The 144179-nt window shown below is 39.6% G+C and overlaps 1 protein-coding gene and 1 pseudogene across 1 annotated transcript; one reads left to right on the top strand and one right to left on the bottom strand.

The window, feature by feature from the left end:
- The first annotated feature begins 739 nt into the window (after nt 1–739).
- On the top strand, nt 740–1574 carry LOC143640790 (E3 ubiquitin-protein ligase SH3RF1 pseudogene; annotated as a pseudogene).
- A 43077-nt stretch (nt 1575–44651) lies between these two features.
- LOC143640789 (uncharacterized) lies at nt 44652–144016 on the bottom strand. The gene is made up of 7 exons (XM_077108354.1): nt 141052–144016; nt 140756–140801; nt 59202–59332; nt 58663–58722; nt 53832–54054; nt 53495–53709; nt 44652–44758 (listed from the first exon to the last, which is right to left on the bottom strand). Exons 1-7 carry the CDS (start codon nt 144014–144016, stop codon nt 44652–44654), a joined length of 3747 nt encoding a protein of 1248 aa, XP_076964469.1.
- Between the last annotated feature and the right edge of the window lie 163 nt (nt 144017–144179).

Raw genomic sequence — 144179 nt, 5'->3', positions numbered from 1 at the left:
CACGTATTGGTTTCTATCCCACCAAGAATTCTGTTGATTTAAAAAATAACATTTAAGGCTGCTTAAGTGGGAAGCAATGACACCTGTGTAATGTGTCTATGCAGAGAGGGGGAGGAGCAGAGAGGAGTTGCCAGGGGCCACCGGGCCTGCTTTAGAGAAATAGGGAGCAGCAGGGATGTCTGGGTGGAATCTGCTTTGGCCATGGCCACAATTGCAGGGACCAAGAACAAGGTGGAGAAGGCAACGTGCAAGAGCAAAGTCTGAAATGGATGTCACATGAATCATTTTAAGAGCTGCACACAACTATGAACATTTCTGAGGCCTTTTCTCATTAAAGTATATAAAAATGAATGAATTTGCCTGCTTGGGTATTTTGGAGTGTCCTGGATGCTTCTGCAAAAGTCTTGCCTTGTCACCACAGGTTTTGCAAAGCATGTTTGCTGTGATAAGTTCCCTCAGTTGTCCCGAGTGGAGCATAACGGTTGACTCCCAAGATGAGCTTCCAAGAAACATTCTGCTGGTCAGGCTTCTGAATGGCATTAAGCAGACACTTTGGAAACCTAGCCAGTGGGTGCAGTAGGACTAATTGCACAAATGTATTAATGGTTAGGGCAGCACTTTCACTAACTGTAATGCAAAAATCTGTAGAGCTCCCAGTGTAGATGGCAGCCTTGGGTGCAATCCTGGAGGCCCCAGTGAAGGGTATACCTGTTACCATTTCTTAAAGCATTTCATAACTATGAAAACAAGAGCCTGGAGACTTAAATTCAGCAAATGTGGCATCATCATTTTTTGGCGACACATTGTTAAAAACTGGCTCCACAGGATATGTCAATGGGATCCATGGCTTTTTTTCTGAAGCAATTTGGTTCAAATTATTAAACCATCGTCTCAGCCCCTACCTCAGTGAAAATCACTTTATGACTTTGAAGTGCAAGACAAAAAAATCAGCAAATAATAACCACCGTTATTATTTGTTCTGACCGTGATACAAAGAGTGAATGAAAGGTGTGCTGGAGGAATGTTGGCAGAAAAAACTGAAATATTTCTGATTTCCTACATTGAGTTTAACTTTGCTGCTAAGCAGCTGACAAAATGGGGTAATCCTTCCATGCCAGGAGTTGATACTAAAGAATATACCTCAGCAGCATTCCAGAGCAGCACTGCCCCAAACCACTTCAACACCAAGAAGAACACCAAAAAGCAGCACTTCTTCACTTCCTTCACCATGGCAAACACGTCCTCTCATACATCCCAGAACTGCCACTCCATGGAGATCAGCCCGCCTGACCTCATCAGCTCCAGCAACCCTCAGCTTCCAAAAGAATCAGAGAAATGTCTGGGCTTACTTCATTGCCTCTTATCAGATTTATGTGATTACTGTTGCCTTCATTGTGACCCCACAAACAAGCAGCCCAGTGACAACTGGCCCTTCATTAACTTTCCTGTTGGATGTCCCCTCTCTATATTCCTTTGGAACTTTGAATCTTCTATTTCCAGAATGCCCTTCTCCTGGCTACCACTTTCCTCTCATTTCCATCATGCCAGATATGGTGCTGCATCTGCTGGAATGAGACCCAGTCTCATGAAAGAATATTGAATATTATAAAATGTTAGTTCTACCCAAAATTATCTACAGATTTGTTGCCATCTCATTACAAATTCTAGCAGTCAATATTATGTAAATCTGTATATTAATTCTGAATGTTTATATTAATTCAAAATTTAAACAGTATAGATGATCTCAGAACCTGGGATTATAGTATGGTAAAATTAATTAGGAAGGGATTACTTTTGAGTATTAATTATTACTGAGTTTTGTATGATCTACTTAATTTTAATAATAGTAAGGTTTAATAATTATTTTCAAAATTTATAAAAACTACTCTCATAAATAAAAATATGTGGAATGACTTTAGCAAACAAATTTTTTCAGGTATCCAGGGAAGTTTAGGTATCTATGATTTTCTTACTAGACATTCTCAAGTACTGGAAGAATATTAGCCTAATTAAAAAACAGAAAGAAAAAAATGAAAGAAACTTCAGCCCCTGCCCAAGAATATATAATTTGGTTTTCAAGAGTAAGCAGGTTTTTGAAATTATAAATAGGTCAATTTTTTTCTACTACAAGCATGGCTTTCCTTATAGATTATAGGTGAAGTCTGTGGATTTGGATCTGGAGAAAACTTTATATAATGTTCTACAAGCCATTTAAGAAAAAAAAGGCCATGAAGTTTCATGGTTCCTTTAAAACAATATACATTTTGCTCAAAATGTACTCTTCTGGACCCAAATTGTAAGTCAACCATTGAAGTTGCAAATTGTAGACATAAATGATTTATAATTAAGGTAATCCCAGAAGACTAGAAATTTTTTTTACCAATTATATCATAACAAGTCCAAACCCTTATATCTATCAGATAAATATTGGTTGATGAATGAAACTAACAAGCTATTACTTTTCAATATACCTTCAGGAGAGCCCTAGAAATGCAACTGTGCTGCATTCTTTTAGGAAGTTTCTTCCAACTATTATTCTCTAATTTAAAGATGACACTAGCACAAATTCCTTAAATTTTAATTGGTGGACAGCAGCCTGTGTCTTGTGCATTGTGTAAGTGCCAGTGTCTGAGGTGTCAGATTGTATATATGGAAAGAAGAGCCCCCTGGCTAATAGAGGAGCTAAAACAAAAGGCAGTAAGAGCTATTTTGTTCCGTGAATATGTTTGGACACAGAATACAATGAAGAATGATGATTTGACTGAAGAAGGATTTACAAAGAGTAGTATACAAATAAGAAAAAGTCTAATGAAAATAATGAAGATCTCATTGCTCTGAATAATTGGAGAAATAAATCCTATTTTAAATCAAAGATAATACTGTGAACAGGCCATACTTTATGTTAATATTAACCTACAATTTCCTTCTTACATGCGTTGGTCTTCATCACATTTACAGAACACATCTGTTGTGCTCTGTGACAATCTGGCTGAGTCCTGATTCCTCAAGTTTTCAGATATGACATACTTGTAACACCCCGAGTTATTGAGGTCAACATGAGGATCCTAAGTCCACGAAAATAAAACTCTTCTTCACATTCTGCAATTAAAAACAAGTTAAAAGGAAGGGATTCATAACATAGAGTAATTACTTTTTGAAAAGTCAAGAGACTGTTCTATATGATTTGATTTTTTAATTGTTTTTATGATTTGAATTTTAAACCATCATCATCTTGATGTTTAGAACTTTAATTTATGGAACAATCAGGCAATTTTTATATTTAACTTTAAATACCTGAATATTATAAATCAACTTAGGTGAACATTTTATTTCAGTGAAACTTCTAAACAACTTGTCACTTATATTGTACCAGCAATGATTTGTAAAAAATGATGTGCTAAGTAATCCTAGGGTATAATTTAGGAACGCAAAGAAAACTGTCAAGAAATTCACAGAGATAACATTTAATCAATCTTTGCAGATTAAAGTAATAAATATTAAATTAATCAACACAGCTTAATTGAAGATCTAGTGTAACATATTTTTTATTAGACTTGTTATTAATGGACTTTTAAATGCTACCACAACTTGAACTCTGGGTTAAATATAGATAAAGATCCACTGTTGCAACACAAAAAAAGAAAAAAAAAAACAGTACTTTAATAGCCCTTTGTTTCCATGGACCTCGTCCTGTTATATAGAGTAAGGATACACAAGACTCCCTCTTTCCTCCCTAGGGTTAGCTACATGTTTGGCAAGATATCAGTTTGAAGGATGTTGAAGTAACTAAAGCAAAATTCTGATAAAAGTACAAGTGCAGTAGCTAAGACTGAAAATAATAAAAGAATTTTTATTGTCTCCAAAGATACTGTTTTCAAATCGGTGATTCTTGTGTTTTTTATTTAAATCTCACAGTAATATAGAGTCATGTGCCACCTAACATTTTGGTAAACCACAGATCACTTATATAATGCATGTACTAAATAGCCAAGCACATAGTAGGCTATACCATGTAGGTTCCAAGATGTGTGCACAATGATGAAACCACCTAAGATGCATTTCTCAGAGGTATCCCTGTTGTCAAGTGCATGACTGTATAATTAAGGATGCTCTGGTATATAGTGGTAAAGACCTGAACGTGCCTCCCAAACCCTTCAGCATTCTCTTCTTGGGTTTCATTTTATCTTTTTTCCTTTCTCTTTTTCAGTTATTGTCCCCTTTCTCTTGGTTCCCATTCATTTGTCTCTCCAGAGAGTGCAAAGGCTGATCACTGGCTGTGGATATAGATTTTCTTCCTGATTGTGAACTTTATTCTGTGTCTTCTTCCACTGGATATTAAAATTAAATAAAGATAAAAAATATGGTGAATCACAGTCACTAAAAATAAGTAAGAGAAAATGTTTGAGAACTTTACTTTTTCACATTTTCTACATCACAATGGTCTTGCCCTCAACTTGAATGACAATACTCTTTAATGTTGAGTAGAATTAGAAAGAAATATGTGATGCACATGTGAGTCCCATGCACACATGTCTGCTACATGAAGCAAATGCACCAATAGCAAGACAGAAGCAGCTTCCTGGCTAGATAGCTAGATTCTTCTGAATGCACAATATCATTCTGATCGATACACAACATGTATGAGGGAAGGACTTCAACCATCCTTACACAGCACAGACCTCTCAGGGGATTTGCAATCTAGTGGCAATATGAAAATAAAGAAAACAAGCAAGATTCTTTCTCCAAGTGCTTCCTTTCTTCTTGGTTAAGGCAGTGTAGGCACGTCCTGCTCCCTCGTTCATTTGGTAACTGTACCACTCAATATAAGCACATATCTGTTAGCACAGGACTTCTTTCCTCGGGATTCCAAATAGGTCCACTTATGATTTCTGAACACCAAGGAGTGGGTTTTTTGGTTTATAACAATAACAGATCCTCAAGGGATCAATAATGTTTCTTTATATTGTTAATGCCAACATCATTTGTACATGCTATTATCTGTACTACAGGTTCTAATTCTCAATAATTTTGCATTATTATCTGCATAAGGGAAGCTTAACAGAATGAAAATCAATAATCCTCACTTTTTCATATTTTGCAGATAAAAGTTATCGTGGTAACAATGTTCTTCCCTTTAGTTCATACTTTAAACCTATGAAACAAGGCAGTTCAAAATTTTTACATTTGAAAGAATGGAAAATAACTGAGTAGGCTTCTAATTTATGTTTTAAATAAGAAGCATACTGGGGAATGATATTGCCCAAATTATATTGTTATAATGGGTGTATATGTAGAAATATGTAGTAATGAATACCATCATTATATATGTATAATTATAATGCACCAATAAAGATATGAAAAATGTGAAAAGCATAGATTGAACTTATCAACAGACACTCTTAGCAATCTTTTCTGATATTGTCTGCCTAAGCCTATTTTCTAAATATATTAAGGACTATAGAATCATCATTACTTCATGAATTCCAAGGTCATTTCTTGGCAGTACCAACAAATAAGGCAAAAATCACATTGAGTTTTTAATAACACAGAATCAAATAGGACAGTGAGGACTTCATCTCAAATTTTGCAAAGAACTGACCTTAGTATCTTATCACGTGAAATTTGGTCTTGCCTCTCAACCAGCCAGGGGCACTTGAATTACCAAAACAGAGTATTAAGGGAATCAAACTAGCTATTATAGATCCAAAATCTTTGTTTTCTGCTACTAAACCCTCACAAATCTCAGGAAAGTTTATCAGATGATGACACAGTCATGGCCAAGTAGTAAAATTTTGTTTTTAAAAAGATGTCAGCTATTTTAGAATAACATAAAAAACAAAGGTTCACTCTTCTTTTGCTTGTCGCATTTGGTTAAGAACATGAGCCAGGGTCCGGGGATATAGCTCAGTTGGTAGAGTGCTTGCCTTGCATCACAAAGCCCTGATTTCAATCTCCAGTACACATATACAAAAACATGTGCCAACATATTTTCTATCCTAGCAGGTCATGCCGTGTGTACAGCCAAAGGAGCACTCCCCCAAGAAAATACAAATGTAGCTTATGCAGTGTTGCATGTTGTGTACTATATGCCCTCAGACCACTACTTCAACCCTAGTTTGATGTGACCCCAATTCAAAATAATTAACCAGTCACTATAAAGAAATTCTTAAAAGCTGAAAAACTAAGGCCAATTGCTTTATTCAAGAGAGCTAAATGTATGCCAGTCAATGTTCTACAATTCCTGCACAGAAAACACCTTTTATTTTACTCCCACACTTCCTTATGCAATTTTTATTGTTGCACTTCTCATCCACGTCTGTTTCCCATTCTTGAGGCACCAAAAATGATATCTACCAGACAGACAGCAGCTGCAAATATATGCGCAGGGAAATAAAAACAACTACTAAAACCTGGACAATGCCTTTTGGTCATATTTCTGAGGAACATCATTTCACTATCTTCAGAAAAATGCCTACTCTCCCTTAATAAAGTGTATAAAGTATAACCCCAACCCAACTCCAGCAACACCAGCAACATCCATTTTATGTGGTAAAATTCCAATTGGTTTATAATATATTTTAATGCTATTATTCTTAATATTACATATATCATCTAAAGGATTTTACAGTCTTCTAAAATGTTTGAAACCACAAACAACAACAACAAGAAGAAATGAGCTTAATAAATTTAAAATATTTAGTCTTCCATAGCAACCATTATCTTAAGTCATGAATAGAACTATCAGTAGCAATTCTGTTAGTTTTCTGCCTAAGAGTTTGGCAGAAGCTCAAGAAGCTTATGTCTGCTCTTGGCTCCATAAGAGAATAAATGTAGTGCCTTCACAACTCACTATATGCTGAAGTCATTTCTGTTGTCAATTTTTTTTCATTTTCACAATAACTTCTGGTTTATGTAATGCAACTTCTTTTCTAAATTGGGTAAAAAAGAAAAAGTATTAAATCATTTATTAACTTTGTGTTTTGTAACCTCCTCTTAATTGAAAACTCCTACCTTACTCTCCTGCCTGAAGCAAATGGTGGACTGTTTAAAATTATACTTGCACTTTTCAGGATTCATTATGATAATCCAATTTTTGATAATACATTATCACAGAAACTCCACTGGGGGTGTATTTATCTAACTACTTCCTTTGAATCGCAACTAATAAAAATACTTAGCAATATGGAGCTGTATATGTACAAATGTAAGATTTTTTTACACTATCATATTATATGTGCTTCTAACACAGAAATTATTTGATAGAGAAAAATAAGAATCTCTCACTTATGTAAAACTGCTTTGCTTTTTAAAAGCTCAATTAAATTTGTTACGTGTGTTTATTATATATATATATATATATATATATATATATATATATATATATATATATATATATATATATTAAGGTCACTAATAAGCTAGTCAGATTCTAAGTTTCAAAACCAAAATTTATATTTAATACTAGTGCTATAATGAGGGCTATAAAATATTCTTATTCCTTTAGATGGAAAAATATTCATGTAAACAATATTTGAACTAAGAAAAGTACCAGCAATATATCAGCAGTAAGTGACTTGATATATTGTGTTCACACTAAATTATATTGCAAGAACTAATCAAATTAACACCTGGAAAATTTACTATTGTAAATGCTATGTAAATTTTTATGTTTTCTACTTTAATTTTGTTCATGTTTACACATTATTTGTTTTCCTTTGCAGACATTCTCAACAAAGAAAGATGATTATTTCCTTCTAAACAAGTAGAAATATCTATTTTTGACAATATTTCTACCTGTTTCAACCTTCTCTGTGCACTGAACTCTCAGCTATTTTCACATGAGATTACGTAAAAAGACAGATATTTTCAAGTTTCTTTTTTAAAAAAAAAACATGTAAAGGATGAAGCTGATTATTTCTCTTTCATTTTGTGCAGTCATTTCAGTCTGCAATTAAGGCATATATAATTATCATAAACAAAAGAAATACAAAATTACAATGATAACCTAACATTACCTTTCACTTACTACTCAACAGGTACTCTTCTCTGAGGGCAAGACCTAAGGAAGTATCAGTAAATATTTGTTGAGTAGATGCCCATATACTCAAAAGCTGAAAATATGAAAATCTATCTTTTCTTTCTCCCTATTTATAAAGAACTACCTTTCAAATTTTAAAATCATAATGGTAGAAACAAATGATTTAGTAATATAGTATTTTCATTGGAAAAGCAAAAACCAAATGTGAAAACTCTACACAGGATGACTCATAGTCCTCACAAGGACCATTTTAAAATTATTCTTAAAGTGGCTTAAATAATAAAAGTTTAATAATGGAATAATTCACTAACCTCAACAAATCTCCTGACCACCACCAACTTCAATCAATTAACGATAGATAAATAACAATGAAATAAAAATTGATGAGCATGGCCTTCTTGGTATACAAAGTTCTACATAGGAATTGAGCATGTTTGGTACATAAATATTGTTTTTTTTTAATTTCTTATTTTAGTTTATTGTTTTGACTTTGAAAAAGAAAAAAATGTAGAAAATGAACAGCCAGTGATGAAGATGGTGTCAAATAGCATGATCTGCTGTTCTGGCCTGTGACTTTTAATACAAAATGTTTAACTCTTGGCAATGGAAACAGGTTTTTTTTTTCTGAACAATAAATATAATAATAATAATAATAATAAGAAGAAGAAGAAGAAGAAGAAGAAGAAGAAGAAGATGATGATGATGATGAAGACAAAGACAAGAATCAATTAGCATGAAACATGTAAACTTTAGAACATTTTATACTAATATCATAGAATGGGAATAATAATTAATATAATGAAGAAGCAAGTGTATGACCATGAATGAAGACTGAGAAGGAAAAGTCAGTTGATATCTAGTAGAGTACTACAGAAGGGGTTTCAAAATAGGATAAAAGTTTAAATTCATGACCCCTAAGACACTCTACCCTAAAAAAGATTTATTTAATTTTAAAATTATCTCTCAATACATATGCATATATAGAGAGAAATCCTAGGATTATTGTTCCATTGTTCACTTTCACTCTGCATTATAAACTTCTCTCTAATACAGGATTTCATTTTAATTGGATAAAAGGGATCCAAAAGGTAACTGTAGTATGTCACCTACATTATTCCCCTCTTCCAACACAATGTTGCAGAACAGGAACAAAAACGCCACACACTCATATTTGCTTTTGGTTTTCAAATAATTTTGACATTTTTTTAGAGAGAGAGAGATTTTTTATTTTTTGGCGGACACAACATCTTTGTTTGTATGCCTGGCGAGCATACTACTGCTTGAGCCGCATCCCCTGCCCCTGATTTTGACACTTAAATGATGGTACATGATGGATGTTTTCTGCCCAGTGGAATAATGTATAATGGCATTGAAAGCTTTCCTTTCAATAGTTATGACCAAATGGAATGTTCATAATAATCAAAATGGTAGAACCCATAATCCATAACTCTATTGATGGTGTACAAAAAGTAAAATGCAGGGCTCTGTTGTAGGGCACTCACCTAGCATATGCGAGGACCTGGGTTCGATCCTCAACACCAAATAAAAATAAATACATAAAATAAAGGTATTATAACCATCCACAACTAAAAAATTAAATATTAAAAACAAAAAGAAGAAGCAACACTGCTGGAAGAATGGTGAGAATGAGTGTTAAGTTATAGAGCTTCATGAGAAAATCTAGAGGCAGGAGGACAAGTCAGGAAATCCTAACAATAATTTCAGATATTAAATAATAATGGTTCAGTCTGAATTGGAAATAAGGAATAAAATTAGATTTCATCAGAAAAAAATAAGAATGCTGGTAATGAAGTGGTTATTCAATGAAATAATAATTCTGCCTTTTTGAGACTGGAAGTGCTAATGAGACAAATCATGATCAACTATCTTTAGGTGTGCAACACTAAGCTTGTAAACACAGTTTCTTCTTTTTTACTTGCATTGCCAACTGTCATTACTCACATAGATTATTTCATTAATACTATATAAGTAAGGGGCTGGGGTTATGGTTCAGTGGTAGAGCACTCACCTAGCACATACAGGGTGGTGGGTTCAATCCTAAGCACCACATAAAAATTAAATAAAGGTATTGTGTCCTACTACAACTAAAACAAAACAAACAAACAAACAATAAAAAATATATAAAATATTAGTAACTTTCTTGCCACCAACATTGCTACTTGCCTTCCCTTCCCCCAATGACCCATCTCAAACCATGATCACAAAAACCATATTTTTTTACTTGAAGTTCTTCAAAAACTTTTAAAGGTTTTCAGAATAAAATGAAAACAATTTACATTAGACTATGATCCTCTCTCTACATACATCTGAAACTCATTCCTCACTATGATCTTACAGATACTGTATATAACATCCTAAGAGAGCTTGGAACTATTGAAATCTACAGATTATCCCCATTACACAGGCTACATATAGTCCCTCTTCACCCAGTTGAAGACTCTCAAAGAGTACTGGTGGACTGAAGCACTATCTCTCTGGAAAACATTCTCCACATCTGCATCTACTTTCTTCTCCACCTGAATTCCATACAGGCTGGGTCAGTGGTCTACACTTTGATGCCATAACAACCTGTACACTACCATTACACTCAACCACACAACTTATGAAGAGTTGGTTACAACTGGGTTAGATTGCTCCTGGATCCTCAGGAACTTAAAGCCCAAAATCAGACTATAGGTGCCCTGTCTCACTGATACATGCTTAAATACTTAAGAAGTATTTGTATAATGGGATAACTCATTTGGAGGATTGTTCAGATATTCCAGAAAATCACAGGATTGCAAACCAAAAGAAGATGTATTCTAAGTGTGATTTTGGTCAAATATTTAAATATTTTCCTTTTTTAAAAAAGTATATGAATAAGAATTCTATAATGTACACATTTTAGATAAGATTTTCACTGCACTTTTGCTGACTGTTACTTTTAATCTGGAAAAGAGAAATTTAAGGAAGTGTTTTTCCTACTTCACAAGCACACATTCATGCTGCATTCAGAAACTTCCTAAAAACAAATCAGAACTCCTTTCTTTCAACTGAAGTCTTAATGTTTAAAAACACAAGTTAGTGAAAAATAATTTTTCTTTTCTACTGGGGATTTAACTCAGGGGTACTCAAATGCCAAGACATATCCTAGCCCTATTTTGTATTTTATTTGAAGACAAAGTCTCACTGAGTTGCTTAGTGCCTCACTGCTACTGAGGCTGGCTTGAACTCAGGATCCTCCTGCCTCAGCCTCCCTAGCTTGGAGGATTACAGGCATGGTCCACCTTTCTAACTCTTATATTGTACTATTTTTTAGCATTGCAGAAGATTCAACTAACTGTTAAATGGATTAATTAAAGAGAGCAATTCATAAGGTACTTGACCTTGGAATGTATACCTTGAATTCTTTCATAGTAATTTTATTTTAATATAAATGGTTTCTGGTTTTGATAAAATTAAACTTAGTATGTATTATTTTTCCTCAAATGTGTGTTGAAAAAAGGGGTCAGCACACTGAGAATTAAAAAGAAATCTTAAGTTTTCAATTGTAATGTGCTATTATTTAGCTACTGAAACAACAAATTTCCTCAGAAGTTCTCATATTACCAATGTAAATTTAGTTTTTTCTAAACTTGTATTCCAAAGCTCAATTATGTGTATTTTAGAGCAATGCATTTTTACCTCCTAAGAGAATGCATAAAAAAGACAAGCTACTCAAAAGAAGTGTGTCCATCTTTGCAAGTCAAAGTTTTTCATATTTAAACTTCTAAATATGGTGTATCTTAAAATCAAAAGTTACAGTTAATTGAAGATATTTGGTTCTGTTATGTTTCATCAACTTCAATCCATAAAGAAATTTATTAATTTAATAATACGGTATATAGATTCTGGCAATTTTTAATTGTGAAAAAAAGATAACGAGAGAGAGAGAGAGAGAGAGAGAGAGAGAGAGAGAGAGAGAGAGAGAGAGAGAAATCTGCTGCTGCCCGGCTGCAGCAGAATATCCTTGGGGGTGACGAATTACTTGTATATGTTGGTGCAGCAGCAGGAATGGAAGCCGTTTATTGTAGGATAACAGAGGTATTTATAAATTTTGCACAGCTTAACTTAATTAGCATAAACTAGATACAGCAGTCAGCCAATCAGGAATCTCCACACTTAATGGCTCGCTTTTGTTACTTCACAAACCACTCCCTCTGACATTTGGCCAGGCGCCATCCAGACTTGTTTACAGACTCTAGCAGAAATCAACATTACTGCATGCATTTTCTTGGTTGTAAAAGAACTGATTTATTGTTATGGAAACAGAAGCCGCTTGCTAGAGCCAGGCTAGGTGTTTAATTTGCATAGAAGGAGAAGTAGATTGTATATGTCCTGATCTGTGAAACACAGGTAGGGCCTCAGAGATAAGGGGCCCTTTCAAATCCAGACATTTCAAAGTGCCATTTCAATCAGACCAACCTACACAACATGAAGAGGCCAGATAGATTAAATGAGACTCAAATTTTGCCTTCTGCCATCTCTGCAGGAAAAACATAAGTGCTACAAAAGATGACAGATACCAGATAACACATGGATTCTACCCCAGTCTCTTGACCTCCAGTGTGGTGTCTCTGCCATAATTTCAAGACTGTGGAGAATGGGCAAGCCTGCTCAGCATGATGAAATGCAGTCATTGTGCATGTGATTGATCCAATTGATGAGAATAATCAACCATGCCTATGTGTGCATCTCTCTAGTAAAGAGTAACATACCAGTAGAAAATGAGAGATTTAATATATCTGGGTCTTTCTGCTCCTCACCAACTGTCCTCCACTAGCTGTTAGAAGCTTTTTATCAATAGCCCACTCTATATGACAGTATTTGCAGAATACTTTGCATCCTTGAAGATGACTGTCTAACCAAAAGTTTCCAGAGATGATGGTCATCTTTTCAGAACAGTGGTGAGATAGCATTTTAAGTTCAACAGGTGAAAAGAACTGAGTCACAGCACAGAACAAGAACCTTCTTGCCTTGTATTTCACAGAGTGCAAACAGTGGAGGATGAATTTCTGAGGCATAGTCCTGAAAAAGTAAGATTGCAAGAGCAGGGTTCAGTGATGAAAAGCCTAAACAGACATGAAGAGGATGGAACTTTGGAAAACAGAGGAGGAGCTAATGGAGCCAGTTGGCCTTGCTCACAACCCTGAGGCATAAAAGACATTTTTGTCTCTCATTGACATGACCACCAGCAATGAGGGTACCCTTGATTACTTGTTTACTTTTTGATATTAAGAAAAAGAAAGTTTGCTAAGTTGCAATGCCCAGTGTAGGATACAACATGTTTAGTGAAATGTCACTGATGACCTATTACAACATACTAAAAATCTTTCTCTGTCCCCTACACTTCTTGCACACTGGCAGCAGTTAGCCCAGAGTTCACTCACTGATTTGAGGGACTTTCATGAAACCCTCTGATTTGCCCAGCCATGGGCCTGGGATTGTGGGATTACAACATACTTCAGAGATGGTATGAGGGGTTATTTAAGCAGAATGTATGTTATCATGAAGGTAAGAAAATTAGTACATGTAATGAGGGAATGTTAAAAGTAGAAGCAACCTCAAAAAGAATCAAATTACCTAAGCCAAAACTTTCTAAAATTTCTCCAAAAAATTTAAAAACACGGATTTTTAAACCTAAAATTTACAAGGAACCCCAATGTATAAAAGCAAATCTAAATCAACTGAAGAGGCAGAGTAGAGTAACAGCAGGTAGTGGGATAAAACTCAGATCCTCTTCCAGATCCCCAAATTACAAAGTACCTCTCCTGACCAGAGTTCACAGTACACAGTTTGAAAATCAGTGACTTTTTATTCAAACTAGATGGGGGTGATGGCTAAGATATCTGCAGCTGTGCACAGGATGCATACACTGAGGTGAGAGAGAGAATTGCTTTAAAAAGGTGCATTAAATGGTGTGTGGGCTAAATTGAAAGCAAGCAAGTGTCTAATAATGTATCATTACCTGAGTTTACACACAAGTGTTTTTTTCTTATACTGACCATCCCTAGTTCACTTGCCCAAGGTTAGGTAGGAAGACCTTGCTCTCCAGGCTCATTACAGGTTTTCAAAGGCTGATGTGACTCCATTGGATTTCACCTTAGAGTAGTTGAAGAGACTCATGCCCCATGGATGACACCCAGCCACAGCTCTCAGATGCTGGCCAGAAAGAAGACAATCCTAGCCAATGAAGAAAAACACTGATGAAACATTCAGTGCACACAAGGGCTCTCATGCCTCTGGGCAGGGCCAGTTTTCTCCTTCCCCCCCAAAAGATACACACATGTTAGTGGCTCAGGATTACCAGTACTAACCTGAAACTTCCTCCTGATGTGACCAGAAGATTTAAAATGAATTTGAACCAAACAACTGCTGGATGGGCTGTGGCCTTGCCCATTGCTGGGTCCTGAAACCCTCAACTCATCTTGAGTACCAGCACATCCTCAGCCACCTGAAACCCTGAAGCCATTTCATCTGTGCATTCTGCCAAAGGGAAGGACCAGCCCTTGCCACCATTGCCATCAGCTAGTCAGAAGGCCAAGTAAGAGTGGACCAGAAGCCCATGAGGACATTTCCCAGCCAGTGACTGTCCACTGTGATACTGCCCTCTGAACATCTCATAGAGAGGAAGCACTCTTGCTCTTGAAAGAGAAATTATTTTCCTACAACATTACCCATCCTATTGTGGTTTGGATGTTAGATGTCTTCCTAAAAGCTCATGTTAGGCAAGGTAGCAGTATTCAGAGCTGAAATGATTACAATACAAGAACCATGACCATGATTAATGGATTAATTCATTTGATGGATTTGAAGACTACTGTACTGGATGTGAGGCTTGGCTGAAGAAATTAGGTGAAAGGGAACATGCCCTTGGGGATTATAATTTTGCCTTCAAAGCTCCTCCCTCTCTCTCTGCTTCCCAGTTACCATAAACTGAACAGCTCTCCTCTGCTATACCTTGCTACATGATGTTCTGCCTCACTCTTAGGCCCAGAGCAATAGAGCTGGGGAAACCAAGTACTAAGACCTGAGAATGCATTAGCTTAAATAAACTTTTCCTCCTGTAAATTGTTATTTTGGGGCATTTTTGTCACTTTGTTGAATATCAGATGAACACAGGTCCTTGAAAACAGCCAACTCCTTCTTCTGGACTCAGCTCGGAAAGGATGATGCCTATTCCTCTCTGAGAGATGATACACTTAGACACACCAAGCTCTACCAGTGATATGTAACAATCCCCATGACTGCAATGACTGACCTCCCATTTTCCAGAACTCTACTCTTAATGCATCAGCCTGTGATTCCACAGAGCTTCTGTAGAACATAGTCATCACTCTGCCCTAGGAAGGCTCCAGTTCTGGCTCACAGATATGGATCCCCTACAGCATCCTTGCCTCCTTCCAAATGCTATGCAGCCTTTACTTGTTAATCATCAAGATGACCCAGGGAGGCACAAATTCTCACCCCTGCTCCACACCCAAGGACATAGAGGCACAGGGAAGTTAATTAAATCTCCAATGACTAGAAAGTTAGTAAGAGGATCAGCCAAGATTTGAGTTCCAGGGATGCTTTTCTAAGTCATTCTGAGGACTAGCCTGCTGTGTAGACAAGACACACTGTTTCCACTGCTGCCTGAAGACACTCATCCTAGTCCTGGACTCCATGGATACATGGAAGCTGGTGGCAAATTGCAGCAACCTGAGTGAGCACAGAAGCTCCTGAAAAGCATTGGTGAGGACATGAAGTGATGCGAAACCACCAAGTCTATGGAACTTGTGGGTGGTGTCAGGCCTGTGAAAAGCATTTTGTCTAATGGAATTTAAGTTATGGATATTCCAGATCCCAGCAATGCACTCTTGGTATATCTGCAGTAGAAATGTCATGGGGCACATGTTCAAGGTCTCCACCAAAGTACCATGGCATGGGGAAGAGTCCTGGGCCTGGATATAACCCAAGCAGCCTCTTGCACCACACAGATAAGCACCTGGGCATGCTCATCTGAAGGCACACTATCCACCATGACTGACAGGTTGAAGCAACATCCAGTAAAATAAAACATGGAAGAATGTACATGAAGTCTGAGTCAGGTAAAACTCAGTTGTGACACTAGTGAGCAGCACTGGGCAGTGTAGAAACAGAGGAACGCAGGACGTCACTACCTGAGTCAAAAAGTGATGACATTAGAGGCTGTGGTTGAGCAAGAGGACAGAAGACTTCTGGGAGTGCCTGCAACCTAATGTGGCACCTGAGTATTCACTTTAACTGCCTGGTAATGATCATAAAGGCATGTGCTCTTTCTGAATGTGTGCTCTGTTGCACAATTTTAATGAAATTCAGAATATTAAGGGTTCCACCAACAAGAGTATCAGTGCCCTAGCTTTCCTAGTGGGATCTCTAATTTCCCTCCAATTATACATAAGAACCCCCTCTATGCCTAACGGACTCTGGGCCACTTTGTACAAAACTTCAAGTTTGTCTCTTTAGATCTACTTCTCTATCAGACACCAGCACTCCAACTGACTTCAGCATTATCTTCAAAATCTGCATATGTGAAGCTGACTTTGAACTTCTGCCTCAGCCTCCATGTGACAGGACAACAGGCTCAAGCACACTATTCTGAAAATACAAGATACCTTTCATCTTTTTATTCATTATTGAATCAACACCAAGTCTGATGGAGAGAGCTCTTCCTAAATGTCCTACCTTTCCTTAAACTCCTAGCATTCCTTTACTGTCATCCTATTCATATGGCTGTTTTACTGACAGACTGAGCCCCAGCATACCTGTGCACTTCTGCACACAATTATAAGCTCTGACACTTGCAGCCGATTCTCTGGGACTTTCTGTGTACAGTAATGATCTGCTGATTCTCGGTCCACATCCCTATCCTTTCAGTCCCACCAAGCATCCAACAATATTTTTGTGTACTTCCCTTTGACACGTCCCAATTACAACCGTGAATGTCACTTTGTACCTATTTCTGTGTATCAGTGATATGTTTGTGTCTTACCTTCACATATCCATCTAAAGGTTCTGAGTTGCCCACACTATAGTGAATCACTCTGATGTCATCTGATGAGGGAGTTCATGGAAGGGGAAGAACCAGCAGGTGAGGTATTCCTCTGGGGTACCGAGACACTTGTGAATCCAGTTGTGCTCCTGGCTATCTTTCCAAGTAGGGAGAATCTGGAATTGGCTACAGAATCTATTGGTCCTGGGGAAGAACAAGTCTTAAGTACACTCACAGTGCTCCGAGTGTTGTTACGAGGCATAATGTTCCTTGGGTCTTCAGCATGATCTGATGTAATGGCACAGTTTAGCATCTATTTTTTCATACCAAGCTTCTAAACACAGTGAAGTCACTCAACCAATATGAATTAAATAGAAAATGACAGAATCAGGATTCCAGCTGAGGGAGTGTGCAGGTCCCCATCACAGAATTACAAGCTGCTTATTATGTTGGTACAAAGGAGGAGGAAGCCTGGCATCTATGTCTTCCTTTTTTATTTGTCTTCAGAATCCTATTCAGCTCTGCATAAAGGTTTGTTCTCCTTTAAAGAGTCCTCTTCTAAAACCTGATAGCACAAGTTTTATTAGCCCTGTCTTGAAGAGGGACAAGAAGTTGAGGTGAGAATACCTAAGGGCTTTCTAATGTTTTCAGGGACATTCAGTGTCAGTCTTCATATCATCATGTTCCACAGCCCTGGAGTGCCCTTAAATTCTCCAGTCATTGCCATGCCCCTCCCAAGAACAGCAGAACTTTGCAGCTGATATCACCTGGTGACAATACTGGCCCAACCAAGCAGGTGCATGTGTCCAGTCGGAACCAAATTGCCCATTTCTGGACCTACATCCCAATAGAAAAGAAGCCCTCCTAGGAGCACCAAGGAGATGACAATGACCTAATCAGTTTTCCCATGGCTGCATCCTGTTCAGACCTCTGGCTCTGACTCAATGCTTTCTCTATTTAACTGGAAGCTCATGAAAGCATTTCATGGACAGGACCGAGACCCTGCTACTCATTTTGCTTTCCTGATATGGCCATGGTGAGGAAAGCTCCTTCCTTGTTTTCTCCATTACTTTACAATATGATTTTGAAATGAGTGGCTGGGCCTCATTTTCTGGGACCCCAAGGTCAGATCTCTGGCCTCAAATTGCAGCAATATTTCCAGAGTTCTGGCTCGTAGCCACCCCACCTGTTGCTTTATGGAGGGCTGCAAGTTTAGGTGCTCCTGTAGGTCTCAGCACATCCTGTTTGCTGATCTTAAACTTGTGGCTGCTGGCAGTTTGCAGTCCATCCCACAAACCTCTTCACTATATTTTAGTGGCCATGTTATTCTCTGTTTCTCAGAACAACCCAACCTACCTGCAATGACTGACCTCCCATTTTCCAGGACCCTACTATTAATGCATCAGCCTGTGATTCCACAGAGCATGGTCATCTTGTAATGTCCGCATCCTTCAATGATTGCAATAGGAATGTCAGTGCCCTGTGGTGGAACAGGATGTTAGACAGGAAGGCTCATGTTTTTTCTGTAGTGCTCGGTTTAATGGCTGGTTGGAGAACAGATTGCAAAAACGTTTGGAGGATATGGCTTCAGAGGTGAAACTGGTCCCGTTCAACTGGTTTTTTGAGTGTTACTGACTTCCTGGAGGTAACAACTCCTGCTGAGAAGCTTGAAAACCTGGGAGACATACCAGATCTCCCTCCAGGAGCAGCCAGAGTGTAAGTCCCATGATAACTCAGGTAACCCAGATCTTCACCTAGAGAAGATCAGCACTGATGGATGGACAGCCCTCATTTGGTCAGTCTTGACCAATCAGTTTTGAAGACATTCCACTGCAGAATTTCAGAGCAGGACAAGAATTTGGAGAAAAACTGCTTTAATTCACATCTTTACAGTCAAGAAAAAGGCTCAAGCAGTGGCATGGCTTTCCCAGGATGGCACAAGGGCCCCCACATTTAAGAAGGTTAGCGTCCTCTCTCAGGAGATCCACTGAAGGTATAGGATTTAAACACCTCCCAGGTGCCCCCACATTTATATCTCTGGCCTGAAAATCATATGAACTCTGACTCATCCCTCAACTGGCCAGATAAATCAAAATGCAACCTTTACAAGTAAAAATCTTCATGCCTTCACTGTAGCCTTAATGCTGGTTGTTCCACACCAAAAGCTGGATCCTGACCCCAAAAGTACCAGGAGGTGCCTCTCAAAGGGGATTAGGTCACGTGGATATGTCTTTATGAGTGAAATTAGCTTAGCATCCTTATCAAAGAGGCCTAGGAGCTCATTCACCTGAAGGGATGCATACAGAATGCCTCTCCAAGAGCCAGAAAGGGCAAGACATGAAATCTGATGGCACCTTTAACTCGGATTTTCCAAGCCTCCAGGATGGTGAGGAATGACTTTATGTCATGTATTAGCTACTTGGTCTATGGTAATTGGTTCTAGCAGCCTGCACAGATGGAGACAACCTCCCTCTAAAACTGTTGCTCCTGGATCATCTCAGTCAATAAAAAGATCATGGTTCCAGTTTTCAGGAAATAAGCTGGGAGTCACCTTTGTCATGTCACTTTCAGCAGTCCATCTGGAAAATCAACCCTATATCTGGAACATACCAAGCCTGCACCAAGCTTTCCTCAACTATGCCAACTTGTTCTCAGCCCATCTCTCTCATCCTCTTACCTCTTGCCCTTCAGACCTGTAACAACTCCCGGCCTCTTCTGCTCAAAAGAGCACTCTGAATGATGTCCCACAGCTTGGAGCAGGCCATATGAGTCCTTGGCTGTAAGCTCTCTGTTGATTATTAATCTTATTTTCAGTGACAAGAAGTGAAAACAGCAAGACAGAGAAGAAGATCTGGCCCCAATGCCAAACTGATCCCTGGTTCTACAAAAATACGCAACTCTGTGTCTCACTTTCCCTACATCTGTTCCTCCTTCAAAGTCACTAGAGGTGGATATTTTAAAAGAAAGAGGAGTAAGCAAACCAGGGGTCCTCCCAGGCCTCCTCCCCACCTTTTAACTCTGACTCACCATGAGGCCTGTGCTTTCTGATCCACAATAGTGTCCCTGCACTCCACAACTCCATGCTCTCCTCCTCCTGCTTGAACAGGCTCTATCTCTCCTGCATGCCACTCTGCTGAAGCACAAGTTCTTAGAGAGTTTGGCAAAAGCTGCATTTGGAACATTGAAAAATCCAAAGAAAAAAAAGGAGAAAACAATGTCAAAGAAGAGGAGAGAGAAAATCTCCTGTGTAGAAGGATGGTAGCTGTATAGTTACAAGGGATGTGGTTAATTTTCCTTGCAGGGATTGGAAGTGCAGAAACCCAGCCAGGTGATAAACTCATCAAATCCTAACAGAAATATCTGAAAATGTGGAGAACAATTAGTCCACATTTACCAAGAATCCCTGATCACTTGCAGGATTCCTCATCTGTGACATAACCCACAGCCTTGGGCCTGGGATCTGCCTGCTTTCTTACAGGCTGCAGCCTCTGTCCCAAGATGCAGATCTTGACACACAGTGTCAACATACCCCCTGGAGGATTCTAACAAAGTTTTCATTTTCTTTACCAACCCCAGTATAACTTCTCCCCCAGCTTCCCATCCTCTTCAGGCTTCATGGCCAGGTGTGTTGCTGCCTCAGAAAGTCCAGGTGTCTCTGTCACTGTGATGGGGATGCTTTGGGCTACAAGGAACTAGATTTCCAACTAAGTAAGTTCTGAAAATCTGAAAAATTTAGAACAAAACCTGCAAAAAATGACACCAGGCATTACCTACCCCAGGTTTGCCGAGAACAAAAGGAAAATGGCCATTGAGGGGGCAGTCTCTTTATACTCTTAGTTTGATAACATTTAAGACCATTCCCAGGACTCCATTGGCCAGAGTGAGGTCATGGGCAGCCCTCACAAAAGGAAGTCTTGAGACATGTCACCAAGTTACTGAGAGAGTCAGGACTGGTTTAAACAGCTCACCATTCCTTTTCATTTTTCCTAGAGAAACCATGCAGCAGGCAGAGAAGTGGGCATGGTCCAGAGGCAGGCCTCAGCTTTCCCATTTGCTCCCTTCTCTGCCAGCTTCCTGCCTGGCCTGCAGCTTCGTCCTTGCCTCCCCTCAAGTACACCTCTGGAACTGCCTCTTCCTAGATCTGCCTCAGATAATCTTTATCCCCAAAGAATTACAGATGCTGATCCCTCAAGCATGATGATGAGTTGAGCATTCCACCACCCAAGTGTCCTGGTAGCTCTTTTATCCACTCTGTTAGTTGGCTTTCCATAACTGCCATCAAAATACCCAACAAACTCCCTAGAGGAGGAAAAGCTAATTTCAACTCATGGTTTCAGTGCTGCAATCCATGCCTGGTTGACTCCATCAGTCTGGGCCTGAGGTGAGGCAGAATATCATAGTGGAAGGTGTAGGAATGCTTCTCAGCTCATGGCTACCAAGAGAGAGAGGGATTGAGGGAGCGTCACTGGCCAGGGACAAAATATAAACAAAAAGATACACCCCCAATGATCTGCTTACATCCTACTCACCTATAATTATCACCAATTAAACCCTTAAATTTATTAACCCACCAAATTAATTAATCCACTGATTATGTTACAACTCTCATGATATAATCATTTCACCTCTGAACAATTACATATTTTCTCACACATGATTTTTGGGAGACACTTCCTATCTAAATATCATATAACTTACTAAGTATAAACCTCCTCTTACTAAAACTCGAGGCCATTGGAAATATGGCCATTGACAAAATAAAATAAGTGCTGTTTTCATCTACACCCTGAGAGGAACTGAGAAAGTAAAATGACTTTCCTGGCAATAGGTGGCTCATCCATGATCTCCTCCTGTCAAAACATTCACTGCTAATAGAATGAAAACCTCAGGCAGGACCACATGGTGGTCTTATTGAAAACTAGGTGGAGACTGATTCTAAGGCCAGAAAAAATCTCTGAGTCTCTCATTTCTTTTAACATGAGTGACAGCTGCCTTTTTACCAAAATGGACTGTCACTCTCCAGTAATCTTCCCACACCTGAGACAAAGTAATTAAGATGCCCAATCACCAAGCTGTCTCACTTCTTTACCCTTTCCTGACTCACATCTTGTAGTCATTGAGTAGAAGCCAGAATCCTCTAGGGGGCACTGCTCAATGCTTCTTTCTGAGATGCTTCTGCATGGCTGTGAAGCCACCAGAAAATTTAGTAAACTGACTCTGACCACAGTTGACACCCTGGTGAGCTTAAATTGGTGGACATCAGCATTGTGATCTTGTTTCTAATGTTATTTCCCTCAGGTCCCAATACATAATTTAAAATTCAGAACTTTTTTCAGAATCAGAGATCATTCTGAACAGCTCTCTACATCCAGCTCCCATTCTGCATGATATATGGAGGAAAAAGAAATGAAGGTGTGGACTATATTCTAAACATGAATTAACAGAATCCAGATGTAAGAACCTTCATGGGTCACAAGGCCTTCCACTGAAACTGAAAGAGTACAAAAAAAAAAGACACACATGGAGGGGAACCTGCAAACCAAGACCTGCACCCAGATATGCCATGTGGTGTTTGGGGTGTCTTAGTCTTTGAGCATGTGGGCAGGGGCGCAGGATACATCTGGAGGGAGCAGGGACTAGGGCAAGAATGCAGTAATATGGGATGCTGGCAAGGTGCTGTTCCTGACTTGGTTCTAGGGTGTTTCACCCAATTTTTCACTAAGTTACAACTTTTATAATGTAATCCCCTCCACTGCTTTGTTCTTGTGTTGCTTTCAATTACTGTGACAAAAATCTGAGGTAAACAACTTAGAAAGACAAAAGTATATTCTGGCTTATGGTTTGCAAGCTTCAGTCCATGGTTGTTTGCCCTGTTGCTTTTGAGCCTGGTGTGAAAACACATAACATTCTGGGAGTGGATGGTCGAAAGGTACTCCCTTAATGATGGCTGGGAAAAAGAGTGAAAAATAAAGAGACCCGAGTTCCTCAGTCCCCTGAAATCAGGCGCCTAAAAGGAAACTCCCCACTCACCGCCCCCTTTAAAACTCCCACCTGCTCCCAATAGCACCTGTGGCTGAGATGAAAGCTTTTGCATCTCGGCCTGTAGGGGTCATTCCAGATTCAAACTCTAGTAGAGGTAGTGATTAATTTAAAAAGAAAAGGATGGAAAATATATGCTACACTGGTCTTTTCATACAGTTAGGAGTCTACAGGTGGGAGAAGCCAGGAGTTCACCTGGGGTCATCAGCTTAGAGAGACCACAGCTTGAACAGGGAGGCCAGAGCAATGGAGGCATGGAGTGTAGACCATACTTTGGATTCACTGGAATTAAGAACCAGCACAGCTGCTGACAACTCAATGGAGCACAAAGAAAAAGAGCATGGCACTGGGGTGGGGCTCAGGGGAACAGCACTTGCAATGCATGTGGGAGGCCCTGGATTCCATCCCCAATATCATAAGAGAATTTTTAAAAAATAAAAAAATAGGAGACACAAAATCAAACCTATGCCTCTTCTTCTTTTGTTGCACAACCAGACAATAACAAACTCTTTCACCTTAGGTTGGTATTGGTCACCCCTGGGGTGAAACAGCAATATGCAGGTGGATGCCAGAGTTGCAGTGCCCATGGCTTGCATTCTTGTTCCTGGCAGGTGCCTATAACTTTGTTTCTGTTCTCCCACTGGCTGCGGGTGCCTGGCCAGGGCCCATCAGGTAATGCAGGCACTGGCAGGATTCACCAGGCCCAGGGGCACTCTCAGTCTAGATCCCAGGAGAGTCCTTGGGTCCCCTGTGTTAACAGATCATCCCCTGGGAAGGTGCTATTGGAAGCAAGGCTGCCTACAGCTTCAGTTGCTACAAGGTGTGGCCTGGGGAGTCTGTAGCCACCAGCCCTGAGAGAGAGAGGAAATTGATCCTAGTGACAAAGGCAGCTGCCTCCTCCTCCAACTCACACTGTTAATTGATTGGTGAGCCCAGAAATCTGCTGCTTTGGGAAAAGAGGGAATGCAAAATAGTTTCTACTTTAAGAAACCCCTGAGTCCTAGTTATCTCATTTGTTTAAAAAAAGGGATTTCATTTTCCATGTATTTCCTCATTTAAATCTACACTCAGAGCCAAGAAAAAGAGTAGCCAGATGGGAATCCACACCTTGCCTTTGGGGTAGAAAATCTCCTGTCCTTGTTTTCCCAGATCCATATAACGTATTGTATGCACTCAATAAAAGTTAAGTTTGCATGAGTGAATGAAGGAGTAACCCAAAAATATTTCTGGAGCCTCCTTAGTGTATATATATGCCTCATGATGCTTTTTTTTACACAATCACTCTTACTTGCAGGTAACCTAGCAAAATTCCTTATCTTTATTCATTAGATACACATTTTAGAGTTGTAGATAGTTTTGCATTCACTCACACAAGCATTTATACTGTGCCCAGTATTTTCCAACCACTGCTTCACAGTATCTTATGATACATCAATAAATAAGAAAAATAATCACCTGCCTTGTGGGTAGAAGCAGACAACAAATAATAAATATAATAAATAATCTGAGTAGTGCCCTCTATATTTCCTCGTGATGGCCGGTCATTTTTTGAATGCCCACTTGACCCCCCATTCGATCTAAGCTTCCAGGAAGCCATTACAGCCCAGGTTATCCCTTTGTCTCTCTCTCTTTCTCTCTTCCATCTCTCCCTGTGACTATGGGTGCCTCTTCGTCTGTACCTGAAGCCTCATCTCTCAAATGTCTATTAAGAAATCTGGCCACATTCTCCCTCACACCAGACATCAAGCCCAAAATTCTGATCAAATTCTGTACCCAAGATTGGCCTACATATCCACTGGATAATGGCAATCATTGGCCTCCAGAAGGCTCGTTAGATACAAATCTCCTCTGAGACCTTTTTGACTATTGCCAGTGCCTGAAAAAATGGAGGGAGATTCCCTGCATTGAAGGTTTTAGCCTTCTGCTCTCTGCTTTTACTGTTCTCCCTCTCAAGTCCTCCTTGCTTGCAAACCCATCCCTTCCCCTGCTTCTACTCCTGACTTCACAGATTCTTCCTCATTTGACCCGGCAGATGAACCCCCACATTATGCCCAACCCCATCTGCCCCTTCTCTCCCGCTATACTCTCCTCTTCTTCCACCTGATTCCACGGATCCTCAGGCTTCCATTTCATCTCCCTCCCCTCCGCCCTCTTCGGCCCGCTCCACCTCCTCCTCGGCAGAGACATCCCCTTTCCCTCCCTCTTATTACTGTCCACCGCTGACTGCCTCTTTCAGTTCTCCTGTTACCAGGTCTAAGGGACTCCTTTCCATCCCCATGACAATCTCACCCCTTCATGAGGTATCTGGTCCCGAGGGTGTTATCAGAGTACATGTGCCCTTCTCCATGTCAGACATTACTCAGCTAGAGAGGAAGTTAGGCTCATTGACCACTGACCCCACCACTTACATTCGGGAGTTTCAATGGGTCCTGCAAGCATATAGCCTCACTCATCACGACACTTACATGCTCCTAGTCAGTACACTTCTCCCTGAGGAAAGGCAACGTGTCTGGGAACTAGCCCAGGCCCATGCTGATGAAAATCATAGGACCAATCCCAACCACCCCATGGTCCCTCATGCTGTCTGAGAGCAGTATACTCTATGGGATTACAACAACCCTGGAGGCATAGAGTCATGTGATCTTTTTGCATCCTGCCTCTTGGCGGTCCTGAAGAAGGCCACCCAAAAGGCCATTAATTTCCAAAAGGTGCAGAAGGTCATTCAAAAGAAGGAAGAAACACCTTCAGAATCCCTGGATACACTAACCAAGGCCCTCCAACAGTACACAAACTTCGACCCAGAAATCTTTGATGGCCGTCATGTCTTAATGACATATTTCCTGGCCCAAAGCTACCTTGACATTAAAGCTAAGCTTAAGAAGCTTGATCAGGGCCCTGCTATTCCTCAGACTGAAATCCTTGCAGTCGATTTCAAGGTTTTCCATGTTAGAGAGGACAAAAGCGAATGCCATAGGCAGAGGGATGAAAACGCCAAATTCCAAATGTTGGCCCAGGTCATTCAGAGAAGATCATCATCACACGGTCCTAATAAGATACCCCCTGGAACTTGCTTCAAATGTGATAAGGAGGGACATTGGGCCAAGGCTTGTCCTTTGCCAAGGGCACCCTCCACCCCCTGCCCAAAATGCCACCAAAGGGGGCACTGGGGGGCAGACGGCCCAAAAACCCGGAGGGGAGGTTGGTCAGCCACCTTACAACCCCAGCCTCTCCTGGGCTTGGCAGAGGAGGATTGATGGAGCCCTGGGCCTTCCCTCCTGACTACTACCATCAAGAAGCAAGAGCCTAGGGTCACTTCCTGGTGGATGGACACTATATTACTTTCCTCTTGGATAGTGGTGCTGCTTTTGTGGTCTTGAGGGAGTTTTGGGGTCCTACCACACCCTCAAAAACTCCTATTGTCGGGGTAGGAGGTAAACAGATTTTCCCTCGAATGCCCTCCTGCCCCCCCCCGCTTATCATGCTATATGCAGGGATCCCTTTTGTCCTTCACACACTCCTTTCTCATTATGAGCCATTGCCCCATTCCCCTTCTGGGAAGGGACATACTCTCACTATTGAAGGTCACTGTTCACATATCACCCCACACCTCCCTTGCCTCTCACTTCCTCATGATGATCCTAGGGACAGATGCACCTCCATCATGCACCTTCCCACGACTATCTAAACCAGTTTATCCTGAGATTTGGGAAACAGCTATACCCTCTATGGCTAAATGCAGTCCTATTCATATTGTCTTATGGGACCCTTCAAGATATATTAGTCAACCACAATATCCACTAACAACCACAGTCCTCCTCGGATTTGAACCCGTCATCCAGGATTTAGTATAAAAGGGGTATCTTAGGCATACACACTCTCCTTTCAACACCACCATTCTGGCATTTAAGAAACTTAACGGGTCCTACAGGCTGGTTCAAGACCTTCACCTCATCAACTCCTATGTGGTCCCCATCCACCTGCTAGTGCCCAACCCTTACACGGTCCTCCCTCAGATCCCTGCTACTACTACCCACATCTCAGTCCTATATTTAAAAGATGCCTTCTTTTCTATTCTCTTGTCCTCAGAATCTCAGAAAATCTTTGCTTTTACGTGGACTGATCCTCGCACCCGCCATTCTCGTCACCTTACCTGGAGTGTCCTCCCACAGTGATTCAGGGATAGTCCCCATTTCTTTGGCCAAGTTCTTGCCCAGGACCTCACCTCCTTTCACCCCACCTGTCCTGACTCTACTCCCCTCCAATATGTCCATGACCTTCTTCTATGTAGTCCCTCTTGGGAACACTCTCAATCCCACACCACCCAGCTTCTTAATTTCCTAGCAGATAAGGGATATAGGGTATCTCCCCACAAGGCCCAGGTTTCCCAGTCTACTGTCACCTACCTTGGTTTTCACCTTGCACTGGGGAAAAAACAAAAACACTGGATAGGAGGCAACTCTTCTCTAATCTTCCGGTGCCTCAAACGAAAGCTGAAATACTATAATTTCTAGGACTATCAGGTTATTTTTAGGGCATGGATCCCAAATTACTCTCTTCTTGCCAAACCCCTGTATGACCTAGCAAAGGGACCCCCTGGTGAATCTCTTGCCTTCTTCCCCCACTACCACTTTTGCAGACTTCAGCAACTTTTCTTAAAGGCACCTGCCCTTTACCTTCACGATCTTTCAAAACCATTTCATCTATATGTCCATGAAAAAAGGGGGGCAAGCACTTGGGGTCTTGGGTCAAAACTATGGGCCTACATTTGCAACTGTGGCATATTTGTCCAAGCAACTAGACCCTACTATCCGTGGGGGGGGCTTGCTTAAGAGCTCTGGCTGCTTGACAAATTTTACACAAAGAAGCCTCTAAGTTGACTATCAGGGCCCCTTTAACTATCCACTCCCCACATCATTTGAGGGATCTTTTAGCTTATAAGGGCCTTCAAACCCTTCCTCCATCTTGAGTCTTGTCGCTCCTCACTTCCTTTCTGGAAAACCCTAATAGTTCATTCCTCCACTGCCCTGCACTGAACCCTGCCTCACTGCTCCCAACAACCCCTACACCTGACACACCAGTTTAAAATTGCTTAGAAACCTTGGATGATTTTCTCCCCTGTCATTCTTCCATTTCTGAGGGACCGCTCACCAAGCCTGACTTTATCTGCTTCACTGACGGCAGTTCCTTTAGGCAGAATGGCACTCATTACTATGGATACGCCATATTTTCGGCCACTGAGATTATAGAGGCCAAAGCTCTGCCTTCAGGAACTACCAACCAGAAGGCCAAACTTGTAGTGGCCACTCATGCCTGCCTTCTAAGATTTCAATCATAGTTCATGTATGTGAATTCACCACTGATGCATCCAGTAGTTTTACAATTTCTGTTCAAGTAACAAGTGAAGGCAATAATAATGAGAACTCATGTGTTTTCCTTTAATTTCCTTTTTTAAATTTTTTTAAGTGTAGTTGGGCACAATACTTTTGTTTTAATTATTTTTTATGTGGTGCTGAGAGTAAAATCCAATGTCTCACACATGCTAGTAAGTACTCTACCACTGAGCCAAAGCCGTGGCTGAGTTTTCCTTCAGTTTCAGTCATCTGCCCTAAGATATTTTACTTTTTGACATGGAGGAAAAAATGTTTTATTATTGTAAAACACACACACAAAATTCACCATCATAACTATTTATGGGTGTCCAGTTTGGTATTGTTCACATTTTTGGAAGTAGATCTCCACATCTTTCATCTTGCAAAACTGAAAATTCTGTCATTTCTCTACCAAGAGGTGTTATTCCAGATTTATTGTGGGGGTTTTTTTGTTGTTGTTGTTGATTTTGTTTAGTAATTTTTCCAAGAGCAGATCTGTCTCTGAACTCGGTTTTGACAGCCCTGTGTCTTGGCTCTGGGTGAGGACAGGCTTCAAATATCGGTTCTTTGGGAACACCTCCATCCTGATGACAGGGGGCACTGGTTTGGAAGGTGAGGGCTGGGACCTGAGGTGGGTCTGCCGTTCTGCAGGGACTGAAGATTCTGGGGCTGAGACTGGGCCTGCTCTGACCCTCCTTCCTCAAGTTTCCTGGGGAGAGAATTCCAACTGCACTTGATGGAAAGTTAATGGACCTGAGCATTGTCACACAGGGCCCCCAAAAGGGCTTCTTGACTAAGTGCAGCAGAGGAGAATTTGCATATGAAAACACATCTCCTGGGGCTCCCAAGTGAGGTGTCTTGGCATCAGGCTTCAGGCTAGATGGGGCAGCTCCTGGACAATTCACCCCACACAGATCCTTGGAAGGTTTTTTGTGGCATTTGGGTGCAATGATGCTTGTTTTCTTTTTTTTTAGATGAGGGTACAGGGATTCAGCTCAGGGACTCTTGATGCCTGAGCCCCATCCCCAGCCCTATTCTGTATTGTATTCAGAGACATGTTCTCAACTGAGTTGCTCAGGGCCTTACTAAGTTGCTGAGGATGACCTCTAATTTGCGATTCTCCTGCCTCAATCTCCCTGGCTGCTGGGGTTATATGCATGTGCCACCACACCTGGCATGATTCTTGTTTTCAAATGATGACACGAAACCTGGAATGGTCCAGTACTGGGTCTGAGAGCCAGTAGGAGAACCAGGCTGCAGGGTTGGGTCTGGAGGGAATTGAGGTTTGGAGAAGAGAGCAGGTAACATTTCCCCCACTGGTTGGGACCCTTCCAAGGTGAGATCAACAAGGTGGTTAACAAGTACATCAATCAGGGCATGTCGGGAGCTTGTCCCCAGCGTGCTATTCACTAATGAGGTGCACATGCTGTACATCGAGGGCTTCACTTCCTTGCACCAAGCTCTGGAATCTTCCGTTGCCCCCATCAAGAATTTGCCTCCAACCCAGGCAACCGTGTTATCAGGTAGGTGCTGCTGGCTGTCTCTGCTCCCTTTGTCTGTCCCCACCCATGACATCACAAGTCAGGATGGGACAAAGGGAGTGCATGTTGCCCCTGTGAGGAGACAGCAGGGGGACTGAAGGCCACAGCGTGCTGTCTCTGATGGACAGGGTCTCCGCGGGTCTCTGAGACTCGACATTCCTATGGGGTGCAAAGGCCTGAGGACATGGGGCTGCTCTGGTGACCTGAGTGTCAGCTCCCTCCCAATGGCTCCCAGAGGCCAGCAGAGGCAGCTCCATCTTTAATGAGGACACTGAATGACATCGCACATTGTCCCTTGTCATAGGTGGGAAATCATACGCTGGTCTTAGAAGAAAAATATCCATTTGGAGGATAAGAACCCAAGGTCTGGGGATGGCCTCAGAGCTGAGAGGATCAGACCAGGCGAAGTCACTAGCTCCACCCAGTATCCCCACTGGGAGAAAGACCCTGGGCTGCAGTCCCAGGGTTGCACTGAGGGGAGAGAGCAGTGGGCTCCCTTGGTCCCAGGCCTCAGAAAAGCAGAGCCAGGGATGGAGGGCAGCGGCCACCCCTCTCCCTGCTCACCCATCAGTAAGCACTGTTCCTTGTCCCCTTCCAAGGGCGATTCACCAAACTGCCACCTCCCATTTGGAGAACGGTGGCTGGGCACCCAGGTGTTGGGGGCCTCTGTCGCCCTCTTCACCGTGGTAGGCCATGATCAATAGGCTGTGCGAAAAGATGGGCCAATAGGCACCCACCGATTGTCCGCTCTGTCACCTCCTGTCGCCATCACCATCAGCTGCCGGCAAGCAGGTCTGCACCGTCAGCCTCGCGTGATTAATTGGCACACCGGCAGCCGTGGGGTGCTATGTTGTGCAGAACACAGGGGACGCAGGGTGGATGTGGGCCTGGGAACGCAGGGGGACCCCTAGGGCTCGGATCCTGCACCAGGCTCACCTAAGGACCAGAGGGACCTAAGCAGGGGTGGGGGCGGGAGCGCAGTGACAACCAGGCAGGCTTCCAGACATCACCCCTGCCTGCAACAGACAGCGTCTAGGGCCACCATCATTGTCCCTTGCGGACCCCTTTCCAACTGTTCCAGCCATTGGAGAACCCCAGATCCGAACCGGGTGCCTGTCATCCCAGGCTGAAGGCTGAAGCTGGAGGATGGTAAACTTGAGGCCAGCCTCTGAACTTAGCAAGACCCTGTATTAAAAGTCAAAATGGGCTGGCTCATGCAGCACTGGCCAGCGCCCCTGGGTTCAGTTCAGTCCCAACACAAGGGGCGAATCCCAAACCCAAGGCACCTGCACTTGGCAGCCTAGGGACAGCTCTGGCTGCTGGCCACCTGCACTCTTCAACCTAAGAACTTGTCGCACTCAGGACATAGTGGCGGTGGCAAAAATCTGCCAGGGTCCCGGGGCTCCCGCACCCCACCCGACTCCGACACATTCCTCCAGTGACCGGGGAGACCCTGAAGTGACCTGTCCCCTGGGCAGTGTCCCTGAAAACCAGCGGCTCCAGTGGCCCAGAGCCCAGCGGGACCGGCCAGGGGCCACGGAGGTCGAGGGCATCCTGCAGCAGGCAGCTCCAGCCACTGGGTGAGGGACAGCCGCGCCCTCCCTAGAGGAGCCCAGCTGCGAGCTGGGTGTGGATGTTGGCAGGGATTTCTGGCTCTCACAAGACCCGAAGCGGAGATGTATTGTCGCCTCCTAGCGGTCCCGGGGGCTCTGCTGTCGCCGCAAAGCAAAGCATGGCCAGCAACCAGGAGGCTGCAGCATCCCCGCTGGACGCACATGTACAGTGCAGTCCTGGCTCCGCACACGCCCGGCCCATGCCACCCCCAGGGGCGTTGCCACGCTCCCCCTGCCCCTGCTCTTCCCACGCCCCACCCACCCCCCCTGGAGCGTTGCCACGCCCCCATTCCTGCGCCACCCATTCCCAGCCCCTGTGTTGGGACCACTTCCCGCCCACACTCTTGGTGTAGCCCACTCCCAGCACCTGGGGAGTGGCCACGCTCGCCCAAGTTTTTTGCCGCCTGCTCCCCATAAGGAGAAGAGCAGAGCGTGGGGAGGCGCCCAAGTGGGAGACATCTGGGAAGGCTATGCTGCAGTAGGTGTTCGCTGGCATAGCGTAGGGGGACTGCTTGGAAAGTCCGAAGGAGCCTGGTGCGGTGGGGTGTGTCTGTCATCCCAGTGCGTCAGGAGGCTGAGGCAGGAGACTCGCCAGGTGGAGGCCAGCCTCAGCAATTCAGTAAGGTCCTGTCTCTAAAGGGCTGGGATGCTTGGGGGGGGGAATGGCACCTCTGGGTTCAGTCCCTGGGACCACAACCCAGGAAGGCACAGAAGGAGTTCTCAGTGGAAATTGCCCTGGGTGCCACCCTCCGCCTCTGGTCCCTGGCCACAAGCTCCCCAGGCCTCCTCTCTGGAGACCCCCAAACCAGATCAAGGTGTCTCTCTGACATTGACTTTGAGACTCATCAAGTGCAAGGCTGAAGAATTGCTATTGAGCCCAAGACCCACCATAAGGCGCTCCCTGTCATCAACTTCTGCACTGTCCATGCCACTTCCAATGTCCTGCATTTTGGAACTGTACATGCAATACCTTAGTCCCTGAAGACTTCAGGATACATGCATCACCCAGTGTTCAGCATATTCTTTTTAATTTGTAGGGATTGGAGATTTATCCAGGGATGGCCGATCACAGAGCCACATCCCAGAACTATTTTTTGAGGCCAGGTTTTTCTAAGTTGCTGAGCCTGGCCTTTAACTTGACCAGCCAAGAGAGGCAAAGGTCAACTGGCTGCCCACACCCAGCACTCCATCACTGGAGGACAATCAGATGCGCCAAGAAGACCAGTCAAAGCAGGATCTCATTTAATGAGTAAGTACACACAGCTAATATACTGCACAGGAGCCAATCAGGGTAAATGTCAGAGGGGTGGAGCGAGTTCACAAGTCCACCCATCCCATGGTCTGTAAGAGAAGGCACCAGATGTCCATGAGATTGAAAGAGTCTTGGAACTTCCTGGAGGTGGTCTTTTTTTTTCTGTCACTACCCACAGCACTGCCTCCTGGCGGATTGCCAGGCACCATCCCTGACATGTGTGCAGCCCCAGGACGGGAAGCGGGCAGGGCAGCAAGTCATGCCCTACAGGCATGCACGTGTTCTGGCCTCATGGAAACTGCTAGACCTTTCCTGATTCCGGTCTATTTGCTTTTCATCCAGGCATTAATGCTTCTAGAATGGACAGACGGGTGATGTGGCCCCAGAAGTTTTTGGGCAAGGAGTGAGGTGGGTTCTGGCATAATTAGAGCACCCCTAGGAGCCTCCAAGGAGACATATCAATGGGTTTGGTGGGTGCTGAAGCTCGGGTCAGTGTTTGATGGTCCTTAGAGGACGGCCCTTGGATGGTGCTACATGCTCAGGCACCGGTCCTCATCAGGAAGCTTTGCCCTTCCCTTGGCCATGCACCCGGAGGCTAGGATGAGAGGCTCATGGGTATTATGCTACTGAGGACCATGCCAGGCCAGAATGCAGGTGGGGGTCAGCGGTGGAGGAAGCGTTGGGAAGAAAACCTTGGGGATGGGAGCCTGGGGTAGGCAGAGCCTGGAGCTTGGCCTCCCAGCTGCCTCCTGGGAACCAGCTGCTTCCTCAAGGCCTCCATGGTTGAACAGGGACCTCATGGAGGAAGTGGTGAGCAGAGTCTTCCCCAAGCGGAAAGAGCCACCTGGCCACTGAAATCAGTGGCAGACACAGGGGGGGCAGGAGAAGCTGGGTCCTGAGCCCCAGTCCATCCCCCCCCACACACACACCCACTTGCTATCTGACCCTGGGTCCATCTGCTCTGCTCTGAGGCTGGTTGGAGGTGGCCCCAGGCACAGCCCCAAATTCCCAGGGTAGAGAGAAAAGGCCCAGGACTTCCTGGGGCAGAAGGTTCCTGACTTGAAGTCTTTGTTTTTCTTTGTATTAGGGACTGAACCACATGGCTGCTGGACGATGGAGGCCCACCCTGGCACTTTTTATATTTAGACACAGGGTCTCGTGAGTTGCTGAGGGCCTCAATAAATTGTTGAGGTTAGCCTCCAACTCATGATCCTCCTGCCTCAGCCTCTTGAGTCATTCGGACACAGGCATGTTCACAAGGGGATGCTCCCAGCAGGAGGAAGGTCAGGCTGCAGGCCAGCATGTCTCTGGGGATGAGCCTTAGCAGAAACAACACAGTGAACCAGCAGTTTGTAAAAAGTTGCCTTTATTTATCATTTATCCATCATATCTCAGTTATGCCATTTTGGCGTCCAAGGTGACAGTCCCCTGGAAGCTGGGTCAGCCCCTGCCCACCCAACTATTGTGATCACTGCCCATGGCCTGGAAGCTCAGGCCACATGGGGAGAGCAGAACCGAGAGCTGCTCTGAATTCTGACGCTCTCCAGTCACAGCCAGGGAGCCAGGGACTGGGCCTACCTGCCAGAGGCCATGGAATCCCCAGCCGTGGCCTGAGAGGCCCTGCCTTCTAACAAGAGCAGGAGAGGTACTGCAGAGGCCCCCTTGGGTTGGGAGGTGGCTGGTGGTGGGGCTGCCCTGCTGGGGACTGGGTCTAGACAAGGCCAGATGGGAGAATGTGCTGGGCCCTGGGCTATGCAGAGGCCCCTCTGATTCTTATTCCAGGTCTCTGGGCACAGTATGCCACCTCTACTGAGCCACGAGAGGGCCCATGGAGAATTGGGGAACCCTGCCAAGGGAGCCTGCAGCTGAGTCTGAGAGGGGCAGCTGAGAATTCCGGAAAGGTCCTCAGCTTCATGGTCTATGTCACCTGTCACCACAGACATCATTGTCTTTCTGTCTTAGACACCAAAGCATCTTCCCAGGGACCCGAGCCCCTGACCCTGAGCTCAGGTCCTGAGCCTGAACTTCCCCTCTTGGCCTCTTTATATGGTGGAGGAAGAATATGGTGGAGGCCGAGAGAGCTGGTGGTGTCTTGCTGTCTCCTTACTTGCATTTGGGCCCTAAGTGCAGTCAGAATATTCTAGAAACACAGGGAGAGAGAAGATGTCCCTTTTCAGGGGCGCGGGGGGCAGGTGCACAGTGAGGACACACCACAGCTTACTGGAGTCTGGACAAGTGGACGTGGCAGGGTGGTCCCCTGAGGGAAACGAGCTCGATCAGGCGAGGGTGGACGTGGCAAACCCAAGCCTCCCCCAAACAAGGACAAAGTTGCCTGGCCACAAGTGGCCATGAGGTGGCAGGGATGGCAGTCCTGGCTCTGCCCCAGCATGAGGCCCATCTGGACACTTGGTGGGAGATCAGCCACCCATGGCTGGGTAGGGAGGTATGTCATCCTGAGCCCAGAGGACCCAACGTCCCCCATGGGAACAGTCTGCACCCAGATAGTGCCACCGCTGGTGATGATGGGGACATGCTGGTGATGCTGTCCTTGTCTCCTGAGGAGGTGCGGCCTGACGCCCGACCACCCTAAGGCCACACACAGAGATTTTGTGCTTCTAAGCAGAGTCAAAAAGGCACCTTTGTGGGTACCAGGGATGCCATGGTGGCTGCACACATCACTCAGGGTGGGAGGGGAGAAAAAAAACAAAGTCAGTCAGAAAATGGGAACAGCGCTCCCCATACCTGTCACAGCTGCAGCTACCAAAGCCAGAAAGAGGAGAGAAGCCCCGCCGAGGGTGGCTGCCCCACATTGGAGACAAGGGGCAGACGTCAGCCAGATGACGATGTCCCCACACGCCACAGCACCGCTGCCCCCGGCCACCACTGCCTTCCGAGGAACTGCCCGGTCTTCTCCCTCCCTGGTCTTCAGGTAGGCATGGCTCTCAGAAGAGCAGGGTGCCCATGCTGCCCACCTCGCTCAGCTCCTTGACAAAGATGGCCACACGGGTAACCTGGCCGTGGCCCAGCTGGTCTCTGGACTCCTCTCTGCCATGGCTTTGTCTGCTGGAACTGACCTCCCCGCATCAAACACCACTTCAAACTCTGAGGCTCTGCTGGCCTCTCAGCCAGATCCACCATCAGTCTTTTTTTTGGTCTTGAGGATTGAACCCAGGGGTGCTCAAACCCTGAGCTCCGTCCCCAGTCCTTTGTTTATATTTTATTTAGAGACAGGGTCTCATTGATTTGCTTAGGGCCTCACTAAGTTTCAGACGTTGGCCTCCACCTTGCCATCCTCCTTCCTTGGCTTTCAAATGTACCCCACAGAGCTCGGCACTTCAGCTCAGTTCCATCTGGAGCCCCACTCTGTGCTCAGAGCCTGAGCACCTGCTCCTAGATGCCTAGCGCAGCATCCCACCACCATGAGCAGAGGTGAGGGTCCCCTGCTGCCAGCACAGTCCCTACAGAGCCCCATGCTGGGTCGCCAGGCTGCATTATTTTTGCTCCCTGCAGAGGGCAAAAGGCATCTTTTTCCATGTCCCCAGCATCCAGCGCTTAGCAGGTTAATGAATATCCAATGACACAGGGACCTTGCCTGCCTTGTGATCTGATAATAAGACCCATGGACACTGGAGACCACAAGTCCAAGGCCCACCAGTGCTCGAGGCCTGGGAGCTGTACCTGCTGACTGGGGGCGGGTACTTTACTCACTGGTTGAGCTCATGCACTAGGGATGTCTCCCAGTGGCCCCACATCACCCTCTGCTGCTCCTTCAGCTGTTTGGCCACCTGCATAATGCCCAGAACAGAGGATGGGCTCAGAGGTGGGTTCAGAGAAAAAGGTTTCGAGCTGCTGGACACTTAAAGGGCTCTTTCTGAAGCTCTACATCTTAACACGGACTTTAAAAATTTCCTAAGGGCTGGGGGTGCACTTCTGTCATTCCAGCAGCTTGGGAGGCTTAGGCAGGAGGATTGCAAGTTGGAGGCCAGCCTCAGCTACTTAACAAGAGCCTAAGCAGATCAGTGAGACCCTGTCTCCATATAAAATATAACAAGTTCTGGGAGGTGGCTCAGGGGTTAAGTGTCCCTGGACAAACAAGGTGCCATAAGGAGAAGACCAGACAAGGTGTGTTTTTCGACTCTGCTTCAGGTTCTCAGACCTGCTGCTGATAGCTGAGCTTTGTCTGTCTTCCTTAATGCTCTGAACTGTCTCACCAAGGTGGGTGGCCCACCTGAATGTCACACACCACTACTGGGACAAAGAAACAAGCCGAGCGACACATTAAGAACCTCTGTTCATACTTACGTCCTTGGCAGAGGAGCCCGAGACCTTGACCCAGGTCTCAGGGAACAAGGTACAGAAACCAAGCATGAACATGAGATACACTACTGCATGGACAGGGTCCTCCAACACGGAGCCAAAGGACACTGGCAGAGACAGGTAGTAACACAGGTCACCAACTGGGTAGGTGCGGGTGAGGCCTCCAAAAGACATGTCCTGGTAAGAAGAAACATAAGGTCTGGGATGCTGCGTCTACTTAACCTGAGCTTCGAAATGAACCCAGAGAAGACCATAACTGTGATTGCAGCCGGGTACAGTGAAACACACCTGTCACCCCATGCTGAGGAGGCTGAGGCAGGAGGATGGCAAGTTGGAGGCCAGCCTTGGCCACTTAGAAAGGCCCTAAGCAGCTTAGTGAGATCCTGGTTCTAATTAGGGTTGGAAAAGGGCTCAGGGGTCAAGGTCCCCTGGGTTAAGTCCCTGTTATGAAAAACGTCCTGCACAGAATTTGGGAAAGGTCACAGGGGAGGAGATCTGTGGGTGAGACACTTGGTCAGGAGCAAGATGCACAGATGCTGAGCAGCACCACCACTCTGTGGCCAGGGAGGCTCCCCAGGAACATCTGACTGACAGACCAAGTTCCCAACAGGCTGACGAGCAGGTGCCCGCTGAAGTGGCCCAACAGCATCTGGGAGATGATGTAGAGGTGGGGACCAGGGCGGACTGCAGGACGATTGGAACGTTGGAGATGAAGACGAGCTCAATTGGGTAGGTGTGGTACTGGCCATGGTAGTGCACAGTCTTGATGGCCAGGTCAACCCAGAAGCCCTGAGGACAAAGAACAGGGCACCCTTCACAGCCTCGCTGCCCCCTATGGTACAGAGGCATAGTGGCATCAGCTCTGGCACCCAACTTCTGACAGTCTGGAGAGCACCTGCCCCTCCCCTCACTCTTACTGTGCTTGGGGCACACACAGAAAAAAACACAGAAAAACTGGTTTCAAATGCACTGACGTCCACTCTATGGTCATTCATATTTAAATGAAAAAAAAAAACAGAAAAAGCAATTATTCTGAAGCCAGAGACAGTGGCGCAGGCCTGTCATCACCAGCAGCTCTGGTGGCTGAGGCAGGATGACTGCAAATTGGAGGCCAGCCTCAGCAACTTAGTGAGACTGTCTCTAAATAAAATATAAAAAGGGCTGGGGATGGGGATCAGGGCTTAAGTGCCCCTGGGTTCCATCCCTGGTACCAAAAATTAAAGAAAAAGAAATGCAGACTTCCTGTGCTCACACTGGACTCACCTTGAAATGGATGACCACAGCAAAGACAAAGATGGAGGCGATGAGGTTCATGTGGTTGGGGAGATTCTGGCGTGAGAAAGCCTCTCTAAGGGCTCAGGCTTTGTCTGTGTGCGTGGCCCAGAGATGGAACAGTGCAACGATGGCACCCTCCAATTCCATGCCCGTTGACAAAGGAGAACACAAACGTGAAGGGAAGAACAAGGGGCTGGACTCCGCTGGATCTTAGGCCTCCTCCTGGCCAAAGCAGAGGCAGGAGAACAGAATCAGCCAGGAGACTTAGCCAGGAGACTCACGGCACCCACAGTCATGGGGTCACAGTCTGGATTTTTTTGGCACCAGGGATGGAACCCAGGGGCTATCGGCCAATGAACCCCTACCCCCCAGCCTATTTGTATTTCATTCACAGACAGCATCTTGCTGAGTTGCTGAGGCCTTGCTGTAGCTAAGGCTGGCCTCCAAGTTGATATGCTCCTACCTCAGCCTCAGCAACAGGCAGAAAGGGGCCTGGCAAGAGACCAGCCAGGAACACTGCAGCACAGGGCGCCCAGGTCTGAGCACTTCAGAAATGGTATGAGACTAACTTTAGGACAAAAGCACAGTGAGAAACACTGTCACCATGGCCCCTGCTGCCAGGTCGGTGCTTCCCTAGACATGGCATTTGTGGGCAGAGTGGCTAATGGCTGGGGACATCCCATTCTCTACCTGGGACAGCATTTTCCTGTCACCCCAGACTTGGGACAGCAGGAATTGCTTAACCTTCTGGACGGCCACTCAAATGGGCCATCTGTCCTGTAGACCACATGGGCAGGATATCTGTGACAGAAACGCTGTCCTAGCTTTCTCTGGCCCCCTAGGATCCCCGTGATGGTCTTGTGACAGCCGGTCTCCCGGGCGCCTCACTGTGTGGGACAACAGCTGATGTCCCTGTGGTCGAGAATCTGGAGTCATGAAAGCTTGAGCATTTTGTAAAGGAGGAAGTTCAGCAATCTCAGGGGGAGAAAGAAGGGACTTGTGCTGGCTCGTCTTGCCACCAGTGACCTCTCTTAACTCCCCTTGCTTGCTCCGCTGAGCCACGTGCCAACCCTCAACACACCAGCTCATCTCTGCCCCAGGGCTTTTGAACCTGCCAGGTTCTCTAGATGGACCTGTAAGACTCTTCTTCAGTGGCCCTGTCTTCCTTCTCTGCTCTACTCTAACCCAGGGCCCTGGGATGACACTGACGCTCACACATATTATGTTATATCCCTTTGTATTCTTAGCATCCACAGAAGTGCCTGGTGCTTAACATCACCTGCCTGACAAGTGTCCTGGAATGAAAGGTATGTGACAGCAATGGCAGGGTGAGGGCCTTACAAGCTTTCTGAATGTTTAACGTGGCCATTTCTTGCAAACCACTACCCCCTTATCTCTGGGAACTGTGTTGTTTTATGTGCTAGTGTCACCCGGGGTGCGAGAGCCATGTGATGTCTGTGCTGTCCACCTCCCTCCAAGCCTGGGCTGTCCCCCACCTCAGGGAAGAATGACCAACTGCGTTCTCCACCCTAGGGCCCCTTCCACACCACACTTTCCAGGTTGCAAGCTAAGCCGTGGTGGCAGTCCTGGTAACAGGACACCCTTCCAGCTGCAAGCTACCTGTGCCTGCTTCTTGCCCATCCTGGGGGTTTCCCCGTTGTTTCACAATTTTGGCTCCTTACAGCACCACTCAAAGCCCCCCAGGTAGCCCCTATGCCCCAACCAGGTTCCAGAGGTGGCCAAGAGCAGCCACCTCCACGTCTCGGTTGCCTGTTGCCTTCATCTCTCGCTAAGTCCTAAGGCCCCCACTCTGATGTCACACTGGCTGGCTCTGGCTGAATAGATGTGCCACCTTGTCAGCAATTTTCTCAGCCTGTATCCAAGGGACAGCAAATCATTCCTTCCAAAACTGTCCCCTCACTCACCATCCTGCTCCAGAGCAAAATGATCCTCTGGCTGGCTGCCGCGGCCCAAGCCTTAGCTGATTGGCCCCCTATAGCCACCACTTCTCCCACTCCTTTTGAAGACAACCCCCTCAAAAAAAGGAGGTCTTGGTAGACTCCTCGAGTGCTACCCAGCTTTCACCCCCAAATCCATGGCTGGGGCACAGCTGCTTTGTACCCCCAGATCCTCAATTCACCTTAGATTTTCTGAAATTCTAGGAAGAGTCTGGTGTCACATTGCCTACTCTTCTGTAAGTGTTCCTGACTCTCCATCCTGAGGTCTAGTCTTTCCCATGGGATCTCTCAGGCACCCTGCAGGGACTCATCTGCAGTCTCCTAAATTTGATGATGTGGCACTGGAGGCTGAGAACCAGATCCACACTCAATTCCAAGAATACATAAAAATGCACACAAATATTTCCCATGAGAGACTTCCCAGCAAATAACAGATTCAGGGATCAGAGGCCAAAAGAAAAAGTAAAGAAAAGAAAAGTCAATTTCCCTCTCCTAAGAAGTCTTACATGTTTTGCAATTTTTATTTAATTAAGATTTGTAAGCCAGGTGTCATGCTGCATGCCTGTAATCCCAGTGGCTCTGGAGGCTAAGACAGGAGAATTGTAAATTGGAGGCTAACCTCAGCTAAATTGGGGCTCTAAGGAATTCAGCGAGACCCTGTCTCTGAACAAAATACAAAAAGGGTTTGAGATGGGGCGCAGGGGTTAACTGTCCCTGAGTTCAATCCCCAGTGCCTTCCACCCCAAATTGGCAATACTGCGGATTGAACCCAGAAACAGTCATTCTACCCCAGCCCATTTTGAGACAGGGTCTCACTTATTTGCCAAGGCTGTCCTTGAACTTGTAATCATCGAACTAACTGCTCCTTGGCTGAACAAGTGGTTTGGTGTAGCAGTTTCATTTTTAGAATCTTATTCACTAAGAAGAACCACTAAAATATGTGCAGATGATTTCCCACGGATATTCACTTCAATGCTAACTGTGACTGAGAAAGGACTGAAATGTCCACTAGAAGACAATTGGCTAAAATCAACACTTCTTTATCCTTGCAGTGCAGGTTCCTGCTAAGAAATGTGAGGCAGGATTACTCTGTGGCATGCTAACTGTCCTTAAAATATTCTTATAAGATGTGAAAGTTTAGATATCATTTTGAATGTAAGTATTGTTACTGTTGTTGTTTTTATTATTATTATTTGGTACTAGAGATTTAACTCAGGACGACTTAACCTCTCAGCCCTGTCCCCAGCCCCTTTTTATATTTTATTTAGAGACAGGGTCTCACTGAGTTGCTTAGGGCCTCACTAAGTTGCTGAGGCTGATATCCAACTTGTGATCCTCCTGCCTCGGCCTCCTGAGCTGCTGGGATGATAGGCTTGAGCCTCTGCACTCAGCTATATTTTTAAACTTTTGCACAATGAAAATTCAGAAGAAATGTTTCAGAAACAGACATTTTCCCCCAGAGGAATACTCTGCATGCATGAAAACTTCCTGCAGAGGTGCCCAATGGGAGGCAGGGCCCTTACCTTGATCGGTTTTGATGGTGGTGGGGTTGAAGGCCTTCCCCCGGATGGTTTCACAGATGTTGTTTGAGATGGAGAGGGAGAATCCAGAGCCCAGGCTGTTACCTTTATAATGAAGCTCATCCAAAAGGAGGACGATCAAGCCTGCCACAATAAACTGCAGAATTAAAATAAATTAATAAATACAAGTGGACTCTGCATTACTGGCCCCAGGGCCCTGGTTCCTTCCATCTTCAATGACAGGGCTCTCTGCTATGAAGGCCAAATAAGAGACACTTCTCAATCTGCCTCATGGGAATTCAGAAGCCAAAGCCAGGGTCTTTCAATTCTCTATTATTTTTTTAAATCTATTTTTTACTTGGAGGTGGACACACCATTTTTATTTTATTTTTATGGGGTGATGAGGATAGAGTCAAAGGCCTTGCATGTGCCAGGTGAGACTCTACCACTGAGCCCCAGCCACAATATTTTTTTTGTTTCTTAAATGTTTTGGGGTTTTCAGGTGGACAGCATGCCTTTATTGATTTCAATAATTCTCTTTGTATATGGGCACAGTGTCTTTATTTGATTGATTTCTTTTGGGGAAGTGACCAGCCTCAAGCCTAGGGCCTTACCCTGCTCAGGTCAGTGTTTAGCCTTGATCGCAGCCCTGAGCCTGGCCTGGCCCCAGCTCTGGCTGAGTACTGCTGAAGAAGAAAAGAGACGATGGGGTCACTCAGGAAGTGGGGTGAGAGTGGGGGTTCACCTGAGTGGTGATCAGAAGGCAGATCCCAGTGCCCATCTCTGAGGGGTTCCTGTCCATGCCTCTCATCACATCCACAATGGACTGGCTGATGGTGATAATCATGCCAAGCACTAGCGTCCCAAGAAAACCCTGAGCAGAGTATGGAAGGAACACAGATGACAAATACTGACACTGCCCCAGGGAACCTTGGTGAGGAGTGTCCAACTGTCAAATGTCAAAACACATAAGAACTCAGAGGCTTTCTAGTGAAACCACCTTTCATCTTTTTTGTGGCTTTAGGTATTGAACCTAGGGTCTTAAGGATGGTAGGCAAGTGCTCTTCTAAACTTCAGTCCAGTCATCCTAAATTCTTTTTTTTAAAAAAAGTTCTTGAATTCTTAAGATGAAAATAATTTTTAAAAATTGACAAGGGTAAGGAGAAAACTTCTGGCACTTTAGCTCAGTGATAGAGGCACTGAGTTCCATTTTTAGGTCTGCAAAAAATTAATATTAAAAACAAAGAAAGAGAAAAACACTCAATTTGGTCTTTAGAAAAATAATGCAATTTTTGTTTGTTTGTTTGTTTTGATTTTGGTACCAGGGATTGAATTCAGGGGCACTCAATCACTAAGACCCATCCCCAGCCTTATTTTGGTTTTATTTAAAGACAGGTCTCACTGAGCTGCTTAGGGCCTTGCTGTTGCTGAGGCTGGCTTTGAACTCACAATCCTCCAGGCTCAGCCTTCTGAACTGCTGGAATTAGAGGCGTGCACCACTGCACTAAGCCAAGTATATTTTAAAATGTCCAAAATAAAAATTTTAAAAAAGAAAACCACTTATTAGTGTTTTAGGAGGATAATGCATTAATTTAAGGCATTGAATAATAAATACATTTCTTAATATTTAATAACGCATTACTTAATTCATTAATGATTAATGCATTAATACATAAATATATTCTACAATCTTGATTTGTGTCTGAAACTCACAATTTAAGTTAGATGGATTTCTCACTGAATTATTTAACCTACTAACTTAAGATCTCTAAGACATGCTGTATGCAAGATGGCAGAGTAGAAAATTGTAAATATTGTTTTCTAAATAACACATTCCAGTTAATAGAGGCTAGGCTTCACTTACTCTGAGGCTGGTCCCCATTATTGGGGCTGCCTGTCATTTGATACAGGCAATACTCTTAACCTAGTTTAATAGAATATAGAAATTAAGTCTCCAGAACTAATATCTGAATTTCTTCCTCTCCAAAAAACTAATCAACAGCAGAGCTGGCCTGAGAGGATAACCTTTTTGCTCATTAAATCCTTTTAAATACAGAAGAAAAATAGCACTTGCTAAATAACTACCATGTGCTAGGCACTGTGAGAGTGATTATTTAATTTAATCCTCTTTTTTTTTGGTACTGAGGACTGAGCAGAGGTGTTTCACCCCTGAGTTCTATCCCCAGCCATTTTTTATTTTATTTAGAAGCAGGGTCTCATTCAGTTGCTGAGGGCCTCACTAAGTTCCTGAGGTTGGCCTCAAATGACGATCCTCATGCCTCTGCCTCCAGAGCTTCTGTAATTACAGGCATACTCCACAGCATCTGGCTTTGATTGAATTCTTATGACAGCTCTGAAGTAGATGTCACCTCCTTCGTGAGGTACGGAAATCATGGCTGGTGAAGGGGTGACCTCCATGCCCTGATTCTTCAAGTCCATCCTCTGGGGCATTCCTGCCCTCCCCTGCCCTGCCTAGCCTTTCCCCATACCCAGCACCTCCCAGAAGTGCTCTCTCACTAACAGGCCATGGAGCACCTACAGGGTCGGCAGGCCAAGCACACAGGCCAAACTGTGCTGTTTTAATGCCCCCATTTTAGAGCCAATTCAAATTCTCAACTAGACACCAGAACTGTACCCATGATCTTTCTTAAACTTCTGGGCTTCTGTTGAAAAGGACTTAGTCTTTTGAGGTGTCACCAACTTCAATCATCTTGGCGGCAGCCAAGAGCTGCATGATGAGGCCCAAGGTGACCATTGCAGAGATACCCAGCTCCATGAGTGAGCCTAAGAAAATGGGCACCCACAAAGCCCCTGTGAGCTCAAGAAAGCAAGACATCATTAAATAAAATGAACCTACAGAATTGCATGTGACCCCTTATCCACATTGGATGGACTTCAGGTTTCTGGCAGCAATTATAGAATAACCCCCCAAAACCAAAGATAAGAACACAACTGTGTCCCTCTGTCAAGTCCGCCAGACCCCATGTCATTCTGTTTGGAACGTCACGTACCACTCAAGAGCCTGCTGCATTCCCATCCCCATGGAAAGATCCATTCTTGCTGGACAAAGGTCAGAGAGGCCCATCTTTCATCAGTTCATAAAACTGGAGAACATTCAAATAATTCCCTGAGTCTGCAGATGGGGCTGGCAAATTGGATCTAGTTGGGAATCAACCTTCCCTTTCCATCATGTTTAGATGAGCTCTGATTCTGAACTGGAACCTCTTTGAAACCCCATTTTTAAACTGTGTCCATCAAATGCACCATCAACATACACAGGTGACTGGTTAGAGTTGACCCTCCACTGTCACTCATGGTTTTGATCCATATATTTCACTTGTAGATATGAAAAAGATGCAGCTGAGAAACCAATAGAAAGTTCTAGAAAATGTTCTAGGTTGACTCATCATCTCATTTCAGGGATTTCAAACACTCTATTTTTTTCAAGTTTTCAGAAATTCTCAAGCAGAGATTTATCTTGCTCTTCCAGGTTTTGTATTGCATTCAAACCCAACTACAAAGAAGATGGTGTTGCCCAAGCTGAATGCACCTTTGATCAGGCTACTTGATGTGGCACATGCAGACTTTCAAGGCCACGGAGCTGTCCATTCTCTGAGCTCCACAGAAAGGCTGTCATTAAACTTAATGGTGCTGGTACAGCAGAGAAGATGCAGAGTGAGTCTGAGCCTCCTTCTGTTGGAGGCCAGACTCTCTCACATTCAGTAGAAAGGGTCCACAGGATCTGAGGCCATAATACCAAACAAAGGAAACAAGTGGAAACCAAAGAAGTTGCGCATGTGCCCCCCCTTTCCCCCTTGCCCCAACAACAGCATAGGAGACCCAATTGACCTGACAGCAGACTAAGAAGATGAAAAGGGGAATGGTTCTCCAAAGCACCTTCTCCTTCAACTGTATCTGCAGAAGGGGTAGAATAAGAGGACATGAAGTTTCCCAGTAAGTCATTAAAAATGGAGTCCCACAGACCTGATCACCAAGGAAGGCCAAGGTGGGCTCAGGGCACAGCTCCATGGAGAAGCACTTGCCTAGCATGCATGATGTTCTGGGTTTAGTCTCTAACAGACAACCTTCCTCCAAAAAAAGAAGCGAAACCATGCACCAAGCAGAGTCCTGAAAGGTGAGTCTCATGCTTTCTGTGGACAAAGTCAATGCAAAGTTTTCCATAGGTGTCACGTCTGGGAATGCTTATATTATACAGCATCATGATCTTCCCACTGCTTAAGTGAGTTCAATGGCAAAGCTGTTCTCTTAATCATTGACATGAACAGTTTAGATTCCCAAGGAGAGGCAAGAGGAAGGCAAGTTCAAAGACAGCCTCAGCAAAAGTAAGGCACTGAGCCACTCTATGGGACCCTGTCTCTCCATAAAAAACAAACTAGGGCTGGAGACATCTTTCAGTGAGTGGTTACTTCTGAGTTCAATCCTAGGGATAAATAAGTAAGTAAGTAAGTAAGTAAGTAAATAAGTAAATAAATAAATTCTTTCTGTTGTTGATATTTTTAAAATAATATTTTAGTCTTTATTTTATTTACCTCTTCTCTGATGTTTAGTATTTTTTCTTCTACTAGTTTTGTGTCTGGCATGTTCTTGATTTTCTACCTCCTTGAAGTGTAGGTATGTACTGATCAAATCTTCTTAAAATTGCCTCTGCTCTATGCTATAGGGTTTTTTATTTTGTGTTTCTATCATCATATTTCTCAAGAATTTTTTAAAAATTTTATTCTACATATTCATTAACTCTTGGCTATTGAGAGCTTGTTGTTACATTTGCAGACATGTTGGATGTTTCTGAAGTTCCTTCTGTTGTAGGTTTCCAGTTTTATATTACATTGTGTTCAGAAAAAAAGTTATTTGAAATGATTTTTAGCTTCTAAAATTTGTTAAGGTTTGTTTTATGACTTAATCTATTGTCTATTCTGGAGAATGTTGTTGGTACCATTGTGAAGAATTTGTCTTCTTTTGTTTTTTGTTGGAAAGTTCTGTTAAGTCCATCTGCTCTGCAGTGTACTTTAAATTCTGTGTAAAAAAAAAAGAAGAAAAGACAGAAGCAAGGTGCAGAGGCAGAATTACAGAATGGTAGAAAGTCTCCTTGTCCAAGCTGCCAGCTTTACTTATAGTAGTAGGTTACATTATGGCACTGGCATCAGTAGTACACTATTGTTCATTGTGCCATTAGGTTTCAGATTTAGCAACATTATGCAGCTTTTTGATACTTACCTATTAAGGTTGCAATGTGCAATGTTAGGAGATTCGTGTGCCTCTCAAGTGAGTCCATTGTTTAAAATTACTATTATGTGGACAGCTTCAGGTGCAGCAGAGCTTGGCAAAACACTGTGGTTGTCTAAAAAGAGAGGTCCCCCCCCTCCCCGAGCTAAGTGTCTAAGGTCAAGGTCAAGACTGATAAGATTCTAGAAAAGAGCTTCCTCATGCAAGGCATTGCCACAACAGTTAGGTATTGCACACGTATTAGTTATCTTGCTGGTTTCGGAAAGAAACTTCAGAGTATTCCAAACATAGAAAACAGGGTGCCTGTTACCTCCTGGGAGTTTGCTCACCAGAGGAATGTTGTCCTTATATTTCTATGGTCAAAACACAATCCTTTGTGTCTTTTTTTTTTTTTTTGATGTTTTTGGATGAAAGATCCATCCATTTTTCAAACTCTGTTATTAGAAGTTCTCTATTAATATACATTGAAATCTCTTTCTCCCTTTAGATGAAGTAGTGTCTGTCTTATGTCTATGTGTTGTAGTATTATGTGATTTTATATTTATACTTATGATATTTTCTTGCTTAATTGAAACCATTTGTCGTTATATAACGACTTTAGTCTATTTTTACTTTTGGTATTAAGGTTTATTTTTTGTGAATTAAAAAAAGCTACTTAAATTTTTTTCCATTTTCTTGAGATATCTCTCTATTATTCTTCACTTTTATCCTATGTGTTTTTTTAGAGGTGAAATGAGTTTCTTCTAGGCAAAATATAGATGTCTTTTTTTGTTCTATGTATTATAGAACTTTATGTCTTTTTACTGGAGAATTTACCCATTAAGGTGGTTCTTGACAGGTGAATATTTACTAGTGCCATTTTGGTTATTGTTTACTACTTGTGCTGTGTGACTCTGCTTCCTCTTTTACAGTCTTCTATTTTTGTTATCTTGTAATACATAGATTTGTACCACAACTCTTTGAGAGTTGAAAATTATATGAATATGTAAATCTAATTGATATAGCATGTGCAGATCAAATAATTACAAGGTCTGAAGAGGCTTAGGTTTTTTACCTGTGACAATGTCTATCCTCCTGACAAATACTATTTACTTTTTTTATGTTTGCTTTTTTCTTTGCATATTATTATTATTATTATTATATTATTGTTATTATTATCATTTTATTAATCTTTATACATCTTAATACTATGCTTTATAGAAATATGCATTTATTTAAAAATATGTTATAAGTAAATAACAGTGGTTGTTTAGGGATCAGAACACTAATGTATAAATCAGTTTAAATAAGAAAAATCTGATTTTAAAGCTTTATATATCAAAACAATAACATTAAGATAAGAAGAAATGAACGTTTTGGTTATTGGGGTAACTGGATATGATTGAAGAGTTAAAATAATTTTTTAATAATTTGATTGAATTTCAACTGCATTGAAAACTAAAGTCAGCTGATTGTGGTGGTGCACACCTGTAATCACAGCACTTCAGGTGGCTAAGGCAAGAGAATCATTTGGTATTAAGGTGTAATTTTTGTGATATAAGAATAGCTACTTTCATTTAATTTTTGTTTCCATTTGCTTGAGATAACTTTCTCTTATTCATCTCTTTTGTCCTATGTGTTTCTTTTGGTGGTGAATTGAGATTCTTCTAGGCAAAATATAGATGGTTTTTATTCTATCAAAAATCAGTACCTTTTGGTGGTTGATGCTTTTTGAAGTGCAAGGATCTCACATTAGATTCCTTGGTTCTTCTTAAGTAGAAGGGAATGGGGGACTTGAAATCTCTTGGAATCATAGCATGCAGAGCGGGAGCTCACAGCTACAGGGTGAGATGATCACCCCCAATTCTCTGTCCACTCAGCTGTCTCTGCACAGCATTGGCTTAGATAAGCCATTTAGAATGGGAGTCATACTTAGGGTGCTGGGATTTGGATTTCTCCATATGTAGCTAAAATTTTTATAATGAGCACCAATCCTTAGAAATAAAAATATTAAAAACTTTTCAGGGGAAAAGTCCACTAGCTGTGGATCCTGCAGTAGTGTGGAGAAGGGAGGCAGTACCTTTCCAGCCTGCCAGGTGCCAGGTGATTGCTGGACCATGTGGGAGAAAGAAGCGAGCCTCTCTGCTTACTCTCAGGGGAGACTAGGCAAAGCCAGTTGGCCTCAGGTGTTCTGGAGCCCTGTAGGGGAGGGAAGAAGGGCACATCTGTGGCCACAACCTGGCATGTCAGAGCCATCTAGTGGGTATATTAGGGATAGTCACCCATGATTCCCTTCTGGGAAAAGAAAAACTCAAAGCAGATTAAAAAAAATGACACCTTGACCACTGGAATTTAGAAATGAGTTCTCTGGGCTCTGCAGTGAGCCAGGCAAGCATGGGGCATGAGGGCACTTGATGTGTGCTTTGAAGCTGGCGTGCAGCTGGTGGGCCCAGGAAAGGGTAGAGCCATTGTGATTATTTACAAATCAAACCTATTATACCTGGTCTGAGCCTGTGCCGCCCATCAGGAATCATTCTGAATGCCAACACTATTCTTGTGTATTTCCTCTTTAAGCAAAAATAAAAAGGAAACATAGCAGTAGCATTTCCCATATGTGCATTATGTGGCATTCGTGTAGGTGTTTTCCTGTGTCTTGCCTTCACAATAACTGGTAACACAACACTGCAGAGTCCATGTGATGCTTTTGCAGATGGGACAACCCATGCAGACCTGGTGAAGGGGCAGTTTCAGCAGAGAGTGAGTCAGACAGGAACTGATAAGCTTGTCTTAGTGTGAGCACAGACATCTCCCTGGTCTCCAGCTGTTGGGAAGGGCTCTCCCCCAAGGGCCAGTGCAGACACTGGCAAGGCCATTTGTTGGCAAGAACTCTTTGTCATTTCCAAACAGAAATAAAAGGCTTATGGAAGGCTTCTGGAAGCCACAGTGCCCATGGACAGCTCCCACAGCCATGGCTCCATGCTGAGATAAACAGCCTAGTTCACCTGCCAAAAGTCAAATGGGTCTTTTGGATTTTAAAAAAAGCACTGTCTCCAGACTGGCTCTCCTGATGATTCACCACCTTAAAGGTGGTGTCAAATAGAACCAGGATTCCCTCACATAATCGCTCCTAAAGTTGTAACTCAGGCCTCATCACCCAGAAAACTGAATGCTCCCAGAGTAGAAGCCCTTGATGAATGTGCCACACGATGGCCATTTTGTGGATGGGTTATAAATATTACTGCTACTGACACAGCCATGAGGCATCCTCACATTTGTGCACAGTAATATTTATGATCCACTACAGCCACGTGCTAGAAAGATGCTTAGCTGGGCACCAGTGTGGTACCTATATGGCACCCATGTGGCACCCACTCTGCTGCAAGTGTGAACACCAGCTGCACAAGCTTTTGGCTCTACCAACAAGAGTGGTTATTTCTGGTCATGTGTAAATTGAGCTTACTGAACACACATTGTCCTTGTCAGTTTGAAATGGATCATTTTACCTGTGAGTGAATGTGAGTGTGATGACGATATTAGATGAAAATAATAAAATCTAATTATTATTAACTGCATGCAATATGCAGGCCAGTGTACAAAGACTGCCTGTAATGTCTCAATCCTCAGGAAACTCCACTAAATGACTGGGGTCCTGAGTGTGATCACACCTGATACAAGTGCCCTCCCTCCACAGCACTTTCCAACTGCAGATGGCTACACCATGAGTGCCGCTGAGTGAAGATTAGCTAGGTGGGAGTGCTCATCGCCACAATGTGCACAGCACACAGCAGGATCATGGCCTTGTGTGGTGTCAAGATGCTCAGCCTGCACCAGCATGGAGAAAACAGGACAATATGGTTGGTGACAGAGAGTGCACCTCACCTAAGCTGCAGGCAGCCACCCATGGGGGCAGCACCCAGCTCTATCCACTTGCCTGTGCTCCAGTCACCAAGAAACTGATAGCTCCCTGAGGACAGTGGCAATTCTTGTAAAAGACTGTCCAGCTGACCTGCATCTTGACCACAGGACACATTCTGTAACCCACCCCTTCATTCACAGCCATGAAGTTGTTGGCAGCTCTTTCCCCCAATTCTGCTCTGCCCCCACCCTGGGACCTGACCCTGTGAGTGAGATCTCAATTAGCCCAGCACCTGAGTCTTGTGACCCAGTGAAAAACAACGTCACTACTGGTCAAAAAGGGCTGGAGTGCTTTTGGCAAAGTCTCATTTCCTGATGAGAAATGCTGAGAGTCAAGAACAATGCTCCCTAACAGCAACAGGACAGCAGTCCTCTCCTCACCCACCTCCTCACACATTATTACAAGGTGGTAAAATTAAAGTTCAGCCAAAGGCACACTCTGTTGCAAATACTCAAATCCACCAGCATCACCATCAAAGCAGCCAGAGTCTCTGAAAATGATCATGGCTGGATTTTAAAACAACTTTATGTACAAACCAGGCACCAGGCTTGATTCAGCCTGTGCTCTGCACTTGACCAGCCCTGTTCTCCACTCCTGTTCTGGTCCCAGACCCTGATAGGTAAACACATCTTGCTTCCCTGAAACTCTTGAAACTAGTGCCTTCCAAAAAAGAGAGCACGGAGCTCTCTGCTGAATTCCACCCTCGTAAGTGTCAGGAGGCTTTAGCATCAATAGGGAATTGAGAGCCAGAAATGAAGCATGGAACAAAGAGCAAGGACTTGAGTGAAGATATTCCCCAACTTTTGCTCAAACTTGGTTGATCTGGAGAATCTGCAGGAGAGCTCCCAGGGAGAGGGACTGCAAGGATGCCTCATCTCTCCCTGAAATACACACCAGCCACCTCTGTTTCTTAGCAGCTGCTTTCCTACCAAGTTGTGACTCCACCACACCAAAATGGGGATCACTGCTGAAAGCATCACATAATTTTCAAAACCTAAATGCCCTGGAACTTGGATTCAAGCACAAGGTCCATTTATTCATTCAACAACCATCAACTGTGCCAGGCCTTGCTTTGGGTGCCACGGAGAAAGGGATTGATGAAACTGGCCAGGATCTCATCTTTTGGGGAGAGAGTCAGTAGATGACTCCAGCAATGGCCAGTGGTGACATCTGTGAGTATCATGAAGCAGAAAGACATGGACAGAAACAGAAGAGCAGAGAGGGGCTGAGGGCTGCACAAACCATTGTGGTCAGGGAAGGTGCCTCTCTAACAGCCAAGACACAGGAGAGGAACCACCCCATGGAGAGTCAGGGAACATGTGTTCCAGGCAAAGGGAACATGTTAGGTACTCAAGATGGGTGGAGTAAAGGTAGATAAATTATTGAATAGGGTTTTCATCTGTAATTGGCTCAACTCTGGTATCCATCTTGAGTGACAAATGATCCAAGGCAGCCACAGATTTCCCCAGAACATCTGTGTGTGAGGTCCCAGCAGGAAGTTCAACTCAGTGCAGAATGTACCTGATCATTTCCAGCACAGAAGATCATGGAGTGCATGGCCCTCCCATAGACCCACAGCACCCTCCTTTTTATGAACTGAAATATTATCCATGACTCCATCCTCAAGTGTGGTCCCTGGGCCTTAGTTGTGGACAGAGTTTCAGCCAAACACAGGGAAAGTAACCTAATCGCCTTCTGACCCATGAAGCAAAACCACAGGCAGTTTAGTGGGCTCTGGGATCCTGTATAAGTTATTCTCGGCAGTTGCCAACAAGATTCTTTTGGCCCAACTGCACTTCAAAGTTTGCCAATCCCAGGCCACCTGGGGTGTCTCAAAGCAAAGCCAATTGATGAAGGTCTGGTAACTGGGCACACAGTACTCTGTCTCAACACACACCCTACCATACATTTCAATAAAACTATCTTCCCTCAGCACAACACTTGGTCCTGACATGCAGAAAGATGGAGACAACAAAGGATGAGGGCTCCCCAGGAAACCATTCCACAGTCTACAAAAATGAAAAGGGATTTACACAGTAGGCCTACATAGTTTCCAGGACGCACTATGGAAAGCAGGTAAATAAAATGCAATTTTTTTTGTTAGTTGTTCAAAACATTACAAAGCTCTTGACATATCATATTTCATATATTTGATTCAAGTGGGTTATGAGCTCCCAGTTTTACCCAGTATACAGTTTGCAGAATCACATCGGTTACACATCCACGTTTTTACACAGTGTCATACTAGTTCTGCTTGAAATGTAATTTAATAATATTTTTCTTGTTTAAACAACATGTACCAAGTGAATGGGAGAGAACAGATGACATTCTGCTTTATGACATTGGAGTAATCAAAGTATTCAAAGAAAACTTCTCTGTACCTCTTCTCCTAAAGCCACAATTGCACACCATTGCAAGAGAGACGATGCCCCCAAAGGTCATCTGGCTGATAAAGATCTCAGAAATGACCAGCTCACTCATGAAGTCCTTGATTGGGTACGCCACTTGACAGCTGATTTGCTGGGTCCCAGCCAGATCATTGCTGTTATTGATGCCAAAGTCCACTTGTAGGATCTCATAGACTGAGCAATTTACTCTGGAAAACAAACACATATTAAAGTTCAATTTGAAGCACATAACTCAGCATAATGTCAAGAACACAGTAAATGGCCCATTCCCCTTTGTCAACAAAGGAAACGATTGTCACCTTCAACTCACACATGGCAGTGTTCACAGAACCTGGCCCACAGCTGCCTGTCTGTGGCACCATATCCGGATGAGCTTTCAGGATCCTCTGTGGACAGAAGACTGCTCCTCACTGAATGAGAAGCTGCAATGGATTCCTTCACAGAACATGGTGCCAGTTCCCTCCCCTGTCCAGCCAAGGAGGGGGGTGCCAGTTTCTCAGTGAAGGCCACCTTATACCCCACATCAACCACCTCTGCAAAGGCCCATTGATTAAAGATCAGGCAAACAAGTTCTGGAGATGAGAATGTGGGCCTGTCTTTAGAGGGACCTCTGTTGCCTAGGTCCATGTGCTAAATGGCCGCTGGCACTGTAGGAGCTGCTGCTACTGAGCATTCCATCCAGTGGGACAGAGAGCTGCAGGATGGGGACTCATGTAGGGACCCCTTGACAAGCATCTTCAGAGCCTCAGGCAGTGGTCGAAGCATAGGCTTTGGAGTCAATGGCTTTGACCACAAACTGGTTGTGGAACCATGAGAGTTGCTGAATTGGGCCTCCACTCAAACAGCTGTCAAGTGGAAATAATTACAGGTATCCACTTCAAGGACTCAGGTTTCTAATTTTTGAAATGTTGTTCTCCTGAAAGACTTTAAAAATGATTCCTGGCTCCTGATATATATATATGTATGTGTGTGTGTGTGTGTGTGTGTGTGTATGATTTTATATAAGTCTGTCTATAGACGTGTTTGTGTGTTTGTGATTTTAACAAAATCTTTTCATAAAATACGGTATAGATGACCGAATCACACAAATGTTCCTGAGAGACAGACTAACCCTTCCCTGTGTTCTTTCACTTTTCAGTTAACCCTATAATAGAAGGAGAGAAGAAACTAACACCAAATGGTGGTGAGGAGGGTCACCTGCACTGGCTAGTTGCAGGGGTGCTGCATGGCCTGGTAAGGACCGGCCGGCAGCTGCCTCCTTCTTTCCGGCTCAGGTGTGAACTGTAACCCCACTGGGAATCGCAGTCTGATTCATGCCCCATGAACCATGATGTTCTGGCTGTCTTAATAAGCATTGTGTTTTTGTTCCATGGCCAATGGTTAAATATTAACAAAAAGCAACTGGGTTCGTCAAATTGATTGACAGGGTGGCCCTCCCCTTTTTCATTAGTGATTGCTTCCATTTGGATCTGGGTTGTCCCCAAAGGCCAGGTGTTGATGGTATTCCTAGTCTGGTGTTAATGAGGTGGGGAGCCTTTGGGGACTTTGCAGAAGGCACTAGATCATGGGCTTTGAGGGAGGCTGCAGGAAGCCAGCTACCTCCTCTTCTTTGTTCAAGGAAAGAGTGAGTGAACATTTTCTCTACCCCATGCTCCCTTCCACAGGGTGCTAACTCAGCACAAGCCCCCAAACCTGACCACAGTCAAAATCCTCAAAAACTATATGCCAACAAACCCCTTCTCTCTGCAAGTCGATGTCTCAAGTGTTCGCTCCAGTAATGGAAGCCAGCAAACTGTCACCATATTGTCTGGACTACAGCAGCAAAGAAAATTCCCAGAAGGGAGCTGGGGATGGATTCCAAATTTCCAAACATGGCCACATTTCCCAGCGCACGTTGAACCAGGGCAACAGCATGGGGAGAAACTGTCCTCTGCAAAAAGCCTGGGCTTTGCTTCCCCTCTTCCCTGTGGACAACAGAGACTCCCTCTGCCCCAACCGCAGTGCTCAGAAGAGGAGGGCTTTGAACTATGAGTCCTGGTAGCTCACTTCCTACAGTCTAGGTCCAACAGCCAGACAAGGCAGGGAAACACTTGCCCCCACTGGCCAAAGGCACATGGCTTCCATGCAGAGAGCCATGTCCTCTGTCTTGTTCCCTTGGCTTCAGCTTATCTGTTCTGAACCTTTACAATTTGTTTCTTTTTCTAATCTTTTCTCTTTTGGCAACACAACCCTTCTGTCTTCTGCTTTCATCTTTATTATTCACATTCCGTCAGGATTAGTACTCATTACAAAATTTTAAATTAAGACCTGCACTGCCCTCCTAGCTGTGTGCATCAGGGCTCCCCACACAACACGTGTAATTCTTATCACAGGATTTCAGGCAGTTTGTAAATTATATTCTATTAAAAACTCAGTTCCACTCAAGGTTGTTACAAGGGCTCACAGCTTCCGGCCAGATGATGTGCTGAGATACATTTACACATTCCTGTTAGCAGCAAGTTTCCTGCACAGGCTTGTGTTTCACATGTCATTGGATATAAAAATGCAACAGAAGGCATAAAAAGAAGCAGTTATTTATTTGCATTATGGAATGGATTCTAGGGGGATACTAGATAAGCATAAATTATCACACCACAGCCACAATCCCTGCCCTTCTTCAGCCCTGGGGAGGAGGGTGAGGTCAGGAGCTGTCAATCACACAGCTCTTTCTCAGTCACTTCTAAGAACTGCAGATTCTGCTCTTAGAAAACAACAGTGACAACCACCTCCACGAACTTGTGTGGTTCTCTGCATTTGAAACATTACCGTTTGACCAAATATTTCAACAAAATTCCCTCTGAATGGAACCTGGACACCATCACCTACCCAGGGTCCCAGGATGCAGGAAGAGATGGCACCCACCGCATGCTCTGGGGGTATCAGGACCCATGACACTGTGGTGACTGTCTGGATCACTCTGACTCAAGTCCCCATCAGAGTCCATGGCCCACCAGATACCCTCCCACCTTCCATCACAGGGCTTCAGCTGAGGTTGATGGATACCCCTGACTTCAGGGATGGCTATGGCAGTTGCTCAGGGGATCACATGTCATAGTTATATCCCCAGGGTCAGGGATGACCAGGATCTGTGCTGTGCCTGTCTGGGAAGAAAAGCTTCTATCAGAGTGACCACATCAGCAGATGGATACAGATGTAGTCAGTTTCCACCATCCTCCTCCAGGATGGAGAGCACCTGAAAGAAATACAACCATGGGAAGATGGGGACAGGCTTAGAGGAGAAGATTGGAGCCCCAATCCAATACTCCTGGTGCCTGTCCACCATGAACTCAACCTGCCTGAAGACCTTCATTGTTATAGGACCAAATGGACAAAACCACCTGATAAACCAAGCACCTGAGAGGAACATTTCCACCAGGAATATGCAAAGCAGTGGTATGTGTTATGGTTTGGGTCTGGAAAGTCTCCCGAAGTCTCATGCACCTAAAGGCTTAGTCCCCAGTGCAGCAATATCCAGAGGCGGGGCTCAAAGGAAATGACTCCATCCCCAGTTCCTTACCTCCTCAGTGGAATAATGCAGCAGATGGATTGAATATGGGAATGGATTATTGGGGGATTATTCCCCCATTGGAGGAAGTTTATCACAAGGCATGTGGCCTGAGAAGATTCATCTCATTCCCAGCTCCTGCCTTCTCCACTCCCAAGGCCTGGGACTGAGCAGCTCTCCTCACCACACCCTCCAGCTATGATGTTCTGCCTCACCTCAGGAACAAAGCCATCTACTTGGCCAGCCATGAACTGAAGCCTCTGAAGTGGTCAGACAAAGTAAACCTTCTTTCCTCAGAGCTGTAGGGGTCAGGTGTCCTGGTCACAGTAATGAAAAGCTGCATCACACACTGTGCAAAACAGAATAAAGTCACAGCCCTTGACAGACACCAACTCTGAAGAGTACTATCAGCTACTCTCCCCTCTTCATTTTCTGATGGCAGAGACCATCTCCCACTACAAAGCCCAAAATATTACCCAACAGGTACTTCCCAAGAGTACCTGCTTCTTGGGCAAAGGCAGAGATCCCACAGTTTACTGATGAGCTCTGAAGTGAAGGTTCCCCTGGAGACTGTAGAAGAAGACACTTAGGACAAGTCCCTCTCCTTTTCAACCCATGAATATTTCTGGGTAATTTTTCAATGCCTGGAAGAGCTGCAGCCATCTTGTGACCATGAGGAGATAAGGTAGAAGATGGCAGTCAATTCTCTGGCTGGAATTGAGTAGAAGGACAGAAACACATAGCAGGCATGTGGTACCAGTGTGTCACCAATAACAGGACCAACCAGCTATGAATTGCTTGAGATGTGAGATGACCAAATTCTTTTGTAGCAGCTATCTGTGGGCAGATGATCTATTACTTGCAGCTGAATCCCCTGAGATAATATTAAAAATTCAGGAATTTGGTGTGCTCAAGTCTTGGGGTGCTCAGAATTTGGGTATGTTCAAGGTTTGGTGATGCTCTGGACTTGGGGTGCCCAGCATTTGAGGGTGCTCAGCAGATAGACATAGATTTCCAGGGACATCGTGGTCACCTGAGGCTATTGGAATGAGTTTGAAGGGAGAGGTGTTCAGATCACCCAGACAGTGGTTCCTAACAGGCTTCTAACCAGCACTCATCTGATCCCCTCTTGCCTCTGAAATTGCAGGCAGAGCAAAACTGCAGCTGATGCTGTCAGGGTCACAAGGAAGAGGCAGCCACACCATGCCACTCCATGGAACAGGTTGCCCCCACCACACACACTCCCACCAAAGCTCCTGTGCCTTTGGTTCTCAAAGAGTCTAATAGAGAAGAAAGGGAAGAGAAAAGACTATGACAATGCAGGGTGACAGAGCAATTGCCCGAGGGGCTCGTGTGCCCAGATGAGGAGCTTGTGCCTCACCCAGGGTGAGGCCTGAGCTGCGACAGTTTCTGCACAGCTGCCATAGTCATTAACCTGAATAACCTTGCTCCACAAGATGAAGATGCTTTCTCCATACATGGGATGGGGCAGGGGACGAGGCTTCAGGCAAGGGATCCTGTAACCCACCATTTGTCCCAATGAAACATTATCATTGAGGACCTCTCTCTGTGGCACAGCTGAGCACAGCTCACATACCTGAGGCTCGAGCCCCAGCTGGAGAAGAGAGGGTGCCAGCCAGCAGCGCCAGGGACCTAGCTTAAGCCCAAAGACATGCACCAGTCCCCAGGTGTTACATCAGAGCAATGACTATTTAGGTGGTAAGGAACAATGACCAAAAGCCAGAGCTTCCCTCTGTCTGCCATAAAATGTCCACTTTTCTCTCACCTCTTATGTCAATTCTGCTTTTCCCACTACCTTCATCAACCCTTAGTTAAAAACAATAGTAACAACAATAATAAAGATGATCTAAAACTAGATATTAAACCCTGCACCGTGATAAATGTGAACTCAGCGGCTCTGGACACTGTCAACCTCATTAGGCTTTTGTGCATGAAGAACAGAAGGACCAAGCTCTGCCCTATGTGTCCTGCTTCACAGCCCTTCAGAAGCTGGGCTACTGATATGGAAAGAACATGTCTCCTCAGTGGAGCTGCATTGGTCTAGATGCCACATCCAGCCCTGGCTTCCCACACTGTCCCCAGTCCCTCGACTGCCTTGGGCCTCTCAGCATTCACCTGCCCTGGGTGTCTGTTGGCCCATGCAGGCCAGGATGGTCATCATCTGGGTGCTGCTGTGGTCCACTGCCCACTGGTCTCCATTGCTGGTTCTCAAGGCTGTGATATTCACGCCTGCTGCCACCTTAATTCTGTGAGGTAAGAAACAATATTTACAAGAAAACATCCCAGGTTGACTCTGCAGGCCAACGCGACCACATAGTGGGCAGTGTGGGCATTGTATCCTTCCTCCAAGAGACAGAACACCATGAGTGGCTTTCCTCTGAAAACAAAGTGTCCTGTTATTTTTACAAGTGCCTGACAATCGGAGCCCAAAGCGTTGGCTATTTTTATTTATTTTCAGTTTATTCTGAGTTTGTACAGGTCACTTCCTACCACTGGGATTTATGGGGTGTGATGGGTATGTGGGGAAGTAGATGGATTCTGCCCCTCACCTGCAAGTGGGGAAGAGTCACCATGGGATGAGGAAGGCCAGGCACTGCCACGTCAGGGACCCAAGAGGCCACTGCACTGAGCACACAAAGACCGGGAATGCTCAGCAAGGCTCTGCCAGTCTTTGCCATGAACACACAAAAGAAATGCCAAAGGCAGACGAGGCCCATGTGCAGTAGTCAAAGAGCAAAGACAGGCACTGCTGAGATCTGGGGAGCCAAGATCCCCTCAAGATTAATCATCAGACCACACACGGTCCAAGGTGCTGTTGGTTAAAACAAGATGAGCAAAAGTGAAGATACTGTAGACAGTGACATGTGAGGAATAATCTACAGATATCTGTCTGATAAGGTCTAATATTCAGAATATGCAAAGAATTCTTTCAAATCAATAACAAAAAGACAAATCATACAATTAAAAAATAGGCAAAGGTCTTGACTACACAATTCTCCAAAGAAGACATACAGAGGGCCAACAGGTGCATGAGAAGATGCTCAGCATCATCAGTCACTGGGAAATGCAAATCAAGACCACAGTGAGCCACCACTCCACACTCACTCATTGGTTAAAACATGACATAAAGGAGGTGGTGAGGTCCTGGAGAGATCAGATCCTCACATGTTGCTGGTGGGGATGTAAAAGGCACAGCTGCTCTGGAAATGGTTTGCCAATTTCTCAAAATGTTAACCTAGAACTACTGTAGGACCCACATACGATTTCCCTTGTGAGGAAACTAGAAAGCAAAAAAGGAAGAAAAATCTGGGGAGGGTCTCATAAAAATAGATGAAAAACCAGAAGAGGAGGGAGTAGAAGCAGGGAGGAGGGAGTGTAAGAGCAGGCACTGGGGAGTGAAGTTAACCAAATTGTGTTTGTGTACTTATGGATGCAAGAGATCCCCTAATATACATAACAATGAATACTTATAAAATGACTACAAGACCCAGCAATCCCACTCCTAGGCTTAGACTCCAAAGAATTGAAAAAAGAAACTCAGTAAAATACACATACAAACATGTGCACAACAGCACTGTTTGTTTGTTTGGGGTTTTTGATTTGTTTTGTTTTGGTACCAGTGATTGAATGTAGGGTCACTTAGTCATTGAGCCACATCCACAGCCCTTCTTAAATTTTGTTTAGAGACAGGGGTTGCTAAATTGCTTGGGGACTTGCTAGGTTGCTAAGGCTGGCTTTGAACTTGCAATCCTCCTCCCCAGCCTCCCAAGACTCCTATTAAAGCTGTGTATCACCACCTGACCAGTGCTGTTTATAATATGTACAGGTTGCAAGAACTCAAATGTCCATTGACTGTTGAGGAAAAACTAAAGCATGGTCTATTCATGACCTTGAAGTATTACTGAGCTGTATAAATGGCTGAAGAATGATGCGTGCTCCAACAGTGCCCATCAAAATACTATTCTATGAAGTGTGGGAAAGTGAACATATTGAGTGGTATAATTCATACAGAAGATGAACCATAGAAACAGAAATGCAGATCACTTGTCTCAAGGGTCTAGAAACAGCAGGGGAATGGGGAGGAACTTCTTAACTAGTGGGTACCAAATTTCATTTTGGGGTGATGTGCTAAGTGCCACTGAATTGATGGCTTTGAAATTATTAACTTTGTATTACATGAATTCTAACTCAATCTTTTAAAAAAGAAAAAAAATGTGGGGTGAGGAAAGGTAAATGAGTCATCATGATTTCATGTGGCTGAAACTTTCAAAAATTTCTAAAAGAATTTGTCAAAATTATAACCCTAGTATGGCCCAAGCGAGTAATGTTCTTTTAGCAGAATTTGAGGCATTGAAGGATGGGACATGGGGGTGGCATGAAGCTTCTGCTGCTGCTTTCCCAGGAAACCGTGCAGTGGGACTTGGGACTCAGGCATGTCTCTTTAACTAAAAGAAAAGGAAATTCGGTGTTGTCCCCTCCTGATGCCCACTGTCCTGCTACCCTACACTCCTGTTGCTCTCCCCTTCTTGACATGGATCCCTCCCCAGCTGCCCTCCTTTTCTGCCAACTCCTCCTGCTGCCACCTCTTCTGCATCCCCCTCTCTCTCTGAAAAGTCTTTCCTCAGACTCCCAGCTGCTTGGTTGCCATCTCTTGTTCCTTGCATTTCCTTAGAAACCTTGGCCTGGAGAGATGGCATCCACTGGAGACACAAGTCTCTCCCTGACTTTTCTGTCCCTCTGTCTGGATCCTGTTGGATGTTCTTATAATGTGCACAGGTGGCAAGATCTCCAAACTTCCCAGTGGGTGAGTACAGTGGTCTCTGTGTGCCATGGGTAGGGACTGCTAAGGAAACATGTGACCAGGACTCAGAGAACCTCAAGGCTGCCAAGCACCGTCTCTCACTCACTGTTTTCAACATCCCCTGACTCTTAAGAACTGCTTGGTATCAAGTGCTGTGCCCTAAGCCCAAGGAAATAAGGAGGCACACAGCTCAGGATAGACTGTGAGTCTCAGATGGCATGGGCCACAGGCCAAAATATGGCCACACTTTTCCAGGACCCATTTAACAGTAGGAAAATGACTTAGTAACTAACTCCAAGATGCCTCTGGCCTCCTGCTTCAGGTGACTCAGCCTGAAGCCTCTCATAGATCCATGGCACCCTTGTACCACTGGGTGGAAGGCATGCTCTCTGCTCCCATTTTCCATTTGAGGACCCTGCTGAGGTGTCACTGGACAGGCTCTTATGTGGGTGGCCAAGGAGGGAAACTGTCCACTTCACCCAGTGAAAGTAAAGATGGCCCATATTAGGAGAGCAGATTCCATCATCTCTACTGATACCCAACAGGCAGGAGAGTGAGGTCAGTGCGTCCACCAGCTCATGGCCCCATTACCCCTGGGAAAACACTCATGGTCCAAATGCAAAGGCACCACAACCAACCCAGGCCACACCCGAGAATACCGTGTCAGGTGTGAACAGGACAACAGCAGTTGAGGGCCCACAGGGCTCTAATGGGTCTGTGTATCTTCCAGGACTAAAATCCACAGGGGCCATGGCCACACCACCGAGCTATGCACAGACTGCCTCAGGCCTTGCCTGCACCTTGCTGACCCCTCCAGCACAGCACCAGATCACATTATCTGGCCTCCCAGATGAGCAACCTGGAGAGCCAAGCAACATGATCAGAAGGTGTACCCACTGCAGGGCAGGCCAGAGCCCAGACACTGCCCCTGGGAGGCAGAGCATGGCTGGCCACCCAGGGGCCAGGCTCAGTCCCTGGCTCTGCCACCAGCTAAGACTGTAATGGAGAGTGCTGTGAGGAAAATGCAGCCATGTCTGGAGGGTTCCTGTGAGCTTGGGCAACCCAAGCTGAGTTTGCTGTGCAGGCTTAAGAAGCCCTAAGCATGCCATCCACAGGTCCCCAGGACAGCAGGAGTCACACAGGATGAAGAAGGCAGTTGGGCCTGAGAGGATCACACAGGCACCTGGAGCAGGTTGGGGTTCAGCTGACTCCCAGTGAGACCAGGTCAGTATTCCTGAGCTGCTTCGACTTGGCATCTCTGTACATGAATAGTGGGTGATGACACTCACCCTCCTTGCCATGGTGAATGCTAAATGAGCCCCACACATGCCCCACACAGAGTATTAGAAACTGATCCATTTTAATCACTGTTACTTTCTGAACATGAGCCACCAGATACTCCCCAGAGAGGACAAACTCAGCACTCGATCCCACATGGTGGGGTCCCTGTGAACTGCTCTAAAACCCCAGTCAGCACCCAACCATGTCCCCTGAGGGCCCTTGAAGCTGCTCTAGGACCCCAGCAGCATCCCAACCACTTCCCCTGAGTTCCCTGGGAATGGCTCTAGGACCTCAGCCACACCCCAATGACCTCCCCTGAGGTTCCACGGGAACTGCTCTAGTACCCCAGCGGCATCCCAACCACCTCCCCTGAGGTCCCTTGGAATGGCTCTAGGACCCAATAAGCACCCTACTCTCCCCCCCTGAGGTTCCTTAGAAACTGCTCTAGGACCCCAGCAGCACCCCAACTACCTTCCCTGAGGTTCCCTGGGACCTGCTCTAGGACCTTAGCAGCATCCCAACCACCTCGCCTGAGCTTCCCTGGGAACTGCTCTAGGACCCTAGCATAATGCAGTGCCTCAACGTTGGGGTTTACAGTAAGTATTTAAGCAAATAAGATAGTGGATGGAGATATTCTCATTAGCTATGAGAAAGTTTAACATTCTCATTATCTATGAAATGTAATGTATCACTAATTTTTGAAAGATGAAAAATGTTTCCAAAGGGGAAAGATACAGGCAAATTTCAGGATAATATTATATTCACACTATGATCAATTTTTAAGCCTATGAAAGAACATCACTGATGGTTTAGTTAGTTCTTAATTTTATTCATGGTTATAATTTTTTTTTTTATTTTTTGTTGATCTACTTCAAGACTGTCAGATTAGACAAATTCAGATATGTGTAAAAAGTGGCTTTTTTCCCTAAATATATATTGTAATACTGGGAAATCATTAAATATAAGATATGGATACATGTCAAATATTAGGCTGCCAATGGCTTGATTTTAGAGGGAAGAGAAAATTTAAAAAGTATAAGAAGGGTAGATCATTAATATCATGCTGAACATATTAGAACATGCTAGTAATTATAACTACTTGGAGGTTAATGCAGAAAGGTCACAAATTCAAGGTTAATTGAGCAACTTAGTGAGATCCTGCCTCAAAAGAAAATAAATAAAAAAGGTTATGAATGTACCTCACTTGTAGAATGTCCAGGTATTAAAAAAATAAATCAAAATTCCAAATGAAAAATTAATTACCCTTAATCCATCCAAAACTTAGGAGTTTTTTTTAAATGCTTTGTATGTTTGGGCTGACATGAGATGGCTCAATGTTCTACGGGTTGTACACAAAGGACAGCCTTAAGTTACATTTTGTCACAATATTTTGTTCTGACTACTGAATGTAAAAGTGTTCAAATAATTTTTAATGAAAAAAGGAATATGCAGAATGAGTATCTGAATCATCATATTTAAAATAGGGAGGATCTTCTAAATCATAATAGAAAGAGGACTCTTCACTGTTGTAGCAGAAGGATTTAATATCTTAAACAAGCTGTTTCCTAAAATGGCCTATATAGTGCCCCATCTTTCTCTGACATTTTTTTTCATGCTCTACGCATGTTTTTTTTTATTGTCATCTTTCTGGTTTATATATTTTATAAGAACCTGGTATACATAATGTGCTCTTTTGTTCCATGAGTTGTTCTATCAGATTGAGTAATTTCAGTGTGTAATTGTAGAGACTCCCAATTTATAGGAAATGGATCACAAATACAGACATTATTCTGGGGCTTGCAACGTGCTCCTCAAGTCAGTGAAATTCTACATAAGTGAGCCCTAAACATTAGGCTTATGTATTAAGGGTCAACCGAAATGAATTTTTGGACAACTAGTTGTTAAAACGTTGGTTGATGTGAAAATTTGCACATTTGGTATCAAAAGAGGTTGCAGTGTCCAGTGTGATGGCACACAGCTGTAATTAATTGCAGTAATTTGAAAGAATGAAAAAGAAGAATGGCCAATTTTAGTACAGTCTCAGTAATTTTGATATGAACTAAGCAACTTGTTGAGTCCCTGACTAAAAACAATGTTTAAAAACAATCAAAAGTTCTGGAAATGCAACTCAGTGGTGTACTGCAGCTTGGTTAAATCACTAATTAAAAAAAAGTGGTTGTGGAAAACGGACATCACAGATCAGAACATTAAACTAACTCTAGGCATGTGTTTGTTCATTGGTGAAAATTGAGACGTTGCAAAGGAGACTATTTTTAAACCCTTAGAAAGGCATTTAAAGTGCAAGAATCTTGCAGAATATTTTCCTCAATTTATTAGTATTCTTTCAGTCATTACTTTAAATTGAGCCATGTGGGGATACAGTTGCACAGTTTAACCTGATGTGCCTGATTTTCTATGAAATGTGGGATTAATAGTCTATTCACTTAAGTTGCTTTTGTAGTGTTTCTTTTGTTATAACTCTGTGCCATGTAATTTAAATGTGTGAAAATACCTAAGTGGTTTGTTTAAATCTAATATTTAAAATTTTTATTTCATTTATTTAAAAATGACTTGTGACATTGTGGTCTGAAGGAGTGAGAAAAATTAAATAAAGTACTTGTTTTAAGGTATGTTTAAATAATAATACAGAAAGTTCTAGAGACTGTCATTCAAATAATCATGTGGGCTGTTAGAAGTTCTGAATGTGTCTCATGGATCACATGTGTCTTCTACACCTAATGGTTACCACTATACAATGAGACTTGTTATTACTTATAATTTTGCTATGCATATCTCAAGTATATTTTTGGTTTGTGTGTGCTTCTTTGAATATTAAATAATTTATTGCAACTCTTATTTACACAATAGAATTATGTAGGAATTTTTCTCCTTTACCTGCTTTTATTCTCATCATTTTGCTTCACATGTGCTGCTCTCTGGGCTTTAATAAAGCAAATTTATTCACCAATTTTACTGCTGATAACTAATTATTGGGGCTGCGGATACAGCTCAGTTGTAAAGGGCTTGCCTTACATGCAAAAGTCCTTGACTTCAATTCCCAGTACCACATTAAAAGTATCATGTTGAATGATTGATGTCAATCCCCTATGTGAAAACTAGCTCTTATAAATCTCATTAGAACTTATGTCATTAAAAACAGTGTTATGGAGAACCACCCCAATGCCTGCAAAGTAGGCGGATCTGCCACCCAATGGCAGAACAGGCAGAGTGGCCCGCCATCGCACCAGTTGGGGGAGGGGCAGAGCCTCCGCACGTCTGCAAGGTAGGCGGAACCATGACCACTGACAGAACAGGCCCAGCGGCCCACCAGACACATCGCCCCGGTTGGGGGAAGGGCAGAGCCGCCACGCCCCTGCAAGGTAGGAGGACCTGCGACCTACCAGCAGAACAGGCCCAGCAACCAGCGGAGGGGCACAGCCACCCCATACACATGCAAAGTAGACGGACCTGCGACCCACCAGCAGGTCAGGCCCAAAAACCCATTGAGGGGCATAGCTGCCCCATGCTGCAGCAAGGTAGGTGGAACCGTGACCACCGACAGAACAGGCCCAGCGGCCCACAAGACACATCACCCCGATTGGGGGAGGGGCAGAGTCACCGCGAGCCTGCAAGGTAGGCAGACCTGTGACCCACCGCAGAACAGGCCCAGAAACCTGAGAGTGGCAGAGCGGCCCCCCGTGCCTGCAAGACTGGCAGACCTTGGACCCACCGGCAGAACAGGCCCAGTGGCCCACAAAGGGGTAGAGCTGCCCCCTGCGCCTACAAGTTAGGCGGAACTGCAACCCACCGACAGAACAGGCCCAGAAACCACGGAGGGGCAGAGCCGCCCCATGCACCAGCAAGGTAGGTGGACCTGAGACCCACCAGCAGGTCAGGCCCAGCAAACCGCGGAGGGGCAGAGCCGCCCCACGTGCCTGCAAAGTAGGCAGACCTGCGACCCAACAGAAGAACTGGCCCAGCATCCCACGGAGGGGCAGAGCCTCCCCCCACGCCTTCAAGGTAGGCGGACCTGCGACCCACCAGGAGAACAGGCCCAGTGGCCCGCCATCGCCCCAGTTGGGGAAGGGACAGAGCTGCCACCAGCACCTGCTAGGTAGACAGACATGCAACTGACAGACAAAAGAAGCCAGGCGCCCCGCGGAGGGGCAGAGCCGCTGCCCGCGCCCACAAAGTAGGCAGACCTGCAACCCACGGGCAGAACAGGACCACTGTCCTGCAGAGGGGCAGAGCCGCAGACCGCTCCTGCAAGGGTGGCGGAACTGCGAACACCGAAAGAACAGGCCCAGCGGCCTGCCGGCATGGTAGGTACATTTCCCCAATTGGAGGATGGGCAGGGCCACCCCCCGCGCATGCGAGGGAGAATTTGCAACTGTACAAGAACAATATAAATATATAGTGGAAAAAAATTAATAACACAACAGTTTCACCAAGCAGAAAGAAACGCAAACAGTATGAAAAGACAAGGAAAGAAAGGACCACAAGCAATGCAGGTCAACTCAAATTTAGAAGAGGTAATATCTGCAGCAGATGGAATGTCAGATAAAGAATTCAGGATATACATGCTTCAGATGATCTGGAGTCTCAACGAAGACATTAGACAGCAAAATCAGACAATGAAAGACCACTTTGACCACTTCGACAATGAATTACATAAACAAATCCAAGAAGCAAAAGATCAATTATACAGGGAGATAGAGGTTATAAAAAACCAACAAACAGAAATCCTAGAAATGCAGGAAGCAATAAACCAACTTAAAAACCCAATTGAGAATACTACCAGCAGAGTAGAACACTTAGAAGATAGAACATCAGACAATGAAGACAAAGTATTTCAACTTTAAAAAAACATAGACAGCTCAGCTAGACTGTTAAGAAACCATGACCAGAAAATCCAAAAAATATGGGATAACATAAAGAGACCAAACTTAAGAGTCATTGGGATACAGGAAGTTTTGGAGGTCCAAACCAAAGGAATGAGCAATCTATTCAATGAAATAATACGAGAAAACTTCCCAGACTTGAAGAATGAGACAGAATCCCAAATCCTAGAAGCCTACAGGACGCCGAATGTGCAAAATCATAAGAGATCCACACCTAGACACATTACAATGAAGATGCCCAACACACAGAATAAGGAGAGAATTTTAAAAGCGACAAGAGAAAGAAACCAGATTACATTTAGGGTAAACCAATCACGATAACAGCGAATCTTTCAACACAGACTCTGAAAGCTGGAAGATCCTGGAATAACATATTTCAAACACTGAAAGAAAATGGGTTCCAACCAAGAATTGTGTATCCAGTGAAATTAAGCTTCAGGATGGAAGATGAAATTAAAACCTTCCACGATAAACAAAAGTTAAAAGAATTTGTAGCTAGAAACCATCTCTACAAAACATCCTTGGAAAAATATTACAGGAAGAGGAAATGGAAAATATCAATGAAAACCAACAGTGGTAGGTAGTACAGTTATGGGGGGGGGGGAAATCAAAGAGGAAAAAAAAACATGTTTAGTAACATAAATAAACAAATATGGCTGGAAGAAGAACCCATATCTCAATAATAAGCCTAAATGTTAATGTCTTAAACTCACTAATTAAGAGACACACGCTAGTAAAATGGATCACAAAACAAGACCAACAATATGCTACCTTCAGGAGACGCATTTGATAGGAAAAGACATAAATACACTGAAGGTGAAAGGTTGGAAAAAATCATATCACTCATATGGACTTCAGAAACAAGTAGGAGTGTCCATACTCATATCAAATAAAATAGATTTCAAGCCAAAGTCAATCAAAAGGGATAAAGAGAGACACTACATAATCCTCAAGGGAACCATACACCAACAAGACATAACAATCATAAATATATATGCCCCAAACAATGGTGCAGCTATGTTCATCAAACAAACTCTTCTCAAGTTCAAGAGTCTAATAGACCACTATACAATAATCATGGGAGACTTCAACACACCTCTCTCACCACTGAACAGATCTTCCAAACAAAAGTTGAATAAGGAAACTATAGAACTCAATAACATAATTAATAACCTAGACTTAATTGACATATATAGAATATACCACCCAACATCAAGCAGTTACACTTTTTTCTCAGCAGCACATGTATCCTTCTCAAAAATAGATTATATATTATGTCACAGGGCAACTCTTAGACAATATAAAGGAGTAGAGATAATAGCATGCATCTTATCTGATCATAATGGAATGAAATTGAAAATCAACGATAAAAGAAGTAAGGAAAAATCTTGCATCACTTGGAGAATGAACAATACGTTACTGAATGATCATTGGGATATAGAAGACATCAAGGAGGAAATTAAAAAATTCTTAGAGATAAATGAAAACACAGACACAACATATCGGAATCTATGGGACACATTGAAAGCAGTTCTAAGAGGAAAATTCATTGCTTGGAATTCGTTTCTTAAAAAAAGAAAAAACCAACAAATAAATGATCTAATACTTCAACTCAAAATCCTAGAAAAAGAAGAGCAAAACAACAGCAAAAGCAGTAGAAGACAAGAAATAATTAAAATTAGAGCTGTAATTAATGAAATCGAAAGAAAAGAAACAATTGAAAAAAATTGACAGAACTAAAAGTTGGTTCTTTGAAAAAATAAATAAAATCGACAGACCCTTAGCCACGCTAACGAAGAGAAGAAGAGAGAGAACTCAAATTACTAGCATACGGGATGAAAAAGGCAATATCACAACAGACACTTCAGAAATACAGAAGATTATCAGAAATTATTTTGAATCCTTATACTCCAATAAAATAGAAGATAGTGAAGGCATCAATAAATTTCTTAAGTCATATGATTTGCCCAGATTGAGTCAGGAGGATATTGACAACCTAAACAGACCAATATCAATTGAGGAAATAGAAGAAACCATCAAAAGACTACCAACTAAGAAAAGCCCAGGACCGGATGGGTATACAGCAGAGTTTTACAAAACCTTTAAAGAGGAAATAATACCAATACTTTTCAAGCTATTTCAGAAAAAGAGGGAGAACTTCCAAATTCATTCTATGAGGCCAACATCACCCTGATTCCTAAACCAGACAAAGACACTTCAAAGAAAGAAAACTACAGACCAATATCTCTAATGAACCTAGATGCAAAAATCCTCAATAAACTTCTGGCGAACCGGATACAAAAACATATCAAAAAAATTGTGCACCATGATCAGGTAGGATTTATCCCTGGGATGCAAGGTTGGTTCAATATACGGAAATCAATAAATGTTATTCACCACATCAATAGGCTTAAAAATAAGAACCATAAGATCATCAATAGATGCAGAAAAAGCATTCGACAAAGTACAGCATCCCTTTATGTTCAAAACTCTAGAAAAACTAGCGATAACAGGAGCATACCTCAATATTGTAAGCGAAATCTATGCTAAGCCTCAGGCTAGCATCATTCTGAATGGAGAAAAACTGAAGACATTCCCTCTAAAATCTGGAACAAGACAGGGATGCCCTCTCTTACCACTTCTGTTCAACATAGTTCTCGAATCACTGGCCAGAGCAATTAGACAGATGAAAGAAATTAAAGGCATAAAAATAGGAAAAGAAGAACTCAAATTATCACTATTTGCAGATGACATGATTCTATACCTAGCAGACAAAAGGGTCTACAAAGAAACTATTAGAGCTAATAAATGAATTCAGCAAAGTGCAGGATATAAAATCAACACGCATAAATCAAAGGCATTCCTGTATATCAGCGACAAATCCTCTGAAATGGAAATGAGGACAACTACCCTATTCACAATATCCTCAATTAAAATAAAATACTTGGTAATCAACCTAACAAAAGAGGTGAAAGGCTTATACAATGAAAACTACAGAACCCTAAAGAGAGAAATAGAAGAAGATCTTAGAAGATGGAAAAATATTCCTTGTTCATGGATAGGTAGAACTAACATCATCAAAATGGCGATATTACCAAAAGTTTTCTATAGGTTTAATGCAATGCCAATCAAAATCCCAACGGCATTTCTTGTAGAAATAGAGAAAGCAATCATGAAATTCATATGGAAAAATAAAAGACCCAGAATAGCAAAAACAATGCTAAGCAGGAAGTGTGAATCAGGTGGTATAGCTATACCAGACTTCAAACTATACTACAGAGCAATAGTAACAAAAACAGCATGGTACTGGTACCAAAACAGGCGAGTGGACCAATGGTACAGAATAGAGGACACAGAAACCAATCCACAAAACTACAACTATCTTATATTCGATAAAGGGGCTAAAAGCATGCAATGGAAGAAGGATAGCATCTTCAACAAATGGTGTTGGGAAAACTGGAAATCCATATGCAACAAAATGAAACTGAATCCCTTTCTCTCGCCATGCACAAAAGTTAACTCAAAGTGGATCAAGGAACTTGATATCAAATCAGAGACATGGCGTCTGATAGAAAAAAAGGTTGGCTATGATCTACATACTGTGGGGTCGGGCTCCAAATTCCTCAATAGGACACCCATAGCACAAGAGCTAATAACTAGAATCAACAAATTGGTCTTACTCAAACTAAAAAGTTTTTTCTCAGCAAAAGAAACAATAAGAGAGGTAAATAGGGAGCCTACGTCCTGGGAACAAATCTTTACTCCTCTCGCTTCAGACAGGGCCCTAATATCCAGAATATACAAAGAACTAAAAAAAAATTAGACAATGGGATAACAAATAACCCAATCAACAAATGGGCCAAGGACCTGAACAGAAATTTCTCAGAGGAGGACATACAATCAATCTACAAGTATATGAAAAAATGCTCACCATCTCTAGCAGTCAGAGAAATGCAAATCAAAACCACCCTAAGATACCATCTCACTCCAGTAAGATTGGCAGCCATTAGGAAGTCAAACAACAACAAGTGCTGGCGAGGATGTGGGGAAAAGGGTACTCTTGTACATTGCTGGTGGGACTGCAAATTGGTGCGGCCCATTTGGAAAGCAGTATGGAGATTTCTTGGAAAGCTCTGAATGGAACCACATTTGATCCAGCTATTCCCCTACTCGGTCTATTCCCTAAAGACCTAAAAAGAGCACACTATCGGGACACTGCTACATCCATGTTCATAGCAGCACAATTTACAATAGCAAGACTGTGGAACCATCCTAGATGCCCTTCAATAGATGAATGGATTAAAAAATGTGGCATTTATACACAATGGAGTATTACTCTGCATTAAGAAATGAAAAAATCATAGAATTTGGAGGTAAATGGATGGCATTAGAGCAGATTATGCTAAGTGAAGCTAGCCAATCCCTTAAAAACAAATGCCAAAGGTCTTCTCTGATATAAGGAGAGTAACTAAGAACAGAGTAGGGATGAAGAGCATGAGAAGAAGATTAACATTAAAGAGGGATGAGAGGTGGGAGGGAAATGGAGAGAGAAGGGAAATTGCATGTAAATGGAAGGAGACCCTCAGGGGTATACAAAATTACATACAAGAGGAAGTGAGGGGAAAGGAGGCAAAATATAAGGGGGAGAAATGAATTACAGTACAGTGGTAGAGAGAGAAGAGGGGAGGGGAGGGGGTAGGGGGGATAGTAGAGTATAGGAAAGGCAGCAGAATACAACAGACACTAGAATGGCAATATGTAAATCAATGGTTGTGCAACTGATATGATTCTGCAATCTGTATATGGGGTAAAAATGGGAGCTCATATCCCACTTGAATCAAAGTGTGAAATATGATATATCAAGAACTATGTAATGTTTTGAACAACCTACAATAAAAATTAATTTAAAAAAATTTAAAAAATAAAAAGAAGAAATAATTTTATATGGGTTTTGTTTTCAAATTAACATATTTTATGTTGTTAGTGATGAGAAATATAATAATGTTTTCTGATAAATAAAGAGAACCTGTATTTGCATATTTTTCTATTCCAGAATGTTTCTTAGACAAAGGTGACAAAAAATAAACCTGAGAAAAGACAGCCTCTTCAACAAATGGTTCTGGGAAAACTGGAAATCTATATGCAGCATGATAAAATTAAACCCCTATCTCTCAACACACATCCAATGTGGATCAAGGGCAGGGGAATTAAACCAAAATGGATCAAGGACATAGGAATTAAACCAAAGACTCTTCATTTAATAAACGAAAAAGTAGGCCCTAATCTTCTTCATGTGTTATTAGACTCCAATTTCCTTAATAAGACTCCTGTGGCACAAAAATTAAAATCAAGAAAAACTCAAACTAAAAAGTTTCTCCTCAGGAAAAGAAACAATCTGTGTGGTAAATACAGAGCCTACATCTTGGGAGCAAATTTTTACCCCTCATATATCATATGGAGCACTAATCTCTAAGATATATAAAGAACTCATAAAGATAAGCACCAAAAACAAAACAAACAAATATATGAATAAAAATATTCATTATCTCTAGAAATTAGAGAAATGCAAATAAAAACTACTCAAAGATGTCATCTCACTCCAATCAGAATGGCAACTATTATGAAGACAAACAACAATAAGTTTGGTGAGGATGTGGGGACAAAGGTACACTCATACATAGCTGGTGGGACTGCACATTAGTGCAGCTGGTATAAAAAGCAGTGTGGAGATTACTTGGAAAACTGAGAATGAAACCATCATTTGACCCAGCTATCAGTCTTCTTGGTCTATACCCAAAAGACTTACAAAAAACATATTACAGGGAGAAAGCCACACCAGTGTTTATAGCAGCACAATTCACAATAGCTAAACTGTGGAGACAACGTACATGCCTTTCAGTAGATCAAGGGATAAAAAAGTGGCATATATACCCAATGGAATATTACTGAGCAATAAAAGAAAATAAAATTATTACATTTTCAGGTAAATGAATGTAGTTGGAGAAGATAATTCTAAGTAAAGTCATCCAATTCCAAAAAGACAAAACCTATTCTTGGGTGTTTACAGGAAGTATGGGTGAAATAAATGAACTCTGCATAGGGCAGAGGGATGGAAGGCAAAAGAGGGAGCAGGTGGTTATAAACGATGGTGGAATTTGAATGACATTATTATCCAAAGTGCATGTATAAAGACATGAATTGGTGCGAACATACTTTATATATATATAAAGTATGTTCTATATATATATATATATATATATATATATATATAGAGAGAGAGAGAGAGAGAGAGAGAGAGAGAGAGAGAGAGATGAAAAATTGTGCTTATGTGTGTAATAAGAATTGTAATGCATTTCACTGTCATGTATTTTTAAAAAAAAGTTAAATTAAATTTTAAAAAAGAATTGAATGTAGGGACTCAAGATTTTATATATACACCTGTTCTCATAGTAGCATTTTAAAAATAACCTCTGATGTAAAAACCTCAATGTCCCCAAACACATGAAATTATAGAAGAAAAACAAAACAAAACAACAAAAAAAAAACATGGCATTGGCATACCATGGAATATTATTCAGATTAGAACAATAACAAAAAAGGTTTCAGGAGTAATTCACGAACCTTTCAAACATTATTGCAAGTGAGCTGTAGGTCATGAATTATCCAATGTTGTAAGACTTCAATGTAGAAGGTGAAATTGAGGTTAGAAACTCATACAGACAGAAAATAGAATGACATTTACCAGGAGCTGAGATAAGGTGTCAGTGATATTATGAAAAGAAGAAAAATCAATGGAATGGATGATGAATATTTCACAATAGTAAAAATGTGCTTTCTGCTTCTTATCTGCATTCTTAGAAAGCATCTAAAGGTTCAACCAAAAAAATAACACCAAAACTTTAGCGGGTGGCAACTAATTTATGTATAATGTTTCAAAATTATATAAATATAATACACACACACACACACACAGTCACACACACAAGTAAATAAATGATGTTGATATTTAAAATAAGAAAGAAACAAAGAAAATGATCAAAATGGTATATTTTCTATTTTGTGCACCTTATCATAACAAGAAGCACACCTTAAACTTTTTTATATGTTAAGTGTAATATGCCCAGAGCAAAAGGACAAAACACCAAAAGTTGCATTTATTTGTAGAAAGCAATAAGTAAATATACTAGAACAGGATGGAATAGTGATCACAAGAGACCAGGAGGAGATTGAAAGATTTCATTGAGGAGCACAAAGACCAAAATGGAGGAATCACTCCTGATACTTATATGGCACAGTTGGGTAACTACTGTTGAAAATAACATAAAATGTGTTTCAAAATATAATTTGCACCTGGCAGGTGGCACATGCCTCTAATCCCCCTGACTTCACACACTGAAGCAGGAAGATCTTCAGTTCAAAATTAGCCTCAGTAACCCTGACTTTAAGTAAAATAACAAAGAGGGATGGAGTTGTGACTCACTGGCTAAGTACAACTGATTTCTAATCCCAGAACCAATAAATAAATAAATAAATAAATAAATTTGCAATACATAAAGATAATTAACATTTAAAGAGATGAAAATACTTATTACTATAATTACTACCACTCCTATGTATGTACTGAATTATCATAATGTATCCATAAAATGAATATATAAAATATATATTAGAGTTTACAGTAATTTTATAAACAGCTGTGAAAAACTTCTCTAAAATAAATAGAATTTCATCTGTCATGATTCTAAAGATGTCAGCATATAATTTGTATACTTTCTGAAAATTTTAAAGAATTTTAGTAGATCGGGTTCAAATCTTTTTTTCTTTTCATTTTCTTTTCTTTTCCTTTTTGCCCACAAATGATATGCAGTGATGATTAACCATTTAGCAACATCCTCAATCCTTCATTAATTAATTAATTAATTGATTTATTTATTGAAACAGGGTCTCAGTAAGTTGCTTAGGTTCTTCCTAGGTTGTTAGTAAATGGGCTTAAACTTTTGATTCTCCTGCCTCAATCTCCAAGTAGCTGAGATTACAGGTATGTGCCACATTGTAATTTATTCAAAGAAGGAGGAGGACTTCTTGCTATGCATTCAATTAAACCTCAGTCTTTGCTGCTCACACATTCAAGGGTATATTGCCTTATGTAGCAACAGTTTCTTCATTTTCTGGGTTTATGTTTCACAAGAGATCAAAATGTAAAACTCATATGATAGAGAAATATATGAAAAATGTCTGGCCTTCATAATTCATGCCATAAAAATTATGAATTTGTAGTATTATTTTAATAAGAAAAAAATATTAAAGTTGCATTTCTAAAGAGATGTCTGTATTTTACGTCACTGAAATATCAAAAAATGTACTGCGGGAAATGTTGAAATATTATATATATCTTATATATTACTGTCTCATAATATTGTTCCTTTTGTGTGGTAATTCTGGATTTAAAATTATGATGTAATAAGCATCTGAAAACTGAGAACTGGTTCAGGTAACTTGTAGAAAAGTTGTACAAGTTTATCTTCTAAATAAAGAAATAATCAAAATACACAATAATAATTCCTCAATTAATGATCATGTCCAATCTGTTGAAATGGTGGGATGCTTTCCCACAAGAGTTACAGTGAATGACAAGTATAGAAGAGAAGAAAACATGAAAAGACCCTTCACAAAATAATCTCTAGAAAGATCATGAAAACATCAGTAAAGATGTTAAACAGCTCCTGTCAAATGAGAAATAAAATTAAAATTATGGCTAGATTCCTCAAGCCACTAATAAATGGCACACACTCACACAAATCCCAATAGTAACAAACACTGATTGGTTGTGGAGCAGAGGAATTCTTTTTGATTGTTGCTTGGATGCCAACACAGTCTTCTGGGAAAGAAGCACTGTATTTTTACCCTTAATAAAGCTAATATATGATGCAGTGATCACACTTCCACATTTTATCCCCATTATCTGTAAACTGATGCCTACAGAAATGGTGCGTATGCTACCAAACCTTGATCCTTCTCACTGATGCCAATTTAATAAGGTGGACATGGTTTTGAAAAAAAGGCAAAACAGGCATATTATTCCTTTGCTAGTAAATAAGAAGCACAGAGGACTCCAGTTGTAGACTCTTTGATTCTGCTCATCTGAGGGAATAGAATTTTTTTATTTTTGGTGTGTGTGTGTGTGTGTGTGTGTGTGTGTGTGTGTGTGCGCGCATGCAAAGGAGGATTGAACTCAGAGGCATTAAATCACTGAACAACATTCCCAGTTCTATTTTAAATTTTTTTAAGATACAGAGTCTTACTGTATTGCTTAGCACCTTGCTTTTGCTGAGGCTGGCTTTGAACTCAATCCTCTTGCCTCATCTTCCTGAGCAAATGGTATTATAGGCATGCATCACCATTCCTGGCAGAACAAAGAATATTTTCTAAATAAGCTATTCAAAGACTGCCTGCCAGGTACTCCCTGTGAAGAAGAGTAACTGTTCACTTGTTAATTTGGAAGATATCTATTCCTTAGATTTCCTGGGGCCATCTTTGAAGTCTGAATTATTTGGTTCCTCTGGTGGATGTGTTTTCAAAGCTGTCTGACTCATGGATAGGAAAAGGCAATCTAGTTCCTAGTTATGAAACAAGAGAAAGAGAGAGAGAAATGTCCTATTTCTCCTTTCTTTTTTTAAAAGCCTCAGTGGTAGAGTGACTAGTGTAATATTCCAAGCATGTGGCAAGCCACTTTTACATATGCAAATATTCACAGCAGATCTATTCAAAAACAATTCAAATTGGAGGATATATAGCAAATTAATGATAATGTAACATTAATATATATAATATATGGAAATATAGCAAATTTGCTAAAAAATCTTTAGCAAATTAATGGAGAAGTATATGTATTTTCAAAAAAAATCCATTCAAAAGAAGAATAGCTTATTAATTAACTCAAAAACCAAAATAAAATTTAAATAAATTTTCCTAAGTAAAAGAAGCCAGTGTAGTAGAATGAGACAAGGTCAGACACCAGAAAAGTAACAGAAAGGAGATTTATTTGGCTGCAGCCAAATACTTTTTACTCTACTCAAATCAATTGGCCTAAAGACCATTTTCAGGATGTTTTAGACTTCAAACCCAGTGTAAAGGGAGAGGTACTCAGAGGTTCAAAATCTACAGAAGTTCCCATCATAACAGAAATTTTTTTCACTATTCTAGGTAAATTAACACCTCAAAAACAGTTTTTTTTTTCAAGAGTTATTACCTGAGAAAGAAAAGCTTCTTTTACCCCTCTTTTTCTCCGTAACCTTTTGAACCATTACAATGGAGTCCAATTAGTCTTTGAAATATAAATATCCCTGTGAATATCTCTGGCCCAAAGACAAAGACTTTGTTACAATTAAAACACACTTTTCAAATACAGTTCCCACTTGAAAAAATTTTACAAAGTATATTATGTCATTGCAATAATAGGTTGCTCAAAAATCTTGTGAAAAACTAGTAAAGAGGTGTTCAGCATCTGATAGATTTATCTCTTTCAGGCTCATGGTAAAGTAAGATAGAGCAACAGGAAATACGAAGCTTAACTACATTGAACTCTTTTGTATTTTCTTTTGCTCATAGTCATAAAAGAACTATGGTGGATATTTGTAGAGAAGCTTAATTAAGATTTTCTGTGTAAAAGGGGATTTCATTAGAATAAGATGCAAAGGGTATTTCTTTATTTCTATTAATATGACATTTCTGAGAAGGAGACAACATGGAGTAAACAAAGGCTACAGATTTTCATGGTTGGACAAAAGTACAGCCTCCGATAAAATGTGGATGGTTTTTTCTCTTCCTGCATCACAGTTCCTGATATTTCTTTCAATGAAATTCTATTAAAAAATATTGATGCTTTTCTTTTTTTGTCTATTAATATGTGCATGCTCATATCAAAACTACTCAGGAGTCTGCAGGAGTATTGCAAGTCTGTGGGAACCTTGGGTAACTTAGTGAGACTTTCTGAACAAAAGAGGCAGGAAATGTATCTCATTGGTGGACCACATTAAGGTTCTCTTCCCTGTACCATAACTACTACAACAACAACCTGAAACACAGAAATCCAACAAATAACATGAAAGAGTACTTTATGAACAAGAAAATGCTTTCATTATTTAAAAGTAAAAGTGTTGGCACCATGTGAAACAATTGGAAGCTACCCACACTTCTGTTATATATATAAAATGGTATAGTAGGTATAGGAATAAAATTGATGATTGCTAAAATTTTAAACAGAATTACCAAATGACTTACCAATTTTATTTCTACCTATATTTCCAAATGAACTGAAAACAGATGTTCAAACACTTGAACATGAATATCAGTGGCATCACTATGTCCACTAGGAAGTATATAAAAATCCAAAATTACATCAAGAATGATAAACAAATGAGTCTATGTATTTATATGTATCCATGTCTGAGTAAGCACATATACATATAGATATATTGATATAAATATATATATATATATATATATATATATATATATATATATATATATATATATATATATAGAGAGAGAGAGAGAGAGAGAGAGAGAGAGATGTTTCAATATTACTCTGCCATAAAAATGAAGGACTGATACAGGTGACCATGTAGACAAATCTCAAAAATATTAAGAAAAGTAAACAAAATCAAACGGAAATTTCACCTGTGCTATTACTACATTTATATTAAATTTCCAAAACTTGGAAATCATAGAGTTAGAAAGGAAAGAGTTGGTTGCCAGGGATTGGAAGGTATGTAAGTGAGTGGTAGATTAAAAGATTACTTGGTTTATTTTCAGTGATTAAAATGCTTAAAACAAGGTTATTGTGGTAATTATACCAAAACATTGTAAATGTCACTACTTAAATTATGTTTGATAGGCACTTTTATGAGAATTCAACCTCAATAAAACCAATAAGAAAAAAAAAAAAACTTGAAAACACTGAAGTCTATGCAATTATAGGTAGAAGTTACAGAAATGAACTATAAATTGGACATAACTTCCTTATCTTTGTATTTGAACACATAACCAGAGTGACTGCGTTATGTAGAACAACAAAAATGGAACCGTAAATATAATGAGTTATACTCCATGTATTTATAATATGCCTAAATTTTGCCTATTATCATGCATATCAAAAAAATCAAATAAAATAAAATAAAAAGAAAGAAACTATGGAGTTATAGTCTCCAACATGTACTCTGCATCACAAAACAAAAGCATGGATGGTAACACTGAATACCAGAAATCAAGAGCCTTCTCTGTGTCAGGCAGTATTTTTGATTCATTATTTACTTTGTTCTTATCTTTACACTATCTTGGGTCCTGATTAGAAGATCTCTTAACTAACAGGTGTGTACAGCATGTTTGAGGGATGACTGATTGTTCCAGGGTCACCATCTATATGAAAATTTATTTGTTTGATTTTCAATTACTGTATCATGTATCACAATGCAGAGTCAGTCAGTGTTGTTGTTGTTGTTTTGTTTTGCTTTTGTTTTTGTATTTGTTTTTCCTGGTGGGAGGAGAAAGCAAGAGGTAGAAATTACAACAGGGCACCAAAAACCATCTGCATAAACTATCAATATTAAAAACTTGATTGTGGTTATTGTTACACCGTAAAAAGGTATATCCAACATGACAAATTATGACTTACGTATTTATAGTTTATTGTATTTTAGTATTATCCTAATAAATTTGTTTTAACTTTGAATGAAAGAAATAAATTTATTCCAGCAAAAACCAAGTATATATTAAGAAAGCACAGAAAAATATGCTGAGTATTATATGTTATTAAGTAATTACAAATTAAACACATCTATAAAAGTTTACAAAATTTCAAACTTGACAATATCAAGAGCTGGGAAAGATGGGGAATAAGAAGAACTCTTATACATTGCTGTTTGAAAAACAAAAATGAACAGCCACTCTGGAAGACAGTTCGGTGTACACTTAATATGGCCAACTAATTGTATTTATCAGTGTTAATTCAATGGAATTGAAAGATATGTCCACACAAAACCCACATACAAATATCCACAGCTTCTTCACTCATGATTGCCAAAAACAAGAAGCAGCTAAGAGAGACTTCAGTCTCTATTTACCTTTTATTAATGTAAACATTGTAATTAATCTATACACTGGAGGGTTATTTAAAATTTTTGAAGAAAATAAAATTTACTATCAAACATGGAGACATCATAAATATATACTGCCAGAAATAATAAATTATCTGAAATATCATATTTGTATAATTCCAAATGTAAGACATTCTGGAAAAGTCAAAACATTAAAAATTTTAAACATTGCCAAAAATCAAGGGGAGTAAAGGTGTTTAAAGAGGTGAAGAACAGGGGTTTCTGGCATGGTGAATCCACTCTGTAAGATGCCATCATGGTGAAAATTGACATTATTCATTGTCAATGCTTAAAAACCTGTAAAATTAGTGTTTTAATAAATAAATATTTATTGCTATTAATAATTATTTAACAACATCACTATTGGAAATAACATTTTGATTTTTTGCTTATATGAAATATTTCTCAGTAATACACAAAGAAAAAAATTGTAGAAATTCTGAATAAGGGAAAGCATATGGGAACTTGGTACTATGTGCTTTGTTTTTCTGTAAATCTACAAGTCTCCTTAAAATAATTAAAACAATCAAAGAAGGCTTTGTCGTTTTCCTGGCCTCAAACATGCCTGGCCTAGGACTGACCCTCAACAATAAAATTTGCACTGAAAATTAATCATTTCCAACAACCTTGTTTTTCTTTCTTTCTTTATCTTTCTTTCTTTCTTTTTTTGTATATTTTTGTGTGAATTGTTGCTGGAGTTTTCCTACAAAAAAGGCAAGAAAATCTATTTCTACAATTTTCATGAACTTTTTAGACGATAGTGAACATAAGCCCTTAGTGAATAAACTAGTACATTATTAAAAACATGCATCTACCTCAATAAAAATGATTATTTATCACTCTGCTCTATACGTAGTAATTCTTTGAATACTAAGAAAATACGTTCTAAACGGATTTTACTACAAATAATGATGAGAAAATTATCTGAGAATTTTTTTAAGTCCACCTCACTTCCAATATGCTACCTATAATATGAGATTACTTTTTTTGTTCTTACCCAACAAATCTCTGGTTGAAACAAATGAAGATAGTCCAAGTAAAGAGGTGTGGTGATTAAGGGGCAGAAAAATTGTGGGTGATATTACTTAGAAACATAGTCCTATTGATTAGATTAATGCTTGACGTTTGCTGAAGCTGAAAATTCCATATTCTTTCTCTATATTTTCTTTATAACTTAATCCTTCCCATGTAGATCTTTCATTTCTGAGCTATGGTAGTTACTAACATTATTCTACCAGTAACAGATAACAGGGTCCATGAGTCATTTCTGTCCAAATTAAGTTCCATATGCTCACAAGAATATTTAGTAGAGTTGTATATGACCAGGGCCACTCAGGACATTTTTTTTTTACATTTCTCAGTCAAGGTTAACAGAAAAGAGGTTCTCATTTTAGTTCCTAGACTGGGAAAGAGAAAATCCTGCATGATTGGCATCTACAGTTAATTTTTTTCACAGTTCTTAAACTACCTGCTCATGGCTAAGCTGAACTGTACAGTAGCTGAAGAAATTATCTTCAAGCACAGATTGGTTCATAATGCAATGTATATCTTCTAAATATTCAATTTGATGAGGTCGAGAGAATCAGAAGATGGACTACAATGGAAAGGGGTAATTGGAAGAAAAAGTGGCTAACTCAGGAAGAAGGTGCTTTAACCTGTCTTCATTCCCAAATGAGAAAAACCATAAGTCAAATGTGTTCCTACTTTCTTCCTTTCTCATTTTATTGGTTATTTCATTCTTATCTCTCACTCTCCATCCCTTCTTTGATTTCTTTCTAAGAGAAGATGTCTCAATTTACTCTTCATTTTTACTTCTCAAAAACTAGTCATTTGGAAAATAAAGCTCCATGGGAGCCATATACATTTATATTAGGTATCGTTACTCTGAATTTTTTTTTTAGTTGAAAAACTTGAAAAATATGTTTTAAGAGTATACACACTCACATAAAACATTAGTATTTTTTTGTTTAATTCATTTTCTTATACAACAAGTCATACATGTCCAGGGTATAGTGAGAAGCCTTACATTGTTTTGCTATGAATAGAACCAAAAACAAACAAACAAACAAAAGTGACAACAGTAATATAATCCCAATTATTTTCTATTACATAACTGACTTTTCTGTAATAAGAGCAGTTTATAATAATTTAGAGAAAGTTATTTTATCTTTTCCTGAGAAGTATTCAAATTTTCAAAGAGTTTTTACTGATTTTTTCACCCAAATATCAAAGGATGATTTTGTTCACTGAAAACTTTAAAGAAAAAATGCTTTTTAAAGACAATTTAAATTCATTCAATTAATGACAACAGACTTTGGGTGTTCAGGTAAAGTAAGCATTTTCTATAGAAAATTTTGTAATTTTAAAAGAAAAAGGTAATTGGATCATCAGAGTACAGCTTTGCTCCAAATATCTGAATCCACACATTGATGTCAGGATGGCCAAATCTGGGGAAAAAATAAAATTTTTCTTGAAGAAGACTCAAAGCCCTGGGTACCTATTTCTTTGTATTCATGTGTCTTTCAGACACTGAGGAACTATTCTGGAAGAGGCAGCAGAGTTAATGAATATTCCAGCATTATTCAAAGTGTAGCCATTTATCTGAAAAGACTTTCTGTTATTACTGAGTTTATTCATGGGAAAACTGTTTCTTCTTGGTCATAGATGTGTCAAAAACAGGTTAACAATTTGAACTTGACAGTTTTTTTTCTACCACATCCTGGTTTATCAGTTTCCCTTGAAATGAAGCATTTTATTGAATTTATTAAAAATTTGTGTGTAAACTATTAGGTTCTACTCTGTCCTCAGCAGCAAGAGAACTGATGATCTATTTGCTTAACTTTGTTTCTTTCTACAAAACATCTCTAGGCTTCACATTTGGGTTTCCAGCTAAATTCAGCATGATGTTTATGATAGAACTCCTTTTATTTCCCTATTTCTTAACACTGTAATAGTATCTTATATTGTCCTACTTTACAAAAACCTAAATATCTTAGTGCAGTTATTATCCCAATAGACACACACACACACACACACACACACACACACACACACACACACATACACACACACACACACACACACACTCATGAATAATGTTGATTCCACCTTTCATGGAACAAAGTTTTTAATTCAGAAGTATTTCATAACCTTCATCCTGCTCTCATGGGGGCTCTGTCACTTCCCTTGACTGATCCTCTTATGTTTCACTTATTTCAAAGGTTTTCACATTTATTTCAGGAGAATTATGTCAAGAGTATGAATGACATTACACACCATTAGCAATAAATTTGATATTATTGGAAAGTTAGAGTGTTAAAATATTTTATGCCATCATTTCATACTTCCATGTAGTAACTCTGATCGAAATTATAGCTACTTTATGTGTTGTATGGATCAAAAACTTAAGATGTGGGCTAAAAATTTTGAGTAAAATACCCAAATTTAAGTCATGGCTAGGTTATTTAATGAAGTTTTAATAGGTGACCACAAAACACTGGACACGCACACACACACACTCACACACACACGTGTGTTTAGAAAAAGGAATCTTGGAGGTGTCAGTCCTCTCCTGGAGAAAAAAGGTTTAAAAAAATATTGTTATTGAGGACTAACATTTGTCAAAGCAGGCTAATGTTAAGGTAGGCATTTCTCCTCTAAAGCATGAAGTCTTGAGTGTACTACATTAATTCTCTCAAGGAAGGGTTTATCACAAGCCTAACAACTAAGAAAAACCGATTATCAGAAGAATGAAAAAAGAATGAACACCAATTCGTCTAAAATTATTTTATGAAATATAAAATAGCAAAACCTTCCAACCTCATTCTATGAAACTAATATCAACCTGATGCAAAAACCAGACATAGACACATCAAGGAAAAAAACATTTCAGACCAGTATTCCTGATGAACAGAGATGTAATAATTATCAATAAAATTATGGCAAACAGCATACAAAATCATATTAAAAAGATTGTAAAACATGATCAGTGGGCTTTTTCCCAGGGATGCAGGGTTAGTTCAACACATGAAAATCAATAAACATTTTTGTAAGTAAATAAATGTAAAGACAAGAATCAAAATAAAATATCTCAACAAATGCAAAAAAAGCATTTGACTAAATAAATGGTCAAAACACTAGAAAATTATATATAATAGAAAAATATCTTAACACTACAAAAGCTATCTATGGTAAATACAAGGGAAATATTCTTTTTCTTCTCCTTCTTCTCCTTTCTTTTGGAGTAAGGAGATTTTACTGAAAACAGAAAAACAAACAAAGGATTACAAACAGGAATGTGGACTCCTAGCAAAACAAAAACAAAGAACAAAAAGGGCAGGGGAGTGTCAGAAGGACAAAAGGGGGTAGCGAGAGTGAGAAAAAGGTGTGATTTTTTTTTCTTCTCCCCATTTCTTTTAAAAAACCAACAAAGAGAAACACACACACACACAACGCTTTGTTCCTGAGTAGAAACATAAATACGGAATAATTGAAAACTCTGTTCTTCTTTCTTCCAAAGGCAAAAAAAAAGTGTAAAAGAAAAGGCAGGCTGAAGGCTGCAACTCACAGAGACCCTTCCGCAGCAGTGTGTAGAAGGGGCAGCTGGGCCCTGGGTTTGTGTGACACCTGGAGGCAGCGTGGGGAACAGAGGCAGTACGAGGGGATGTTATGCACTCTTCCCCAACCCCCTAGGAGCAGGGGGTGCAGCTTGTCAAGTCCAAGGTGCCCTCTCCAAGTCCTGGGCACCCTCTTAAAGGGGGTCGACAAGTCAGCACCATAACAAGTCCTGGGAGCTAAATACCTGCCCACTACAAGCCCGCCTCTGAAGAGGAGGATGCCATTTTTTTTTTGCCACTTCGATTTAACATCATCTTTGAAGCTCTATCCAAAACATATGTTTCTGTTCATTTATCTTTAATAAATAAATAAATAGAAACATAGGAAATCAAACTGTCACTATTTACAAATGACATGATTCTATATTTAGAAAATCCATAAATTTTCACTTGAAAACTTTCTTGACTAATAAATTCAACAAAATAGCAGAATATAAAATAAACACCCATAAACTAAATGAATTTCTATACTCAAGCAATGAATTCAGTGTTAAAATATAATTAGGGAGAACAGGCACAGCAATCCAGGAGCGGCAGAGCCACCCCCTGCGCCTGCAAGGTAGGCGAACCTGCGACCCACCGGCAGGTCACGCCCAGCAACCTGTGGAGGGGCACAGCTGCCCCACGCGCCTGCTAGGTAGGCAAAACCATGACCACCGACAGAACAGTCCCAGGGGCCTGCCAGACACATCGCCCCAGTTGGGGGAGGGGCAGAGCCGCCGGGCGCCTGCAAGGTAGGCAGACCTGCGACTCACCAGCAGATCAGGCACAGCGACCACCGAGCGGCAGAGCCACCCCCCGCGCCTGCAAGGTAGGCACACCTGCCACCACTGGCAGGGCAGGCCCAGCAACCCTTGGAGGGGCACAGCTACTCCACGCGTCTGCAAGGTAGGTGGAACTGTCATTAATGACAAAACAAACCCAGTGGCCCGCCAGACACACCGCCCTGGTTGGGGGAGGGGTAGAGCCGCCACGCGCCTGCAAGGTAGGCAGACCTGCGACCCACTGGAAGGTCAGGCCCAGCAACCTGCAGAGGGGCACAGCTGCCCAACGCGCCTGCAAGGTAGGCGGAACAGTGACCACCAACATCACAGGCCCAGCGGCCCGCCAGACACATCGCCCCAGTTGGGGGAGGGGCAGAGCCCCCGCGTGCCTGCAAGGTAGGCAGACCTGCGACTCACCAGCAGATCAGGCGCAGCAACCTGCGAAGCGGCACAGGCACCCCCCGCACCTGCAAAGTAGGTGCACCTGCCACCCACAAGCAGGTCAGCCCCAGCAACCTTCGGAGGGGCACAGATGCTCCACGCGCATGCAAGGTAGGCGGAACCGTGACCACCGACAAAACAGGCCCAGTGGCCCGCCAGACACATCGCCCCGGTTGGGGGAGGGGCAGAGCCACCGGGCTCCTGCAAGGGAGGCAGACCCGCGACCCACCAGCAGAGCAGGCACAGCAATCCGCAGAGCGGCAGAGCCACCCTCTGGCGCCTACAAGGTAGGCGCACCTACCACCCACCCGCAGGTAAGGACCAGCAACCCGCAGAGGGGCACTGCTGCTCCACGCGAATGCAAGGTAAGCGGATCTGCGCCCATCGGAAAAAAAGGTCCAGCGGCCTGCAGAGGGTCTGAGCCGCCGCCTCCAACTGCAAGGTAGGTGGACCTGTGACCACCGAAAGAACAGGCCCACCGAAAGTACAGGCCCAGCGGCCTGCCAGCGTGGTAGGCACATTGCCCCAATTGGAGGAGTGGCACAACCACCACCAAAGCCTGCGAGGGAGACTTTGCAACCATACAAGAGCAATATAAATATATAGGGGGAATAATCAATAACACAACAGTTTCACCAAGCAGAAAGAAACGCAATCAGTATGAAAAGACAAGGAAAGAAAGGACCACAAGCAATGCAGGTGAACTCGACTTTAGAAGAGGTAATATCTGTAGCTGATGGAGTGTCAAAAAAAGAATTCAGGATATGCATGCTTCAGACAATCTTGAGTCTCAAGGAAGACATTAGACAGCAAAATCAGACAATGAAAGACCACTTCAACCACTTCAACAATGAATTACATAAACAAATCCAAGAAGCAAAAGATCAATTATACAGGGAGATAGAGGTTATAAAAAACAAACAAAGAAATCCTAGAAATGCAGGAAGCAATAAACCAACTTAAAAACTCAATTGAGAATACTACCAGCAGAGTAGAACACTTAGAAGATACAATATCAGACAATGAAGACAAAGTATTTCAACTGGAGAAGAACATACACAGCTCAGAAAAACTGGTAAGAAACCATGAGCAGAACATTTAAGAAATATGGGATAACATGAAGAGACCAAACTTAAATCATTGGGATACAGGAAGCTTTCGAGGTCCAAACCAAAGGAATGAGCAATCTATTCATTGAAATAATACGAGAAAACTTCCCAGACTTGAAGAATGAGACAGAATCCCAAATCCTGGAAGCCTAGAGGACGCTGAATATGCAAAATCATAAGAGATCCACACCTAGACACATTATAATGAAGATGCCCAACATACAGAATAAGGAGAGAATTTTAAAAGCGACAAGAGAAAGAAACCAGATTACATTTAGGGGTAAACCAATCAGGATAACAGCTGATCTTTCAAAACAGACTCTGAAAGCTAGAAGATCCTGGAATAACATATTTCAAACACTGAAAGAAAATGGGTTCCAACCAAGAATTGTGTACCCAGGGAAATTAAGCTTCAGGATGGAAGAAGAAATTAAAACCTTCCATGATAAACAAAAGTTAAAAGAATTTGCAGTTAGAAAACCATCTCTTCAAAACATCCTCGGCAAAATATTACAGGAAGAGGAAATGGAAAATATCAATGAAAACCAACAGCGAAAGGTAGTACAGTAAGGGGGGCATAATCAAAGAGGAAAACAAACCATGTTTAGTAACATAAAAAAACAAATATGGATGGAGAAACAACCCATATCTCAATAATAACCCTATATGTTAATGGCTTAAAGTCACCAATTAAGAGACACAGGCAAGTTGAATGGATCACAAAACAAGACCCAACAATATGCTGCCTTCAGGAGATGCATTTCATAAGAAAAGACATACATAGACTGAAGGTGAAAGGTTGGGAAAACTCAAATCACTCATATGGACTTCGAAAACAAGTAGGAGTGTCCATACTCATATCAAATAAAATAGATTTCAAGCCAAAGTTAATCAAAAGGGATAAAGACGGACACTACATACTGCTCAAGGGAACCATACACCAAGAAGACATAACAATCATAAATATATATGCCCCAAACAATGGTGCAGCTATGTTCATCAAACAAACTCTACTCAAGTTCAAGAGTCTAATAGACCACCATACAATAATCATGGGAGACTTCAACACACCTCTCTCACCACTGGACAAATCTTCCAAACAAAAGTTGAATAAGGAAACTATAGAACTCAATAACATAATTAATAACCTAGACTTAATTGACATATATAGAATATACCATCCAAGATTGAGCAGTTACACTTTTTTTCTCAGGAGCAAATAGATACTTCTCAAAAATAGATCATTTACTATGTCACAGGGCAACTCTTAGACAATATAAAGGAGTAGAGATAATACCATGCATCTTATCTGATCATAATGGAATGAAATAGAAAATCAATCATAAAAGAAGTAAGGAAAAATCATGCATCAATTGGAGAATGAACAATAGGTTACTGAATGATCAATGGGTTATAGAAGACATCAAGGAGGAAATAAAATTCTTATTGATAAATGAAAAAACAGACACAACATATCGGAATCTATGGGACACATTGAAAGCAGTTCTAAGAGGAAAATTTATTACTTGGAGTTCATTCCTAAAAAAAGAAAAAAAACAACAAATAAATGATCTACTACTTCATCTCAAAATCCTAGAAAAAGAAGAGAAAAACAACAGCAAAAGAAGTAGAAGGCAAGAAATAATAAAAATCAGAGCTGAAATTAATGAAATCAAAACAAAAGAAACAATTGAAAAAATTGACAAAACTAAAAGTTGGTTCTCTGAAAAAATAAATAAAATTGACAGTCCCTTCGCTACGCTAATGAAGAGAAGAAGAGAGAGAACTCAAATTACTAGCATACGGGATGAAAAAGGCAATATCACAACAGACACTTCAGAAATACAGAAGATTATAAGAAATTATTTTGAATCCTTATACTCCAATAAAATAGAAGATAGTGAAGGCATCGATAAATTTCTTAAGTCATATGATCTGCCTAGATTGAGTCAGGAGGATATTGACAACCTAAACAGACCAATATCAATTGAGGAAATAGAAGAAACCATCAAAAGACTACCAACTAAGAAAAGCTAATTCAGGAAATAGAAAAAGAGGGAGAACTTCCAAATTCCTTCTACGAGGCCAACATCACCCTGATTCCTAAACCAGACAAAGACACTTCAAAGAAAGAAAACTACAGACCAATATCTCTAATGAACCTAGATGCAAAAATTCTCAATAAAATTCTGGCAAACTGGATACAAAAACATATCAAAAAAATTGTGCACCATGATCAGGTAGGATTTATGCCTGGGATGCAAGGTTGGTTCAATATACGGAAATCAATAAATGTTATTCACCACATAAATAGGCTTAAAAATAAGAACCATATGATCATCTCGACAGATGCGGAAAAAGCATTCGACAAAGTACAGCATCCCTTTATGTTCAGAACTCTAGAAAAACTAGGGATAACAGGAACATACCTCAATATTGTAAAAGCAATCTATGCTAAGCCCCAGGCTAGCATCATTCTGAATGGAGAAAAACTGAAGGCATTCCCTCTAAAATCTGGAACAAGACAGGGATGCCCTCTCTCACCACTTCTGTTCAACATAATTCTTGAATCACTGGCCAGAGCAATTAGACAGATGAAAGGAATTAAAGGCATAAAAATAGGAAAAGAAGAACTCAAATTATCACTATTTGCAGAAGACATGATTCTGTATTTAGCAGACCCAAAAGGGTCTACAAAGAAAATATTAGAGCTAATAAGTGAATTCAGCAAAGTGGCAGGATATAAAATCAACATGCACAAATCAAAGGCATTCCTGTATATCAGCGACAAATCCTCTGAAATGGAAATGAGGACAACCACTCCATTCACAATATCCTCAAAAAAAATAAAATACTTGGTAATCAACCTAACAAAAGAGGTGAAAGACTTATACAATGAAAACTACAGAACCCTAAAGAGAGAAATAGAAGAATATCTTAGAAGATGGAAAAATATACCCTGTTCATGGATAGGTAGAACTACCATCATCAAAATGGCGATATTACCAAAATTTCTCTATAGGTTTAATTCAATGCCAATCAAAATCCCAACAGCGTTTCTTGTAAAAATACAGAAAGGAATCATGAAATTCATTTGGAAAAATTAAAGACCCAGAATAGCAAAAACAATGCTAAGCAGGATGTGTGAATCTGGCGGTATAGCTATACAAGACTTCAAACCATACTGCAGAGCAATTGTAACAAAAACAGCATGGTACTGGTACCAAAACAGGTGGGTGGACCAATGGTACAGAATAGAAGACACAGAAACCAATCCATAAAATTACAACTATCTTATATTTGATAAAGGGGCTAAAAGCATGCAATGGAGGAAGGATAGCATCTTCAACAAATGGTGTTGGGAAAACTGGAAATCCATATGCAACAAAATGAAACTGAATTCCTTTCTCTCGCCATGCACAAAAGTTAACTCAAAGTGGATCAAGGAACTTGATATCAAATCAGAGACATGGCGTCTGATAGAAGAAAAAGTTGGCTATGATCTACATACTGTGGCGTTGGGCTCCATATTCCTCAATAGGACACCCATAGCACAAGAGTTTATAACTAGAATTAACAAATGGGACTTACTCAAACTAAAAAGTTTTTTTCTCAGCAAAAGAAACAATAAGAGAGGTAAATAGGGAGCCTACACCCTGGCAACAAATCTTTACTCCTCACACTTCAGACAGAGCTCTAATATCCAGGATATATAAAGAACTAAAAAAAATAGACAATAAGATAACAAATAACCCAATCAACAAATGGGCCAAGGACCTGAACAGACATTTCTCAGAGGAGGACATATAATCGATCAACAAGTACATGAAAAAATGCTCACCATCTCTAGCAGTCAGAGAAATGCAAATCAAAACCACCCTAAGATACCATCTCACTCCAGTAAGATTGGAAGCCATTAGGAAGTCAAACAACAACAAGTGCTGGCGAGGATGTGGGGAAAAGGGTTCACTTGTACATTGCTGGTGGGACTACAAATTGGTGCGGCCAATTTGGAAAGCAGTATGGAGGTTTCTTAGAAAGCTCGGAATGGAATTATCATTTGACCCAGCTAGTCCCCTACTCAGTCTATTCCCTAAAAACCTAAAAAGAGCACACTATAGGGACACTGCTACATCCATGTTCATAGCAGCACAATTCACAATAGCAAGACTGTGGAACCAACCTAGATGCCCTTCAATAGATGAATGGATAAAAAAAATGTGGCATTTATACACAATGGAGTATTACTCTGCATTAAAAAATGACAAAATCATAGAATTTGGAGGTAAATGGATGGCATTAGAGCAGATTATGCTAAGTGAAGCTAGTCAATCCCTTAAAAACAAATGCCAAATGTCTTCTTTGATATAAGGAGAATAACTAAGAACAGAGTAGGGACAAAGAGCATGAGAAGAAGATTAACATTAAACATGGATGAGAGGTGGGAGGGAAAGGGAGAGAGAAGGAAAATTGCATGTAAATGAAAGGAGACACTCAGGGGTATACAAAATTACATACAAGAGGAAGTGAGGGGAAAGGAGGAAAAATATAAGGAGGAGAAATGAATTACAGTACAGGGGTAGAGAGAGAAGAGGGGAGGGGAGGGGGTAGGGGGGATAGTAGAGGATAGGAAAGGCAGCAGAATACAACAGACACTAGTATGGCAATATGTAAATCAATGGATGTGCAACTGATGTGATTCTGCAATCTGTATACGGGGTAAAAATGGGAGTTCATATCCCACTTGAATCAAAGTGTGAAATATGATATATTAAGGACTATGTAATGTTTTGAACAACCAACCATAAAAATGAAGCAAATGTTTGAAAAAAATAAAATAAAATAAAGCAAAAATAAAATAAAATAAAATAAAATATAATTAGGGAATCCACCCCATTAACAATGGCCTCAAAAAAGAAAAAATAAAATACTTGGTAATCAATCTAAAAAAGAGGTAAAAATACCTCTACATTTAAAACCACAGAACACTAAATATAGAAATTGAAGATCTCCCATGCTCTTGGTAGGAATAATAATCATAGTCAAAATGGCAACACTAACAAAATACTTATACAGATTCAGTGCAATTCCTTTTAAAAGCCCAAAGACATTCTTCATAAAACTAGAAAAAGCAATTGTGAAATTCATTTAAAAAATAGGAGAGCCACAATAGTCATTCTCAACAAGCAATTCTCAAAAAAATGATTGAATCAATAGACATCACAATAATAGACCTTAAACTATACTACAGAGAAATAATTAAAAAAGAAAGAAAAAGGAAACCCCATATCAAAAGACATATAGACCAATCCACACTAGACAAAGGTGACCAAAACATAAATTGGAGAAAAGATAGTCTCTTCAACAATTGGTACTGGAAAAACTGGAAATCCGTATGTAGAAAGATGAAATATCCTGCTATACAACACAAGCAGATGAAGTTGCTATTTTTTTCAATCTAAAATAGAAAAAAAGAAAGAAGAGCATAAGCTTGTGAGCAAAATATTCAAAGAAAACACAGATAAAACACTTTACAACATTGCTTTAGGAAATGGTCCTTTGGTTATGACAGTAAAAGAACAGGGAAGAGAACCATAAGCAGACAAGTATAATTCCATTAAACCAAAAGCTTTTGCACAGCACAGTAAAGCATGAAAAGGGAAAAGATTTAACTGTTGGAATGAGAGAAATGACTTATACATCAGCTGATAAGAGTATAAAATCTGAAACACAAAATAATCTCTATGAAAACCCATTAAGTGAGCTGGGTACAGTGGGATATACCTTGAATACCAGTGATTTGAGAAGCTGAGGTGGAAGGAACACAAGTTAAAAACCAGCCTCATCAAGTTAGCCAGGTCCTAAACAAATGAATAAGACCATGTCTCTCTCTCTCTCTCTCTCTCTCTCTCTCTCTCTCTCTCTCTCTCTCTCTCTATGTATATATATATATATATATATATATATATATATATATATGTGTGTGTGTGTATAATTATATATATATATATATACATATATATGTATATATATATATATATATATATATATATATATATATATATAGAGAGAGAGAGAGAGAGAGAGAGAGAGAGAGAGAGAAGCATGTTGTTTCCAAATGTGGTTAGGGTAAAATGGGGTGCTGCTCTTCAATGGATATAAAATTTTAATTGCATAAAATAAATAACTTCTAGATATTTGCAACAAAATTCTGTACTTACACTTTACAATAGTATAATGTTCACTTGTATGTTTTCATCGTACATGTATCCTACTTAGTGTTCTTTCTATTGTGCAAGGCAAGAAAGGAGGATACAAGGGACTGAGGGAGGGAAGGATAATGGAGAGACAGGAGGAGGTAGAAGGCAGGAAAAGGAGGTTTAGCCCCATGATGCTCTTCCTACACATTCAGGATTACTGCTCAAGGTGGACCGGTTCTTGATTGAATATTCTGCAGTTGCTATCATTATTTTTATTGATTTTACCTTACTACTTATTTTTCATAAGTAAATTCCAAGAAGGCAGTGGACCACATGTATAAACACAGAACATAATGTAACCTGCAGGTATAGTGCATTTGACCACCTCATGAACACTGAGTTTTCATTCCCATTATCACAAATTCCAGAAGGCAAGGAAATATGGTAGCTAGAGAAAGTTGAGTACATTGTGACCATGTCTTATTCACCAGTAAGTAAAAAAAAAAAAAAAGGGAGCAAGATGAAACCCGGGGAGGCCACACCTTAATGTTCAACCAGAATTAGATTCAAATACAGAAAGAAGACAGCTTTGTCATTCAAGGTACTTCACTGTGTTAACCCACCTCTCCCGATGAGAATATGAAGGAAAAGGCAAAGTGGGGTGATCCACAGTCATTTTTCTTCCAGTTCTTTCAAACTCGTTAACAAACCAGCTGAAGAAATTGTTCACAGATATCAAGGTAGTAAAAACAATTGCACTGGTTCTGTGTAACATTCACTGCTTTGGTATTAATGAACACAACATGGATATGTAAGCTCTCCAATGTGACTTGCTCATAAGTTCGCATTTGGAATTGATATGGCATTCATAAAAATGAATGTTAGAAGTCTTGATAAAAATTTAAAATTCTGTAATAAGTACAATTAAAAGAAAGATAAAATTTACAATGACATGTGAAGAGATCACAGAAGAAATAGATTTCTGTGGCATGATGTCAATTGTAGAGGTTACCTGGTTTTATTTTTTTTTAATTTTCATTTATTTTTATTGGTTGCTCAAAACATTACAAAGCTCTTGACATATCATCTTTCATACATTTTATTCAAGTGGGTTATGAACTCCCATTTTTACCCAAAATACAGATTGCAGAATCACATCAGTTACACATCCACAAGGTCATCTGCTTTTATACAGAGAGTCAAAGTTTTCATTTTGCATTGGGCCTGACAAATTACACAAGTTTCCCTAAAAATACCAGTAAAAATTGTGTATATTTCCCTGGATAAAATGATGATTCTAGTATCTGGTAAGATAAATTAAAAAATGAACCTGGATATAGTAGGAGAAAAAAAAGGAAGAGTAAGAGGAGAGTCTCCCAAGATGTTCCACATGTGGATTCCTGACAAATGACATGAGAACTAAAGTAGAAGATCCTGAAAGAGTGAAAGCTGGAAAAATATGAGCAATAAAATAAAAACCATTATCATTAAATTATAAGTGAAAGAAACAAATGAATATATATTTACTGATAAAACATAATTGACTTCATTGATTATAAGTAATGGGAACAAATAATTATTTTATATAGAAGAGTTAATGCAGAAGAATAGCATCCCATCCTGCATGTGGAGCTTAGTATCCTTGTCTTTTATGGGTGGGCATATTCAGTGACTTGATTGCAAGAAATATTGAAGGAATAAGGAAAACATTACATTCCCAAAGGATGAAGCTGGAACAAACTACCTTGACAAAGGATGGAATGTAGCGCTTCAAATATTTCAGTGACCATCAGATAACCTCTTTATACTTTGAAAACAAGGCATATAAAATGCATACTATTCCTTCCAAAAATTATTTAATAAGATCTCTTTATAAGTGACTAACAATAACCATTTTCACAAGCAGGAAACAAAACAAAAGGATACTCTCTCCCTCAGTGTTGAGTGCCTACCTTTCAGTGATCAAATAGAATAATTAGTTTTAATTTGATTTTAATTAACAAATATTTATTGCACATGTTAATGGAATTGAACATAATATTTCCAAATGTAAGGTACACAGTGATCATAGCTAATTATCTATCTTCTAATTTCATCCCTTGCCCTGCCCCAGCACCCTTCCTACTCTCCAGAAATTACTATTTGGCTTCTATATTACTTCTGAAAAATCAACTCTAGGGTGTATGTGGCAAGCATCATAATAGAAAAAAAGATTTCTGCAGCCACAAACAAACATTTGCATAAATAAATTCTTCCCACATCTCAGAGGCCATTAATGTTAACACTTGGCTGAGTCTCCCTTTATCTGGTACACAATCAGAAACCAATCTCCAGCTATTGCCTTCACTATGCTGACCTTGATTTTTCCATAAATCTTCCATTTGGCTTCAGTTCCCACCACGTGAAGACAGGGACTCCACTGAGATCATCATAAACCACTATGGCACCAAATATCAAGGTCCCTCCTTTGTCACACTGTAGTTCACTTTTTAGTGTTTTTAGAACAAAAGGTTCTGCCTTTCTTTTAAAAATCATCTCTTCCAGAAATCCATGTCATTACATTTCTCTGGTTTTCTATCCCCTTAACTGGATGCTCTATCTGTCTCCTTCATATAATTTTCTTCACCCATGCTAAATATAGGAGTGTCCCCAGCTCAGAGAAATGCTCCCCGTACTCTATATCTTCACCCACATCCAGGGTCATGCTCAGCCTCATTGCAGTATTTTGCACATTCCCCTGCCTTCCAAATATTCATTTTCTTCCAAAATTTATTTTCTTCCTAGTCCTCTCCTCAGACATGTTCATGTGGAAATCAAGGAGAAATCACAAACATCAACACAAAAGTCTTCTTTGAGACTAGCCTCATGTGGTGTCTGCTCCAGACAGGATTGGTTATCAGCAACTACCCTAGAGTGCTCAAGTCAAAAATTCAGCAATTGTCCTTGATATTTTCACCATTACACTCACACCAATACATCCCCAAACCTTCTTATACTAAAGAAAATATTATAATCATATATGTGTGAAAGAGAGATACATATATTCAAAATTATTGCTTTATAAGTATATAATTATATGTACATTAAATGTTTATAAAATATATAATTATAAATAAATAAATAAGGTTAAGCCACTTTTATTCCTGTTACCAAGTCATGCCATCATGTCATATAATACATATTCTATTGATAATCCATATCAATGGGGACAAGTTCTGGTAAATAACCACAAATCCTCCTCATATTGAGGAACTTAAAAGCTGCTTTTGCCAAAAAGCACTAAATATATACTTAGGACTAGAGATGCCCAATGGACAACTACAAGTAAGAAAACACATGGCATCTCTGAGATATATTTATTCTATTTAATGGTTTATAATATCCACAGAATAGAAAAGAGAAAAAATGCCTGCAATATTAGTAATGACTCCTGAAACATCCCAGAAAAAACAGGTGTAGAAAGTGGCCATGACTGAATTGAAACCCTTATCCCACTTCTGGATAAATTTTGAAAAAAAAAAAATACACACACACACACACACACACACACACACTCACACACATACATACACTGCATAGTTAGTGTACTACTCCCTTTCATAGCTGGATGATTAATTTCATACATACAATTAATGAATATTCATATGAAAAAAATTAAAAAGCTGCTCATAAAACAAATACTGCAGGACTTTCTAAAATGTTTCTTAACCAAGCCAGCCAATAAGTAGGCAGATACTTTGGTGGATGCAAAGTAGAGTTCTGGCACTGTCTTGTGTCTAATTAGGAGTTAGCACTTCTAACAATGGGAAAGTACCCACATTAAGCAGAACAGTAAGTACAAGTAGGGATGAGACAGGAATTCTTGAAACCTCAGAGAGGGTCGGGGAGATGCAACTGTAGGAGCCAGCAAGGGAGGAATCATTATGGAGGCCTTTATCTCACAGGTAGACAAGGATTGGGGTAGCTAGGTAACATGGTGAGGGGTGTGTTTTAGAATAATTGAGAAAGTAAAGCATTGCCATGGATGGTAACATTAGATCAGATGCCTAAAGGGTGTCGTACTTCATGTCCCTTTAGTGCCTGAATTCTTGCATCAGACCAGGGTAATAGTAGCTCCCACAAGAATGAGAGCAGAGATTCCTTGCTGTTTTGTACATTTCTGTGTCATCTTTGCCTAAAACAGAGCCTGGTACTATAGTTTTATTTTAAAATGCAAGGGGTTATGTTTCCATATATAAAACTAAATGAAAGTTGTGGTTTTTTTATAGATGTAGAGTGTTCCCCTATTACACATAGGCATTTTGTTCAAGCCTCACCATCACATAACAATAAAATAAATGTATTGTGTCCACCTACAACTTAGAAATTAATGTTTAAAAGAAAAAAAAAAACCTAAATGATAATACTTTCAAAATAGATCTCCTGCCCCATCCATGCCAAACTGCCTTTCAGAGAATCATGAAGGTGGACCACCCTGAGAGGCAGGCATCACATTGTGTTCTACTTTACAGATTTAGGGAGTTCCCCAAAGTTGCCCCAGAAAAGGTTTAAGGCCACCTCCCCCATCTATGTTTTTTTCACTGCCTAGGTGCTAGAAAACACTTTCTGTGCCTGAGTGAGTGAGTGAAGTGGGCTGTGCTATCAAAACTAGGCTCCAGCAAGTTATGGCTGCATCACAGTCTTACCCTCTCTGGACCTCCAGGTCTCAGTATGTACACAGCAGGCATTAAGAGAAGTCTCTGTGAACATACCAGTAAAATTTTTGTTCTCTGCCGCAGTCTGGCTGGGCAGAATTCAGGAACCACTTGTCAAAAGAAACTAACTTTATTTTTAGAACCACGCAAGGTAAAAAAAACAGCTCCTCAGGAAAAATCCCTCAGAGCCCAACTGCCACCACCAGCTTCCCACAAGCCACACACCCCAACCCAGCCTCTTCCTCCCACAATCCTCCTGCTCTTGAGGCCGATTGGCAGGGTCGCATGGGCGGAGCCAAAAAAGTCCCCCAATGAGCAGCTCCGTGGTCTGAAAGGGCAGGGAAACAGCCCAATGAGCATCACCACAGAGGAGCCAATCAGCTAGATGTTGCTGGGGCCGCTGTGAGCCAATCATCAGCTGGCAGTCTGAAAGTTTGCTGGGGCCCCTTCAGCTCCTCAGCTGGCAGTCTGAAAGTTTGCTGTGGCCCCTTCAGCTGTGGCTCTCAACATCTCCCCCTCTCTGTTTAAACAACAAGCATGCAGCTTAGGGACCGTGCCTGCCTTAGGTTGTCCAATAGTACAATGGTTCTTACCCGTTATCGGATGAGCTGACCTCAAAGTGTCAGCCTCCTGTCTTAGGTTGGTACCATAGTAATTGGATCTTACCCGTCACTGACTACCAGTCCAGTATACAGCCACACCTGTGAAGAGGTCTTCGTACCACCGGGGGGATGAGGTTCCTTGCCTCACCTCTGTTGGCCCCCAAATTTAGCTGAACGATCATGACAAACAGAAGGGAGGAAGATACACCAAGCCAGCTGACGGCTCCTTTTGGAAAAATTGTACCACCGATGACACCATCAGCATAAATACCCCAACACTACCAGAAGTCGCTGCACCAACAGATAGTTCCCAATGCATACAAGTGAGTTCACAATGCATAAAAGTGATACATAGTCCAGGCAAGTTCTGCAAGCAGTTCAGTGATGGCTATTGCAGAAGCTGTAGATTGGTTTTATCTTTGTCTTCATGCACTGGGATGAAGATAGAAATTCTGGCAATAATTGCTAAAGAAAAATTATATAACATTATATAACATTCCAGAAGACACTAAAAGAAAACAATTTTCTTAACAATTTACATTGTCTTCACTGAAGATAGGAATTCTGGCAATAATGGCTAAAGAAAAAATTATGTAACATTCCAGAAGGCACTAAAAGAAAACAATTTTCTTAACAATTTACATTATCTTTAAGAGAATTATTAAATATAATGAAAAGGAAAGGTGAAAGTTAAAAGAAAACAATTTTCTTAACAATTTACATTATGTTTAAGAGAATTATTAAATATAATGAAAAGGAAAGGTGAAAGTAAACAAACAGATCTGTTAACCTCCTTTTTTGTTCACATTTTAAAACAATCTTCAACAGCTGTTTACCCAATTTAAATTAAACCATTTAAATCACGTGAATAAAAAAAAATTATTTGGATCCATTTTTTCATGAGCGCTTATCATATATGACATATGGACATACGTACATTCAAACACAAAACACAAGTGTGCAAATATAATACATACGAGACATATAGTAATGGCCTTATAACTTTTTACAGGTGAAATCTCCATTGCAATGTTTAAAAACTCTATAGTCAAAAAATAGAATTGATCAACAAAACATTAACCTAGGTCTGTATGAGCTCAAAAAAACAAAATATGGGAAAGGGCAATAATAAAATAGATATTGAAAAAAGCATTCTGGTTCTGTCGCAGATGTAAGAATAACCAAACTGGAGTTCTGGATATCACATCTTCTTTTTGGTCTGTAGAAATCGCTTTAGTTAATCTGTCTGGAATCCAAATCGACTGCTGTTCTCCCTGTGGAAACACATAAACAGACCCCCGATTGCAGGCAATCAATGGGTCAGGACCTTAGTTAATCTCTCTGGAATCCAAATCGACTGCTGTTCTCCCTGTGGAAACACACAAACAGAACCCCGACTCCAGACAATTACTGGGTCAGGACTTTTCCATTTTCCTGTTAGAATATCCTTCCAAAGTACCTTGGGTTTATGTACATTTTTTGGACACATATGCCTTTCCGCAGCACTAAGCCCTGATGAGTCCAAATTTAAAAAGTTTAGAGTAAAAAGGGTTATTTTAAGTTTATCTTTGGACAATATATACCCCTTCCCAATTCCTTCTTTTCCTTTAATAAGTACGTTTTAATAGTTTGATGAGCTCTTTCAACTATGCCTTGTCCCTGTGGATTGTATGGGATTCCTGTTATATGAGTAATGCCAAATGATGAGCAAAATTGTTTAAAAGAGGTAGAAGTATAACCAGGGGCATTATCTGTTTTTAACTGTTTTGGAACGCCCACAGTGGCAAAATTTTGTAAGCAATGAGCTATAACATCTTTAGTTTTTACTCCAGCATGAAGGGAGCCCATCGAAAATCCAGAAGAAGTATCAACTGTGACATGCAAATATTTTAATTTTCAAAATTCTGGCAAGTGTGTGACGTCCATCTACCAAATATGGTTAGGTATCAATCCTTTAGGATTGACTCCAAGATTAACTTGTGGTAAAAAGGTCACACAATTTTGACATTGTTTTATTATTTGTCTAGCTTGTTCCTTAGTTATTTTAAAACGCTTTTGTGAAGTATTAGCATTGACATGGAACTTTTTATGGAAATTTGTAGCTTCTTCTAGTGTAGAGAAAATATGTATGTCATGTGTAGTTTTGTCTGCAAAATCATTGCCCAAACTAAGGGCTCCAGGCAATCCTGTATGTGCCCTGATATGTCCTATAAAGAATGGATCTTTTCTGTCCCAGATTAGACTTTGTATAGTGGAAAGCAAAGAGAAAACAGTAGAGGAAGGGGAAATCCTACCAGCATCTTCAAGGGATACTATATCACTAACTATATACTGACTATTGGAAAATAAATTAAATACAGAATCTTTAAACATCACAAAAGCCTGTAATACTGCATTAAGCTCTACCTTTTGAGCTGATTGTTTGGGTACTAAAAATGTAAATGTTTGATCAGGTGTAACTATTGCTGCTGTACCATTATTTTATCCATCAGTGAATATATTTGGAGCATTCCCAATAGGTGTTTTTCTTATCATTTTTGGAAAAATTATAGGATGCAATGACCAAAAAGACAATAAAGGATTAGATGGTAACTGGTTATCAAATGAAACATTAGATTTGCACATGATTATTGCCTAAGTATTTAACTCATTAGCTAACTCATCAATTTGATTCATAGTATATGGAGTAATAATTTTATTGAGAGAAATTCCAAACACTCCCTTTTCTGCTTTTATTCCTTTGAGTATTAATTGTCCTACAGCCTCAGAATACCTAGTAAGAATAGTGTTAGGAGATTAAGATAAATGTATCCATAATAATGGACCTTCTTGCCAAAATACTCCTGTAGGAATATTTTTTATTGGTAGTACAATAAATAATAAAGGCAAACTTATATCAATTCTATCCAAATGCATATTTTCCATATATGTTTCAATGATTTTTAATGCCTTTCTTGCTTCAGGCGTTAACATTCGGGGTGAATTTGGATCTGATGGACCTTTTAGGATATCAAATAAAGGTCCCAACTCTCCTGTTGGTATACCTAGATAAGGCCTTATCCAATTTATGTCTCCTAATAACTTTTGAAAGTCATTAAGTGATTTGAGTTGATCTACTCGTATTTGAATTTTTGGTGGATGGACCATGGTTGAGGATAATAGAACTCCTAAATAATTAATTGGAAAATTTAATTGTACTTAATCTATTGCTATCTCTAGATTATAATTTTTTAATAAGTTTGTAAGTGTGGCATAACATTCTAGCAATGTGTTTTTAGCTTTGTGTGCTAATAATACATCATCCATATAGTGAAATATTTGTAGTTCAGGATTTTGATTTCTAAGTGGCTGGATTGCTTTGTTAATATAAATTTGACACATAGTTGGGCTGTTAGCAATCCCTTGAGGGAGTACTTTCCATTCAAATCTCTGATCAGGACCTTCATGATTCACTGCAGGGATAGTAAATGCAAAACGTGGACTATCCTCAGGATGAATTGGAATTGAGAAAAAAATCTTTAATATCTATAACTAAAACATACCAAGTTTTTGGCAAAGCAGACAATTGAGGAATCCCAGATTGAGCAGGTCCCATAATAACCATCTCATTATTAATGACTCTTAAATCTTGCAATAATCTCCATTTACCAGATTTCTTTTTGATGACAAAAATGGGAGTATTATGGGGATATACAGAAGGTTGTATATGTCCTTTCGCTAAGTGGTGTTTGACCAGATCATGGGCTGCTTGTATCTTTTCTTTAGTCAGGGGCCACTGAGGAACCCATACTGGTCTTTCTGAATTCCAAGTAATTTATATTGTCTCAGTGGCCCTTTCTGAAAATCCAACCCATGTCTGTCTGTTCCTTGATCTATTTGTATTGGTGCTGCTATAACTTGTTCTTGTTTTACTAATCTTTTTCCTTTCCTAAAACCTTGTCTAGTCATAATAGTGGGTGCATTTTGGTTGATGTTATTTGTTAATATCAAACCTAATTGATCTAGGACATCTCGTCCCCATAAATTTATAGGAAGATGATCCAATACATATGGCTGTATAGTTCCTTCACATCCTTCAGGATCCTTCCAATCTAATACCATTGCACTTCTATGGGGATTAGTCACCACTCCTAGGCCTCGAAGCGTTTGAGTGGCTTGTTGTAATGGCCAATGTTTTGGCCATTCTTGATGAGAGATGATGCTAAGGTCTGCACCTGTAGCCAGTAGCCCATTGAATTCATGTCCTTGAATATTTAGTTTTAGCATGGGGCGAGAATCTAAATTTAAAGTTAGCATAGCCCAATCTACACCTCTGGAGCCTAATGCCTTGGAACCTCTTTCTACAGCACGACTGAAAAATTTTTCATGTAGGCTTGGTATTATTAGTAACTGTGCTATTTATTCTATCTCCTGGTGAAATTACAGATATACCGTTTGGAGAACTGGCTATAATTTTTATTTCACCTTCATAATCATGATCAATTACCCTAGGACTTATCATAAGTCCTTTTAGAGTAGAAGAGCTGCGTCCCAATAATAAGCCTACTGTTCCTTTGGGAAGAGGTCCTTTTACCTCTGTGGGAATGATTTGAACTCCCATCTCTGGAGTTAGTACTGCTCTGGCGGAGGCCCAGATGTCCAACCCTGTGCTCCCTCTGGTTTGTCTGATGAGGTATCTGATGGACAATGTGTCCTGGGCACTACCCTGATGGGGTTGCTGGGTTTTTCCAGTGCACCGTATATTTGTGGTTTTGGGCCCCGGAGCATTGGGCCCCCTTGTCCATTTTTTGGCAGTGGAGCCCGATGCCTTTCTCCACGATATCGTGGATAAACACTTGGTCCTTGTTCGTTTTTTGATAATGGAGTACGCTCTATGGTGGTTTGAGAATGGCATTCATTAGCCCAATGTCTCCCTCTACGGCATCATGGGCAAATACCCAGTATTCTAGTCCTTTGATACCTAGTTTTGTTAAACCCTCCTCCTATGGGGCAATTCCTTTCAAAATGTCCTGTTTGTTCACAATTGTAGCATGTTCTTGACTTGGCATCTAAAGCCTGTTTTACTGCAGCTGCCACAATTTGCCCTAGTTCATTAATGTCTCTGGCATCTAAAGCCTGTTTTACTGCACTTGCCATGACTTGCTCTTGTTCATTAATGTCTCTACATAATTTAATATATGTGTTTAAATCTTCATGTTTCCATGGTCTAATGATATCTCTGCACCAACGATTCGCTGGGTCATAAGCCAGTTGTTTTATTAATGGCATTGCTTGTTCTATATTCCCAAAAACTCTGGTAGCTGTTTGAATAAGCCAATCTACAAATTCAGCGTAAGATTCATTAGCTCCTTGTATTATCTTAGATAATTGACCTTGTAAACCTCTATGTCCTTGTAAAGTCTTCCATGCCTTAACTGCATCTACAGCAATTTGTGAATATGTACCAGGATCATATGCAATTTGTTGGTGCTGATCTTCATAAGGTCCCTTTCCTAACAACATATCTAGATTTCTCTGAGGATAACCAGCTGCTGCATTTCGCCTAGCCGTCTCCTTGCAAAATTCCTCATTGGCAACCTTCCATAACAGGTATTGTCCTCCATTTAGCACAGCTTTACACATATTAGCCCAATCTGCTGGCGTCATGTTCAAGTTGGTAATGGATTCGACCAAGCTTACAGTGAAGGGTGCTTGGGGACCATAGGTTGTTACAGCCTCTTTTAGCTGCTTCACTGTTTTGAAATTTAAAGTATGGTAAATTCGCCACCCTGCTACCTCAAATACAGGGCATGTTAATACTTGAGATCCTGTCTCAGGATCTGAACTATCAACTGCGGGGGTTGGGGGCCTCCCAGAATATGGAGGTGGCCTTGTCAGTTGTACACTTATGTCCTCTGGTGATAGCTCCTGTAGAGGTGGTGCTGTTGGTTGGACACTTAAGCCCTCTGGTGATAGAAAGGTGTTAGTAGCAGTCTCCTGTTGTAACTTTTTCCCTAATGGCTTTTTCTGCTCTAAACTTCCTTCCTCTGTCTGACTAGCTCAAAAGACCTTCTCTTTTACTTGAATATTTTCCTCTTTCTGACAAACTTGAGAGACCTTCTCTTTTACTTGAATCTTTATGTCTTCTCCTTCCTCTACCTTTGTCTGAATTGAAGGCTTTGGACTAAGCAAACCAGATACGAACGTCCACAATGGCAATGTGCCAACTGGCAGAGTCCCTTGGCTTTTCTTTTCTATTCTTTTTAAATCTTTACCATGATGGTTCCATTGTCATATACTTAACAACTCCTCCTTAAAAAGCCATGGGCTACATTTTTGTATTGTATCAACGTATGCCCTGACTACTCTTGATTTTACTGGAATGCCTCCTTCCTCTAAAAATTTACTTAACACTCTTTTGGTTTGTTTTTTACTAATTTCTGATCCCATATTTCTACTATAATACAACCCAACAAGATAACGCCTAACAAAACTGAAACAGAGTGAAACAAAATTGGAACAACACAAAATCATTATAATAGCCTCCTGAAATGTCCATCTGTCCTTTCTCCCTATCTGTTCCTCAGATGTGAGCGGTTTTTCTTCCATCTTACACACCTCCAGGGACAGGCAACTTAAAACAAAAGTGAAGCAAAACAAAAGAAGAATCTTAAAATGGCTACCCATCCTCCCGCCCTGCCCTCAGGGGCGAGCAGTTTACTTACCCTCAGTCACTCCCCGTGCGAGCCACCAAATGCCGCAGTCTGGCTGGGCAGAATTCAGGAGCCACTTGTCAAAAGAAACTAACTTCATTTTTAGAACCACGCAAGATAAACAAAACAGCTCCTCAGGAAAAAACCCTTAGAGCCCAACTGCCACCACCAGCTTCCCACAAGCCACACACCCCAACCCAGCCTCTTCCTCCCGCAATCCTCCTGCTCTTGAGGCCGATTGGCTGGGTCGTATGGGTGGAGCCAAAACAGTTCCCCAATGAGCAGCTCCGTGGTCTGAAAGGGCAGGGAAACAGCCCAATGAGCATCACCGCAGAGGAGCCAATCAGCTAGATGTTGCTGGGACCGCTGTGAGCCAATCATCAGCTGGCAGTCTGAAAGTTTGCTGGGGCCCCTTCAGCACATCAGCTGGCAGTCTTAAAGTTTGTTGGGGCCCCTTCGGCTGTGGCTCTCAACAGTTCCCCCCAAAGCAAAGTGTCTCAGATGATATCCCCAGGACCTCTTCCAGAAACCCCATGGAACCAAATCAACCTGAAATATAAAAAGTGCACAGCATCCCATGAGAGGTAGGAACCAAGAAAGGCTTTGCTGTGGCATCTTCATCCTCCCACCATTGCCTCAGTCTGTAAGAGGGAAAACTGAGACCCCACAATGGAACAGACCCTGAGGTCACATTTCTATCTCAGAGTCCAAAGATCCTGCTTCTTCACTGGGTCTACAGTGTCTCCTGAAACAATTTCCAGATGCCTCGCCTGACTCCATTTGCCTCCTGTGGACACACCCACCATGCCTTCTGCTCCTGCACCACTTTGCCTCCTGGTCCCTAGGCTGTGCTCACTTAAGGAGTGCTGGATGGGGTGTTGCCTCCAACACACTTCCTCTGTCTCCTCCCCACCCACTGTTGGGTGGGCTCCACTCACTCAGCCTGACTCTGCCTCACCAGCTCTGCCCAACATTCAAGCCCCACTAGGTCTTCTCCACTTTATTTAAATGGGCTCCACCCAACATCTTGCCTCTTACATGCTCTCATGCAGAGCCATGTCCATTCTATCCACTTGATCCTCTGCATTCTGTCCATGTGGCTCAACCTCCACTGATATATTTAACACTCATGGATTGCAGGTTTTTCCCTTCAGCTCAGGAATATTTGCAGTCTGGTTTGGCCCAATTCCACCAACATCCACTAACATAAAAAATGTCTCTGCTCTTTTCCATTAGCCATGCTTTTCCATCAAGTTCACTCCTACGACAGCCTCCCTGTGTCACCTGGCCTCTCTACTGTTCTTGAAAACTCTATCTGAAATGAAAAAACGGTATCTTGCAGAGATGCCCATGGTTGTCACATCACTGAGTCTAGAGAGAATTACCTTTGGGCTCTTGTCACCTTTGAACCCCACATCTTTAATGTTTGACCTTGAACAACTCTGCTAACCTAAGTCAGAGTATCTCCATTTACAAAATTCAGCTGATGATAATACTTTATTTGCATAAACGTGAGCACGTTTTCAACACTATTTGTGTATTATGGATGCAGAAGAAGCACTGGCAAGCAACTAGCAAGGTCCATGCCCTATATGTGAACGAGCCCAGCCAGAATTTAAAAAGCAGGTTTACAAAGGATATGGCCTTCTGCTTTTCTTTAGCTCTGTGGCCTTAAGCACCTTCTCTTACCCTTTCAGCAAAGGATGGGCACAGCTACTTGGCAAACAAGAGTCATCTGTGATCTCTTCTCCAGCCAGCCTGGGTCATCTCTGAATGAGGGAGCATAAGTGTCTGATCATGGCCATCTTTCTCAAGGTTGAGTCTCAGAAGAAAAGCCTCTTTATAATGACTTATGTATAACTATTGTTTATTCTGACAGCCTGACTCAATTCTGTAGAGATAGGGCAGCAGTTGGGGACTTGGGTTTCAAGCTGCAGAAACTGAACTGTGTGCTTTTAATAAAAAAAAAAAGGTCTAGATGACACTGGGGAGATCAAGGGAACCTGATGGCAAAATTCAATAAAACCAGGAGCTGGGTTTTGCCAGATGATCTCAGTGCCCAAAACCCTTTTATAGTCTTTCCTGCACCCCACTACTATATGAGCACACTGGAAGCCTTTCTGCTGTTGCTTTGGTGCTGCTCAGATTCTTAGTCTTCAGAGAAGAGGTCTGGTTAGCTGGGTATAGGTATTGGCTGAGAATATGAATTCTTCACATTAAAGTAGGTATTGAAACATAAGTTGAAGTATGCTAAAGAACAAATTGAAGGACTTTATAGGTAAAAACACCATTTGTGACCTCACAATGAAATTTGTGTCTTCTCAGAATCACACAACCACACCATGCTAGGTGCTTTTCTCATCATGTCACTCAATGTCCACAAACCTTTCAAAAATAGACCCATATATTGGGAAACTGTTTGCATTGTTCTACAACAATGCTAAAGGCTCCTATAAAGAATTCAAAATATACAGTAGAATACTGGAAAAATTGTAGGTTTCTCTGGAGGCAGTGTTCATCTTCAGTCCTTGGACCCTGGCTTCTTCCTTCTATGTTCATTTAGATTCAAGTCTTTATGGAGAAGACCCACTTCAAAAATGGGAACAGTAAGGCTTGCTTAAAATCACTTTCCCAGGGGTCCATCTGTGGAGGAATTGATATTGGGATTAGTGTTAGACTGTTGTGTAACAGTTCTCAGGAGAGACATGAGAGCCCTGAAATTTTGGACTTGAGTGTTGGCATCAAAAGAAAAGATACTCACTCTCTTAGAACATTCTGTGCCATGTTACAGATCCTGGAGATGACTCAGGCCTAACTCTGCCCCAAGGGCTCAGATTAGGTAAAGTCAAGGTTTTGTGTTGTAATTTCTTTCCATCCCCAGAGACCTGAATAATAATTGGTGAAAAAGATGGCTGGTTCTTTTGGTGTACATTATTCCTGAACCTGAGGACAATAAACAGAAAGTAAAAAAAAAAAAAAAAAAAAAAGAAAAAAAAACGAAAAGAGAAAAATCAATGTATCTCTCTTTTCACTACCAGAAAGATATACCCATAAAATACTGAAAAAAAAGGTTTCCTTTTACTTGAAAATCAAAAAAGCCCCGTGGTTGGTATTCTGGGCTGCTATGGCTATCCAGCTATGCCATCATGCCCCAGAACACTTTCTGTTTTTTTTTTTATTTATTCTGCAATCTATTCAATACAGCAATCAGGGGAAAGGGAAGAAGGTAAAAACAAAGATCTAGAGACCCAGGTGCTTCCACTGATATCTCATTGGCAAGCACAGAATCATTGATATCCCTACCTGCAAAGAATATTGGGAAATACAGTTTGTTTTTTTTTTTTTTTTACTTTTAGTTTGGGTTTGGTTCTGTTTTTGGTTAGGGGACTAAACCTAGGATTGCTTAAGCACTGAAGAACCATCCCCAAACATTTTTATAGTTTAGAGACAGTGTCTCTGTAAGATTTTTAGGGACTTGCTACATTGCTGAATCTGTCCTTAGACTTGTGAGCCTCCTGCCTCAGCCTCTATAGTCACTGGGATTATAGGCATGTGCCACCAGACCTGCGTGGTTTTCTTTTTTGTTTTTAAATGCTGGAGTTGGATCCTGGGAGGCCATCCTTACACGTGATTTGAGTTACCTCCCTGCCTGGGTAAGAGGTGCTTAAACACAGCCTGTATTAAAAAGCCTTTCCCACCCTGTCCCAGGTCCAAGGGCTTGTCTGTGCTGATCCGAGCCTGGCCACTGACCTGAAGACCCAATTGCTGGCCCTGAACTTGGGATGTTGCCCCCCTTATCCTTCATTGGGTGGGATTTTTCCCTTGAATTTTTCGTTCCCCAATAAAACTCATTCCCTGGCATGCTCTCTCTCTCTCTCTCTCTCTCTCTCTCTCTCTCTCTCTCTCTCTCTCTCTTGCTAGTCTCTTCTGTAAACCTCGCTACCACATTAGGTGGCTGAAGGTAGGAACTAAGAGAAGCCGTCTTGGAGCTGTTCTAAAGGTAATGAGAGTCTCCTTAATTTAAAACTCACTAGCAATTTCTTATGCACTGAATCTTCTTTCATGAAGCTCACACTAGTCGCATGGCAGAAGAGCCCAGAGCCAGTCACATGGGAAACACTCGTTTTACTACTGAACTGTACTTTCAAACCTAAACCTGTCATTTTGAATTATTAGAAACCCATTTTATAAAATATAAGGTCCCTGTGAAATGAATTAGTGATACCTGGAACTGGTCCTTAACAACCAGTTGTGCTCAGGTGGCTTAGTGCAGGCTCAGTGCATAGTCACACGGTGGCATGAAAGAATGGGCATCAAGTGAGGAATGGGTCCTCATGGGGTGTTAAAGGAGAAATGCTGGATTGGTGGCCAGGCTGAGATATTGTTCTTTCATGTGTGTTAGGGTGGATATCCCAGATAGAGAGGGGGTACAGGGTGAGTGCATTTGGGTGGTTACCCACTGAGATACATCACCAGTTTTTAAAATATTTTTTTATTTGTTGATAGATCTTTATTTTGTTTATTTCTATGTGATTCTGAGAATCAAACACCGTGCCTTAACCATGTCCTGCAATTCAATTGTGCTACCAATGAACCACAGCCCCAGCCTCAACCCTAGCACCTTTTTTTATTTATTTGATTTGGCCCTTCTGGGATTGAACTCTTGGATACCCCCTCACTGAGCAATATCACCAGCCTCATTTTGTATTTTATTTAGATTCTCACTAATTTTCTTAGTTCATCACCATTGTTGAGACTGACTATGAACTCTTGATCCTTCTGCCTAGCCTCTTGAGCTACTGGGAACACAGGTGTGTGCCACTGTGTGTGGGTCCCTTTTTCTTTCTTGTTTTTATTTTAATTATTTTGATAAAGGGTTAAATTGTTTCTCAGGAACTCACTAAATTAATGAGGCTGGCTTTGAACTCTCAATTACTCCTGCCTCAGCCTCCACATCCACTGGAATAAAAGGCCTGTGCCACTGAGCCAACTCTAATAAATATTTTAAAGTTATTTATTCCATGGTAACATGTATCTATTTAAATTTACAATCAAAAACCATACATATAATATATTCACTTTTTATAAATAAATTTTTAAGAATTAGCATATGCCATTTTTATAAAAATAGTTGTCACAAAAATTACTCTCATTAACCAAATGTGACCAATAAAATCTTGAAAACATGAATATTTGATTAATATATTTTTATTCTTTTTACAGATTTATTATTATAGACAAGTTCAAAAAACTGAATGCATGAATGCAAAAAATTATGCCAATTTCCCAAATTATTGAGGATAATATTTTTTTCCTAGTAATGACACTTATTTTCCCACAAATACTGCATGTGGCATTTATATGTTGAAGCTAAAAAGTTGATTAAAAAGAAACTGAAACAGAAATGCTTCCCAGATTTATGATAAGAATTAGAAAGAGATTGATTGTGTGTAAGGAGTGCCAAAATCAGTTAAGACCAGAAAGTAACTCAGGTTTTATAGCACAATAAGGTGATTACGTTCTATAATAACTTTTTAAACAAATCAAAATAGCCAGAAATTTGCAGGTTTCAAACAAAGAATAATAATATTAATTAGACAAAAAATACCCTGATCTTATAATTACACACTATATACACATGTTGAGTTACAATAATGGGTCTCATATCCAAGTACAAACAGTAGATTCCAGTTAAAAATTAAAATAAACAGAAATCAACTCTTTGATGTTTTAACCAAATATCTACATCACCTCAGATTTTAAAATGGTATCCTATGTTCATAAATGTTTTACTATTTTGGTTTTTCTTATTAACCTTTCTTTTATATCTAAAAGGTCTAAAGAGTCATGGAAAGATTTAGCTTCATCCACATGGTTTTCTGATGACTGCTATTTTTTTTTTCAAAACTTGTTTACACTTTATTTTATTATTTTATTTTTTATATGGTGTTGAGGATTGAACACAGTTTCTCACATGTTCTAGGCAAACACTAAAACACTGAGCCACAGTCTTAGCCCTGATGCCTGGTATTTTTTAATATGTCGATTCAAACAATTTAAAGTGCATACCTACTATTTCAGACACTTGACTTAAAACACAACATGCCTTGTATAGAAAATATTCTATCAGATTAACATCAAATTTTCTTCATCAATTTTATGTGTTTTTTTTTTTTTTTACTGAAGAAATACATTGCTTCATTCAAGCAGGTGAATATTGAGATTTTATGGAAGTTCATCTTTTAGGCTTGGGCCAAATTCTTGTTCTTTAATTAATAACCTTACAATGAAATGACTTTGAGTCTATCTGAACTGTGACATTAATTACCACCTTTATTCCAGATGGTTAAGGAGAAGACAATAATAATAATATATTTCTACTAATATTCAATAGCTGGACTTTGGTCACTTAAGATATTTTTTCTGGTCATAATTATTACATATATGCAAGGTGGATAGCTACATTGGGGATTCAAAGACAGGCCTAAAATATTGCCAAAGAGTTTTCTACACAAATTGCTAGAATATTTTAACATTATGAAAACAATTTGAAGCAAAAACATATGTAGCCATTATTAAAAGAAAAGATTTAAATCTATTAAATCACATATATGAGGAACTGCATAATAAAAACATAATGGCCAGCATTTCTACTGAGGACTTTAATTTCAGAAATCCATCGATATTTGATACTTTTAATTCTTTCATACACAATAGATCTAGAATATATGTAATGTGACTCCTTATATGTCATACACGATGATCAGATTTAGTATTAAAGTAACATTGTAACTCAATAGAAGATTATAAATACAAGTTAAAAAATCATTAGAGGGCATGATTTTCAGTGTCATATTAGATAATATATTAAAGGCATTAGTTCTGGTAATAATTGTCAAAAGACAGCACTAAAAAATATATCTATGTGCACACCTACTACATTAAGATGCATTTTTGAGAAGGTTGTGATTCTTTACTTTTGTGCAATCCTTCCATTTCAATTCACTGAAAATTGTAAAGTTTTCAATATGTTCCTACTGCTTAATCAAGAAGAGAAAGGTGAAATCAACGTAACACACTCCCACAGAAAACCCCAAGATGAGATTATATCAAGAACTATTTTGATAATATATGGTAATTCTGAATCTATAAGAAAGCCTATGTACAGTGGGAGCACAACTACCATTACATAATCCAGACATTATTTGGTAATAATATTGGAATGGCACCTGGAGGATATTAGAGGGACTTCATAACTGAAGTGAGAAAAATGTGTTTTGGGTGAATTCACATATATCCCTGGTAATAGGATAGGCTGAGATTGATCAAGATGACACTATTTGAAACAAAGGCTTCTGTTTTATTTTCTCCTAAGATATATACTATTAATATGGAATATGAAAAAAGATGGAAAAGATCAACAAACTATATTATTTTATTAGTAAAAGAAACATTTTGCTCTGAAATTTATTTTGAGATTTCAGCTAAAACCATAATATTCTTCTGAAACTTCACATTCCTTTTCGAGCACCAGATCAAGCCCAAGAAACTTACCATTGGAATCTTGGCCCTAATACATCTAGGGCTGCTAATAATTATGAACTTCATAGTTACAGATGTTTTTGTCTCATAATTTTAGAAATGACATCAAATAAAAATTAATAATCTACTTTCACAGGTTTTTTGGTGGGTGCTTCTCCATTTGTACCAACTTCCCTCTGAGTGTTCTCTATAATATCACCTTCAGCCCCAGAAGCTCCTGCTTGGCAAGGTTCGACCATCAGTTCTCACATCAGAGCCTGTGATTCCTTGTTCCTTGTGGGTATTCTACATGTTCTTGAATGCTTGATTCTCATTCTCTTCTACTGCCATCATCAATGTGACCTAACTTGATCTTATATTTATTACTGTATGCTGAACAATTGTAGCAATGTATTACTTTCTAAGACATTTATTTTCAATATTGGGGGTGTTCCAGGAAGTCTTTTTTCTAAGGCTATGTCCTCAAGTTTTTCTAAACGTCAATATATAGATAAAACTCTAACTAAAAAATAAATGATGTTATCACTATTAATACATGAAGATTAAAATAAATAAACAGTATTTAAAACTCTCAGCCCATAGGTATAAGGACTTAGATTACATAGATCAATTTGGTGGAAGACACACAATACCAAAATACATTGTATCCTTGGTGATCTTTGTACTGGGAAGAAATTATTGTTTTCAGCATTGAACTCTCACCAAGCCATGGGTTTATTTAGGGTAGGACACTGATGTTTCCTTCTGTAACTCTGACATGGTATCAATCATATGTAAAAATAAATAAATAAATAACAGAAATAGAAAATGGTTCTCTCAGAAAAAAAAAAAAGAAATTACAAGCACATTGTGATTATGCACATAATATCCAAAATGTGGCCTCTGTATATGGGGCATCTACAGAAAGCATGAAATTGTATACCTGCTGGGAGAAAGAAAAACGTTGCAACCCTCCAGTGAATTAGGTTTTATTATTTGAAAGTACAAAAAAATAGCCATTGATAAAGCAATATTTCTTGCAGGACTGAACATTGAATGTACATTTGCAAGAATATAAAATAGATTCCCCAAGCTATTCAATACAGAAATATTGTTAAGAAATGAAATTCAGAAATAGCCTGAATGTCCATTATTTGTTTAGCTTCAACTTTTATCTATCTATTTCATGGAAAGTTAAGATTTTTGCATATGTGGAGTGTTTTCCAGGTTGTTTTATTGAGTGAAAAACAAGGGGCATAAAGCTTATACAGGAGCACTTCCTTTTGGGTAGGAAAGAAATTTACATAAAAATATATTATTGTTATTACCTCCTACCAAAAAAAAAAGAAACAGTAAGAATATATACTAGAAACAATTAAATCAGTTATTCATGAAGGGCAATGGTTAAAGATTAGTGTGGATGGAATATAGGTGAGTCTTCAGTGTATTTTAACATGGGTTTATATTTGAGCCACATAACCAAAAATCATGTTCAAAACGTAGAATTAAATCAAAGGACAAAAATCAAGCCCAACAGTCAGGTAAGAGTCTGACAACACAAACATAAACCATACTATTCTGTGACTAATTAATTTCTTAAGCTTGCATGATTTCCAGGATCTTTTCTCCAATGTGAACAAAATTTTTATATAAACTAGCAATGCTTGCTGTGATGTAACATTTACTGATCAGTAATTGGCAATAAATGATCACAGGACTCATATGCAATGTTTAGTGTCAGCACAGCAAGGGACAAAATGGGTTTTATGCTTTCTCCATTAGACTGGAGTTTACAAGAGCAGCGGTCAATTCTTATCTAGTGTAATCAGCCTGGTGAATACATAGATATGACTATTAATATACACTGAAGAATTCTTTGAAAGTTTCATGCCAAGAACACAGAGAGAACTTGACAGTTACTTCCGGTCCAGGTTTCAGAAGCTTAGCTATACACACTTGGGGGAAAATGAACAGTCCTAGACCCTCTGTGAGTATGTATTTTAATGTTGTGATAGTTTATTGTGAGCCTAGGCAGACAAAGGTGAGGTCCTGCAGGTTATTAAGTCATGGAATAGAATTATTGTCATTTATTAAAAGAGAGTTGCAAAGAAACTTCTCAATTTATCCTGTGAGGACAGAGATGGTGTACTTCCTTACTCTCATCAAACTGCTATAATAATCGATGGTAGACTGGGTGGTTTGTAAGCCACAGACACTCCTTTTTCACAGTGTGTAAGATCAAGGCACAAGGCTATTCAATGTTTGGAAAGGAGATTTCTAATGGGTAGAAGCTTCTGGCTGTGTCATCATGTGGTTGAAGAAGCTAGCTAACCTGTAGAACTTTTCATTAAAGCATTAATTCCACTAATGAAGTCTTCTGCCTCAGGAACTCAACTCCTCCCCAAAGACTAACCTTCTAATACCATCACCTTAAAGGAGAGGAGTTCAACCAAGTTACCCAAGGGAACACAAACCTTCAAATTAGAGCCGTCTATGAAAAAGCAAGTTCTCAATAGTCAATAAACCTGTTGGAAACTTGATCTTGGACATCTGAGCTTTCAGAAGTACACAAATTATTTTTTTTTGCTTGTAAGGTATATGTTCCTAGTACTCCCTTAGAGGGGTCCAAACAGAAAAAAATATATATTTAAAGTGGTAATTTTGTCTTTTCAATTGTTCCTTCAATATGAACTCTCCCCTGAATTTTACACAGGTTATCAACTCTCTGGGCATCCCTCCATGTATGTGCCTATGTACATGCACATACAACAGCAAGGAGCTTGGGGCTTTCCACCAAGCCCAATCCTCATATTCTGCATTTCTACATGTCAAATTTGGGAACCCCCCATGTGGCTCCATCCCTGCAAGGCAGGCTCAGGCGTCCTGTGGCGTTACTCTCTGAGCTACCTCTTTAAGATAGGAGTGAAGCCTCCATCTACCCTGCACTCTTAACTGTGACCTCACCTCCTCAGAGGCCCTGCCTGTATCCTGGTTAGAACCAGGCCTTCCATTGCACCTGTACATAATTTTTCTGCTCTATGACCCTATCATTATATGCCAACACTTTACCATGCTCATCTGTGCATTTTTTTCTTCTATTCCCACAGCAAAAATTAAGCTGCCATTTGCTAGCTGTGTTACCTTAACCAAGTTAACTCAACACAGGTGAGCATTCCTGTCCTGCAACATGGGTGTAAACATGGCTTCAACTCATGGAGTTCTTATTGCCAGTGAAGAAGTCAGGGATAAAATTCTCAAAAACAATAGTCCAGTACATGGTCATCAATTGCTCCTGATGTCATTAAGTGTCCCATTACTAGCTGTCAATCCCTCTTCACAACATGGGAAACATGAATCCTTTAAAAGAGAAAAATAAATACATAAAATAATTAAGTTTATGTGGCCAGTGTCCCCAAATTTGCTCTGACTCTAGAGTCCCTACCCCCAATCAGAGCTCAGGGCAGAATAAATACAAAGGTGCAACATGAGGAAAGGACTAATGTAAAGCAGATAAAGGCAGTTTCATGAATGGACAAAAGGGAAAAAATTGAGGGAAGGAGCCAAATCTTACATCTGACACTTGGAGAATCAGGAGATTTTACCTTCACATTGACTCCCTCATTTTGAGAACAAAACTGTACTGAAAACAGACCACTGAGACAGGTTAGTCGTCAATGCAGACAATGAAGGACACTCTGGAAGTTACCAGGCTGGTTGGTGCATGTACAAGTAGTCAGAGCAACGGATTGGAAAACCTCAAATGGTTTACAAGATACCTTTTGCTTCCTGTATCTTCATTCCCTGGTTCACACAATGGCAGGCTGAGCTTGGACCCTGAAGGTCCTGTGTGCTGGCAGGTGATATCCCCAGAAAATAGCATCTACACATCTTTTCACAAGTTTACTCATTCTACTAAGCCATAAACAAGAATGGAATTATATCATTTGTGGGACATGAGTGAATCTGGAGAACATAAAATTAAATGAAATAAATCAGATGCATAAAGTCAATTGTCAAGTCTTTTTTCTCATATGTGAAAGGTAAATGAAAAATCGAGTTGAAAAAATAAATGGATCTCAAAAAAAATTGGAGAAAGAATGGTTGAGTTTAGACTGATGGAAGAGAGGATAAGAGAGATGATCCAGGCAGTGAGAAACGAGACTGGTCAATGATGTTATGCCCATATATGTATAGCTCACAATTGAACATACTTATAAAATAATTACAATGTCCTAAACAAAATGTCATTTTTGGTAGCAGTGACTGAAATTCAGCAAGCTTCACAATTGAGCAACATCCCCATCACGTGTCCTATTTTAGTATTTTTTTTTTTGAAACAGGGTTTTGCTAAGTTTTTCAAGGCTTTGCCAAAAGAGCTAAAGCTGGGTGCCCACAAAGCAAAAATACAAAGGTGTGTCATCCCCCTGGCTTATGGAGCACTCACTAGGCACTAAGTGCTAACTATCGATGACTTCTTTTAATTGTCACTGTAGTCTTGGGAAGCAAATGACATTATCCCCATCTTAAAGATAAATAAATAGGAGAGAAATTAAAGATCTATTCAAGCTAAGATTAGGAGCCTAAGGCAAAAAGATTGTGAGTTCACAGCCAACCTCAGCAAAATTGAGGTGCTAAGCAACTCAGTGAGACACTGTCTATAAATAAAAATACAAAATAGGACTGGGGATATGACTCAGTGGTTATGTGCCCCTGAGTTCAATCCCAAGTATCAAAGAAAAAAGAAACTATTCAAGCCTCTATAAATACATAAAAGCCAGAATACAAATGTATGATTTGTACTCAAGACCTTGGTCCATTAACATTTATCTTATTCTAGTCATTACATCTAGGAACCTCCCTGCAAGCTTAATAAACTCAATGCTTGAGAGTACTCCCCAGATATTTTTGTTTCACTGAATGGAGCTAACGTCCAGGTATCAGGGTAATTGACTCTACTGCTCACAATTAGAGATGCAATCACTTTTACATTAAAAATCAGGGAAACAGACAAAATGATTGGATTCACCTGCTCAATGTTGGGCATCAAGTTCACAGAAAAACTAGGGTGTGTGTCTGTACTTCTGTAGCTCTCCAAAGAGATCTCTGTGGCTCCAAACAAAAGAAGACTTCACAAAGCTGAGGGGACACAAGCCATCCCCTCTGCCACAACTCACCCTACAATACTCCCAGGGAATAAGAATACATAGAGGAGAGAATTCCAGGTGGTAAATTGGTGATTGATTGACAATGCCATGCAAGGAAATAGGGAACAACCCAATTCAGCAAAGGCAGAGGAGTGGCTGGGCCAGCGTGGGTACTGGCTTAGAGGATAAAATTTTCAAAACACATGAAGCCTGGGGCTTCCTCCTCCACAAATGAGACTTGCTTTATCACACATATGCTTGTTCAACTATTTATACCTTTCTCCTATTTTATATTTCTTTTGCACATGGCTTTGAAGGTCTCATGACTTGGCATTTCTTATAATTATTTTTCTGCTGCTTTCAAACTACTCCAAATTCAACCATGTGGAAAATTACCTGTAGGCCTTACAGTTTTTATTTGATTTTATTACCATTTAATTCAAGTTTCCAAATCTCTCTCAAAATACCTTTTTTTTTTTATTTTTATGATACTTTTATTAAGTCTTCACACATTGGCAATGGTTGTGATAAAGCAGTATCTTCTGACTCCAACACTGGAATATCAGTGACCTGCTTGAAATGATTGTACTTTCTTTTGATTCTACATCACAAGACTCCATTTTATTTTTTATGCTTTATATAACTTTATATAGTACAGACAAGACTAAGCTAATATTACATGGTTTGTCTCAGAGAAAGAGCAGGCCTCCCCTCTACCTCCATTAGTGAATATGAGGGCTCATCACAGGTTCCTTAGAATTGCCTTTCAGCATGGGCTCTGACTCAGCTCCATGTTCAATCTTCCTGTGATCTCCTCAGCCTGTGGTCTTCAGTTCTTCTTCTTCTTCTTCTTCTTCTTCTTCTTCTTCTTCTTCTTCTTCTTCTTCTTCTTCTTCTTCTTTTGAATTTTCAGATTAATTTCAGTAGTTAATTATTAATTTTAATTAATTAATTATTAATCATTAATTAATTATTAATTTTAATATTTTACACAGAGCCTGAGTAACAAAAAAGCCATTTTAGAAATGGTAGCATGCAGAAACAACACTACCCAGAAACCAGCTGCTTCATTTGAGAAAAAGCTAGGGAAGAGGAGCTTATCACACATGATAGAGAGAGGACCCTTAGAGCCATGGTGGAACCATGGAAGGTGCCAGAAATCCCTCACCCCAAAGTTCAGGCATTGTAAATTGTTTAATTTGAATGGACTAAGTTGATCTTATGTTCAGAGTAATAGCAATTTTGTTTGGACATGATTCCAATTGAGATGCCTTTCCATATATGTCCAGAAAATATTGTGGAGACCAGCTCTCCCAGGATTGCTGTTATCCACCAAAGAAGAAGTAAAATTAAGAGACAGCTTACATGTTACACTGGGAAAGCCACAGTTCTGGGTTTTTCAGGGAGATTTTTGTCATCTTTCTCTAGACAATAATATTATATGCCTGCAGAGACAGAACTTAAAGATGTCTTTCCTTAAAACGTGCAACTCTTTAGGCTATTACCTGCACCACATCATCCTTTGCCTCATCCATCTGGATAAGTGCCTCTGCATTCTTAGATTCAGAATTAGTGTGCAGTTGGGTCATGGAAAAGCTGTGGAAGGAGGAAATTTTAGCATTATTGAGGTTTCTTGTAGATGCAGAAGAGAGACTTCAACCCCAACAGTTTTACTCAATTCAGAGAACTGTGTTCTGTATGGTACATTGAGGATATTTTCTTTTAACAATGTTTGCTTCTTTATTTTATATCCTCCTAAAATGAGTCATTTTTAATAGGTAATAATGATTAATTTTAGTTTTACATTTGTTCTAAGTTTAATGAGTACTAGTGATACAACTCACATTTGAAATGTCATCTAGAGATTTTAAAATTATTTATTTGTATACATATTATAAAAGAAGATATGAGTTTAACTTGATATTTTATAAACTTTTATTTTATTTTATTTTCATGTTGTCCTGAGGATAAAACCCAGGACCTCACACATGGTAGGCAAGTGCTCCACCACTGACCCATATCTCCATCTGTAATTTAGCATTTTTTATTTATAAACTTGCTTCTGTAATATTAAAAAAATAGAATTACTATTGATATGAATTCTATAATTTGAGTAATTATAAGTTTTTAAATTTTTAGAATGAAATGATATTCTATGTTCAAAACTTCATTTCATAGAGGGAAATATCACAATGCTATAAACTACTTATATTTCTCATAAAGTCTGTGGATCCAATTTAACTCAAATGATTAAGAATTTCCTGATCTTGTACTCTTTCAGCTAGGAAATGACAAATGAGAGTATTATGATAAAAGGGTTTTGAAGCACACTGAATATTTTTGAAAATCAAATGAACATACTAGTAATTTCCCATTCCTGGATTAAAAATACACAGGAATATAATTTCCAAGTTTAGAGGAGGAATATTTGTGTTCATTCTTTCTTTATGTATTTGTTTCATGTGTGTATATATATATACATATGTGACTATATACATACATACATGCCCTTTCCCTTTTCTGTCACAATGGAAATGTCTCAATCTAATTTTTCTTAAAGGAACATGTCAGTGAAATCTCATTCTACCCTGATCACTGTACTAAAATTTCTGATGTTTTCACAAACTCGGTTGTTTTTTAGTTCTTTTTTTTGCTTGTTTGTTTGTTTGTTTGTTTTTTGTCTTTAGCATGAACAAATAATTGTGAGCCCATCTCATTCTCTGGTCACTGAAAAACAAAGAAAAAGATGACACAGGAAAGCCAAAGGTGTGGGGAAGAAAAGCAGGACTTGAATTTTACATAACTACATCAATCAGAGAGACCAACTGCCCTCTAGGACTCCATGGGTTTCCCAGTAATGACAGCTTGGCATCTGTGAAGAAGCACCTCTCTGGCTTTCTATTTCTTTACTTTAATGTTAAACAGATCTTAACTTTATGATCCATATATATTTATTGATCATCAACTATGTGAAAACGCTAAGGCTAGACTCTGGAATGAGGAGTTCTTTAAGCCACTGGGCATTTTCTAGCTTGCATGGTAATTGCTCTCTAATTTAGAAATTTCTGATTACCAAGAGTTTCTAAAAAATATTCTATAATTAGAAAGAGGCAGATAACTCATATAACCATATATTACATTAATACATGTGAATAAATGAAGCACGTGAGATCACAAAACAAAAACATAGAACTAAAACTCCTCAATCAGCTATAAAAGTGCTGCATTTACAAAGAAAATTAACTGTCTTTTAGGTCCAAAGCATGTGTTTTCAAAGTCCTGTAGCTAATAAATGACTATACCTACTTTATTCCATATTTATTGCTCTTCATGAATTATCATAATTTGTTTGAGGGATCATGTGTTAATATAGTGTTTCATTTCAAAAACACTCTCTTAAAAGAACTAAGAATTTTTCTTGTAATATTCATCAGTAATTGTATTAGTACCATAGTTATATGGTGAATTTTGAGCCTATAGAAGAATTTACTTAAAATTTAAAAATTCTGTGTCACTGAAAAGGTAGGAGATATATTATATTAAAGCTGATCTTATTGTCTAGGAACATCTTATTGTCAAGACACAACTACTTCACTGATCCTTTTACAATTCCTGTATGGAAAGTAAATACTAAAAAGTAGAGAACTGGATCATCTGTTTTCAAATTGAATCATCTGATTTTTATCTACAAATATACAATAGACTTTTATATTTGTATACAGTGGATACCATGGTCATAGACCAATAATAATGTTGTTATTTTTGTTAAGTGTGGTCTGATTCAATTTTAGGCATGATGTATTGGCAGTTTATTAGTGGTACTTGCTTAGCATTGCAACATGGAATCAATGTCCTTCTGGTGAGGAGAGTGAATTGACAGCTAGGATTGTAATTTCTCCTCTTTCTTTCTGTTTTCTTAGTTCATAGAATTTAGTGTCCTCAGGTGCAGTTTAAATTTTAGTTAAAATTTTGTTAGACAAACAGTTGGAAAAGTGTCCTCTTAAATAATTAGGATTTGTAAAAGTGGAGGATGCAGAGGCATGGCCTAAGAAAATGTAATTGTCAAGTGCATTAATAGGAGTGATGGTGAGTTAAGACTATTAAACTTTGACACTCTGGTTCCTGGATCTATATAGTTTGTCTCTTGGTAGCACAACCTGATATAATGATGTGAAATTTAAGAAGTATTAGCAACACCATCACTTGTTCCAGAATTCTACCAGGCCAGCAGCTTTTTGTTTCTTTTTTAGATGATAATACAGTGGATACCATGGTCATTGACCAATAGTAATATTTTTTGTTTTTGTTAAGTGTGGTCTGATTCAATTTTATGCATGATGTATTGACACTTGATTAGTGGTACTTGCTTAGCATTTATTGTCTGTATAAGCAAAACTAATAAAAAATGTTTGGGTTTTTCTGGTTAAAATTATTTCTGGGTTAAAAGACGTCCACTTGTTAATTTATTGTGAGAAAATCGTAAAAAAAATGATGCTGTAACAAGAACCTAGAGATAGATCTTTTCTCCTAGCTGGCTAGATATTTGGAAGAAGCATTTGATACATAAAATACTATGACTGGAAACCACTATGGTACTCAGTCCTCATTCATCCTGTGTACCATCAGAGGCTGGATAAAAACAACTAGCCAAGTCCAGTTGTCAAGTTGGTTGTCTTGTAAAATGTCCATGATGTATGTTCTTTGGTATGTGATAGCATGAAATCGCATGATATTTACACTGCATTGTCTCTCTCAGGGATCCATTCTTATTACTGTACCCCCAATATTTTAAAGTCTTCATAAGTTTCTTCTAAACCCTTGACCAAGTCTTGATTTCTTCTTATTATTTTATGTACCTTCTTATGTACCTTCTTACCTGAGGTAACTTCTTCTTCCATTGAAATTAAGGATGAAGTGTGCTGCCAAGTATTCTGCTCTTTAGAAAGAGTTTTTTTTTTTCATTTTTATTTTTTTATTTTTCAAGGGTAATCCTGAAAGATACTGTACAATGATGTTCTTTTATTTCACTTTACTTCTAAATGAAGATAACTCATATTTATTTCTAGTAATATTTTAATAGAGATTGGCCAATTTCCTCATCTATATGAGTCGCAAAAGGGACCTTTTTCCAAAGAAGAAAATGAATAGGTATTGTATCACACCTTTGCTCTGAAATTGATTGGGGTTTTCTGAGAAAGAGTGTAACTTCAGTGACTATCTTCTTGATTAATTATTTGCTTAGTTATTGGTCACACTTTACAAGTGACTCAGGTGAAATGCCAAGGAAGATAGAGAGTAAAATAAGTAGAAGTTATCAATTGATAATACTTTTGTAACTGAAGTAAGGTTTGTGAAGTACTATGTGATTTGCATATCTCTCTGCCTTCAATTTAAAATCAAAATATAAAATTCATCTTTATTTTTTAATGTATCACCAATAAGCTTCTAAAAATAAAATTTACATCTATTGTTTTTATAATCTTCTTCATGATTTCTCTATGTTCTTGATTATTTTAATTTTTTTAACTGATACTAACTTGATAATCTGTATCATTTTCTGGTTTAAAAACACTTATTGATTTTTGTCTCATTTTTGTTATAATTGGCCTCCAGTGACTAAGGGAAGTCAGCTCCTTAGTCAGACTTCTGGTCTACTCTTCCCAGCCCTGCTTCAGCCTCTCAGTTTCCCAAACCCTCATGCAGTTGTTGAAAAATTCTTCCAGAGCGATTTTTTATCTACTTTTCAGGACTAAAAATAAAAATCAAAACTTAAAAAAAGCTACTTTAGGGCTGGGGATATGGCTCGAGTAGTAGCGTGCTTGCCTAGCATGCACGAAGCACTGGGTTTGATTCTCAACACCATGTAAAAATAAAAAAAATAAAGATACTGTGTTCACCTAAAACTAAAAATAAATACTTTTTTTTCAAAAAGATGCTTTAAAAAGCAAAATGTAGAGGGAGAAAAAAGCAACATTTTTTTTTTGGTAATTAGGCATTTAAAAAATTTTTAACATTTGTCTGTTTTCAATGAAGGTCACACACTAACACTTAATCAAAATAACAGTTTCTTTTCTGAGTTCAGGTGACCAAAGAATAGCCACACCCTTGGAACAAAACACACACACACACACACACACACACACACACACACACACAGAGAGAGAGAGAGAGAGAGAGAGAGAGAGAGAGAGAGAGAAACAGAATTATCTTTTACCTAACTTTTTATATGATGTCTTGCCGCAGTCTTTTGCTGGGCACAAATCACGAGTCTCCACACAGCTTGTAGATTCAAACAGCAATTCTTTATTCCCGAACTCACACCGGCCGTCTACAAACACGCTCTGGGGGAATCCACGTTCTCTGCCCAAATCCACTTCTCCCAAATCCACTCCTGCCGAAATCCACACCGCATGGGCTTCTGTCTCCCCAAATATACTGTCTGACCTTAAGCACTCAAGAGGAACTCAGCAGCAGGTTACACCCTATTCTAAAGGGGGAACACCCTACTCTCCTATTATGCTAAACTTCCCTATTCTAAAGGGGGAACACCCTAATCTCCTATTATGCTAAACCGCCCTATTCTAAAGGGGGAACACCCTAAACACGGATCCTGCCCTGGTCCTTGAGCAAGGTCACTTTTCAGAAGTCCTTCCACAGACAGCATGGAAGTAAGCTGGCAAGGAGATTGTCATACCTACTTGGCTGATGGCTCCCAGCATCTCTCCCCTTCTGATTAATTAAACAACAAGTAATGTGGCTTAAAGACCGTGCCTGGTAGGTTGTCCAGTTCAACATATGGCTCTTACCCGTCATTGGAAAACTGACCTTTAGGCGTCAGCCTCCTGTCTTAGGTTGATACCAATGCAACTGGATCATACCCGTCACTGACTACCGGTCCAGCATACAGCCATACTTGTGGATAGGTCTATGCACCAGTGGGGGGGTGAGGTTCTTTGCCTCACCTCTATTGGCCCCCAAATTTGGCCTTGGTGCCAGTGGGGGAGTGAGGTTAATGTGGCTTAAGGACCGCGCCTGGTAGGTTGTCCAATTCAACATATGGTTCTTACCAGTCATCGGAAAACTGACCTTTAGGCAACTGACCTTTAGGCGTCAGCCTCCTGTCTTAGGTTGATACCACTGCAATTGGATCATACCCGTCACTGACTGCCGGTCCAGCATATAGCCATTGGACCCCAAATTTAGACCATCACTAGCAGAAGGGAGGAGGATACAGAAATGCCACGACACCAAGCCAATTGACAGTTCCTTTGGAAAAAATGCATCATTGGTGACACCATCAGCAAAGATCACTGGTGACACCATCAGCAAAGATATGCCAGCATTACCACAATTTGCTGCACTAAACGTAGTTACATAGTCCAGGCAAGTTCTGTAAGCAGTTCAAAGGGGAGGAATCTATCAATCTGTCCGTCTCCTCCCAAAGTCCGTTTCCTCCCAAAGTAAGTTGACTCCTTGATTGAGCATACTTGTTGAGTTATATTCATTGAGATGAAGATAGGAATTCTGGCAATGATGCTAAAAAGACATTATCCTGAAAAGAATTATTAAATATAATGAAAAGGAAAGGTGAAAGTAAACAAACAGATCTGTTAACCTTCTTAAAAAATAATCCTTAACAGCTGTTTACCTGATTTAAATTAGTAAACAAGCAGATCTGTTAAGCACCTTTAAAAACAATCTTTAACAGCTGTTTACCTAATTTAAATTAAGCCATTTAAATCATGTGAATAAAAAAAATAATAATTTGGATCCATTTTCTCATGAGCGCTCCTCATATATGAAATACGCACACACAGACATACAACACAAAACACAAATGTGCAAACAAACGTACAACACATAAGATAATAATAAAGGCCTTGTAGCTTTACCTAGGTGAAATCTCCATTGCAATGTTTAAAAACTCCACAGTGAAAAAAATAAAACTGATCAGAAAAACATTAACCTAGGTTTGTATGAGCTCAAAAAATAAAAATAGAACCTTATGATGTGGAAAAATGCAATAATAAAATAGTATTGAAAAAAGCATCCTGGTTAATCACTGTTGCAGATGTAAGAAAGGCCAAGCTGGAGTTCTGGATATCAGCTGTTATGGATTTGAGTCAAATCATCTTCTTTTCGATCTGTAGAAATCGTTTTAGTTAGTCTTTCTGGAATCCAAATCGGCTGCTGTTCTCCCTGTGGAAACACGCAAACAGAGCCCCGACTCCAGACAATCACTGGGTCTGGACCTTTCCATTGTCCTGTTAGAATATCTTTCCAAAGAACTTTAGGCTTATGCACATTTTTTGGATACATATGCCTTTCCGCAGCACTAAGTCCTGATGAATCCAAATTTAAAAAGTTTAGAGTAAAAAGCGTTATTTTAAGTTTATCTTTGGGGGATATATACCCCTTTCCAATTCCCTCTTTTTGCTTTAATAAGTACGTTTTAATAGTTTGATGAGCTCTTTCAACTATGCCTTGTCCCTGTGGATTGTATGGAATTCCTGTTATATGAGTAATACCAAATGATGAGCAAAATTGTTTAAAAGAGGTAGAGGTATAGCCAGGACCGTTATCGGTTTTTAACTGTTTAGGAACACCCACAGTGGCAAAATTTTGTAAGCAATGAGCTATAACATCTTTAGTTTTTTCTCCGGCATGAAGGGAGCCCATCAAAAATCCGGAAGAAGTATCAATTGTAACATGTAAATATTTTAATTTTCCAAATTCTGGCAAGTGTGTGACGTCCATCTGCCAAATATGGTTAGGTATCAGTCCTCTAGGATTGACTCCAAGATTAACTTGTGGTAAAAAGGTCACACAATTTTGACATTGTTTTATTATATGTCTGGCTTGTTCCTTAGTTATTTTAAAATGCTTTTGTAAAGTATTAGCATTAACATGGAATTTTTTATGAAAATTCATAGCTTCTTCTAGTGTAGAGAAAATATGTATGTCATGTGTAGTTTTATCTGCTAAATCGTTGCCCAAACTAAGGGCTCCAGGCAATCCTGTATGTGCTCTAATATGTCCTATAAAGAATGGATCTTTTCTGTCCCAGATTAGACTTTGTATAGTGGAAAACAAAGAGAAAACAGTAGAAGAAGGGGAAATCCTACCAGCATCTTCAAGAGATACTATAGCATTAACTACATACTGACTATCAGAAAATAAATTAAATACAGAATCTTTAAACATTAAAAAGGCTTGTAATACTGCATTAAGCTCTACCTTTTGAGCTGATTGTTTGGATACTACAAATGTAAAATTTTGATCAGGGGTAACTACTGCTGCTGTACCATTATTTGACCCATCAGTGAATATATTTGGAGCATTCATGATAGGGGTTTTTCTTGTCATTTTTGGAAAAACTACAGGATGCTTAGACCAAAAAGACAACAAAGGATTAGATGGTAAGTGATTATCAAATGAAACATTAGATTTACACATGATTATTGCCCAAGTATTTAACTCATTAGCTAACTCATCAATTTGATCCATAGTATATGGAGTAATAATTTTATTGGGAGAAATTTCAAACACTTCCTTCGCTGCTTTTATTCCTTTGAATATTAATTGTCCTACAGCCTCAGGATACCTAGTAAGAATAGTGTTAGGAGAATAAGATAAATGTATCCACAATAATGGACCTTCTTGCCAAAATACTCCTGTAGGAATATTTTTTGTTGGTAGTACAATAAATAATAAAGGCAAACTTATATCAATTCTATCCAAATGTATATTTTCCATATATGTTTCAATAATTTTTAATGCCTTTCTTGCTTCAGGAGTTAACATGCGAGGTGAGTTTGGATCTGATGGACCTTTTAGAATATCAAATAAAGGTCCCAACTCTCCTGTTGGTATGCCTAGATAAGGCCTTATCCAATTTATGTCTCCCAATAACTTTTGAAAGTCGTTAAGTGACTTGAGTTGATCTACTCGTATTTGAATTTTTGGTGGACGGACCATGGTTGAGGATAATAGAACTCCTAAATAATTAATTGGAAAATTTAATTGTACTTTATCTATTGCTATCTCTAGATTATAATTTTTTTAATAAGTTTGTAAGTGTGGCATAACATTCCAGCAATATGTTTTTATCTTTATGTGCCAATAATACATCATCCATATAGTGAAATATTTGTAGTTCAGGATTTTGATTTCTAAGTGGCTGGATTGCTTTATTAACATATATTTGACACATAGTTGGACTGTTAGCCATCCCTTGAGGGAGTACTTTCCATTCATATCTCTGATCAGGACCTTCATGATTTAATGCAGGGATAGTAAATGCAAAACGTGGACTATCCTCGGGATGAATTGGAATTGAAAAAAAAACAATCTTTAATATCTATGGCTAAAACATGCCAGGTTTTGGCAAAGCAGACAATTGAGGAATCCCTGATTGAGCAGGTCCCATAATAACCATTTCATTATTAATGGCTCTTAAATCTTGCAATAATCTCCATTTACCAGATTTCTTTTTAATGACAAAAATGGGAGTATTATGGGGAGATATGGAAGGTTGTATATGTCCTTCCGCTAATTGTTGTTTGACCAGATCATGGGCTACTTGTATCTTTTCTTTAGTCAGGGGCCACTGAGGAACCCACACTGGTCTTTCTGATTTCCAAGTAATTTTGATTGTCTCAGTGGCCCTTTCTGAAAATCCAACCAATGTCTGTCTGTTCCTTGATCTATTTGAATTGGTGCTGCTATACCTTGTCCTTGTTTTCCTAATCTTTTTTCTTTCCTAAAACCTTGTCTAGCCCTAGTAGTGGGCGCATTAGGATTGATGTTATTTGTTAACGTCAAACCTAATTGATCTAGGACATCTCGTCCCCATAAATTTATAGGAAGATGATCCAATACATAGGGCTGTATAGTTCCCTCACAACCTTCAGGATCCTTCCAATCTAATATCATTGCACTTCTATGGGGATTAGTAGCCACTCCGAGGCCTCGAAGCGTTTGAGTGGCTTGTTGTAATGGCCAATGTTTTGGCCATTCCTTACTAGATATGATGCTAAGGTCTGCACCTGTGGGGGGGTGAGGTTCTTTGCCTCACCTCTGTTGGCCCCCAAATTTACTCTAAACTTTTTAAATTTGGATTCATCAGAACTTAGTGCTGCGGAAAGGCATATGTATCCAAAAAATGTGCATAAGCCTAAAGTTCTTTGGAAAGATATTCTAACAGGACAATGGAAAGGTCCAGACCCAGTGATTGTCTGGAGTCGGGGCTCTGTTTGCGTGTTTCCACAGGGAGAACAGCAGCCGATTTGGATTCCAGAAAGACTAACTAAAATGATTTCTACAGATCGAAAAGAAGATGATTTGACTCAAATCCATAACAGCTGATATCCAGAACTCCAGCTTGGCCATTCTTACATCTGCAACAGTGATTAACCAGGATGCTTTTTTCAATACTATTTTATTATTGCATTTTTCCACATCATAAGGTTCTATTTTTATTTTTTGAGCTCATACAAACCTAGGTTAATGTTTTTCTGATCAGTTTTTTTTTTCAAAAAGATGCTTTAAAAAGCAAAATGTAGAGGGAGAAAAAAGCAACATTTTTTTTTGGTAATTAGGCATTTAAAAAAATTTTAACATTTGTCTGTTTTTAATGAAGGTCACACACTAACACTTAATCAAAATAACAGTTTATTTTCTGAGTTCAGGTGACCAAAGAATAGCCACACCCTTGGAACAAAACACACACACACACACACACACACACACACACACACACACACAGAGAGAGAGAGAGAGAGAGAGAGAGAGAGAGAGAGAGAAACAGAATTATCTTTTACCTAACTTTTTATATGATGTCTCAGATCCCCTTAACTTTCCATATTAGCTTTTTTGTCCAGTTGAATTACAACTGCTTTTTGTAGTTGGAAAGAGTGTGACTATTGAAATTGAAACCGTTTATTCTGGGCATCTTGGTAGTTTCTGGTGAGGTTAAGTGGGTGAGAGGGTAAAGAGAAAGTGGGGGATTCTTTCCTATCATAACATGAAGTTTCCCCCATAGTCTGCTCTAAGGTGACAGAACTCAAGTATTTCTTACAGTGGTATGCTTTGATTATTTTTATTTCCCCTTTATCCACAAGTTTTAACAGCATTTTGTCAAACTGCACTTATTAGGAACCATTTTTGAAATAAAGTTATAGTTCACCTAACCAGTCTGCATTTATTGCTTATGGTTTCACTCACCTGCTATGTCTGTTTTTGGTGTCTGAAAAACAGATATATTATTTTCCATATTTTATCCTTTTTTCTCCATGTATATACTGAACAGAAAATTTTGTCTGGAAATATTCCATTTTGATTGAATGCTATAATCAAGAAAATAAAATTTAAATATGTTAAATGTATTTCCAGATTTTCTCAAGTAGTTATGCTTAAAACAAATAATATATCCTGAAATGAAAAACCATGGTCAGCTTCAAGAAAGCAAGAATAAAACCCAAGTATTTATCCTTAATAATAGATTATAGATGATAAATACAGAATAACCTCAAGATTTACAGGAAAAATAGTATTCAATCTGGTATTCTAAAATGAAGCAGATTGTCCATCAATGATAAATAGAAATAGATTTTTATTAATAATAAAAATCTAAAAAGCTATTTTCCATGCCTCATTTCAAAGAGAGTTACTCAATATAGAAGAAAAATTTTTTAAAAAAGGGAGCAGAGTTTGTGGACAGAAACAGTGGCTGTAACTGCAGAGCTCAATAAAGTTATGCTGATTCTGCAGTACAACTTGAAAATAGTTTTGTTAGCATACCTCAGTCCTACCTTTAAAATGATGGTTTAATAGAAATATTAGCTAATGAGTAGTCAAGTGATTGAATGTAGCAAAATTTAGACGTTTCTAGTGATCAATTTTTCTCACCAAAAAAAATGAATATTAGAAAATACAGGAAAAACAGAGTGATGAAAAAAGAAAGTAAAAACGCACTAAACACAAATAATGAAAGCCAAGTTCTGTATATGAAACACAGTAAAATGTGCACTTTTTGTTAAATTTAGTGGGAAAGAAGAAAGTTGTACTGATTGTTCTTGATGGTAAGAACATCCCTCCATGAGCAGCATTCATGTCCTGAGATTGGATGTCAGAAAGGCTAATAAATTAGAGAAAGAAATTACTCTTACTTCTGGTATGTGTTTTGTGATGAAAAGTATCTTAAAGTCAAATTTGTGAAAATGCTTACAGGTTTTTAACCTTCATAAATTTTCTGTAGACAAAGAATACAACACATAATTATTTTTTAAAGAGAATAACTACCTGAGGAAGCATGAACACAGGGACTTGTAACTATGAAAAAATAGAGTGGGGTGTGGTTGCCTATATAGATGCTGATACTTAGAAATAATAAAGTGTCCAATGTAAATTAAGAAAGAAATCACAGAACACATACCATAAATGATAATCAATTAAAGGCTAAATCCTTTTAATATTTGATTGAATAGGCCTGAAGAAAAAGAAGTGGCCCCATAAGTTAAATTGGTTTTCCTCCCTCTCTTTGCAATTACAAAAATAATGGGAACCCCTAAAACATTGTGTAGGGTCTTCTATATACATTTCAAGATTAAAATCAATATAATCAGACAACTAGTAGTGTGTATGGCTAAATTTAGTTTCCTTTGAAAACTTTACATAGTTGCAGATAGAGTGTAGGCTGCTGATTTGGGTGTAAATTTTGGAAACTACTGTTTTATCTGGTTCTGGAGATTGAACTCGGGGTGTTGTATCACTCATATATATACAAAATTCTTTGATATTTTATTTTGAGACCCGGTCTCACTTAGTTACCAAGGCTGGCCTTGAAGTTATTATCCTTCTGCCTCAGACTCTATGATATTTGAGATTACAGGTATGTACCACCACATCAGGCCTGGACACCACTTTTTTTTTTTACATGCATCTAATAATCAAAATTTTTAAAAAATATTTTTGCCTTTTCTTTGATATAAAATATTCAATATTATCTTACCAAATTGTTTTTGACCCTAATATTATTTTCTTGAAAAGGCCAAAATTCATGTTGAGTATTTATTTTTTTTTAGCTTACCATAACAAGATTTACTCATTAGATTCTATCCTGAGTTAGCAAGTCAATTTTATCCATGTTTTAAAAAAACAAATTGCTATAAATTCTTCTGGTCATGGTTTTAATAGAAGTACCTTCCTCTTAGTCATAATCAAAATAAAAGATAGGAGACAATATAGTAAAGTCAAAAGCTAAGATCCAACAGTTCTTGTTTCAACCAGATGTTTATGATTTGATTGTTTATCTTTTAAATTTCTTCTGATTACTCTGATGGCCTTTTCTATGATATTCAATACTCAGCTTCATTTAACAGACTAGTTTATGTGAAAAGTGGAAACTAAGGGAAATAAACATCTGGAACAAATTCATAGTAGTCAATATTTTTCTCATAATAATATACAGTTTCCTCCCACGATTCTGGGATTTCAATTTATAGAGCTTTAAATGATTTCCATTCTTCAATATATTTCACTATCTGCACATGCAGAAATAATTTCTCAACAAATTTATATTAAATATAAATAAGTAGCAATTTAGAGAAAACCAGATATAATTTACACCTATGAAATTAAAACAATATATGTGGAAGTTTGCCAAAGAATACTTGGCATATTCAAAGAATAAAATAAAGAAATTTACCCGAATTGTTGCTTTCCTTTATGTGATAGGGCAAAGTTTATTGACATGTTGTTTCAAAAAGACATTAACATTTTCATTATGAAAAAATAGTTGTTATTTTTTAACATAAATTTTACTCAATTTTTTAAAATTTTTAGCCATTTATCTTGCACACTGAGAAGGTATTAGCTGGGGTAAAACACAGTGAGATACTGATCAATCAATTGTATTTTCAACTAATATTGTAAAATGCATCTCTGACACATTTGCTTGTTTTCATTTTATATAATAGCATCATGCACAATCAGAATGATAAGAGTTTTTTCATTTACTTTCGTATCAATAGTGGGTTAGGTACATTGAAAAGATGTTGAAATAATTACATCTATAATGGTGGAATCTCCCAATTCTTTGTTTTCATTTTTCCTGTGGTGCTTCTGCCCTTCATATTAGTATGTTAACTTTAATTTGCATTTTCCATACAGTTTCTTAAAACATAAGACACTTAGAATTGAGGAAATCACATTTAGTAAGTTTATTTTTTAAACTGATATAAGACTCAATGAAAGACTTCAGCATTATTAATGTACATTTAGTCAAAATTCCATTATATCACAATGGTACATACAGTATTTAAATTTTATATAGCTAAAGGTTTTTTAACAATGACTGATAGGCACCCTAAGCAAGTATGTAGCTCCAATCTTCATTTACTGAGCTTCATTCCTTCATAATATTATAGTTGACAAAAAAACACACATCAGAGTGTCTGTTTTTGGAAAAAATTGTTTGGTGAATTGCTAACAAAACAGCATTAAATTTTTATTTATTATTGGTTCATTGTACTCACATCTTACATAGTAAGATTGTTATAATATTCAATAAGGTGTAGATAAAATCATGAAATACCACATACCATATTGTACAGATTATATAAATGCTCTTCATTATTTCTTCATTCTTTTTCACAAATATTTATCAGGCACTTACTATATGCTAATTAGAAAAAAAAGTTTATTATAATTATTTCCGATATTTTTAAAAAAAACTGCAAGACATAATTTGAAAAGAGAAATATAGATTTCAGAAGTAACTACTGTTTCTCTAGTGAATAATGTGTATAGAATTCTGCTTAGGTATTGGGGTATGCAAATATATTTGAGATGCATCAGAGAATACATATGAAAAAACAATACTATTTATTATGTTATTTAAATAAAGTGAAATATCTTACCAAAGGTTAAAAAAAATTAACTTTAGGGAAAACAAGCAAAAGGGTGCACTATATTTGAAATAAGGTAATAATATTTTTTACTGTAATTAGTTGTTTCTGAGTCTCATTTCACTCTTTACTTTAATTACCTATCCATTGTGTTAAGAACCCCTATAGGTGTTAAACTGTATAAGGTACATATATTGTGGTGTGAGGTGTTATTGGAAAATATTAGCATTCAGTGAATAATGCCATCAATTTTCTGTTTTGCAATATTAAAGAACTATTTCAGATTTATTTCAATGGATAGTTGTGTTTAAAGGTAACAGTAGTTTTTCAATGTAGAAATTACTAAGAAAAATTTAGGTGTTCTCCAAAAGTCTGTAACAAACATATTTGATGAACTTTAGGTCATAATGTATAAGAAAAGTTGCTTTCCTAACCCAAACCAGACATCATTGGAATAACCTTGTGTAGTATCAGCACATACAAGTTTAGATGAGGACTTTGGCTTCTTTTCTCCTTTTACTTCCCACCTACGACATGGCTTATTTTTAATAAGCAAATTTCAATGCTTGTTCAACCTCTCACACGTCTCAGAATTTACTAAGAGGGATCCCTGACAATCTAGAAACAAACATATCTGAGATAGTGTATAGATTAATATATGAAAAAGTTCAAGAAATTATTGATCTGGCCATGAGATGGTGTGGTAACTATATAGAAAGCTAAAAATTGAAATTGAAAGAAATATAATACTCATGAGAATTACTATGAATCATGTAGTCTTTGGAAGCAGATATTTTAAGTATGAAGCTCATGAGACTGATGTCCACTGCATTTTTATATGAATATTTGCTCTGTTTTTGAGGGCCACCAGATTTTAGCCAGTAAACTTTTGGCTTGATATAGCATAATCAGAAAGCCCAGCATTCTCTTTTTATACCTAGGCATGGTTTACTAAACATTCATTGAGTTTTTGCACAGGCTTTTTCCTTATTTTAATATACCTAGCCCATTAGTCTTGTCACATTCAAATTCATTCATTGTACAAAAAGTAATCTAATTAAATACCCTATTGTCTTTAAAATAAAATATCAACCTAAAATAATTTCTAGACTTTAAAGCATTTTATTCTAGTAACTAGAATATTTATAACTACTAAGAAATTACATTCTAGGTCTCATTTTTACCATTGTCTCTCTCATATTACTTCATTATGATTTGAGTATGTCCCCCGAATTCTCATGTGTTTGGAACTTAGTTTCAAAGGGAGAGAGTTGGAAAAGAGTGGAATGTTTAAGAAGTAAGATCTAGTAAATTGTGGTTAGATCATTGGGGGAAATGTTTTTGGAGAGGGTTAATGTAACTTTCATGGGACACAACATAGTTTGTATTAAAGCCAGGTGTTACAAAAGAGCAAGTCTTTTTTCTGAATTTCTCTTATTCCTATCTACCTCTCAAATGAGCCCTCACCATAATGCCACCTCATTTGTATGCAGGTAAGGGAGCTTTCACAGGAGCTGAGAAGTACAGTGCACTTAAATCTTCAGAACTATGTGCTCAAAAATATTTTTTATAAGTTGTAGTTGGACACAATACCTTTATTTTATTTTATTTATTTATTTTTATGAGGTGCTGAGAATTGAACCCAGCTTCTTGCATGTGAGAGGCGAGCACTCTACCACTGAGCCACAACCCCAGCCTCTCAGAAAATATTTTTTATGCAATTATACCTATTTTTATTCATTGGCCTGTTTCTGGTATTTTTCTATAACATTATAAAATGGACTAAAACAACCTCTGTGTCTTATTTCTAAAGAAGACAGTTGAGACTTTGCAGTGTGTTATCAAAAAATTCTGTAAAAGCTTTAGAATAAGAACTGCTATGCATTCACTGAGTGACCTTTAGTGAGTGATTAAATATCTTTGAGTATAAGGCATCTTACTATGAGAGCAAGTAGAACTTCTAAGATTACTTTTTAAAAGCTCTGGTATAGTTTAGATGGTAAAGGCTTTGCATTTCTGATTCTTATTTGTTTTTATATTTTAAAGGTGATATCTTGTATTTCTTATATTCCTCATGGTGTTTAGGTTAATGTATTGCCATTTACTTTGGGACTCAAATATGTGGAATTTATTTTGTTTAGTCAAGCAAAAGCAAGAGTGGTTCCTTAGAATATAGAAAAGACTCTATGAGAATGTTTTTATTTTTAATTGGAAGAATTTTCTCATTGCTAATATTTATAGAGGGAATTTATATCTTGATGACACCCATTAATCAGAAATAGCCTGAACTGACTAGATCAAAAACATTAGAAAACTATGAATAAAGAGGCAGATTAAAAAAATAGCACAATTTTGAGTCTCCTATTAAAGTACAAATAATAGTATTTTTTCCAGTAAAAGGACTCAAGTACATGTAGCTGCATTTTAAGCCTCCTGTAATCACACAACTCACCATCAATCATACTACCACTGTAGGAAGAGAAATGCAGATCTTTACAGGCAGAAAAATCAAATACAAAAAGTGCAATTTGCCTTATGCAAAAAAAGACCTCACTATTTATGTCATACTTCTTTTAGCTCCAAGGTTCCATATCTTTGAGCTCAAGATATTTAACAAGAAGAAAGTGGATTTGTTTTATGCTAGATAAGTTAAGAACTGATATAATTAGAATGTAGAGTAAACATTTTGATTTTGGATTCAGTTGTTTCAAGTATGATGGCTTGCCCAGGAAAGCAATGCAGGAGGTTTTGTCCTCAACTTCACCCAAATTGTATGGAAAATTATTATTTGTTTAAATTAAAAGTGGAAGCTACAGGCAATCGACAGCAGGTATTGAAATGTCATGATGAGACATTGAACTGCACTTGTTTTTCTCATGTTTTTGTATCATTGATTGCTGTGAAATTTGAATATTTGAAATATAAAAACTATATTTAAAAATAAACATTAATATTCTTTTGTATTTTAAGGTAATTTTAAGGCTCATGGCCTAAGGTCTTAATACACAGTATAATTACCTCATATTTTTCTAATGTAATCCCAAGACAAAGGAGTTGGTATATATTTTTCCTGAAAAAAATATTTTTACGAAGTAAAATTATGTTGTTACATTATCATACTTTTCTATGCAGTATATGTTGGGCCTTAAAATTAATAGAGGTGAATGCCTTGATGGGACTGCCAAAAGGTTTATATTATCTTGCCCTGGTAAATATTGTGGCAGAATATATGGAGCATGAGAAAAAAGATTTCTGAAATTGTGTATTTTTGTGGTTTGAAACTGTTGAAAGGTATATCATTGTTATTAATGAAACAGACTGACTAAAAAGAGCAATGTTCTTTAAGCGTAGATATGTGAACAAATTCTTTGGTAAGCAAAAATGCCCTGTGCAGCCAGGCTGAAATACATTATACTTAGACTCTGGTAATCTCAGTTCTTTTTTTTTTTTAAATTCTAACTAGTAAATTTTTGTAGCTCAATAAATCTCTCCCTATTCCTTTTCTTGCTTTTAAAACCAGAGAAGCAATACTTGTCTTTTTTAACTTTCTGGATTATTTCCCGATTTGACTGCAACAAAATATGCAGAAAACTTTTGGAAAATATTACAAAGCATACAAATGGAAGTCAATAATCTTTGCTTACTTTGTCACTCTTTTTCTTTCAAATGCTGTTGTAGCTCAAAGTGGGTAACTTATCTTTCTTCAATTACCTTTAACTGATTATATGTCCATTTTCACCCTAGCATTTGGAAACCACACTTCATCCACTATTGGTCTCTTGCTTAAGTCTTTATAAGTTTTTATTTCTATATTGTTGTTCATCCAATTGATTTTTCTTCTCATTTAGTGTAGTTTCATGTATAATTAAGTTGGTATAAATATGTCTATATTGGAGAGTGTACAATGTCCCTAGACCTTGTTCTTAGGTATATGTTGTTGTAAACTCAGGTCTTCATGAATTATATGTAATGTTAATAAAATAGTGAATGATATTCAATGATTTTTGTATGGATTCTGTGTATAAGAAGCTTTTACCCTGTTGTACCTGAAAAGCCAATATTTTATGAGAAGAAACTTAATCTTTACATACAACCTTCTCAGTTTACCTCTTAGTACTTGGTCCTCATAAAATGAGATTATAAAACATAGCTCATTGATTATTTTGTCATAAGTATAAGGCCTCACTCAACCTCGACTCCACATTTATTTCTCCAATTCTTGCCCTGAAATAACACTACCTAGAGAATAACAATGATGTCAGAATTTACTAATGTACATGAAAACACTGATCATTGACCTCATTTACAGAAAAATGGAATGTTTCCAATAAGGATGAAGTCTAGAAGGCCATTATACACAAAAGAAAGATAAAGCTCTTCTCTCCTGTAAGAGCTACCCTTACGTTTGGGGAAATTCAGTCTATTAAAATTAATGGAAAATGTTAAAATGTTAAAATTTTAAAATTTATAAATCAAGATATGAATAGCTGGGGCTTATTTTCCTATATCTATATCCTTCTTATAACTCTTAATTTCACCATAAATACAAACAGAAAAAAATAATGATCTGACTTATGCAAATTGTATTTCACATTAAGTTTGATTAAAATGTGTAAAAGTATTAACAGATACTAGAGTATTATTCACTCAACAGTATGTTTTACTGTTACATAGAATATTTAGTCAAGTGGAACACTATGATGTCTGTCATTTAACAACAGGATGCAATACATGAGTGTTAACATGTAAACAAATATTCAGTTAAAAAGACATATTGCATAAATAAGGTAAATATAGGTAAAAAAATGCACTGTAAACCTGACATGATGGTTCATGCTTGTAATCCAAGCAAACTGGGAAGCTGAGTAATTTCAGAAGTTGAAATTCACCCTCAGCAATTTAGTGTGGTTTCAAGCAACTTAGTAAGACAGTCACAAAATTTAAAAAAGTTTAGAGAGGGCTTAGGAATGTAGCTCAGTGTATAAAAATACCTAAACTTAAACTGAAATACAAAAAAAAGATACAGTTTAAAATATTACACTTCAGTGTTAAAAATTAAAAATAGATTTGATATATAATTCTTTTCTCAGTATTCAAAAGTGAAAATAGTAATTTTTGATTTAGGAAAAACAATTATATACTTTTAAAAATGAGGTTTCTTCACTATGAACGTATGATATTTATGACTGATATTTGTACAAAATAACTTGATAATGCTTAATAAATTTAAGCAAAAGTTAAAGACAACTACATGTTTTATAAACTTAAATGAGTTCTGTATTTTACTGATCCTCATATACATCAAGGTGTAATATATAGATAATAACTTTACTATACTCTCACATTTATTATAAATGTTTCATTGTTATATAAGTCATGCATTTTGGACAAAAAACGTTCAGTGTTCACTACTAGTATGAGTTTTCAGATGTTCAATGAATTTAAAATTTAAATACATTTTGGAAATATTATTTAACTTTTTAGAGTTTCTGGGCACAATGAATTCTCTATAAATAAGCAGTGTTTAAGAAACATGTAGCTACATTTTTTTTTCATTTGTATTTTCTCTAACCAGTATGTATCCACAGGTGTTGATTATTGGTGAATAAATTTTGGAGGCGTTGTCACATTGTCAATTTTCACATTTCAAAACTTTCTCTATGCTATGGTTTTTATGGTGAGGATTAAATGTTGTCCCTTTCTTACAGTAATGGTACAATGGTCTCATTTGTAGAGCTTTTCTCCAGTGTGTTTTCTCTGATGTCTAGTAATATATGATACATAATTTAAAATGTTTCTACATTCCCTACATTTAGATGTCTTCTTTCCAGAATAAGAAACCTAGTGGTGAAAAGAATTGCTTTCTTATTAAAAGCTTTGCTGCATCGTTTCAATTTGTAGGGTTTCTTTTCTGTATAAATTCTGTTGTTAATAAGGTTTAGTCTTTTTTTAATGTTTATTTTTTAGTTGTAGTTGGACACAATACCTTTATTTCACTTATTTATTTTTACGTGGTGCTGAGGATAGAACCCAGGATCTCACACATGTGAGTCTATCACTCTACCACTGAACGACAACCCCAGCCCCACAGTTTAGTCTTTGTTTAAAAGTATTATCACTTTATTCACATATTCAATGTTTATATTTGTAGGGCTTCTCTCCAGTGTGAGTTCTTCCATGGTAAATAAGGTCTGATTTTTTACCAAAAGCTTTGCCACATCCTTTATATTTGTAGGGCTTCTCTCCAGTGTGAGTTCTGCTGTGGCGAATAAGGTTTGAGTTTTTACCAAAAGCTTTGCCACAATCTTTACATTTGTAGGGCTTCTCTCCAGTGTGAGTTCTTCTATGGTAAATGAGGTCTGATTTTTGACCAAAAGCTTTGCCACAATCTTTACATTTGTAGGGTTTCTCTCCAGTGTGAATTCTTCTGTGGCGAATAAGGTGTGACTTGTCACTGAAAGCTTTGCCACAATCTTTACATTTGTAGGGCTTTTCTCCAGTGTGAGTTCTGCTGTGGCGAATAAGGTGTGATTTTCGACCAAAAGCTTTGCCACAATCTTTACATTTGTAGGGCTTCTCTCCAGTGTGAGTTCTGCTGTGGCAAATAAGGTTTGAATTTCTACCAAAAGCTTTGCCACAATCTTTACATTTGTAGGGCTTCTCTCCAGTGTGAATTCTTCTGTGGCGAATAAGGTGTGACTTGTCACCAAAAGCTTTGCCACAATCTTTACATTTGTAGGGCTTCTCTCCAGTGTGAATTCTTCTGTGGCGAATAAGGTGTGACTTGTCACCAAAAGCTTTGCCACAATCTTTACATTTGTAGGGCTTTTCTCCAGTGTGAGTTCTTCTGTGGCAAATAAGGTGTGATTTTTGACCAAAAGCTTTGCTACAATCTTTACATTTGTAGGGCTTCTCTCCAGTGTGAGTTCTGTTGTGGAAAATAAGGTGTGATTTGTCACCAAAAGCTTTGCCACAATCTTTACATTTGTAGGGCTTCTCTCCAGTGTGAGTTCTGCTGTGGCAAATAAGGTGTGATTTTCGACCAAAAGCTTTGCCACAATCTTTACATTTGTAGGGCTTCTCTCCAGTGTGAGTATTGCTGTGGCAATTAAGGTTTGAATTTTTACCAAAAGCTTTGCCACAATCTTTACATTTGTAGGGCTTCTCTCCAGTGTGAGTTCTTCCACGGTAAATAAGGTCTGATTTTTTACCAAAAGCTTTGCCACATCCTTCACATTTGTAGGGCTTCTCTCCAGTGTGAATTCTGCTGTGGCGAATACGGTTTGAATTTTTACCAAAAGCTTTGCCACAATCTTTACATTTGTATGGCTTCTCTCCAGTGTGAGTTCTTCTATGGTAAATGAGATCTGATTTTTGACCAAAAGCTTTGCCACAATCTTTACATTTGTAGGGCTTCTCTCCAGTGTGAATTCTTCTGTGGCGAATAAGGTATGACTTGTCACCAAAAACTTTGCCACAATCTTTACATTTGTAGGGCTTTTCTCCAGTGTGAGTTCTTCTGTGGCAAATAAGGTGTGATTTTTGACCAAAAGCTTTGCCACAATCTTTACATTTGTAGGGCTTCTCTCCAGTGTGAGTTCTGCTGTGGCAAATAAGGTTTGAATTTCTACCAAAAGCTTTGCCACAATCTTTACATTTGTAGGGCTTCTCTCCAGTGTGAGTTCTGCTGTGGCAAATAAGGTTTGAATTTCTACCAAAAGCTTTGCCACAATCTTTACATTTGTAGGGCTTCTCTCCAGTGTGAATTCTTCTGTGGCGAATAAGGTGTGACTTGTCACCAAAAGCTTTGCCACAATCTTTACATTTGTAGGGCTTCTCTCCAGTGTGAGTTCTTCCATGGTAAATAAGGTTTGAATTTCTACGAAAAGCTTTGCCACAATCTTTACATTTGTAGGGCTTCTCTCCAGTGTGTGTTCTGCTGTGGCAAATAAGGTTTGAATTTTTACCAAAAGCTTTGCCACAATCTTTACATTTGTAGGGCTTCTCACCAGTGTGAGTTCTTCTATGGTAAATAAGGTCTGATTTTTGACCAAAAGCTTTACCACAATCTTTACATTTGTAGGGCTTCTCTCCAGTGTGAGTTCTGCTGTGGCAAATAAGGTGTGATTTTCGACCGAAAGCTTTGCCACAATCTTTACATTTGTAGGGCTTCTCTCCAGTGTGAGTATTGCTGTGGCAATTAAGGTTTGAATTTTTACCAAAAGCTTTGCCACAATTTTTACATTTGTAGTGCTTCTCTCCAGTGTGAATTCTTCTATGGTAAATAACGTCTGATTTTTTACCAAAAGCTTTGCCACAATCTTTACATTTGTTGGGCTTCTCTCCAGTGTGAGTTCCTCTGTGGCATATAAGGTTTGATTTTTGACCAAAAGCTTTGCCACAATCATTACATTTGTAGGGCTTCTCTCCAGTGTGAGTTCTGCTGTGGCACATTAGGAGTGATTTTAAACTGAAAGCTTTGCCACATCCATTACATTTGTAAGGCTTTTCTCCAGTGTGAGATCTACAGTGGCGAATAAGGTCTGATATTCTACCAAAAGCTTTGCCACAATTTTTACATTTGTTGGGCTTCTCTCCAGTGTGAGTTCCTCTGTGGCAAATAAGGTTTGATTTTTGACCAAAAGCTTTGCCACAATCTTTACATTTGTAGGGCATCTCTCCAGTGTGAGTTCTTCTATGGTAAACAACGTCTGATTTTCTACCAAAAGCTTTGCCACAATCTTTACATTTGTTGGGCTTCTCTCCAGTGTGAGTTCCTCTGTGGCATATAAGGTTTGATTTTTGACCAAAAGCTTTGCCACAATCTTTACATTTGTAGGGCATCTCTCCAGTGTGAGTTCTTCTATGGTAAACAAGGTCTGATTTTCTACCAAAAGCTTTGCCACAATCTTTACATTTGTTGGGCTTCTCTCCTGTGTGAGTTCTGCTGTGGAAAATAAGACTTTTAATACTAACAGCTTTGCAACATTCTTTATATTTGTAGGTCTTCTCTCCAGTATAAATTCTCTGGTGATGAACAAGGCTTGATTTTTTGTATGATTTCTGGTGTTCACTCTCACTTGTAGTTTTCCATATTTTCATTCGTGGTAAATAGTCAAGATCACAACTTCTATATTTTGCACTTTTCACTTCATGAAATATATGTTTTAGGCCCTTTTCTGTTGAATATTTTTGGATATGATTAGGAGTCATGGCTGAAATAAACAAAAATTTTTAAAAAATCAATGCATATTAGACTGGGATA

The sequence above is a fragment of the Callospermophilus lateralis genome, unplaced genomic scaffold (genome assembly GCF_048772815.1).
Source record: "Callospermophilus lateralis isolate mCalLat2 unplaced genomic scaffold, mCalLat2.hap1 Scaffold_6079, whole genome shotgun sequence".
In the NCBI taxonomy this organism is placed as follows: domain Eukaryota; kingdom Metazoa; phylum Chordata; class Mammalia; order Rodentia; family Sciuridae; genus Callospermophilus; species Callospermophilus lateralis.
Note: the sequence above shows the minus strand (reverse complement) of the source record. Positions and strands in the feature narration are given on the sequence as shown.

Coding starts and splice junctions, on each gene's coding strand:
- LOC143640789 (XM_077108354.1), bottom strand. CDS start 144,016: ATGAAAATATGGAAAACTACAAGTGAGAGTGAACACCAGAAATCATAC. Junction 58,723..59,201: donor CCAACAGACACCCAGGGCAG/GTGAATGCTGAG, acceptor TTTGGGCTTAAG/CTAGGTCCCTGGCGCTGCTG. Junction 44,759..53,494: donor TTGTGGCTTTAGGAGAAGAG/GTACAGAGAAGT, acceptor CCATTTTCTTAG/GCTCACTCATGGAGCTGGGT.